Source organism: Gossypium arboreum, chromosome 9 (genome assembly GCF_025698485.1).
Source record: "Gossypium arboreum isolate Shixiya-1 chromosome 9, ASM2569848v2, whole genome shotgun sequence".
NCBI lineage: Eukaryota > Viridiplantae > Streptophyta > Magnoliopsida > Malvales > Malvaceae > Gossypium > Gossypium arboreum.
This window is the reverse complement of record NC_069078.1, coordinates 73,654,137-73,798,315: the sequence shown is the minus strand read 5'-3', so window position 1 is coordinate 73,798,315 and position 144,179 is coordinate 73,654,137. Positions and strand designations below refer to the sequence as shown.

The 144,179-nt window shown below is 31.4% G+C and overlaps 8 protein-coding genes, 4 long non-coding RNA genes and 1 other non-coding gene across 15 annotated transcripts; 9 read left to right on the top strand and 4 right to left on the bottom strand.

Annotated features, from left to right (window-relative positions):
- The first annotated feature begins 16,954 nt into the window (after positions 1 to 16,954).
- On the top strand, positions 16,955 to 17,061 carry LOC128280994 (small nucleolar RNA R71). Its single transcript, XR_008271211.1, has one exon. It is a non-coding gene; the product is annotated as a small nucleolar RNA R71 (small nucleolar RNA).
- Positions 17,062 to 24,251: 7,190 nt separating this feature from the next.
- Positions 24,252 to 25,663, bottom strand: LOC128280527 (uncharacterized). The gene is made up of 2 exons (XR_008270621.1): positions 25,571 to 25,663; positions 24,252 to 24,656 (listed from the first exon to the last, which is right to left on the bottom strand). It is a non-coding gene; the product is annotated as an uncharacterized LOC128280527 (long non-coding RNA).
- A 3,292-nt stretch (positions 25,664 to 28,955) lies between these two features.
- On the bottom strand, positions 28,956 to 29,761 carry LOC108455911 (ubiquitin-conjugating enzyme E2-17 kDa-like). Its single transcript, XM_017754488.1, has 4 exons — positions 29,689 to 29,761; positions 29,444 to 29,571; positions 29,172 to 29,288; positions 28,956 to 29,099 (listed from the first exon to the last, which is right to left on the bottom strand). Exons 1-4 carry the CDS (start codon positions 29,756 to 29,758, stop codon positions 28,956 to 28,958), a joined length of 459 nt encoding a protein of 152 aa, XP_017609977.1. The 5' UTR covers positions 29,759 to 29,761.
- A 9,385-nt stretch (positions 29,762 to 39,146) lies between these two features.
- On the top strand, positions 39,147 to 46,393 carry LOC128280376 (uncharacterized). The gene is made up of 3 exons (XR_008270551.1): positions 39,147 to 39,187; positions 40,238 to 40,294; positions 46,246 to 46,393. It is a non-coding gene; the product is annotated as an uncharacterized LOC128280376 (long non-coding RNA).
- A 5,800-nt stretch (positions 46,394 to 52,193) lies between these two features.
- On the top strand, positions 52,194 to 58,899 carry LOC108454430 (ABC transporter G family member 25). Its single transcript, XM_053019477.1, has 4 exons — positions 52,194 to 52,659; positions 52,786 to 53,629; positions 57,772 to 58,236; positions 58,413 to 58,899. Exons 1-4 carry the CDS (start codon positions 52,540 to 52,542, stop codon positions 58,520 to 58,522), a joined length of 1,539 nt encoding a protein of 512 aa, XP_052875437.1. The 5' UTR covers positions 52,194 to 52,539; the 3' UTR covers positions 58,523 to 58,899.
- Positions 58,900 to 66,066: 7,167 nt separating this feature from the next.
- LOC108456409 (uncharacterized) lies at positions 66,067 to 67,098 on the top strand. The gene is made up of 2 exons (XR_001866906.2): positions 66,067 to 66,371; positions 66,687 to 67,098. It is a non-coding gene; the product is annotated as an uncharacterized LOC108456409 (long non-coding RNA).
- Positions 67,099 to 69,712: 2,614 nt separating this feature from the next.
- On the top strand, positions 69,713 to 70,553 carry LOC108455790 (uncharacterized). The gene has a single exon (XM_017754338.2). The coding sequence runs from the start codon at positions 69,721 to 69,723 to the stop codon at positions 70,318 to 70,320; it is 600 nt and encodes a 199-aa protein (XP_017609827.1). The 5' UTR covers positions 69,713 to 69,720; the 3' UTR covers positions 70,321 to 70,553.
- Positions 70,554 to 87,847: 17,294 nt separating this feature from the next.
- Positions 87,848 to 97,405, top strand: LOC108456849 (receptor homology region, transmembrane domain- and RING domain-containing protein 2). The gene is made up of 4 exons (XM_017755563.2): positions 87,848 to 88,438; positions 88,719 to 88,949; positions 90,297 to 90,701; positions 96,656 to 97,405. The coding sequence occupies exons 1-4, from the start codon at positions 88,297 to 88,299 to the stop codon at positions 97,222 to 97,224; spliced, it is 1,347 nt and encodes a 448-aa protein (XP_017611052.1). The 5' UTR covers positions 87,848 to 88,296; the 3' UTR covers positions 97,225 to 97,405.
- Positions 97,406 to 103,381: 5,976 nt separating this feature from the next.
- On the top strand, positions 103,382 to 104,436 carry LOC128280402 (uncharacterized). Its single transcript, XR_008270575.1, has 2 exons — positions 103,382 to 103,461; positions 103,927 to 104,436. It is a non-coding gene; the product is annotated as an uncharacterized LOC128280402 (long non-coding RNA).
- Positions 104,437 to 106,707: 2,271 nt separating this feature from the next.
- Positions 106,708 to 111,897, bottom strand: LOC108457375 (protein disulfide-isomerase 5-2-like). 2 transcript variants are annotated; one of them, XM_017756398.2, is made up of 5 exons: positions 111,470 to 111,895; positions 111,141 to 111,244; positions 110,402 to 110,772; positions 108,601 to 108,908; positions 106,708 to 107,268 (listed from the first exon to the last, which is right to left on the bottom strand). In XM_017756398.2, exons 1-5 carry the CDS (start codon positions 111,668 to 111,670, stop codon positions 106,960 to 106,962), a joined length of 1,293 nt encoding a protein of 430 aa, XP_017611887.1. In that variant the 5' UTR covers positions 111,671 to 111,895; the 3' UTR covers positions 106,708 to 106,959. The 2 variants fall into 2 exon arrangements, with proteins under 2 accessions (XP_017611887.1, XP_052875336.1); XM_053019376.1 differs by lacking the exon at positions 111,141 to 111,244 and having other exon boundaries at positions 111,470 to 111,897.
- Positions 111,898 to 122,530: 10,633 nt separating this feature from the next.
- On the top strand, positions 122,531 to 130,569 carry LOC108457080 (probable alkaline/neutral invertase D). 2 transcript variants are annotated; one of them, XM_017755902.2, is made up of 6 exons: positions 122,531 to 122,750; positions 123,428 to 123,871; positions 124,340 to 124,771; positions 126,614 to 127,172; positions 128,375 to 129,943; positions 130,022 to 130,569. In XM_017755902.2, the coding sequence occupies exons 2-5, from the start codon at positions 123,479 to 123,481 to the stop codon at positions 128,668 to 128,670; spliced, it is 1,680 nt and encodes a 559-aa protein (XP_017611391.1). In that variant the 5' UTR covers positions 122,531 to 122,750; positions 123,428 to 123,478; the 3' UTR covers positions 128,671 to 129,943; positions 130,022 to 130,569. The 2 variants fall into 2 exon arrangements, with proteins under 2 accessions (XP_017611391.1, XP_017611393.1); XM_017755904.2 differs by lacking the exon at positions 122,531 to 122,750 and adding an exon at positions 123,099 to 123,245.
- On the top strand, positions 129,639 to 130,569 carry LOC108456250 (NDR1/HIN1-like protein 6). The gene has a single exon (XM_017754848.2). The coding sequence runs from the start codon at positions 129,639 to 129,641 to the stop codon at positions 130,398 to 130,400; it is 762 nt and encodes a 253-aa protein (XP_017610337.1). The 3' UTR covers positions 130,401 to 130,569.
- Positions 130,570 to 132,716: 2,147 nt separating this feature from the next.
- LOC108456555 (uncharacterized) lies at positions 132,717 to 134,403 on the bottom strand. The gene is made up of 2 exons (XM_053018626.1): positions 134,328 to 134,403; positions 132,717 to 132,943 (listed from the first exon to the last, which is right to left on the bottom strand). The coding sequence occupies exons 1-2, from the start codon at positions 134,401 to 134,403 to the stop codon at positions 132,717 to 132,719; spliced, it is 303 nt and encodes a 100-aa protein (XP_052874586.1).
- Between the last annotated feature and the right edge of the window lie 9,776 nt (positions 134,404 to 144,179).

Genomic DNA, 144,179 nt, shown 5'->3' with positions numbered 1-144,179 from the left:
ATGCTGAGCATTTGAGGATAGTTTTGCAAACTTTGAGAGATAAGCAGCTGTATGCTAAGTTTAGTAAAAGTGAATTTTGGCTCCGGAAGTTGGATTTTGGGTCATATTGTTTCGTGATGGTATACGGGTTGATCCTAGTAAAATTTCAGCCATTGTTGATTGAAACCACCAAAACGAATCGAAGTTAAAAGTTTCTTGGGGCTAGCTGGGTATTATCGGCGGTTCGTAAATGGATTTTCTATAATTGCTGCTCCTATGACTAGACTACTCCGAAAGGATGTTAAATTTGAATGGACGGAAGAATGTCAACAGAGTTTCGAAGAATTGAAAAAGTTATTAATCAAGCACCGGTGTTGATACAACCCGAATCGTAAAGAATTTGTGGTGTATAGTGATGCTTCTCTAAATGGTTTGGGTGTGTATTCATGCAAGAAGGAAAAGAGGTGGCTTATGCTTCGAGACAGTTAAAACCTCATGAGAAGAATTATCTTACTCACGATTTGGAATTGGCTGCGGTGGTATTTGCTTTGAAGATTTGGCAACATTATTTGTATGGTGAAAAGTGCCGAGTATATACCGATCACAAAAGCCTTAAATACTTGATGTCACAAAAAGACTTGAATTTGAGACAGCAAAGATGGTTAGAGTTATTGAAAGATTACGAGCTTGTTATCGATTATCATCCAGGAAAAGCGAATGTGGTTGCCGATGCTTTAAGCAGAAAGTTGTTATTTGCTTTGAGAGTTATGAACACTCAGTTGAAAATTTCAGATGACGGTTTGATTCTAGCAGAGTTAATAGCAAGACCGATGTTTTTGCAAGAGATTTCTGAAGCTCAAAAAAATGATCAAGATTTGCTAGCCAAAAGAAAACAGTGTGAAGCTGATACGGGATCAGATTTCAGAATCGGTTCTGATGGTTGTTTGATGTTTAAAAATCAGATTTGTGTACCGAAAAATGATGAGTTGATTCAAAAGATTTTGCATGAAGCATATAATGGTTGTTTAGCGGTTCATCCGGGCAGTACGAAGATGTATAATGACTTGAAGAAAATGTACTGGTGGAGTGGAATGAAAAGAGATATTTCCGAGTTTGTATCAAAGTGCTTAGTTTGTCAACAAGTGAAAGCTGAACACCAAGTACCTTCGGGATTACTCCAGTTTATTATGGTTCCTGAGTGGAAATGGGATCGGATTACTATGGATTTTATATCAGGGTTGCCGTTAACTCCAGGGAAGAAAAATGCCATCTGGGCAATAGTTGACAGACTGACTAAATCGACTTATTTTATTCCGGTACGTACAGATTATTTTCTTAATAAGTTGGCTGAATTGTATATCCGAGAGATTGTTAGACTTCATGGGATACCTTTGTCAATCATTTCGGATAGAGATCCGAGGTTTACCTCACGGTTTTGGCAAAAGTTGCAAGAAGCATTAGGTACAAAGTTAAATTTCAAGACCGCTTTCATCCACAAACTGATGGACAATCAGAGAGAGTAATTCAGATTCTTGAAGACATGCTCAGATGTTGTGTATTGGAATTTCAAGGTAGTTGGGAAAAGTATTTACCGTTGGTAGAATTTGCTTATAATAATAGTTATCAGACAAGTTTGAAGATGGAACCTTATGAAGCATTATATGGTCGTAAATGTCGGACGCCATTGTATTGGACTGAACTCAAGGAAAATCAGATTTATGGAGTTGATTTAATAAAAAAAACCGAAGAAAAGGTGAAAGTGATTCGAGATTGTTTGAAAGTCGCTTGAGATAGATGAAATCTTATGCGGATTTGAAACGAAAGGAAATGGAGTTTCAAGTTGGTGATAAGGTATTTTGAAAGTGTCTCCATGGAAGAAAGTCCTTAGAGTTGGACAAAAGGGCAAGTTAAGTCCGCGTTTTATTGGACCGTATGAAATAATTGAAAAGTTGGACCAGTAGCATATCGGCTAGCATTACCACCAATTAGAGAAGATTCATGATGTGTTTCACGATCTATGTTACGTCGGTATCGTTCGGATCCTTCACATATAATTTCACCGATGAAATTGAACTGCGACCGGATATGACTTATGAAGAAGAACCGATTAAGATTTTAGCTCGAGAAGTCAAACAACTGCACTTGTAAAAGTGTTGTGGCAAAAGCATGGGGTAGAAGAGACTACATGGGAACCTGAAGAAACTATGAGAAACCAATACCCACACCTGTTTACCGGTAAGATTTTCGAGGACGAAAATCCTTAAAAGGGGGGGAGAGTTGTAATATCCTGAATTAGGGCTTAATCGGAATAGTGGTTTCGTGACCACAAATCTGAGATAGAAATAATTATTTTACAATGATTTTGATGTTTATGATATGATTGCATGATTGTGTGAAAATTTTGTGATGAAATTCTATGCCTAAAGTGCTTAAATTGAAAGTAGGGACTAAATCGAATAAGTTGCAAAACTTGCATTCTAGAAGTTTTTAGTATGAAATTGTTTTGGAATATTAATGAGGAGGTCTTAAATAGCAATTTGACCAATTTTAAGTTCATTGACAAAATTAGGACATGGAAGGAATTTTTGGAAAGTTTAGTAGTAAGGGTATTTTGGTCATTTAGTTATTAAAATGAATTAAAACAAAATTAAAAGCCAATTTTGTCCATCTTCTTCATTAGGCCGAAATTTCAAGGGTTCTCCATAGCTAGGGTTTGTTTCAAGCTTCCAAGCTCCATAGTAAGTTATTCCAAGCCCCGTTTTTAATGTTCTTTACGTTTTTGGAATCCCGGAAGCTCGATTAAGCTTATGTTAGCAATAATTCAACCTAGGGTTTATATTTGGAAAAATACCCATAGGTGAAATTTGTGTATTTTGATGTTTTATGATAGAATATGGGGTTTTAAATTATGTTAGACAACTTGTGCTACTCGGTTTTTAGTGAAAACGAGTAAAAGGGCTTAATCGGCAAAAATACCTAATAGTCACAAGTATATGTTAGAGAGAGAATTTGATGTTGCCATAGAAGGGAAAAGTGATCAGCATGTTATAAAACATAAGAATAAGGAATAAAGTTTAATTCCAGAGCCTAGGGCAAAAGTGTAATTATGCAAAAGTTTAGGGCAAAAGTGTAATTTTTCCAAAGTTCGTATTAAATGCTGTTTTGATGAATGTATGTATTGAATAAGATTAATTTGGTATTATAGATCAAGAAAAACGAGATTCAAGTCGTGATCGAGGAAAAGAAAAGATTGTGGACTAAATTGCAAAATCTTTATATTTTGGTACCAAGGTAAGTTCATGTGTAAATAATGTAGCATAAATGTTATTTTTAAGTTATTAATGTTAATTATATGATATGCTGATTTTTAATCGTGAAATATTATGCTTTGTGGTTAATGTTGAGTAATATGCAAATTATGTTTACTACTTGATAAATATGAATTGCTACCGAGTATCGGTTCCGATATTCCATGGAAGACGGCAAATGTGAGATCGAGGGAAAAAGCCTGTTTGAACCTTAGGAATAGATTAGGATACAAGTGACATGTCACTAGGATGGTTGAGCATCCGAACTCGTTGAGTTGAGTCCGAGTTCACTTATGGATGCGAATGTCCGAACTCGTTGAGTTGAGTCCGATTTCGTGAAATATAACTAGGCATCCGAACTCGTTGAGTTGAGTCCGAGTTCACTTATGGATGCGAACGCCCGAGCTCGTTGAGTTGGGTCCGAGTTCACTTAGGGGCGGGTTACATGATTTCTTGATTACATATGTGGCAATTATGTGCAAATTATCCATGTATCCGAGTTATATTCCGATGTGTTCAACGGGTGAAATTTCTAGTTTAATGGAAGAGCACTTAAGATATAAGTGACGTTTTAGGTAAGTGTTGTGAAATGGACACTTTGGACAGGTATGTTCTTAACCCTCGGGTTGAAAATAGATACAACAATGATAAGGTGGTAAGATGATATATGATGTTTAGAAATGTGATATATGTTTTGGTGATACCATGCTAAAGTTGTTTGGTATATTTGTATTGTTATGTTACTTGTTATTTACATATGAACTTACTAAGCATTTATGCTTACTCCCTCCTCTTTATTTACTGTAGTTTTGAACAAGCCAGCCGGGAATCGGACGGGTCAAGGTTCGATCACACTATCCAAAGGACTTTCATCCGGTAAATGGCTTGTAAAACTTAAGTATGGCATGTATAGCAATATACTTATTTTGTGTAAATAATTTTATGATATGGCCATGTTTGGTTGAGAAAATGTTTGATATTGATAAGTCATGGTGATGGCTAATTTAGATCATGTTTGATATCATGGAAGTTTAACAGGTTATCTAGTTCATAAAAATTCATGGAAAGATGAAACTTGCCTTAAAACAGAATATTGCTGCAGCAATGACATGAATTTGAAAAATCACTAAAATAGTATAAATAGAACTAAATGATGAGTAAGTTATGAAATTGAATCTTAATGAGTCTATTTTCATATGGATTGAACAAAACAGGAATATAAATTATATTTTATGATATATTTAAACTTTTACAAAACAGGGCCAGAGTGATTTCTGGATCCCCTGTTCTGACTTTAAAAATTCATAATAAATTTTACTAAAATAATTAAAGTTTTTATTTATATGTACAGATTCCTTATTGAGTCTAGTTTTAATAAAAACAAACCTCATAGTCATTGAAATTTTTTATAGAGATATATCTGATTCGTAATACACAGAGGTCAGAGCAGTCGAACTCTGAAATAGGGGAGACTTTAACTAATAAACTGTACTAATTGGCCCAACCAAAAATTCTAGAAACAAATTAGTAAATATATATATGAGTCTAGATTTAGGGAAATTTTACGGATCTAGATTTCGAGTTTCGTAACTCGAGATATGATTTTTCTTGTAACTGTAACGCGGGTAGTTAGAAAGCTGTGAATGTAGAATTAAATGATTTGAAGTTCTTAATTTGATAAATATTGTTCGGTAACCCCTCAAGCTCGACTCCGGCGATGGTCTCGGGCGTGGGGGCGTTACATTTTAAATATTCCCTAATATTTGTATGTTCTTACATTTTAGCCCACGGTGTACTGCTGCGTTTTAGGCTCTGGGATATTCCCAATTCTAGTCCTCATACGATCGTGTGCATCATATATTGGCCTCATAAACTATTTCATTCCTAAATTATTCTTATTATTTTTAATTTGATTTCAATTAGTTTCCTTTTTCTTCATTTCATACTTCTTTAATCTATGTTCACCATCATACGTCATTTGATTACTCATTTTGGAGTAGTTATATTTTCATGTTCGTACATTATTTTATGCAGTTTCTTTTTATACATTATCATATACATATATATTATAATAAGGCTAATGTCACTTCATTTGTATAATGTTTTCTTTTGTATTCTAACCATGTATTTTAGTATAAATTTTTGCTACAATAATATGTTTTGTATATATATATTTTGCATAAAATTATTTTTCTGCTTGCTTATATTAGTATACATATTTGGTTTATATATTATTAAACCTATACACATTATCATTTCTATATAAATTTACATGTACTCTCTTTTAAATTTATATGTATATATATCGATACACTTATTACTTTAATAGATTTTTTTATTTAAAATACTTTTTACTTTATGATTTATTAAATCTTCTCTTTATATATATATGAAATCATTTTAGAAACTTCATCTTTGTAATTTTAAAATTATTATTTTTGAGTATTTCTCGATATTATGTTTATGTTTTAATATAGCTTCTTATTTAAATATTTTTAATAAAAGGGTGTGTATATAATTTTAGATTAACAATATATGTATATATTATTAATTTCATGATCGTTTTTTTACAATAAATTTACATGTACATATGTCTTTTAAATCTATTTTGTGTATACATATTTTTTAGTTATCGTGATAATTACCCTTTTATATAAAATCTTTATTGTAAAGTTTTCATCATATTGTTTTAAATTTTGTATAATACTTCATTTAAATATTCTTATATATTATTATGCATATGCAGTTCATGGTAAAATTAGTTTTATTATATATGTAATATTAATTCTATGTTACTTTACATGTATGATTTCTTTTCAATCTATTTTCATATATACTTTAAAACCTTATGTATATAACATATATTTCATCATACCTTTTTGTTATTTGAAAACCTTCCATGGTGTATATATTATTTAAATCATTTCCCTTTTATTATATGTATATGGTCATCTTTAAATAGACATTTTATAATAAAAACATACTTTGTATATATGAGTGTGTTTTTTTTAGTCTATAATTTGTAATAAAATTAATTTAATCTTATGTGCATATTTAGTCCCATGCCAATTTATTTTACAAATTCTCTCAAATTTATTTATATATATTATTTTGTGTATATAAGTTTTTCTTTTATAACATATTTTATTATATATTGTTTTAATTTTAAGTCTCACATTTAAATACCATTTTGTGTGTATATACATTTGTCAACTTTGAATATATACGTCATCTTTAAAACGTTTGCATCCATTTTATAATTTGTTATAAAATAAATTTAAGCTTGTAGGTATTTCTATGTTTTTACACATAATTGTTTTTTTTAAAAGTTACTTATGTACATGTATTGTAAATCTATTATGTGTCTAAAATTACATTTTCTATACATTTTACAATACTTTCATATTTTGTATGCAATTTTGAAATTTTCTATATGTATATATTGTCATTTTTAAACCAATATGTTTTAATGTTTGATATATTGCTCGATCAAAAATCCATTTCACTTCACATATTTTAACAGACAAGTATATATCTTTAATTTTCTTAATTCATCCATTCATGTATTATACATTGTGTGTTTATTATTTCAAGCTAGTTGGGTACTATGGATCATATCATATTAGGTTTTATATATCATTGTGGCATACTTTCATGTATTGTTTTATTTCGTTTTGTACGATGCGTTGTCATTATAATTGTGTTTTGATATTGTTATGTCAATTAGTATCCCATGCATGCTTTTGATCGGATTATATGTTTTAGGTTAGTTATACTTAAATTTTAGTTCGTTAAGCATTATGTCTCGTATGTACGTATTACCCCATTCGTCATTTTCCATTTGATTTTTGAAATGTGGTTTTATAAAATACAAATTCTTAAGGCCGACTCCTTTTTTTTATCTCAAGTCAAATTGATACTTTTAAGCTGGTTTTATAAGTATCCATTTAAAAGTTCTTTAAATTGAAGACGAGATTTGATATTTGGCAATTCGTGGAATAGTGCCCTAACGTGTTGGGTTGCAATTTCGCGTTTGCTCAAAATAATCGAATGTCCCTTCAAGATTTTACTCATGCCTTTTAAAAATTCTTTAAAACGAAAGAAATATTTGGCGTTTGACAATTCGAGAATCATGCCCTATTGTGTTGAATTGTGATCTCTCGCTTGCTCAAAACAATTGAATAGTCATTTATATTCTCACTCATGTTTATTAAAAATACTTTAAAACGAAGATGATGTTCAATGTTTGGCGATTTGAGAATCGAGCCCTATCGTGTTGGGTTGCGCTTTTTCATTTGTCCAAAATAATCGAACATCTCTTCGGAATTTCACACGTATTTTCTAAGGTAAGGCAATGGTCAATGTTTGGAAATTCGAGGAATCGTACCCTACTGTGCTGGGTCTTGATTTTTCGTTGGACTAAATAGTTGGGCATCCTTTTGTGATTCTTGAATTATAAACTTTCGGACGTCGAAACAAGAAAGTTTTGGCGATCAACTCGGGTTATTCAACTTTTATTAAAAAACCACATTTCAAAAAAAAAACTTTTTAATTTTAGACATAAGGACAATATTTAATCGATTCGGTACCAATTTTGGGCGTAGTGAGGGTGCTAATCCTTCCTCATGCGTAACTGACTCCCGAACCCGTTTTCTCAAAAGTTCGTAGACCAAAATCATTGTTTTAATAAACCAAAAATGTTTTATTAAACTAATCTCATTTTTAGGTGATCCGATCACACCAAAACAAAATATCGGTGGCGACTCCATGCATTTATTTTTCAAAAGTCGATTACCCCCTTTTTTTTAAATTTTAAAATTTTTAAATCGAGAGATGGTTTCGACAGTAGTTATTATAATTTTCCTTACATTTTTTCTACATATCAAAATTTAATTTTGCTCCCCATACTATGTTGAAGCTTGAGAGTTATTCTATATATTTCAATTTTGACATAATTTAATCCCTATACTTTTATAATGTCATAATTAATCTAAATAGTTAATATTCTTAACTATTTTAATTAAAATACTAACGCCAATTTTTCTTAAGACGCAATTCTAAACAAAATATTTTATAATGACGAATTCAAATGGGTGTTTTTAAGAGAAGAAAAAATTCACACCGATATTTTTAACGTAACACCTGAGTGAGTCTGAATCTTTTAATCTGGAAAGTAGAGAGATTAAATTCCTAAAAATAAAGAGACAAAATTTTAAATATATAAAGTGTATAAAAATTTAAAACATATTTTAATCTTTAATTTTTTACATTATAATTTAATATAAATAACTAGTTAAGCGGATATATAAAATGAAAGCAAACTACTTATATAATAAAAGTTGGTCTTAGATAGGAAACTCAATATATAAGTCATAAAATTTTGATAGGTAAGACATGGCATAAGCCATGATTTGAAGGGTTATTTTAGATATAATAGTTCAATATTTAGAACAAATTGATTTTTAATATAAGGTTTTAAGTTTGTTAGGATATTTAGTTATAATATTGTTGGTAGTTACGCTTTTAATCATTTTTAATAAAATATATTTATTTTTTGTACGTGTTATTTCAAATCATTCTATTTTAACATTTATGATTTATGATTTATGTTTGAATGATTCATGGTTGAGTTTAATTTTGCCTTGTTTAAATTCGATGCCTGAAGTAATAGCACTTGGCATTGGTCGTAAGTGTTGATTCTGGCATTGTTTTAATTTATTTTTAAGTATTGATTTAGAGCCTTCCACTTAACATATCTATTGGATTTTCTAGTATTGATATTTGCTTGCAATAGAATGTTCATCAGTGACACATCTCTATATGTTCGATGGTGCCTACTGAAAGGCGAGAATGATGACTATTATCATCATGTCATCTTATGAAAAAGCTGGGAGATCAATTCTTACTGGATGGGAACATCCATTCATTGAACTTGATGGAGTCAAGATACCAAAGTCTGACTTGACTTGGACCACTGAGGAGGAAAATCTTGTCAATGCTAACTCTAAAGCTCTCTATGTTATTTTCTGTTAAGTGGATTTTCAAAAGTTCAAGAGAATCTCTAAATGTACAGTTGTTAAGGAAGCCTAGGATATTCTTGAAACAACTCATGAAGGCATGAATACGGTGAACTGACTTAAGCTGTAGAAGTTCACAACCAATTTTGAAACCTTAAAGATGCAAGAGAATGAGAGAATTGGAGAATTCTATACTAAAATTTGTGATTTATCCAATCAAGCCTTCGCCCTTAGAGATGAATATCAAATTTAAAGCTATTCAGAAATGCTATTCAATCACTGCCTGAAAGATCTAGCGTCAAATTTACAACTATCAATGAAGCTAAAAACATTGATACTATGTGTATTGATTGAATCTCTACAAACCTTTGGGACCAATTTGGATGAAACAAAAAGAAACATGAGAAGAGAGCATTGCATAACAAGTGGCTGAAGCAGTGCCCACTGATCATAGCATTTCTATAGAAGAGTTATAAGGACATATAGCTTTATTGGCTTAGAACTTCAACAAGGCTTTGAAAAATTGAATTAAAAGAAGTCAAAGGTTCAAAAAGTTTAGGAATGCTCAACAAGGAAGATTCAAAGGAGTTTTCATCAATGAGGAAACTGTCAAAGAAAAGAAGAAAAGGATTCAGTGCCATTAATGTCATGATTTTAGCTACATTCAAGCAAAGTTTGCAAACAACTTAAAAAAGAAAAAGAAAATCCTCGTGTGTCACTTGGAGTGATAAGGACTCCACTAGCAATTTAGAGTTTGATGAAGAACACCTGACTAACTATGTTGCTTTTACTTTTAAGGTGAACATGGTTGGGTATAAAGTGACACTGAGGAGGTATTATACTTGACGAGTGGAAACTAGTTTTTAATGTAAACTCTGGAAGAAATAACAATTAATATACAATGTAAAAGATATAGTAGGAAAGTTTGGGACAGTCAAGTAACAAACTAAGGACATACCATCAAATACATGTGCAAATATCATTAATTTATGATCATCACAATATTACACACAAAACAATAAAAAAAAACTTCAAGTTTAGCAAAAGAAAAAGAAAAATCATCAGCACGAGTAACTAATCAACTAGCAATGTTAAGGCAAACTGTTAATCCTCTTCAACATTAGGGACATTGATGACATCACGAACTAACTAAAATACGACAACGGCAAGCACACCTATCGAATGGTAGTATAACTATGGTGAGTCGGGAATATCGTATCCACGAGGACTAAAAGTACTAGTAGTTACTATCTTTTTATTATCTAGCCGAATAAATTGAAGGGATGTATTTTAACCTAATTACTAAGACGAACAGAGAATAAAGTAAGAAAATATTTGAAGAAAACTGATGAGAGAGACAATACCCAGGAAAGAATCCACCTAGACTTCACTTATTATTCTAAATCTGAATTAACGATTTATTCACTTGTCTTGATCCGTAGAAATTCCTAACTTATGTTATTATCTTTTTCAAGAATAAAAACAACTGACTCTAGGTTGATTAATTGAAATATCTTTCTAATTAAAACCCCTATTGTCGCATTAACTCGATTTATGGATTCTCCTATTAGATTTGACTCTCATCTGGTAGATTTATGTCGTCCTATTTCTAAGATTGCATGCAACTCCATTCGATTATGCCAGATCTACTCTTAAACAGGAACTTTTGCTCCACTGAATAAGCACATCAATCATGAATTAATTATCCTGAAAACATTAAAATATGAAATAAGAACAAATAATTGAGATCAAAAACAAATGTCTATCATGTCATTCAGAAAAATCAAATAATAAGATCCGTCTTAGGTTTCATCCTCCCTAGGTATCTAGGGAATTTAGTTCATACTTTGGAAGAAAAACATCTCAAAATTAGGAAAACAACAAAATATAAAGAAACCCAAAAATTTCGAGAGAAATTGAATGGAGATCTTCAGTTTTGAAGGAGATCCTGTTGATGACGTCATGAACTAACTAAAATACAACAAAGGCAAGCGCACCTATCGAATGGTAGTATAGCTACGGGAGTCGGGAATATAATATCCACGAGGACTAAGAGTACTAGTATTACTATCTTTTTATTATCTAGCCTATAAATTGAAGGGTTGTTTTTAATATAAAATTAAACTAAACTAATTACTAAGCGAACAGAAAGCGAATTGGGAAAATAATCGAAGAAAACTTATGAGAGAGACAGTGTCTAGGAAAGAATCTACCTAGACTTCACTTATTATTCTAAATCTAAATTAAATGATTTATTCATTTGACTTGATCCGTAGAAATCCCTAAAATCTGTTTCGAGAGTAAAAATGATTGACTTTATATTGATTAATTAAAAATCTCTTTCTAATTAAAACCCCTATCATCGTATTAACTCGATCTATGGATTCCCCTATTAGATTTGACTCTAATTTGGTAGATTTATATCGTCCTATTTCCAGGATTGCATGCAACTCCACTCAATTTTGCCAGATTTACTCTTAAACAAGGATTTTTGCTCTACTGAATAAGCACATCAATCATGAATTAAAATCCTGAAAACACTAAACATGAAGGTAAGTAAACATAATTGAGATCAAGAACAAATATTTATCATGTAATTTAGAAAAATCAAATAATAAGATCTATCATAGGTTTCATCTTCCCTAGGTATTTAGGGAATTTAGTTCATACTTGGAAAGGAAAACATTTCAAAAATAGGAAAACAACAAAACATAAAGAAACCCAAAAACTTCTAAAGAAACTGAATAGAGATCTTCAGTCTTGAAGGAGATCCTGCTTCTGAGTTGAGTCCGTCGGCGTTCTTCGAGTAATTTCAGCGTTCTACTCTGCGTGTCCCCTTTAGGTCCTCTTCTAGTGTGTATTTATAGACTTTAGAATGCTCAAAAACTCTAAAAATTGAGTTTTTTCGCGTAACAAGGAAGCAGGGTGCAAAATCGACATGGACTGGCACACGGGCGTGTGGCTAGCCTGTGTGGCTCACATGGGCGTGTGGGCAACCCGTGTGGAAATGCCCAGGCCGTGTGGATCCTGAAACAGCTCTTTTTGCCCGATTTTGGTTCATTTTTTGCTTCTTTCGCTCCTCTATGCTCACCTAAGTATAGAAACATGAATTTAAAAGATTAGAAGCATCAAATTCACTAATTCATATAATAAATCATCCAAAAACGTAATCATGAATTAGATTAAAAACATGTTACTTTTATGGCTTATCAAATATCCCCACACTTAAGCATTTGCTTGTCCTCAAGCAAAATCCTCAACTCACAATTAAAATTAATCTTTCTCAACTTGTAATTCTCATCAATAATGTTTTGTCATAATTCACAAATAATCACACATTGATAATTCAACTGAAAGAGCCCTAAAGATTCAAACAATCCAAGTTACACATTTTTTAAGACATGAAAATATAAGTATCTCCCATTATCTAAGTAATTACCTTTAATTCAAAATCGATAAGATTTTACATCCTTACTAAAGATTCACTCAAATTACTCAAAGTGTTTAAGGTTCAAAAATTAAGCACCCAAAAGTCAATTATGAAAAGTCATTACCATAGGCTTGCATGAAAATCAAATCTCCACCACTATAAAATGATATGATACACAAATCAAAAAGTCTTTAAAGGGTTGTAACAGGGCTTGGGTTAAAGGTGTAGATAAAGGCTGAAAAAGAAGGTTAGAATCGAGATCGAATTGATAAATTACCTAACTAAAAAAATAAACTAATACTGAATAATTACATCAATCAAAATTATTAAAGAAAAACACAAGCTTCTTCTTAGAATATGAAATTAACTACTTAACCTAAAAATATAGAACTAGTAATAATCAACATAAATGCATTTTTTTTTCACTTTTTTTCATTTTTTTTAGAACAATGGATAATAAGAGAAAATTTAACAATTGAAACAAAAGAACATAGTTAAGCAACTAACCAAATCAAATCTTGACAAAAAAGGAGTCAATAAAACGGGAAATAATTCTCAATAAATCAAAAATGAGTTATGGGTTAATATTAATGGGTAAATCAAGAAGCGGTTTGTTAGGCTTAAAGGGGGTTCACTAAGAGGTAATTATGAAGGTAAGCTTATGGGATAAATGGGTTAAAACCTAGGTGCCTTTATCATCTCAGTATATCAAATCAAATGTGTGGTCTTGACATGTATAATCGAAGCAAGTTCTAGAATAATCAATCAGTATTCACACACTCATAACCAACAATAGAGTGAGCAAGAAAAGTGTATGCTCTAAAGGCTCAAAATCTCACAAAAATTATGGTTTTTGATGTTAATCTTGCAAATCTCAAACTTTAAGGTAATACTTCAATTTAAGGAAACAACCTAAAATTTTTAATTCTGAAAATAGACTTATCATGTTTGATTCACTAGTGTCTTAAAGTTTAAACAATCAATGCACAATTACTTATGAATTTAATCTAAAACACATCAATGATAATCATAAATCAATAAGAATTCATTCTAATAGTAATGTGAGAAAATTATTTAAACACAAGACATAATTCAGGAATTTTCTAATAATTTTATAGATAACCTCCCCACATTTAAGATGTATATTGTCCTCAATGTACAAACATATATAATCACAGTATAAACAGAATATCATAAGAGAGGGAGAAAAGCTGAAACGCCTCGAATATTGGATAAAATCTTCGAATAGTAAAAGCGGAATTGCAGTCAAATCTAAATGTAACTCATGATTCCAAGCAAACTAACAAGAAAATAAACACAAATAATAAAGAAGATTAAGGGTTATAACTCGATTAGAAACAACCATAAATATTTCAAAAGATAATAATGAAAATAAGTTAAAGAAAATAAAATAAAATAAATAAAACAACTAAAATAAAATTAAAAAGGAAGATTAAAAATAATAATAATCTCAATGATATCAATAAACTTAAAGGTAATTGTAATGATTATAGCAAAAAAAATACGAAAAAAATAAAAATAAAAATAAAAATAGCAAAATAAAAATAAAAAATATATAAAAATTAAAAATATAAGTATAAGAATTAATTAATTAATTAATTAATTAATTAGTAAAATAAAAAAATAATATAACAATTAATAATAAATAAAATAAAATTTGGGTGATTAACCCAGTTTTCACATAGCCATGGACATGCCCGTGTGTCCAGGCCGTGTAGGTCACACAGCCAAGTGCCAGACCATGTGTGTTTTCCTTCGTTTCTCCCATGCCCATATGAGATCCCACATGCCGCTGTGGCTAGGCCGTGTGGGTTACACGGCCATGTGCCTTACCTGTGTAACTCTCTAACTTTGAAAAAAAACTTAGCTCCAGGTTTCACACGGCCTAGGACACTCCCGTGTGTCCAGGCCGTATGGGTCACATGGCCATGTCGTTAGGCCGAGTGTGTTTTCCTTTGCTTCTCCTACACCCGTGTGAGATCCTACATGCCCGTGTGGCCATGCCGTGTGCTCCATACACCCGTGTGTCCAGGCCATGTGGATAAAAAATACACATTTTTTTTTTAGATTTTGAAAATTAAATAATTTTTGAAAAAATCATGAAATAACGTTAAGAAAATTAGTAGTGTTAATTAACACTCGGGTTGCCTCCCAAGAAGCTCTTACTTAAAGTCTAAACTTGACTTACCTCGTATTTGCACGGTTACGGTGGTTCATGAAGTCGAAACTCTTCTTTCTCATTGTCAATTCTATTATCAAAATAAGGTTTTACCCGAGTAATATTTACCTTAAAAGTGACAAATTTAAAATGATTTACCTCGACTGTACCATATAGGAAAATATTCAGTAGTGTAAAAGGAGTTGCTCCGTTTGCATTACGCTCTGAAATGGCGATTCGAGCGTCCGTTTTATCCAACAATACCTGATCGCCAATCTTAAATAGGCTCATCCCATCCCTAAGCTCATCATGAAGTCGCTTTGGTTCATCGTGTATTTTAGGTTTCTCCTTGACGTGTGTTTTCCATTCATCTAGTTCATCGATTTGTAATCTTCTTTCTTCATAATTTGTTCTGTTTTTGTCATGTAAACTTGTCTGCGGCTCTATCACATTTTTTCGAGGTGTTTCCTGCAAAGAATCTTAAGCCACAAGGTTATTAACATTAACAAAACTGATAATATCATTTCGATCACTAGATATCCTAACAGAATCATGAGCTTAGAGTTTAATTGTGTCATCACCTACACAAAGTATTAACTCACCTGTACCAACATCTATGATAGTTCTAGCAGTTGATAAAAAGGGTCGTCCTAAAATCAACGGTACGTCACTATCCTCATCCATGTCTAGAACAACAAAATCATCTGAGAAAATAAATTTATCAATTTTGATGAGTACGTCTTCAACAATACCCCTAGGAAATCTAATTGTTCTATCTGCTAATTGAATGCTCATCCTAGTTTATTTGGGCTTTCCAAGACCTAGTTACTTAAAAATTTTGTAGGGCATGACATTAATACTGGCCTCTAAATCAGCCAAAGCATTATTAACACTTAAACTACAAATTAAACAAGGAATAGAAAAACTCCCTGGATCTTTCAATTTGTTAGGTAGTTTATTCTGCAAAATGGCTGAGCACACTACATTTAGCTCCACGTCCAACGAATCATCTAACTTTCGCTTATTCTCTAAAAGCTCCTTTAAAAATTTAACGAAATTGGGCATCTGCGAAAAGGCTTCAATAAATAGTAAGTTAATATGTAAATTTCTCAACAGTTTAAGGAATCTACCGAATTGTTTGTTTGTGTGGTCTTTCCTTGTCGCATTTGGATATGGCACACAAGGTTTATATCCTTTACCGATCGAATCTTGCTTATTTTGGCTTACCTCAACCTTACCATTGCTTACCACAGTTTCTTGCCTCGGTTTAAATCCAGATTCAGTTAACCCTTCTTCATCTCGAATAGCGATCGCATGAAACTGCTCTCTTGGGTTAGTTTCAGTGTTTCTTGGCAAACTATCTTGTGGTCGTTCTAAAATCATATTTGCAACTTGACTGATTTGATTCTCAAGCCCTTAAATCGACGCTTGTTGATTTTTGAGTGCTGTTTCAATATTTTGGAAATGAGTTTCTGACACCGAAATAAACTTCGTTAACATCTCCTCAAGGTTCGGCTTCTTCTCCTACTGGTAAGGTAGTTGAAAGCCTGGAGGGGGTTGTGGTCTTTGATTTCCTTAACCACCCCAAGAGAAGTTGGGATGGTTCTTCTAACCTATATTATAAGTGCTACTATAGGGATTATTCTGAGGTCTAGAATTATTACCCATATAGTTAACTTGTTCATCTTCGGTGCTTAGGTTGTAGGATCGATTTTCTGGATGGTTCCCTCCTCCATTTACATCATATTGCATCACCGGATGTTTCTGCATAGAACCATATAAACCATCTATCTTTTTATTCAAAAATTCTACCTGATTTGACAACATAGTGACCGTTTCAACATTAAAAACACCGACTACTTTTATTGGCTTTGTCCTCATAACTTGTCACTGATAATTATTTAGTGACATCTCCTCTATAAACTCATAAGCCTCCTCAGGTGTTTTATTATTTAGAGTCCCATCGACGGATGCATCGATCAATTGCCTAGTTGAGGGGTTTAAACCGTTGAAGAAAGTTTGAACCTGTATCCATAGAGGTAACCTATGGTGAGGGCACCTTCTCAATAAATCCTTATACCTCTCTCATGCATCATATAGAGTCTCTAGATCTATTTGCATGAAGGAAGAGATACCATTCCTCAGCTTGGCTGTCTTAATCAGTGGAATGTACTTCAACAAGAATTTTTCAGTCATTGATTCCCATATAGTGATAGAACCTCGTGGTAGGGAGTTCAACCACTGTTTAGCCTTATTCCTCAACAAAAAGGGAAACAACCGAAGGTTAATGACATCGTCAGAAATGCCATTAATTTTAAAAGTGTCACAGAATTCTAAGAAATTAGCCAAATGAGTATCTGTATCTTCATCCTGGAAACTATCAAACTGAACAAACTGTTGAATCATTTGAATAGTGTTAGGTTTCAATTCAAAATTATTTGTAGCAACAGTAGGTCTAACAATACTTGATTCAGCCCCAGTTAAATTGGGTTTGGCATAATCGTACATAGTACGAGCAGCAGGATTCAGATTTACAGGATTTACAGCAACCACAGGAGGTAGCTGATTATTATGATTTACTTCCATCTCCTCAGTATTAATAACAACGTCCTCTTGCTCTTCTATTGTACTCTGTCAACTCTGCCTCGCTTCTCTATAATTTCTGCGAGCTGTACTTTTGATCTCACTGTTGAATACTAGAGGCCTTAACGGGTTTCTTCTAGTCATAAACTAAAGGAACCTGCCAGAAGCAAATAAAAGAAAAGTTAGTAAATTAAAGTAAAAACAAAAATAAAATGCAATAAAAATAAAAAAAAATGGCTAAAGTAATAAAAATTAAGTGTTCCTAATATTTTAGTCCCAAGCAACGGCACCAAAAACTTGATGACGTCACGAACTAACTAAAATACGACAAAGGCAAGCGTACCTATCAAATGGTAGTATAACTATAGTGAGTCAGGAGTATCGTATCCACGATGACTAAAAGTACTACTAATTACTATCTTTTTAGTATCTAGCCTATAAATTGAAGGATTGTTTTTAATCTATACTAAGCAACAGAGAGCAAATTGGGAAAATAATAGAAGGAAACATATGAGAGAGACAATACCCAAGAAAGAATCCACCTAGACTTCACTCATTATTCTAAATCTGAATTAAACGATTTATTCATTTAACTTGATCCGTAGAAATCCCTAAATTATATCAATATCTCTTTCGAGAGTAAAAATAACTGATTCCAGGTTGATTAATTAAAAATCTATTTCTAATTAAAACCCCTATCGTCGCATTAACTCAATCTCTGGATTCCCCTATTAGATTTGACTCTAATCTGGTAGATTTATGTCGTCCTATTTCTAGGATTGCATGCAACTCTACTCAATTATAACAGATCTACTCTTAAACAAGGACTTTTGCTCCATTGAATAAGCACATCAATCATGAATTAATATCCTGAAAACATTAAACATGAAGGTAAGTAAACATAATTGAGATCAAGAACAAATATTTATCATGTAATTCAAAAAAATCAAATAATAAGATCTATTATAGGTTTCATCTTCCCTAGGTATTTAGGGAATTCAGTTCATACTTGGAAAGGAAAAAATCTCAAAAATAGGAAAACAACAAAACACAAAGAAATCCAAAAAATTCTAAAGAAATTGAATAGAGATATTTAGTCTTGAAGGAGATGCTGCTTCTGAGTTGAGTCCATCGGCGTTCTTCGAGTAATTTCAGCATTCTACTCTGTGTGTCCCTTTTAGGTCCTCTTCTAGTGTGTATTTATAGAATTTAGAATGCTTAGAAACCTTAAAAATTGAGTTTTTCCGCGTAATAAGGAAGCAGTGTGCGAAATCGACACGGATTGGCACATGGGCATGTGGCCATCATGTGTGGCTCACATGAGCGTATGGGCAGCCTTTGTGGAAATGCCCAGGCCATATGGATCCTAGAAACAGCTCTTTTTACCCTATTTTGGCTCGTTTTTGGCTCCTTTCGCTCACCTATGCTCACCTAAACATAGAAACATGAATTTAAAAGATTAGGAGCATCAAGTTCACTAATTCATATAATAAACCATCCTAAAACGTAATCAAGAATGGGATTAAAAACATGTTACTTTTATGGCTTATCACCTTCTTCTGAGTTAAATCTGTTGGCGTTCTTCGAGTCTTTTCTTCGTTCAGCTCTGTATATCCCATTTGGTCCTCTTCTAGTGTGTATTTATAGACTTTAGAATGCTCAAAAACCCTAAAAATTGGCTTTTTCCCCGTGTTTGTGAAACAGGGAGCAATATCGACACAGGCTGCCACATGGGTCTATGGCCTGCCTATGTGGCTTACATGGGCGTGTGCTCAATGCATGTGGGAATGGTCTTGACCGTGTGGATCCTTAAATCAGCCTGTTTTGTCCGTTTTTGGCCCGTTTTCCACTCCTCTTGTTCCCCTATGCTCACCTAAGTATAGAAACATGAAATTAAAGGATTAGGAGCATCAGATTCACTAAATTAAATAACAAATCATCCAAAAACATGCCAAGCATGGGATTAAAATATGTTACTTTTATGGTTTATCAAGCATCTACCTCGATGTCACCATTAGTGTGTTTCGCCTTTTTTTCCACTTAAATTAATACTTTAACTCTGGAAACATAGGCTCATAAACCTCATATTTAGCTTCAACGACTTTGTGATTTTGATATTTAAGGTCTAAATCCAAAATATAAGAAGAAGTCCATACAATTTTATAAACCATTTATCAATGGGAATGTTCGAACATAGATTGCAAACATGGAATATGTTAAGGTAATAGGATGTCTACAATTGTTTAAGGTTGGCACAAGAATCACTAGCTTGTTTCTATCCTTATCAAAAGCCCTCATATTCAATCTTATAAGGTGAATAAATGCGCATATTGCTAAGTTTAAGTATAAGTATGTATTAAAGCTGTAACAACTCGTTTTTCAGTGGTATCAAAAATAGTGGTTTCGGAACCCCAGTTCCAATGTTCGAGTCGGTAAATATTGTTATTTAATATTTACGAGGTTAATATAAAGGTTAATTAAAATTTGGTCCCTTAACTTTTTCACATTGATAGTAAATTGTAGCACAAGAACTAAATTGTAAAATTTGTAAAAGTTTATCGCTATTAATTTTTAAGTAAACGAAAGACCAAATAAGCAATTGGGCCATTAATATTTTTCCAAACGATGGTGTATGCTAGTGAAAATCCACTGACTTTGCTAATTTATATTAAGGTTAGCTTAATTATGGTTAATGAAACTATTTAGGATTAATTAAATATTAAAAAAAGTATCAAAGATAAAATAAAATAAAATAAAATCATTTCTTCATCTTCATCTTTCTCCACCAAAACTACTATTGAAGAAAAAGCTCTGAAGGGTTTTGAACTTTCATTCTACGATTGATATGTTCAATTTAGTCATTTTCTTGTAATTTTTATGTTTTTGAGGTCGTGGAAGCTTAATTTAGCTAGCCCATGTGCCAATTTGCAAAATTGTTAAAGTTTTTAAAAGTTTACATTGATGAATGCTTGAAGAAATTGATGCTAAATTGTTATAATTTAAGCTTAGAAGTGAAAAATGACTAGTTTGTAAAGATTAATTGCTAATTTTTTAACATTAGGACTAAAGTGTAAAAATTTTGAAATTGATGAAAAATTCCTATAATTATTTATGGTTGAGGGTTCTATAAGGATTTAATTAAGATCAGTTTCAAAATCGAAGCTCAAATTTGAAAGTTATGGCAATTTCAGTTTTAAGTACTAAATTGAATAAAATGTAAAAATTTAGCGGCATTCAAATAATAAAATTGAACTGATACATGTCTATAATAGGATGATATAAGATGTTTGCAATTGATAAATTGAATTGAATTATTGTATAGATTGAGAATTAAACCAAACCGAAGATAATTAGGGAAAATGAAAAATTGTTGAATAGTCCTTAAAGATTCCATTGCTTATTGTTTTACCAAGTAAGTTCATATGGAACTTGAACTTACTGTTTTGTTCATGTTTTGATTTAATTGTATTTGATTAGTTCATTAGTTATATAAATGTGAATTGGTTGATTTTTGGCATCGAATGGACTAGATCGTAAAGTATGAAATATATGGAGATTATAAATAGGTACAATATATCAAATGGAAATGAAATGATTATATGATTTAATGATATGTATATGTTGTTACGGGGATTGAAATGATACAATTACAATAGTAATGCCCATGTGAACTCAGTAAAAAATTAGAATACGTATGGCATGTCATTAAGGCCAAGTATTAAAACAATCAGGGATTTACATGGTTGTTTGAGACCCAATACTTTTTGCAGATTCTCGATTAATAAATGTCAGCTTGTGTCAACAACCCTGATCATTATCAACTTGTGTCAGAACTATAGTCCCATGTATTCGACTTCGGTTTACTAAGGTTCTATTGGGTGAAAAAATGGTAACATAATGGAAATGGAATTTTGGAAATGATTGAATATGAATCTAACTATATAAGAGTTCAAATTGAATATGAATTAGATGATGTATGATGTTGTATTGAATTGCTTTACATGTATATGTGATTTGGTATTATAAGTTCTTCATATGCTAGAGAACTAATATATGAGTTGTATTATTGATATGCATATGATAACATAAGGATGACAAAGGATTTCATATAGAATGTCAATGTATTTGAGTATCTAAATTGTTATAATGCTAAGGTAAATTATGTGATTTTCATAAGGACTTACTAAGCATTCAATATGCTTACTCTGTTGCCTCTTTTTCCTTATAGATTGCCGACTTGCGGAATATGTCTATTGGATCTTTGAGAAGCTCACACTATTCTATTTTTTATTTGGTATTTTTTTAATCGTTATAAAGCCCGATTTTGTGGCATGTATATTGGTGTTATGCTTTTGTTAACTTAAAAGTTGATATGATTTGAAATTTATCTAAAGTTTGATTTTCAAGAAGGTTAATTCCCATATGTATATGTATATGTATATGTATATGTATATGTATATGTATATGTATATGTATATGTATATGTATATGTATATGTATATGTATATGTATATGTATATGTATATGTATATGTATATGTATATGTATATGTATATGTATATTTATATGTATATGTATATGTATATTTATATGTATATGTATATGTATATGTATATGTATATGTATATGTATATGTATATGTATATGTATATGTATGTTTGGGTAACTTGTTGTGACATTGTGAATGACATTAAAATGGTATGTTTAAGTATGAAATGATATAATAAAGAGGATGCCTAAATGCATGAATGATTAGGTTGAAATAAACAAGCTAAAGTGACATGTTTAGATGTTCAATTAAAGTTATCTTAGATTGGTTGAATTGAGATGATGTTATGAAATGTTTGGTATGTGTTTTGGTATGATTTTATGAAAGTAAGGTTATGCAATTATGCACCAAACCTAGAGTTCGTAAGGTTGACATGAAATAGGTACCAAATGGCCCTAATTTTACCAAAACTAGAGTCCACGTCCCGACGAACAATCTTCCTCATCGCAATGTTGGCCCTAAGATTTTGAAACTTTACAATTTGGTCCTATTTCGTGCTTGGGTCAACAAAAGAGCTTTCGTAAGCTCAATTAAGGCTCAAATTTAATTGTGTATCATAATGAGAATGTGTTTATGACATCTGTTGTAACGCCCCGAATTTTGGGCCTAGAAGTTCTAGGTTTTGAGTGTAGGGATAGTGGAAAGGTTGCGCACATAAGTTAAGTTGTGCAGTTTAGTGGCAGAATGGGCCTGCTGGTCTAATGGTTGTGAGTGTGTTGGTTTGTCTCAAGGTTTTGAGTTCGAGTCCCTGTGTGGGCATTTTAGAAAACATTTTAGTGATTTTTTATTTCAGTTAAAATAATTATTTATTTATTTGTCTTTAGGGTTATTATTATTAATTATTATTAATTTTATTTTTAATTTTATTTTACTGGGCACGTTATTTTTTGTTCTGTTTCTTCTTGGTTTATGGTTCCTGTGTTCTTCTCTTTTTGCTTTTTGGAATCTGTAGCACCCCAAACCTGGCCCAGAAGTTATGGCCGGATCCAGATGCCACATCAAAACGTAAAAAAATTCCATTCTAAGTCTAGAAAATCGTACTTGATGTTCAAAAGATTAATTCATTAAGGGTTAAAGTGAATGGAAGTCATGCACGGTAGGAAACCGGAAAAGAGGTGGTGAGTCCATCGGATTGCTAAGTACCAACCTCCTTCGGATCCAATCCTAGACATGCATACCGCCATTGCCACACCTTAACGTCATGGATATTTCTAGGAAACCGATTCGATTAAGTCATTTTAGGAAAAGTGATTAATTTTGGAAAATACTTTCATTGCGGAAGCTTTGCTTGTTGTCGTGTTATTTTGAAATCAACTGTTGTTTTTGAAAACGCTACCTAAAGCTATCTAATTTCAACAGTTAAAATAAGTATTACCTATCTTAGTAATACATAATAAAACCATCAAAATAAATAAGCGGCTTTATTACATTTAAAAGCCCAAAACCTCAAACGTAATTAAAAGATGTCTAGTTCACCGAAGAAAATCAAACTTTGAGCGGGTGGCCACTCCGAATTCCCTCACGCTCCAAGCCCACTATGGTTGGGGATTTCTGCGTGGATGAAAATAAAAGGGTGAGTTTGGGGAAACTCGGTGTGTAAGGAAAACCCATTCAAAGCCCAAGTCACTCAAGCCTATTGGGCCTAAGCCCATTCAGTAATAAGTGGTACTAGGCCGAGCCCTTTTCAAATTACAATAAACCGAGCCTTAGCCCTTATTCAGATAACAAAGATAGCCCATAGGCCCATTTCAAAATACATGCAACATCAATAACATATGCAAGCCCATTTGGGTAATAGTGGTCTTGGGCCAAAGCCCTTTTCAGACATAATAAACCGGGCCTTAGCCCTTATTCAGATAATGATATGGCCCATAGGCCCATTTCAAAATACATGCAACATCAATAACATATGCAAGCCCATTTGGGAGACTACTCAACCCACCAACCACTACACTCCACCAGCACCAGCCATACACTCCATGTGGGGAATAGTTCAACCCACCCAAATAACACTCCACGATTCTGACCTTTCGCTCGATTATCAATAAATTGAGGCAAAGCCTCCAAGACGTGGACAAGCCACTTTCAATTACTTCCTCCGTCAATATCCCAATCCCATGCATCGATAATAACAACATGGCATGCAGTAAATAACAACAGTCAAACATGCATTTAGGTCAATTTAACCCTAGGGGTATTTCGGTAATTTTGCACCTAGGGGTATAACAGTAATTTTCTATACATAGGGGTATTATAGTAATTTAGCTGCTTTTAGGGTTTTTCATGCATATTCCTACTTTTCACGTACTAACAGAATCACGTACCGAGGGTTCTTATCGAATTGGGCCCATTGGCCCATCATTCCAATTTTGGCCCATTAAGCCCAAAAATATCGAGGGCACAGAAATCATGCACTTTGCAGTCCAAACATTGCAGCTTACCAAAAACATTAATCGATTTACCTCACGAGCATTCGCACACTCACAAATCTACAAAATACCGGTTTTCGGCATTTCGGCTTTTCGGCTTTTGCCGATCTAGACTAAGAAAGAGGGTGTTAGTTACACACCTGTTTGCGACGATATGCTGATGAGATCCACACACGAACCGCCTACAATTGGATTACTAACACGTTAATCTAACTATTCAATTACAAACTACATATTAACCCCTTACAATATTCGGCCAACCACACCTACAGATCATAGTAAGCTTATAAGAAATCAATAAGCAACTCATTAACAAATTTTTGTCAATGTTTACCACATAATCATAATTTCACTGCAAGCTGTCTTCCTGAGCAACAGTCACTAAATCATTTATAACTGGAGCTACGAAACTCCAAATCAAGTTCCGTTAATTTTCCTGAAAATAGACTCATATATCTTATATCCATAAAATTTTCAGAATTTTTGGTTTGGCCAATCAATACCAGATTTTTCTCAAAGCTTCGCATGTTTCACTGTTTGACTAATCTGACCACTCTTCATTACGAATCAAATTTCTCATTGTACAGAATTCAAAATATGTTCTTGTTTATTTCATTAGAAACTAGACTCAATAAGCTTTAATTACATAATTTATTCAGCTTCTAATTCATCTCCCACAATTTATGGTGATTTTCCAAAGTCACGTTACTGCTGCTGTCCCAAGCAGATTTATTACCAAATCACTCTTTCACACCTAACTTGCATGCATGTTATTTAAACATGTATATCACCAATCAATCATCACATATCTATGATTTTACTTAAGTATAATCTCCATTTCATCATTTTAAAGCACAACATGTTAGCTGATTTTTCCTTTAACATCTAAGGCACATGCATGCTCATTTGTTTGGCTCAACTTCACATATCTTCCATTTTTCATCAAAAGAACATGAAACAACAACCATTTCCTTCATTTTAATTCATGACCAAATGCTCACAACACAACTGAAAATCAAAATATACTTCAAGAGTTAAGGTAGAATCAAGAAGAACTCATGAACCTCAAAATAGAAGCAAGGTACCAAGAACTTACCTTCAATTTTCCTCCTCCTAATGACCAAATACTCAAGAGTTTTCTCCTCTCTTTCTCTTCTCTAACTTTCAACTATGATGAACAAAGATGGACAAAACTTTGTTCTTTTCACCCTTTTCTTTTAATAAAACTTCATATTTCATCCATTTAATTTTTAATACAAAAGACATGAAATTCTTATCATGAAACATTTACCTAAACCATTATCATGAAACATTTACCTAACCCATTATCATGGAATATTTACCTAATCCATTATCATGGAACATTTACCTAACCCATTATCAATTTGTATCAATTTGTACCATAAATTATGGATATCAAGTACTCATATTGTCTACAACAACATGATGGCTAGCCACTTCATGTAAAATGGGAGGTTTGTCATGCAAATCCTCCTATTTTGCACTCCTATTTATTTGGCCACTTCAATTTAGCCTATAGCATTTTCAAACATTTTCACATAGGTCCTATTTCATAATTTCACTCCCTTTTTCTTATAGAACAAAAATTAACTAAAATTACCGGGTTCTATCTTAAGCTTGGGCCTTCTAGAGGCCCACTAACATAATTAAACCTAAGCCAACATTCACAGGATTCCCGAAAATTGGGGCGTTACAGAATCGGTGGTGTTGTGGGGTCGAAGGACCTTGATTTTTTGCTCATCTATCATCTTCTTTGTCATCGAAACAGGTGTGGGATTCGAATTTTGACTACTTTTCTATTCATTTTTAAATAATTGTTTTGCCTTCTTTTTTTTTGCTTTATGCTAAGCCGTTGATTTTGAGTTGCTAGTTGATGGAAGTGGTGAGAAATCACCACTTTCTGATGTATTGCTGATAGGGAAAGGTTAGGGACGACTCCGGTGGCTTGGATGGTGGTTTCGAGCTATTTTGGAGGTGGTTTCGTGACCTCCTTGACGGCCACACGGGCATGTGCTGTAGCACACGGCCGTGTGGATTTGGGAAATTAAGGTTTCACCCAATTTTGGTGCCACACGGCCGTGTGGTTGTTTTGCGAATTTTTGTCAAAAATCACACGGCCGTGTCCCTTGGTCCACACGGGCGTGTGAGTTTGGGAATTAGGGAATGAGATTTGGGGTCACACGGTCTGGCCACAAAGCGGTGTGACTGATTTGGGAATTAAGGATTCCACACGGGCATGTGTTTTGGAACACACGGCCTTGTCTAGTGGCCATACCGGTGTGTGAGACCCTCACACGGCCATGTCTACTCCGCACTTGAATTTAGTAATATTGGACAGTGTCTTACACGGCCTGATCACACGGCCATGCCTCAGCACCACACGAGCGTGTGTCTCTGTCACATGGCTATGTGCTACCCTTCACACGGGCGTATGGACCCCCACACGGCCTGCCTTGCTCCATACGACCAGGGCACACGGGCATGTGGCCCTATCTTGTCAAGTTTTGAATTTAGTCAATTTCAGTGTAATCATGACCTCTGTATAATTCAACCCTTGGCTAAGCTTCAGTAAGGGTAACTGTGACTCTGATCTGGCTTCATTTTATATGTGTTATTTGCGAATGAATGTGTGACTTGGTTGATACTGAATTCGAGCTATGAGTGTGCACATGTCTGATTTTGTACTGTCTAACTGAATGTGAATGGTTGTTTCTGATTGAATGTCTGAAACTGATTTTCTGAGTTGATGCATCCGCATATATACATCCGCATACATTCATTTGCATGCAAAGCTTTTGGGTGGGATGTTGAAGAGAAGGGAGATTTACGATTTGGCAGTTTATTTGCATTCTGAAATCCCTTAATAATACCCAGAGGGTCATGGGTGGTCTCAATACCCTGAGGGTCGTGGACATTACTTATAACGGTATAGCGGATTACCATCTTGCACTGTACCACATGTACGTTAGCTATGCTACGTACCATTATCTGATCTGGCAGTTATATTGCACGTCTATAATGCAGTTTACCGCATTGCACAATACAGCTTATACGCTAGCTTTGCTGCGTAATATATCTGATCTGGCAGTTCATATTGCATACCTGTACCGCGGTCTTCCGCACGGCACTGTATAGTTTTTTGATAGCCCTAATACCCAGAGGGTCGTGGGCAGTCCCAATTCCATGAGGGTCGAGGACAATATTGATGATCATCGTTGCTGAGCAATCCGAGATGACGTTCTATGGAGTATAAGGTTGGATGGGCTTTTTGAGGTCCTGTTCGGAGTGCAGGGATGGGTGGGTCAATTAAATCCCCACAGGATGTGTAGGGTTAGACGGAGATGGTGTGTTGGTTGGATGGGTGGGTTACTTTATAACTCATTTGCACTCATATGCATCTGTGTGATTCTACAACTGCAGTATCTGTTTGACTGTTTGACTAAAATATTTGACTGTCTGATTGACTATGAAGTCTGATTGTATTATTCGACTGAAAGGCACTCGTGTCTAAAGGAACCATGTGTCAAGGGCTAAGGGCCAACTGATTCTGATTCTGAAAATGGGCTTAGGCCAGTTTGTGACTACTGGAAATTTTTGATATTATGTTTAACAGAACCATATGACTTTAAAGTTACACATGGTCTATTTTGTTATAGTCGCTCTGTAACTATGTCCCGTTGTTGAACTATTTTCAGGTTTATTGTATCTGTTTCTTCTTCGATAGCTAGTTAGTTTGATCACACACTAAGCTCGTATAGCTTACCCCCTCTTCTCTTTCCCCTTTCAGGTACATTTCGGGATTTTGGATGTTGGACTCGGTATACGGAGGACTCAGGCAGTTTTGAGGCAAATAAATTATTAACACATGATTTCAGATTTTTTTGTTATTTAGTTTCGAATGTAAGGTTTTTAAACACTGTGGTATGATGTTGTCTTGCGATTTAATCGCTTTATTATTCTGATTTTAAATATGTGATATTAATGCTTTTGAAAATTGAATAAAGGATGATTTTATAATATTTTCTCGCGGTCACTTCGGTGATCAATGTAGCATTCTGAATTTGGTCTAAACTTCTAAGCCAGGCTTGGGGTGTTACAAGTGTGAATGTTTAATTGATTTATTTACGATTTATTTGCAGTAGTTGCTTCGGTAACGAATGTAGCATCTTGTAGCTTGGACTCGACGATCGGGTTAGGCAAAGGGTGTTACAAAAGCTACTAATTGCATGTTTTTGGAAAGAGTTAAATCAAAGGAATTGAGTGTTCTGGCATGTATCAACCATTAATATTCTATCCATTAACAATATATAAAATCATTATCTTCACTTTTAATAAAAAGGTTTTTTCCACATTTTAATATGAAAAGAAACCATACAACTTAATGTCTCACTTCTAATAAATAAGGTAAATTAAAAATAGTTTGCACATAGAAATAATGGATAATAGGCTAAAGCAAGGAATTAACCCATGGCATATTTCTGGGTCCAGGCACGAGCAATAGTCTCATACTTAGCTCTATCAATTTTGTATGTATGTGCAATTTCTAATACCAAAGGATCATCTGGGTTAGGATCTGTCAACAATGAGCATATAGATAGTAAGACCTACAAAATTTCTTTCATTGTTATATATAAATTTTATGTATCTTTATTAATATAATGGTGGATATAGAATGCAAAAAAAAAATCCTTTGAAATTGTAAAGGCAGGGCTCCACTGTTCTTTCAAAATGTCAAGGCAGATGCTGCCATTGCTATTGATGTTAGGGTGATAAACTTTTGTCCTGAAAGATACCTGTACAATACCATTGCTATTACTTGACTGCAAAACATTCACTCAACTATTTCTAATGACAATTTAACTTGCTTTCAACAATGTCAAATATAGCTGTAAATAATAGCAAACTTACGCTAATTCTGACTTAAGTATTTTTGTTTATTTATAGATACCTTAGGTGGCTTGAATGGATAATCAGGAGGAAAGTGAATTGACACTAAGAACACCCCACCAGCATAAGGACTAACTATTGGACCCATAATCGTTGCTTGCCAATGAAACATGTCGTCTCCAGCAGGACCTATGAACAAATATATATACATATCACACTACCTAATTTGTGTAAATAAAATAATCTTCAAAGATAATTATAGTTGTTCAATTTAGAGAATAATCTTAGTAAAAAAAAAAAACAAACCTGCATTGCAAGAAACAGGAGGATCCTTCTGCAAGTCTTTCAGTTCCTTACTGATCCTTTTAGAGGCCATGATAAGTTTCTATAAATTTGGTAATTAAAAGAACAATGAAAACTTACTCTAGAAAAGATAAAAAGAATTTTTAACATCATTACTACATATATATATATCAATTCTAAATGCAATTGTATGCTTTTTTCTTCTATATATCTTATCTCTAAGGATGATAGTTCACAACCTCACCCACCTCAATTGATCTTATTGATCTTGGCAAGACACATGCATAAACACAAAAACCCATACATAAAAGGAAAAGTTGATTTCTTAAGAAATTGATATCTACAGTAAACAAAGATACCAACCAAGAAGCATAGAACAAAGATTATGATAGAAATCAATAATATATTTATAAATCTAAATTAACTAACCCTAAAAAAAAGCAAATGAAGATAGAAAATATTATGATTTGAAAAGAACCTAATGATCAAAATTCTAAACTCGAAAAAGAAAATTCACAAACTATGATAAACCTATAAAGAAGATCACAAGTTATCAAAATAACAAGGTCTTTTCCTAAGAAAAGAATTATATTGGCAAGCCCTAAATTAGATCATCAAAGAATCTGTATTATTGTTTTATCCCCTTTGGAATGTTCTTTTTAAGAAACTAAAAAAAAAAGATAGAAAACCCTATAAAGAAATAATACAAAAAAGGAGAACAAAATAAATAGTTAAGAAACCTCTAATCGTAAAAGCAGCTAGGGTTTTAGAAATGCAGAAAGGTGATTGTTCTACGATTTGAAGGATAGAATTGGGAGCATTATATAATGGTTCGATTTCATTGCATGCATGAATTTCTATACATGACTCTATCCTTTTCCTTTTTATGATATCAATAAGTTGTGTCATTTATATCAGTTATGATAAAATATATATTAATTATTTGAAAAAAAACATATATATGTCTATTTATTACAAGGTATTTTTACTTCAATATACTTAATGTATTTATTATTCCTTAAAATATGTCTATAAAATTTATTTTTCAAAATATATGTTTTTAAACAGGTTTTATCTCGACATTCACATATGTAGAGTTCTATGGTAAAATTTGCGTAGCAAGATTTTTATCATCAAATGGATTTTAAGCAATAATTATGCAATTATTATGATATCTTGACACCTATCAGTAGGATTTCATATGCATTTACTTGTAACAATTCAAAGTTAAACCTTACTTAATACATGGAACTAAACTCGACACTCATGGGTGTTAAGTTTACTTTTGTTTAAGTTTCAATATGTACCTTAGACCTAACCCTAATATATGAATTGTATTGAACTTAACATCCACATTTGTCGAGTTTATACCTATTTAAGATTCACTATTTACCATAAACCTAACCCTAATAGATGCATTGTATAGACCTCTACACCTACACATGTCAAGTTTAAATGCATTTAAGTTTTTACCATTTATACCAAACCCTAATAAATTCATTATATGGAGCTCGACTCCACAAGCATTGAGTTTAACTTGAAATTAAATTTTAATTGTGTACCTCAAACTAACCCTTATAAATTAATCTCTTCAAACCTACTTTTTAACTTTAAATTCAATCTTGTAAACTTTGACACAATAACCACTAATATGGCACTTTTTCTATTAAATTATTACTTAACCAAGTATTTGTTTTTTGTGTTTATTTAATTTTTGTATTAACTTATATTTGTAACCCTATTTTCAAAAATACGATTTTAGAACTCTATTTTCGTAAATCGAGATTATAAATATAAAATAGGAATATTTACGGAGTTAATATGAGGATATAATAAATAATGGTCAAGTAATTTAGTCGATAAAACAGTTAATTAAAGCTTGGGGACTAAATTGTAAAAGTTCAATCGCTATTGAGTTTTAATTAAGAAAAATGTTTGAGAAGCTAGATAGCAATTAACCAAAGGAACAAATTGGTTATTAAACCATTTTGCATCAGATAGTGGACATTGATGATACTTTCCACTTAGATTATTTAATAATAAAATTAACATGGTTAAAGCTTAATTAAGCTAATTAAGTTAGATTAATTAAATTATAACTAATGTATATAAACTAAAGTAGTGAATGTGGAAGTGTTATCTTCTTCATTTTATTTCCCTACCATCCAAAAGAAAGAAAAACCTTTCAACCATTTCAACATCCAACCATATATTTGGTAAGAAAACCAAGCATTTTCTTGTAATTTTTATAGATTTATGATTATGAAAGCTTGATTTAGCTAGCCCATGTATCAATTTGTTCAATTTTTGAGTTTTAAAAAGTTACCATTGTTGATAAATTGATAAATTAAGCTTGAAATTGATATACATTGAGCTTAGATTATGAAAATGACTAAATTGTAAAGTTAGTTAAACTTGTTTATTAAATTTCTAACAATATGGACCAAATTGAATTAATGTAAAAGTTGTTATGAAATTTTTCTAGAAATATAAATTATATGGTCCCTAATGAAAGTATGTGAAATCATATTTTAATTTAAATCTAAGAATCAAAAGTTATGCATATCTCGAGTTCAAGAACTAAATTGAATGAAATACAAATTTTGTGTGAAATCGAAGAAGAGATTTATTTAGGATCATGCATATCAAGATGTTGTGTGATAATGTATGATATTGATTTGGTATATAAAAGAATTTGTATAGACTAAGAATTAGACCAAAGTGGAGTGAATAGGGGAGAAGCAAAAATTGCAAATTAAGCCCTGAAACATTTGCTTGTTTTTGTTTTGAAATAGGTAAGTGTTGGAAAAATCCTGGTTTGAAAACAGTTCTTTTGCTTAGCGGAAAATTAAAATTTTGAAAACCGACCTGTTTGTGATATTTATAGCAATAAACCTTAATCGAATTTGTACATGTGTTTTCGACTTAACAGACGTTCGTTGTTCCTAGATTTATACAAAACGATCTTATCCTCTATTCTCATACCATGAATTGCTTTGGGCTCGAACCAATTGAATCGAAACACAAAACTAGAAAAAGCTTTCTCTTCTTTAAGGGTGAAAAAGAAAATTCTCTCTTTTTAATAGAAACATATAGAATTGTTATTCCAAAAAAATATATGTAATATTTGAGAATAAATTCTCTCTATTTTTTGGCAGAATAATTGTCTCTCAAAGTTGTGTTAATAGCTTTACTAGTGCCATCAATTTATAGAAAGAGAAAGTAGAACCCTAGTTGAGTTGTAGTGGTTTATTTCAATTAGAAAAAACAACATCCTACTTAGAATAGGACTAGGGTGGAAGGCACACCCTAGTATTCCTACTAGGGTTGAAGCCCCCTCCTTGTCAATGAGGGGTTTTTGGGCCTCTCTCACATCAAATCCAATTACGAGTACTTTTTAGGCCTTTTTTACCCAGTACTCTGTAATATGATCCAACCCAATTCAGTTTTTCTACTTCTCAAAATAAACTTTGATATTTATATATAAAACAATTTTCTCATCCCTATTTTACCCCCAGTAAAATTTTGACGATTTTATCCCTAGTAAAATTTCAAGAAAATATGTTTAATATTTCATAACTCAACATGTTCACTATGACCAAATGGTTATCTTTAAAATCTTTCTACATACAAATGAATTGTGGTTTTCTTACATATGAATACCTTCGTTTTGATCTTAATACGATTATTATGTTTAGCTAACCGAAAAAGAGGAAGCTCAAATGATAAGGAAAAGCTAAGCAGGAGTAATTGGTATCAACTTTTAGGCATTTTCTAAACTCAAACCCTCTATGGTTGTTTTATATATATATATCAATACTGTTTTATTGTGTTGTGGTTGACTTCATGTTCTGCTAATAATGAGATGAATTATTGTGGGTTGTTTGTTGTACAGTTGTTGTATACAAAGTGATGATTTACAAATGCATGTTGATTGTACGTTTCAATTCATTGTTTTGATAAACTTTCACTAGTAAAATAATTATTGAATAAGTTATCATTGAAATAGTTTGATAGATGATAAGTCTGGTATGGTTTGTGTTGTGTTGTGTTATTAACAATATGTTCAATCAATTTCTTATTATATTTCCGCCATAAATATGAACGATATGTGGAGTATGAAGGGATGTATTGGCGGATGAAAAATGAAGAAATGACATGTTGTGCACTCTGTGCCACATGATATTGTTTTTGCATAGGTTCTGGCGGGTTGTATTAAGAATGTATACGCATGATCTTTGGTTTTCCAGAGGCTCGATTGGATTGTACGATAGTATGTGCACATGTTTATGATAAACCCTACGTGGGTTCTTTAAAGTATGCAACTCTACGGAGTCTAAGGGTTAATGTCTCATATGTATAAGCAAGCCCATGACCATGGCATATGTAAGCTATGAAAGTCCGCCAAACTTGTTCTTTAAGTTTTACGTCAAAGTTATATGTGAGATTTCACCATGCAAAGTCCGTGACAAAAATCTGCATGTATGAGTCCTCCAAATTTATGAAGCTTCTTCTATGAATCCGAATGTATGTTAGTATTTGCCTATGGATTTGCACGCATGAGTTCGCCATATATGAGTTCGCATCCATGAATCTTCTATATGAACCTATATGTATGACAATCCGCTGGATTTATCTTCAATCTATGGCATTCTGTTGATCTTATATTCATGTTTCAAGTTTAAGATATCAAAGAGACTATGCTTTATAAGAGTCAGCATGGACTATTATCCAAGCAAGAGACCGCATGGGCTTGTTCTTATGTTCAAACCACAAGAGTCTGTATGAACGAATTATATCAAGCCATAACTTGTAAGGATCTTCTCCATGTAAGATTTTGCCAAGGACTATCTTTAAATCGAGAGTCCGCGGTGGCTATCCACCAAACAAGTTATTAATTAAGGTGGAGTTCCCAAGTAAGAACTCGTATGTTTGAATCTGCGATTATAATTTCACTCATAAATGTTCGTAAATAAGGTTTGTAGGTATATGTTCGCCAAGCTTGAGTCCACGTTTGAACGAATTTAAGTGTAAATCTGTATGTAAAAAGAAATTATCCAAGTGTGAATCTCCATGCATGAGTCTTCTAGAATTAATCTGCTGTATGTTAATCTGCGATGATAAAAATTGCTAAGGTAATTTGCATATGTTCTACTGGAAAAAGAGGTAATATTTCATCTTGTAAGAAATCAATACAAATGGGTAAGTAAAAATCAATCCATATTGTGGCCTATAGTACGATCGATATGAACGGAGGATTGTGTCAATGCAGAAAGCATACAAATTCTCAAGATGAGCCAAAATAAGTGAGGACAGGAGTACGCTAGGAGATCAAGCCCATGAGGTTTTTTTTACTTATAATTCATAAACGATATATTATATTGGAAACTCACTAAGTTCATTTGAACTTACTTAGTTTTTGTTATGTTTTTCAGGTATAATGATTTACATAAGGAGCTGAAGAGAGATCAAGCCAGAATTCGTTCAAACTTAGATAAACTAATGTTCTTAGCTGTAACTCACATATAGTGAGCCGACCTAGAGGTTGAACCTCAAGGTTAGAATTTTCATTTTGTAACTAAATATGAATTCGAGTGTTTTATTTACAGTGAAGAGAAATTGATTAGAAATATTATAACTATTATTGTTAATTTTCCAATAGTCTGCTTGTTAAGAATTTTGATCTAGAAGTTGATTATTATATTTTCGATTAGTAGTTCAACTAACTAAGTTAAGTATGATCAATAAAAGCACATTTGACAGTTTTAGTCACGATAGTTTTTTTTTTTTCAGCTTTGATTTAAATTGTTTATAGTTTGTTTCGATGATGTTGTGACAATTTATATTCGAACCCGTCAATTGAATCGAGTATAGGGTGTTAAATGAAGTATTCCAAATTTCAACCTACACATAAAAAAACAATACAACACCTTAAATATTTAAATATACTTAGTGGTGCTCAAAATAAATTCCAAATTATTATACCTTAATTTTATAATTAAGAAATTAAAATATAATACCCTCAAAATCACATTTAAACATTAATGCGTAAGTAAACTTATCATTTTATTACCCATTAAAGATTATACATTACCATGATCCTTAATTAAGCAATAACAAGCAAAGTAATCAATTCTATTATTTCATTGACATGACCATTCATTTTATTTCTTATGCAAATTCTGTTGATATCAATACACATGTATAAATTCGTACTCAAACTTATCCCAATATTATTCATCTAACATAACATGCAATTTATCTTCTAATTTTCCATGCACATCACATTCTTTACAAATTATACTTTCTTATCAATAATTCCTTTATTAATTCTCACACTTACTATTATTTCATTTATTGATTTAAACTCATTCATTTATATTTTCATTAACTTGTTTCTCACTTCCTATTAATACCTGATTCTAATATTAACCTTTTTATATCAATATACTAATTTGGAGTGAATTAGAATATACCCATTCTATCATTTCCTTTTATCAATTTCCAAGTCAACAATGGGAGGCCAGACGATCACATTGTGTGGAAGTCCCCAAAGTAGATTTAATTAGGTAATTAATTTGGGTTTATATTTTGAGTTTTTTTGGGTTGGATTTTATATCGATATTGGGTTTTGATTTTTTAAAAATTCACAACCTAACCTGATTAAGATGATTTCCTAATGAAATTTTAATTTTCATCAACATTACAAAACTCTTAACCATAAGATATTTTTAATAAATACTATATTTGGCTATTTTTTTAGAAATAGATTTGAATATAAATGAAGTAAGAAATTGGATGAAAAAATGGTGTTCGGTTGGTCATCGGTTTCGGTAATCCCGATCGTATTCATCGGTGCAGATTGTTTCATGCTAAACTGGAACATTCAACCCTGCATCACTGAAAATTCCAATTAATTCCGGTTACATAAACCGGAACATTGTACACCATCATGTACATGAATAATATTAAAAAATATAAAATTTTTAATTGTTCATTATTATGCTAAAGGCTTAATTAGAATGTTATTAAGGTAGTCAATACAACACTGGTGAACATACTATTTTTCTAGTAGAACTGATACATATCAATACTGATCTATTTCGTGTACTATTTCAAATTTATCAGTATTTTATAAAAAGATTTAATATATATAAATATATGTACAAATATTAAATAAATGAAACTAAATAAATTTTAAATATAAAATATTCATCAATTATATAAATTATTTATTAATAAACTCAAAATAAAATTTAATGTTCAAATAAATCTAAAATTATTGATAAAATGCATCATTAAACATGAAAATTTAAGGATTTAGTTCCTCTACTTTTTTTTTTTATAAAAGAAGTTGAAGGGTAAGCGAATAATTTTTTTTAGTAATAAGGTGAGTGAGTTTTTTTTAATTATATTTTAGTTTTTATATTTTTAATATGAAAGTATGTTCAAAAAATTTTTTAAAACTTTACATTCTAATGTAGTCTTTTTTATTAATCATGTTCCAATTAAGTTTTTAGCAATATAGTAAACAGATAAAAACTTTATATTTTGTCATATTATTCATGCATCGGATGCTGCACTATATTCCGACAGATGTAAACGAAATTGATTGGAAGTAGTCGGTGCAAAAACTTAAATTTTTACAGCTGCGAAAATAGATATTGAATATTCCAATTTAACACTAAAACGATGTGCACTGACTGATACAACTAAAACCAATGAAAAATCCACCACCATAATTAAAAAAGGAATGTAAAAATTTTAAAAATAATAAATATTTATTTATGTATATCTTAAAGAACGGTATGGAAGTCAAGATTGAATTAATTTCCATGGGTTGAAAAATATGGGTTTAAAAGCTAAAAAGTGGTCAAATGTCGATATAGTTAGAAGGTGATGATTAATTCCACTTATCTAATTGACCTCTTCAATCTTTTGAAGGGCTATCAAAAAATGACTATCAAACTTGAGAAATGCGATGCACATTAATTTCTGATAGTACAATGATAGTTCAGTACAGCGGGCCACCAACTCAAGACTAGTACTGTAACGACCCGAATTTTATCGTTACCGAAAAAGTGTATTTTCGAGTCTTTATTTCTGAAAAATAGATTCGTAAATATTTATTAAAAATATTTACGAAGTAAAATGAGTGGTTAATTAGAGTTTAATTAAGTAAATTTAATTTAATGAAGAGTAATTAAGAAAAAAGACTAAATTGAATAAAGGATGAAAGTTAAATTGTAGATTAAAAGAAAATGAAGAGGACCAAAATGGCAATTATGCCATTTGTCCTAAGTGAGGCGGTGTACCGTGAAGAAAATCTAAGATTTTTTTTATGTTTTAATTATATTATATTATATTATATTATATTATATATAAACATAAGAAACAGAATGAAATGGAAACGAAACAGAGAAGAACAGGGGAGAAAGAAAGGAAAGAAAGAAAGAAAGGGAGAAAAGGGAAAATTGATGTTTTGAAGCTTTAAACTTTAATTGGTAAGTTAATTTAGCCATTTTTATTTAATTTTGATGTTTTAGAAGTTTTAGAACAAAGTTTTGATGAAATTAAGTTAATATTTTGAAGTTATTAGATTTCTAGATATTGTCCATGTTAAATAAAATGATGAATTAAGGGCTAAATTGATAGAAATTCAAGTTAGAAATGATATAAGGATTGAATTGTAAAGTGATTCATAAGTTTTATGCTTTAAGGACTAAATTGGAAGAATTTCGAAATTATGGTTTTATGATGAAAAATAGATAATTATGTCTAAGTTTGGTTAAAATTGAGTAAAAATAAAGTATGAATTAAGATAGAAAAGTAAGTGAATTTAGTTAGAATTAAATTGAAATTAAAGTAAATCAACATTTTGTATTGGACAGCAGCAGTAGTCTAAGTTTGAAAAATCATCAAAATTGTAGAAATTGAATTAGAGGATGAATAAAATATAGAATTAAAGATTATTGAGTCTAGTTTCTTATAGAAGAAACTATATAAGCAATTGAATTGTAAATTATGAGATATAATAAATTTTGTGAGACAAGGTCAGAATGAATTCGGGTTCCCCTATTCTGACTTTGGAAAATCACCAAATATTGAATAAAATAATTAGAGGCTTAAAATTATATGTTTAGAATCCCTAATGAGTCTATTTTCATTAGAAATCAACGAGAATGTTATCCAAGTTCATCATCTGTGAGATAATTAATTTTTAGTGAAGAAGGGACTAAACTGTCCGAATAGGGGTGAATTTAAAGAATAAAGCTGTACTTAATGGCTAAACCAAAAATTCTGAAAATTTTATTGTAAGAAGATTTGTGAGTCTAGTTTCAGGAAAAATTAGCGGATCTTAATTTAGAATTCTATAACTCAAGATATGAATTAGTAATGTATTAATGATTATGAATTGTATTAATTTAGTAGTCAATGTGGTACCGAAATCTCGGCTAAGAAAGGACAAGACAAAGTCAACGGGGTTAGCTCGAAAATTACGGTTTGTATTTCTATAATCCGAACCTAATACTTAATTGTTGAATTTATTTCTTAATATGTATATTAAGTGTTTTGAAGTAAAATTATTGTGTTTTGCAAATGAAATGGATTGATATAGTATGTGATGAATTTATTGAATTTATATTGATTGAATTGGCGTATATATATATAGATATATATATTGAATATTGAATATATATTGATTATTTGAATTGAATTGAAATATAAATTGTTTGAAAATTTTAAATATGAGATTTGTGATATTTGGATATTTGTTATTGAAAAGTGAATTGAATTGTATTGAATTATGAATTTATGTGATTAATTAAAATGTGTATTGATTGAAAAAAATTGAAAGTGAATTGAATACCCTATTAACAGTATCGGGCTGAGTCGGACATAGTTGGCATGCCATAGGATTGGAAGTGTTCAGGGATTCTTCGACCTCGAGTCGATGAGACACTGGGTGTCACTATATTTCTTCGGATAGATTCGATGAGGTACTGGGTACCAACTTTACTTCGGCTAGGCCGATGAGACACTGGGTGTGATGAGGCACTGGGTGCCATATTGGTGTGTTTGGTTGGATCCGAGTATCTGCCAAGGTCCGAGTCTTGTTAATAGGGGTAAATAAGTGAAAAGATAAGTCAAGTGAATTTGATTGATTGAGCTATTGGAATGAAATGAGAAATTGAATTGAGAATTGAAATTGAGATATGAGATTGAAAACATGAACCAAAAGGTTCATGAAATGAGTGAAGTTCAAATGGATGATGATTGATGTTAGAATGAATTAAAATGGTATATTGTATAGAATTTATACGGTAAGTAAATGAAAAGAATTGAACAAATATGTTATTGTGTTTGTTATATGACTTGTATAGAATTTATATGGTAAGTAATTGAAATTTTATCTATAAAACAAATAAATGAATACTTATAATTGTTATTGTGATTTTAAGTTTAATTGTTATATTATTAAGTGTTCGGATTATGGAAATACCACTGAGTATACCATACTCAGCGTACGGTTTGTTTCCGTGCGCAGTAGGTCTAGTAAAGATAGAACGTTGAATCAGCATCCCAGTTCGATCCCGAATTCATTAAGGTAAAGTGTGTTAACTATTGGTAATGGCATGTACCTAGGATGTTTTATGAGAGTAATTTAGGTTGCGATGTACTCATGAAATGAGTAAATTATGGTTGGCAACGGTATGTAGTATGAATTTTGAAATTTACTAAAATTCGTAGTGATTCTAAATTAGTCCCGAATTGAATTCTTGTTCATATTGGACCGCGAGGGCCTATTAAAGGGACGACATCTTAAAACTAGGATGTGTGTAAATATTTATTTTAATTAATGACCGAAATTGGATTGTCTTGACCGGTAATGTCTCATAACCTGTTTCGATGACGGTATAGGGTTAAGGGCGTTACATTTAGTGGTATCGAGCTATTCGAGTTTAGCCGATTCTCGGACTAAATCGAACTCGAATTGAGTCTAGGGTACATGCCATAATTGAGTCGAAATTGTGTCGGGATCGGATCTTGATATATTTGTTTGGTATTGTTTTATAGTGAAAATGTTAGACAAAAAATATCGATGGTATTGATTATTAAATATGTCTTTGAGACGAATAGTCTCGTGAATTAGATGAAAACCGAATCAACAACACTTTGTATAAACTCAATGGGTAATTAATTCTTGAATGATGACTGATGAAATAATAATAAAAATGATACATAATTATTTAGAATTATAAGCGATGTTTTTCATTGAATAGAAGAAATTGTATTTGTTATGATATCTACCCTCCTGCTTTCTCAATCGGTTCTCGAAGTGCTTTAAGGTATAGAGTTTGTCCGAATGGGTAAGTTATCTACTGTTAATGATCCGGACATGTATATATATGGTGTGGATGAATTGAGAATTACAGTTAAGAATGATCTTGAAAGAAATCTGAAACACAGTTAGAGAATATTATCGGATTGTAAATGAATTGTTACGATCACCGATTAAATGTTAGAAGGGTATGATATTCTGTTAAAAGATTCAGCTTACCGGTGGTAGGAAACATTGATTATGTTGTGATTAAGAAAGGGTTATTTGAAAATTTTCGAGATGAGTTCGAAGAAAATATATATATCGATCGAGATTTCTTGATCAGAAACATACAGAATTCTTGAAGCTTAAACAGGATCATATAATTGCAACTGTGTATGAAGGGAATTTGTTTGATTAAATAAATATATCAGAGGGTATATTCCGATAGAAACTGTATGATACAAATGGTTTGAAGATGGTTTAAATGAAGACAGAAGCTGAAGAATATAGAATAAGGAATGGAATATGTATTAGACATGATTCTCCTGATTATTATCTTAGTGATTGCTTGAAGAAAAAAAAACATTATTCAGAGTTCAAGACCGAGTAATGTAGTTAACAGAGGTAGGTTACCCTGTAATCTCAAAAATACGAGTGAAAGCCGAAGTGTGACAAATGACTTCACTGTAAAATCTGGAGAATGAACAGCAGTCAGGGTATATGTTAATTGTATATAAGAAGATATTTCTCTACGGATGTCATTACAGTACTTTCTTCTTTATCGACACTAATATGATTATTTTAAATTGATATTGGTTTGACTATTCCTATGATTACATAAGTTCAAGATCTATTAAAGATTTGCTGTTGGGTTTTCTCAAATTTTTGGGTTGAAGCATTAAATTTTTCAGATTAGTATTTATGGGCTGATAAGATCTGCTGGAACTGTTTGATAATGATACTACTGTTTTCTGATCGATTTGATGTTCTTACTGTTTGATATAATCTCAATAATGGAATAGTTAATTCTGCATGATAAGCAGAAGTATAATATGTTGCAAGATCAAGATGATGAAATGTTTTGTTGAATCAGAGAAGATTGAGCTAATTGTCTATTGTGATATTGAACATGCCAACATAGATATATGCCGGAAAGGGTTATGGTATTTACCTTGTTTATGTATTGAATATTAAAATATTTAAGTTAAGGTTTAAATCAGTGGCAATAGTGCAAGAGAATTCTAATGTGTTTCCAGAAAAGTTACCCGAACTACTGTTGATTGAAGAAGTTGAATGTGCTATAGATTTTGTAACTGAAATGATAGTGAAAAATATATTTGAAATTAGAGGTTTTGTAAAACTAGTCGGTTATTACAGAAATATGTGGAATTGGAATGATCTGATAGACATTAGCAAGGTTCTGATTAGTTGAAAGCTCAGTTAACTGAAGCACTAGTTCTGGTTCAGTCTGAAATCCGATAAAGAAACTTGTGGTTTACAGGGATAGCAGTGTTTTGATGCAAAAAAAAAAAGAAAAAAAAGTGAAGTAATGGTTTATGTTACGAAATGTTAGAATCACATGGGAAGAATTATTTGATACCTGATTCGGAAGTGGTAGTTATTGTTCTTGCATTAAAAGATCAAGATATGATAATTAATTATCATCCGAAAAGACAATGAATGTATGTATATTCAAGTTGAAAGCTTTGTTTTGTGTTATGAGCTATGAACATCTGACTGTTATCATTTGAAGATGGTTCAATTTTGGTAGAGATAAAAAAAAATTAAACCGACTTCTTTACAAAGAGATCTGCGAAGCTCGAAATGTGGTAATGAGTTATCGATTAAATGGATATAGTATACAGATTTCTGATTAAACATTTCAGATTGGATATGATGGTTGTTTGCTATTTAGAAATAAAAGCTGAACAGAGAGATTCAGAACTTATACAGGAGAAAAAGCCTGTTGAGATACTCGCTTGAGTAAGTGAAGCCATGATATTGAGGAAACATACGAGAACCGAAAGAAACAGTGAGATCACTGAACCCCCACCTCTCTTTTAGGCAAATTTCGAGGACGAAATTTCTTAAGGGGGAGAGAATTGTAACGACCCGAATTTTACTTCTTATCAAAAAGTGTATTTTCGGTCTCCATTTCTGAAAAGCAGTTAAGTAAATATTTATTAAAAATATTTACTAAGTAAAATGAGTGGTTAATTAGAGTTTAATTAAGTGAATTTAATTTAATGAAGAGTAATTAAGAAAAAGGACTAAATTGAATAAAGGATGAAAGTTAAATTGTAGATTAAAAGAAAATGAAGAGGACCAAAATGGCAATTATGCCATTTGTCCTAAGTGAGGCGGTGTACCGTGAAGAAAATCTAAGATTTTTTTTATGTTTTAATTATATTATATTATATTATATTATATTATATTATATATAAACATAAGAAACAGAATGAAATGGAAACGAAACAGAGAAGAACAGGGGAGAAAGAAAGGAAAGAAAGAAAGAAAGGGAGAAAAGGGAAAATTGATGTTTTGAAGCTTTAAACTTTAATTGGTAAGTCAATTTAGCCATTTTTACTTAATTTTGATGTTTTAGAAGTTTTAGAACAAAGTTTTGATGAAATTAAGTTAATATTTTGAAGTTATTAGATTTCTAGATATTGTCCATGTTAAATAAAATGATGAATTAAGGGCTAAATTGATAGAAATTCAAGTTAGAAATGATATAAGGATTGAATTGTAAAGTGATTCATAAGTTTTATGCTTTAAGGACTAAATTGGAAGAATTTCGAAATTATGGTTTTATGATGAAAAATAGATAATTATGTCTAAGTTTGGTTAAAAATTGAGTAGAAATAAAGTATGAATTAAGATAGAAAAGTAAGTGAATTTAGTTAGAATTAAATTGAAATTAAAGTAAATCAACATTTTGTATTGGACAGCAGCAGTAGTCTAAGTTTGAAAAATCATCAAAATTGTAGAAATTGAATTAGAGGATGAATAAAATATAGAATTAAATATTATTGAGTCTAGTTTCTTATAGAAGAAACTATATAAGCAATTGAATTGTAAATTATGAGATATAATAAATTTTGTGAGACAAGGTCAGAATGAATTCGGGTTCCCCTATTCTGACTTTGGAAAATCACCAAATATTGAATAAAATAATTAGAGGCTTAAAATTATATGTTTAGAATCCCTAATGAGTCTATTTTCATTAGAAATCAACGAGAATGTTATCCAAGTTCTGTACTGTGAGATAATTAATTTTTAGTGAAGAAGGGACGAAACTGTCGACAGCAGAATAGGGGTGAATTTAAAGAATAAACTGTACTTAATGGCTAAACCAAAAATTCTGAAAATTTTATTGTAAGAAGATTTGTGAGTCTAGTTTCAGGAAAAATTAGCGGATCTTAATTTAGAATTCTATAACTCAAGATATGAATTAGTAATGTATTAATGATTATGAATTGTATTAATTTCGTAGTCAATGTGGTACCGTAAATCTCGGCTAAGAAAGGACAAGACAAAGTCAACGGGGTTAGCTCGAAAATTACGGTTTGTATTTCTATAATCCGAACCTAATACTTAATTGTTGAATTTATTTCTTAATATGTATATTAAGTGTTTTGAAGTAAGAATTATTGTGTTTTGCAAATGAAATGGATTGATATAGTATGTGATGAATTTATTGAATTTATATTGATTGAATTAGGCGATATATATATAGATATATATATTGAATATTGAATATATATTGATTATTTGAATTGAATTGAAATATAAATTGTTTGAAAATTTTAAATATGAGATTTGTGATATTTGGATATTTGTTATTGAAAAGTGAATTGAATTGTATTGAATTATGAATTTATGTGATTAATTAAAATGTGTATTGATTGAAAAAATTGAAAGTGAATTGAATACCCTATTAACATGTCGGGCTGAGTCGGACATAGTTGGCATGCCATAGGATTGGAAGTGTTCAGGGATTCTTCGACCTCGAGTCGATGAGACACCTGGTGTCACTATATTTCTTGGATAGATTCGATGAGGTCTGGGTACCAACTTTACTTGGCTAGGCCGATGAGACACTGGGTGTCAAATATTGCTTGAACTATCCGATGAGGCACTGGGTGCCATATTGGTGTGTTTGGTTGGATCCGAGTATCTGCCAAGGTCCGAGTCTTGTTAATAGGGGTAAATAAGTGAAAAGATAAGTCGAGTGAATTTGATTGATTGAGCTATTGGAATGAAATGAGAAATTGAATTGAGAATTGAAATTGAGATATGAGATTGAAAACATGAACCAAAAGGTTCATGAAATGAGTGAAGTTCAAATGGATGATGATTGATGTTAGAATGAATTAAAATGGTATATTGTATAGAATTTATACGGTAAGTAAATGAAAAGAATTGAACAAATATGTTATTGTGTTTGTTATATGACTTGTATAGAATTTATATGGTAAGTAATTGAAATTTTATCTATAAAACAAATAAATGAATACTTATAATTGTTATTGTGATTTTAAGTTTAATTGTTATATTATTAAGTGTTCGGATTATGGAAATACCACTGAGTATACCATACTCAAAGATACGGTTTGTTTCGTCATGCAGTCTAGTAAAGATAGAACGTTGAATCAAGATCCCGATTCGATCCCGAATTCATTAAGGTAAAGTGTGTTAACTATTGGTAATGGCATGTACCTAGGATGTTTTATGAGAGTAATTTAGGTTGCGATGTACTCATGAAATGAGTAAATTATGGTTGGCAACGGTATGTAGTATGAATTTTGAAATTTACTAAAAATTCGTAGTGATTCTAAATTAGTCCCGAATTGAATTTACTGTTCATATTGGACCGCGAGGGCCCATTAAAGGGACGACATCTTAAAACTAGGATGTGTGTAAATATTTATTTTAATTAATGACCGAAATTGGATTGTACTGACTGGTAATGTCTCATAACCCTGTTTCGATGACGGTATAGGGTTAGGGGGCGTTACAAGTACCAGTAACCAGCAGCTGCTAACAATTTCTTTTTAACTCCTAACACTTCCAAACTTTGAAAACTTAATACAAATCTTAAATATAAATACAAATTAAAAAAAAAAACTTTGATTATTGAATTGTAATAATAATATGGCAAGTTATGTTTCAGTTTATACGAGCTTATTAAATACTCGTTGCTTACTTAGTTTCTTTCTTTTGTTTTATAGATTATCGGGAGTTCGATCGGTTCACACTATCCAACAGTCAATTTGGTAGTTTTTGAGTATTTTGACCAAGATTTATGATGACATGTATAGGGTGATGATATGTAATGGTATATTGGCGAATGTGTTAATGGTATTTTGGCATATATAAGTTTTGAAAGCTACGTTGGTTTGGTACATTTTGATGCCTTACCAAGCTATGTCATTTTGGTTACTTTAATGTGCTTGTTTATAAGGTTCTTTTGGTATGTGTTGATGGCTTGCATTTGGTCATATATGGTAGTTAGTTGAACTTGCTTTTTATGTTTGGATTATGGCAATGTTGGCATGTTTAGGTAATTGATGTTTTGATGCATTTGTGGTGCCTTTGAATGACATATTGGTTAGGTGATTTAGGATGTTTGAAATAATATATTTATGTGTATTTGAATGATGCTTAAGTCCCTTGTAGGTGTGCACAAATGGTATGGTGAGTTATGCATGAAATGGCTTATTTTTAGGTAAAATTTTGGGTTCACACGGCCTGAAACACGAGCTATTACACAGCCATGTATCATTTGTGAGTTTATTAGTGTTCAAGTTAGTGAGTTACATTACTTAGCACACGGGCGTGTGTGAAAAGTCAGAGGGTTACACGGCCTAGCACATGGCCTAGCATACGGGCGTATGGGGCATCTCAGTGAGTTATACGAGTGAGGACACGGGCTGGGACACAGTCGTGTGTCCCTTGTTCGAAAGTTACACGACCTGGGGTGATGTCACACGGCCGTGTGACCCTTGTTTCCAATTTATGCAACTTTTTCCTAAACTTTTTGTTTTGTTTCAAATTAGTCCTGAATTGCCTCAAAGTTATTTTTAAGGCCTCGAGGACTCGATTTAGGGACGAAATGCATGTGATTGAATGAAATATGATATGTTTAATTTACTTAAATATTATGATGTTAAATGTTTCCGATTGTACAGTAATGCTCCATAACCTTAATCCGACGATGGAGACAGGTTAGGGGTGTTACATTTGCCCTGGTCCTTCTTCTAGCCATAGAATCAGTTGCAACTAAGTTATCTTTACCTTAGGTTCAATTGTATGAATTCCTCCAAGGGCTTCCTCAAACTTTATAGGCTCAATGGATGAAGTGTAACATGCTAATCTGACTATATCATAATAGTTTGGCTGAGATGCTTTCTCTAGTCTTGACTCGTTCATCAAGATTACCAATGACATCATCTACTGAATTATTTTTCTTTATCCATGATGATGGCTAAGGTTGAATTAAACCATCCACGAGATAGATTTCATCGTCGCTAACTTTTACTGGCTATTCATCAATAGGTTCTTAAGACACAAATTTAGCTACAGCTAGAGGTGCAGTTGCAACAAGCTCAATATCTAGCGCATTTAATTCTAAGGGTTTTCAAGTGGTCGGTTTAGTTATTAATAGAACCGAATTACTAGAAATGTAAAAATCTTTAACCGTTAATCGAATCGAAATTTTTTTCAAATACATTAATCAAACCAAATATTTTGGTTAATTCGGTTGTCGGTTAACCGAATTAACCAAAAGTTATATGTTTTTGTCTTTTGGTTAAAATAAGTATAAAACATATAAAAAAAATACATTGTTAATGTTCACTTTCTTTTTTTTTAATAGTTTAAAATATATATTATATATTATTTATTTCAATTAATATAAAATATATTATTTATTATTTATTTCGTTACTTTGGTTAATTATCTAATTTCAAACCAAATTAATTCGATAACCGAAATTTCAAAAAATTATTAACCGATCTTCGACACTAAATTCAACCACCGATGGATTAATCAAATTAGATCGGTTCGGTCGGTTAATTCAGTTTTAACCGAACTATGAACACCCCTATTTAATTAATCATTATCATCTTCTATAGGTCTAGTGGATGGTTGATATGCTCGAACACAGTCACTTAAAACACAACAAATACAATCAACAAAATTAACAATGTAGGCACGATATCACCACAAGAATGATTGCAATCCCCTCAATCCGATCCGATTCACCAGATCTAAATCTAGGGTGTTACTACATAAATACAGACATAAATTTAAACTATTATTACAAACCACAAATAATTACAGATTCGAGTTGTAACACCCTCAACCCAATCCGATCAATCGAATCTAGATCTTGGGTATTACCACACAAATACAGACACAAGCTTAATTTACTTATAAATTTAGAAATAATGACAATTTACTTAACGAAAAAATCCCAAACTAAAATGCATAAGTAAATACAATGAGTAAATACAACTACAATGATGTTTAATTTGGAATCCTAATCTATTACAAGCACCTCAAGTTATAGGGTTCTCAATGACAACTCAAATTTTGAATACGCCTCCTTAGGCGTAGCCCTGACATCATCCCTCCTGGTGTAGACTCAAATCAATTCGCTTGTAACAAAACACACACTCATATAAGTTTGTAAGAACTTAGTGAGGAAAACATCATTTACATGTGTCATTTCTGCACATCTCAACTGGTTACTTATTTGGATGATCATATCGTTCTGAACCTTCATCTTAGTCACTAGCGAATACTCTCTCAATTTCTATTCTCATTTACAAGTCAGATACTATATCTTGCTCAAAGCTCATCTCTTACTTATCAACATCTTCAATATGTCACTTACCTCTTTCAAGTTGATCTTTCATAATTTTTTACCCGTTTCCTTTATAAAGATCTATACGATCGAATCACTGTCACTCTTGTATGCATAACTTTAAGTTGTCGTTCCACAATCCATGTTTGATCACCTATACACAATAGGTACATTCCTTCTGATATACAGTTAAAAAAATCCTTATTCAAAATATGCTTCTTTTATGTCTACCCATCACTTCTTATATATCTCATCAATTTTTTATTTTGAACCACAGTCTTATATAGCACTTTATTGTAGCCCATAGAGACATTATGCCTTACTAATATTTCTAATCACACTTACAAGCCATGTTTAACGCACTAAAGCAGTTTAATAAAGAATCCCCACAGGATCATTCCTTTAGTCACATCATTATGATCCTTACTAGGATACGTCACAAACACCCTACTTTTGAATTTCGCCATAAAGGCTATCACGTCAGACTTCACCACACAGGCTATTGATTTATTGTTCGCCACAAGGACGATTCTTAAAAGTGTGCCACGAAAGTGTTCCTTAAGGAGTTTGCTACAAGGGCATTCCTTTCATTTTTCGCCACAAAGGTTTCATTGCAGGGTTCGCCATAGAGGTTATCCTTTCATGGTTCACCACAAAGGCGTTCCTTTCAAATTGCGCCACATAAGCTATCATTGCAGGGTTTCCTACAGAGGCTACCCCTTTATGATACGCCGCAGAAGATTTCCTTTCCTAACGTGTTTACGATATAGATTTGCCTAAACTCACATTATGTGAGGTTTGTCCATCATTGTCTTGGGACACACAAAGAACCCCATGTATTTACTGTCTTTTAGTTCCTTTCAGAAGGTGCAGTGACCATGGGTTTTTTCCTTCAATATTCATATAAGAGGTCATATTTTTAGTCCTGACGAACCCCTTTAGACTCCACTGCAGTGAACAGACACAGACCTTAGTGCACTGATGCAATTCACATTCATCTTTAACTCCACAGCTTACTCTTAACAGAGCATACTTATAGCATATATCTAAGAAACACATATATGATCAAACCTACTTCTCAGATTCCATACCATAATATGCATCATATCCTTAACATTTGTTCGTATAGTTGTATGACCATCATATTTATACTTTTCTAATTTCGGTATCTACAGAGATATCTCATATACATGCAAGAGTCAATATAGGGACTCACCTAATTCTCACCTACAGTAGTTCAAAACTCCAAATCCAAATTTCCCCCACGCAAATCAGCAGTAGCTATTGCTACAGAACATGAAAATTTATAAAGATATATTCATATACCTTTCTTTTTCGTTATTTCTAATGTTAAAAATCCAGGTCTTATATCTTTATCTAACTGATCTACTAGATCCAACAAGCAAAGTCATAAATCTTGCCTCGTCATGGAGTAATAACTAATGAAGATCCAGATCTACAATTCCAGCTTGTAGGAGAGAGTAATATTTTAAATTCTTTAAGATTTAAGTAACAATACTTATTAAGAAAGAAAGAAGAAAAACTTTCTTTTGTAAACTGAGTATCTATATAAATAACCTAACCCCTTATTGGAACCTGACACATGTCTTAAACTTCTAAGACTACCTTAATAAAAATAGTTTACAACTGTATATAAAAATTCAATATTTTATAATTCTGGTCCAACCCTTCATTCCATCCAAACTACCTCATTAGTACATAACTAACTTGATATCCCAATAAACTGGGTGTACAATACCTTTTGCGATAACCTAAGTTACCCACAAATCCTCATCATGCTTACCAATCTTTTTTTTCCTTACAACTTACCACATTCAGAAAACAATCCTTGCATAATACCCTAGGGTCAACTATACGTTCGACCTATATGCCGAAAGCATCTATTGGAAGGATAGGACTTTGCCACTCAAACTATTTTCGGGTTACTTGCCTAACTCAAGACCCGCCAAAACTAGGTGTTACATAATTGATCACATAAACAAAAATGACATATACAAAGATATGTAGAGTAATTTAATTACAACAATTATCATTTAATATCATTACTTCCTACATCTACAGGCCTTACTCAAAGAGTCAATATACTATACTTTAACAAGTACAAGTTGTGATTTAAGTCTTATTCACTCACCAAGTAACAACGTTACTGCTATACTCTACGCAGGATCACTCTCTTCTAAAACATTGTAAACTAAGTGACTCAATTTAGTTTACTAACAATATTACACTAAAAAAACAATTCCTATTTGAACAAATAAAATGCTCACTTAATACATCCTCTAACCTATTACAAGTTATGCATACATATAAGTAATGTTACAGTCGATTACAGTAACTTTCCCACATAGGTATCAATTAGCTTCATTAATGGATGAGATTTCCTCGATATTAATCACTCGTCATGGTATGATCTTCCAAACAAAAAGATCTGAACACTTTGATTTCATCCTTATTTAGTTTTATTCATCATAAATTCACCGAAATCCAGACCATTATGGCTCATAAAATTTAGGTAAAAGATATTTCAATTAGAGCTGATCATGGTTTGATGGCTGGCCAGTTCAAGGCCCTTAGAAAAATGGGAGGTTTGGGTAAAAATATAGGCGAAAAAATAGGCTTGGGCAAAAAAAACGAGGCTGTTTAGAAAGCAATGAGACCTCGGGTAAGAGTTTTTTGCTGGGCAGGCCGACCAATTATATATTAATATATATTTTTATTTTATTTTTAATTATTTTAAATTTTAATATAACTATTTTTATTATATTATTAATTTGTGTATTGTTTTAAGAATTGTTTTAGTATTATTTTATTTGTTTTAATATTTGTTTTATGTTTTTAAATATATTTGATTTATTATATTTTTAAATTTTTTATTTAATGAAATAAAAAAATTAATATAAACGGGCCAGCCGAGAAACTCGAACTTAGTAATTTTATTTTGAAATTTGGGCTTGGGTAAAATTTTAAACCCATATTTCAGTAGGGCGGGCCGGCGAACCTAATAGACGGACCTAAAAATTTGTATAGGCCCGGCCCGACCTGGCGCATGATCACCTCTAATTTCAATCCATATAAAACTAATGTTTGGGTATACATCATTGTAAATGGAACATAAAATTGAAACTAACACAAAAACTTACCCTTTTAATTAAAAAGAATATTATTAATTAATATGGTTGAATTAATTTTTCAAGGTAGACGTAATAATTGCATCTCTCCACTCAGTCGGTCAGTCATTAAATTAAATTTGAATGAAGTTTTGAGTCGAATTGCAGCAAATCCCTTCACATTCCAATGTATACTTTCATTGTCTCTCTCTTAGGTATGAAAGAGAAAACAGATATTTGGGAGGGGAGCCGGGGGGAAGAAAAGGGTGGCGCTTAATATATACCGCACCTTCCATGAACAGCCTTCACAAGCTGACAACTGGCGCATCCTTCCGCCACGTTGCATTTTTGTCTGTGGGCATTTCCCTTTGACGTGGCACCCACTCTCCCTTTTCCCTAAATAAATACACCCCGCCCTCTCTGCCTCTCTCTCCCCAGATCCTCCCCACTTCTTTCCTTCCTTTCTTTCTTCCACACACACTTTCCTCCCCCACAACTAAGAAAATTAAAAGGGAAAAGGGTAAATAATGCCGGGCTTTGGTGGTGTAGGACTTCAACTAGAAACTCCCAATAGGGACGGTCCAACTCGAGATTTGCGTGACCACCTCCCTTCTTTAATGTCTTCTTCTTATCCTATCACTCTCAAGGTAATTACTAAAAGGACCCCAATCTCATAAACAAATCCTCTGCGACTTCAGTCAACACTGGTTTCATTTTGACCTAAACCCTTGACCTAATTTCAATATTATTTTAAAATTTGCTTGTTCATGCAGTTCATCGACGTGTGTTACAAGGTGAAGATACAGCAAACCAACACTCGAGGTCGGAGCATTAAACGCATGCTCACCCATGGATCCACACCTTCTGATCAGATATCAACCATCCAAGAGAAAACTATCTTGAAAAATATCACGGGCGTGGTTTCACCAGGGGAAATCTTGGCCATCCTTGGCCCTTCAGGCAGCGGCAAATCTACACTCCTCAATGCCTTAGCTGGGAGGCACCAACAACAAAGCCGTGCCTTTTCTGGAACTATCCTTGCTAACAACAAAAAATCCACCAAACAAATAGCCAAACGCACCGGATTCGTCACCCAAGATGATGTTCTTTACCCTCACTTAACAGTTCGTGAAACACTCGTGTTTTGCTCCCTCTTAAGGTTGCCCAAAACATTGACCAAAAAAGACAAGATTTCAGTGGCTGAAATGGTTTTATCCGAGTTGGGGCTATCCAAATGTGAAAATACAATTATCGGGAACAGTTTCATACGCGGGATTTCCGGTGGAGAGCGAAAAAGAGTGAGTATAGCTCATGAAATGCTTATAAACCCTAGTCTGTTGATTCTTGATGAACCAACGTCGGGTTTGGACTCGACAGCGGCTTTCCGGTTGGTTTCGACGTTGGGGTCGTTGGCCCAAAAGGGAAAAACCATAGTTACATCCATGCACCAACCTTCAAGCCGAGTTTATCAGATGTTTGACTCGGTGTTGGTTTTGAGTGAAGGAAGGAGCATGTATTTTGGGAAGGGAAGTGAAGCCATGGCTTATTTTGAGTCGCTTGGATTCTCGCCGTCTTTTCCTATGAATCCTGCGGATTTCCTCCTTGATCTCGCTAACGGTACGTAAGCTTTAACTTGTGTTTTTGTTCATCTGAGCTGAGTTAACAACTCGGTACCAAAGTCTAGGTTCTCTGCTCTTGGTTTTTTCTTTGATGTTTACTACAGAAAAACAGACTTTTCTTTGGGGCTAATTATGAAAGGGGGCAGTGAGACATAGTTTTCAACTTGTTTTCATAATCCAATGAATTTCCCAAACGGAAGTTTGGTCAGTTGGTCCACTCTCCACAGTGATAAACCATAAACTTGTGTTTTCCTCTCATCATTAAGACAAGATCATGTGGCATGCATATGCTGCGTCATCCTCTGTGCCTTCGTTAATTAGTTCGCCATTCCTTTTTAATTTTCTTTTCTGCCTGCCATACGCATTCATCACAGTCATCAGACCCTTTTTTTAACCCTTCTACTCTCATTCCTTTTGGGCCATAGTATTTAAAAGAAAAGTACCATATACATGTGGCCTACGACGTTTTCATTAATTATTTCTGCCACACCATCTTATAGTTGTGGAATATGGTTTTTTTTTTCTCTCTCTAAAACAAGTGCTTAGAATTTCCCTATTTTCAAATGAAATTTGGCAAATAAGTGATGAATTTTCTATAGTAGTGTTGGTAGATAATGGCACTTGGCAAATGGCTATAGGTCGTGTATATAATATTAGTCTTTTAGTCATGCGAAAGTAAAATATGGAAAAAGGGTAAGGGTAGTTTAAGTTGTTTAGTCTTTTGTTTTTGCTTTACGTAACTATATCTATATATATAGTGTGGATAAAGTGGGATTGAGATACATTGATTTGAGAGGAAAAATATAATAATTTCCCTTTATAAGTACACGCGTCAGATATTCATGATCTAGAGACGACATTTTCACTCTCTTTTGTTCCCCTTTTTCCTTCTTGTAGCAGCTTGTCTTTTTGGTATTGCTTGTTCCCTTTTTAATATTGTATGTATGTTCTTTTCTTCTTCTTCTTTTTCCAATGCTGCCCCATCCCCCACCCCCAAGAAATCTGCCATATTTTTTTATCATAAAGCATCTTAAAGCCAACTCTCTGCGTCACTTTATACATTGCTTAAGACCCACAAAAATTCTGGGTCAACTTTGGTACCTACTGTGCAAGAAAGGTAAATGTTTATATATATTCCTTTTGGGAATAGGTGAATTAGTTAGGTTGACAGTAGTAGAATTGATTACAGCAAGAGTGGTGGGAGGGAGGGACCCCATGCCCCATTAGTCATATCCGTATGGGACCGTGTGATTATTTTACATAAGCCATCACATATCTATCTGGATTGGAAATGATTTAGCATAAAGCTATCTAGCTACTACTGACTGCTCGATGGGCAGTCGAGTTGACTTGTATGCAACTTGGAAGGACTTGGGTAGCCACATTTCCTCATACCTTTGAATCATATTACAGCCCTACCTTATCTTATCATAACACTTAAAGACCCATAATTATATTGTTAACCTCATTATTTGAGTTGGTGATATACATTGTAGCTCATAAAAAAATTATACATGTGCTATTCCCAAAAGAATATATGTATTGTTTGTGCCTAGGGCAGTGTCATAATAGTGATAGAGTACCAAGTATTTATTACTGGGGCAAAATTAGTACGAGTTAGATGGTGATGTTTTATCTAAGTTGTTTCTTGATAAATAAAAATATTTATTTAGTATAAGTACTGAATTTTTAAAATAAAACTATTTGTTATATTAATAAATTTGAAGTTTTGTAATATAATTATATTGTTTGATAATAGATTTTTAAAATTATTTATTTCATAATTTCACCTTATTAATATAATATTTAAATACAATAATTTCAATTCTTTAACAAAAGTAAAGATATAATTTACTTTAAATGAAATTTTATAGCACAAAATCACCAGTAGTTATCTATTTAATTATCCTATTTAAAATTTTTGTTGAAAAATTAATTTGATTAGTTGAACTTCTTTGAATGATTTATAAAAAATACAATAAGTCTTAGATAGTAAAATACATTACATTATTAGGAGGAGAGAAATAACTTAGGTTTGAAAGGGTAACTACGAACCCTCTTCATGGATTATAAAATGAGCATGAAAAATATGTTAGTAATATATAAAATTATTTATTTATTTAAATTAAAAGTTAAATTTTTTCTCAATGCAATGAAAGTTTTCAAAGCTTTATGGAACACACCCTACGTTGTATTAATTGGAGGTATTATTGTCCACTTACTTGGATTGGAGTGCAGCTTTGATCCTTTAATATATTAATCAATATGGCAAGTTGGTGGATGACTTGAAAAACAAAGGAGAAAGCAAAAGTAGGGGTATATGAATAACTGCAAAAAGCTTGGTTTAGATTATTAACATTTGTTTCATTTAGTAATTGGTCAAATTTAATGGCATGTCGTAGGAAAAGGCAGGCCAGCAACCAGCTATGCCCTAAAACGTGTTATCCTAAGAAAGTTAGATTGGTGGTCATGTGAATCATCTAATTGGAGAGGTTAACTCCACAGCTTGGAAAAGAAATATTGAAAATGCTTGTTAAGTTGAAGTTTTGGAGTTTGGACCATAGATAGCTATAGTGCATAATTATATTATTATTGTTGTTGTTTTTATTCTTTTCCGCATCAAATATAGAAAACCAAATGAATGGTGGGGTACGTCACTAGTCCACAAAGTCTACTCACAAATAATGTAGATGAAGTGCGTTTCCATGGGTAGAGCCAGGAACTTATTAAATTTAATTTAATTTCCCTTTTGCTTTTTATATTATCGATAATAATTATACATTTTCTTGGACACTATGATTGTAAGGTAGATGAGTGATGACGGCATTGATAGCGTTACAAACCATCTTATTATGTATATAAGTATAAAGAGAGAGCACTTGGAAGGTGGTGGTGCATCGATTACTCCTGCCTCATAGCTGCTGTCAATAGATTCTTATTTAATTCTCTCGACGGAATAAACATTAATCAGTTACCCCAGACATTGGATCCTCGTATCCCATCTCTATTCTAATGCAATTAATTTATATCTTCAAAGGATTTGACATTAGTAGTCGTTTTTATCTACATGTTAATCAGTGTCATAGTAAGCAGTGAATATGTTGGACGGTGAATATTTCCCCGGATCCACATAGGTTCAATCAGTCCTCTCATGTCCTTCCTACTTGCTAGGTGATTTCTGGCTAATAAGCCAAGCTTCACACTCGTCCAAATATGACTTTGGTTCTTATTATTAACCTCCACTGTTTCTGATGTAGTTTATTTCCTTGACCTTGAGGCTTTATTCCCTTCACAGCCATCTTACATAACACCCCCCAAAAAAAAAAAAAAAAGAGTGGTAAAAGTGGGGAATTTAGATTTGAAAACATAAAGGAAATGGGAAACTTTTGCAGTAAGTGGTGACCCAACAAACGTAGTGGCCAGGGCAGGCACCAACCTGAGTGGAGTACCACCTTTACCACCAACACTGGACAGCTTTAAATCTATCTTGCCTTTGCCTTTGCCTATGTTACTCATTTCTTGCTACTACATGTCACTAACTCCTACATCAATTACTAATTTATAACCGTTAAAATCATTTCATAATGGGAGGTGCGTTCCTACTAATTCCTTAATGTTGTTTTATTACCCTTCTCTCAAGATTTCTTTTTTCCTTTTATGCATGCATGTCTTTGTGGCTGTGGCTAATTTAATGGATTCTATAATCATCGTCATCATTATGATGTTTATGTTGCATTAGTTTTCAAAGTTCGTTTGGCTGATCATCATGCATACACATTTAATCCTCTTTATTTTATTTTAACCAAACTTTCATGCTTATTGTATAATGTTTATTTTTACCAAATGGTTTTCTTCTTCTAAGATAAGGTCCAAATAAGTACTTGATGACTAGTAGTGTCGGTGCACTGTATGGAAACAGAATTCCTAGCGAATATAGCCAAGATTTTAAGTGCTTCTTGTAGAATGTAAATGAGTGCCTGCCTATATGTACTGAATACCAAAAACTTACAAAGGGATTTTTTCACTATCAATGTATCCCAAGGCAAGATGGTTTGTGTTTTTGGTTCATTAAAAAAAAAAGACTAGTGAAATGAATATTACTTATTGAGTATATCCTAAATTTCCTTGTATATGTTTCAGGTGTGTGTAAACTTGATGGTGTATGCGAAAGAGAGACACCAAACATAAAACAAAGCCTGATTGCTTCTTACAATACCCTGTTGGCTCCAAAAGTAAGAGATGCTTGTATGGAGATCACCACTGTTTCAGAAAGGGACTCGCATTTGATTGGGAGCCATTCCTGCAAACAACACACGAGTAGCTGCAGCGTTGACCTCTCTACTTGGTTCTATCAATTCAGGATTCTACTTCAAAGAGGGCTTAAAGAAAGAAAGTATGAATCTTTCAACACCCTCAGAGTCTTCCAAGTAATTACTGCTTCCATCTTGGCAGGTTTAATGTGGTGGCATTCGGATTATCGAGACATACAAGACCGCCTCGGTCTCCTCTTCTTCATTTCCATATTTTGGGGTGTCTTGCCATCGTTTAATGCAGTATTTGCCTTTCCCCAAGAACGTGCCATCTTTATGAAAGAGCGTGCTTCCGGTATGTACACTCTCTCTTCCTATTTTATGGCGCGGATTATTGGGGATCTCCCAATGGAGCTCATCCTTCCTACGGTTTTCCTTATCGTGACATACTGGATGGCTGGATTGAAACCTGATTTGGTGGCATTTCTTTTGACATTGGTGGTTCTTCTCGGCTACGTGCTCGTCTCTCAGGGGCTCGGCCTTGCATTTGGAGCAGTAATCATGGATGCCAAACAGGCTTCAACCATTGTTACTGTCACAATGCTAGCATTTGTTCTAACAGGAGGATACTACGTGCATAAGGTGCCAGCATGCATGGCATGGATCAAGTACGTCTCTACTACATATTACAGCTACAAGCTGTTTGTTAACGTCCAATACAGCCAAGGCAACAAAATTTCCTCGTTGTTGGGTTGCCCGCACCATGGAAGTAATAGAGTTAGCTGCAAGTTTATTGATCAAGACATCGCAGGGCAAATTAGCCCGAAACTGAGTGTGGGAATCTTGCTTCTAATGTTTGTAGGATATAGGTTGCTAGCTTACCTTGCATTGAGGCGCATCAAAGGTTGAGCCTTATGTATTATTAGTTTACACGTACTTGTAATTCATACATGCCCTTGTAATCGTAAATTTTCAAAAGGATGGCGAAGGAAAAAGAAAAGAGAGATTTATTCAGGAAGTTGAGTTTGCATTGATGTTTCGGCCACGCTAAGTGTAAGTCAAGAATCACTCTCTGCAATAAACTCTTGTCTTAGCATTTGTAAATTAAATAGCAAACAGCGACCAGCATTTCAGATGGGCTTTCTTCGGCTCATTGCTCGATTTCTGTAAAAGTCGAGGGATCAGGTAATATAGGCTTACTATTTTCAAGTTCTTGCTACCAATGGGCTGTTTTATGTTCTTTTCAGCAATTAGGCTGGTGATAGATATCTCGGTCCAAATGTGCTAATAAAGCCTCATTACATGCAGGCTGAAATTATTATTTAAATATTCAGTTATTAATTATCTGAGTTTTAAATTTGAAATTAAATTACAATTTAATTCAAAATTAATAATTAATTAAAATTAACTCAGTATAAAATACAATAAGATGTACAAAGTGCAAGGCCTACACTTGAGCTCAGAGAAAATCAATACATTGTCTTTTACAGAAACAAATATTATGCGTACAATATAGTAAGACATTGTCTTTTATACAAACAAATACTATGCATATAATATAGTATCTCACGACTTGAACAATCAATTAGTGAATATATCTTGGAATTTTAATGAAGTTGGTGTCTGCAAATTGAACCACAACTCATTGAGTTAAAATTGAAGATATATCACATATAATTCTTATTTTATAATTTTGTTAGAAGTTTTCACCTTTAGCACTAAACTGTCATGTGCTTCTCCTATTCCCAATAAACATTTACAAGAGAACCCCTTAAATTTTTGTTAAAGTGGCATCATTTCTTATGTTTATGTAGGTAGAGTTCATTTATTGTGCCCATTGCTTCAGACATTAAATAATATTCAATGAACTTTATTAAGAGTATTCAACTCATCCTCTATATACTATAAGAGCCCGCCCGGCGAAGTCTCCGTATTTGGTTACTATTTGGCGTATATATAGTAAATTAAGGATAGATTTGGGTAAGAAAATATTTGTTCTGGCTAAGTATAGAATTTTGTGTAATATGTCATTTGGCGAAATCCTAGTTTGGCGAGTTTTAAGGTTCAACAGACTCTTTTCTTAAGTATCCGGCCTATCCAGATGCTTTGGGCGAACTCGTTAAGTTCGCAATTGTTTAGATTTGTTTATTATTTTAGTATGGTGGTTTGGTTAATCAAGTTGAGGTCTAGTTAGAACAGAACCAGACTATTGTAGAGAATAAGACCTAAATTTTGTTAAGTGCACTTAATCATGTGAATCAAGAGAGTTAGTGTAATTATCTAATTTTTTTTCACTAATCTTTGTCTCCGTTACTTAAGTAAATAAGGATAGCGGTGGTATTTCTGAAACACTTTTACATTTTCTTCTTCTTTCTTGGTTTCCTTTAAAAGTATCCAAAAAACTTAAGTTTAGAAAACTTTATCGAAGTGAAGGTTCGCAGTATCTAGCTAACTTATACGTTAGTATCAACTCAATTGTAATTACTGATGAACCCTTAGGTTACCATTGAAGTCATTTATGTGTTTTTCCCATTGCATGCATAGATATTAGAATGGTGTGTGAGGAAGGAAATTTCCTGATTCTGGATTAAATGTTGTTGATTCTTATATGCATATTCAGATTTGATAGATTGATGATATGATATGTATCAGTATCTTTCTTTTAGCTTAAGAAGCTAACGAGGGTCTAAGTGATAAAGGCAAAGAAAAATTGTGCTAGAATTTCTGGTGAGTTCTTTCTTACTTCCATGTATCGTAGATCTCTTTGTTATATAATTCGTGTAAGGTAAGTAACCTTCCTCTGTAATGGATGTGATAAACCATAAAAGTAACATCTTTTAATCCCACGCTTGACATGTTTTTGGATGATTTATTATGTGAATTAGTGAATTTGATGCTCCTAATCCTTTAAATTTATGTTTCTATACTTAGGTGAGCATAAGGTAGTGAAAGGAGCAAAAAACAGGCCAAAATCAGACAAAAAGAACTGTTTTCAGGAATCACACGGGCTAACCACATGCCCATATGTCAGCCCGTGTTGATTTCAAACCCTGCTTCTCTTTTACGCAAAAAAACCCAATTTTTAGAGTTTCTAAGCATTCTAAAGTTTGTAAATACATATTAAAAGAGGACTAGAGGTAGCACACAGAGTAGAACGAAGAAATTACTCGAAAAACATCGTCGGAATCAACTCAGAAGCAGATCTCCTTCAAGATTGAAGATCTTCATTCAAATTTCCTTCGAAGTCTTATTGGGTTTCTTATGTCTTGTTGTTATTCTAATTTTGAGATGTTTCCATCCCAGATTATAAACTAAATTCCTTAGATACCTAGAGAAGATGAAACCTATGATGGATCTTATTATTTGATTTTCTGAATTACATGATAAATACTTGTTTCTTGTTCTCAATTATGTATGCTTGTTTCTTACTTTAATATTTTGAGGATATTAGTTCAAGTGTGATGTGCATATTTTAGTGGAGCAAAAGTCCTTATTTAAGAGTAGATTTGGCATAATTGAGTGGAATTACACATAATCCTCGAAATAGGACGACATAAATCTACCGGATTAGAGTTAAATCTAATAGGGGAATCCATAAATTGAGTTAATGCGACAATGAGGGTTTTAATTACAAAGATATTTTAATTAATCAACCTGGAGTCAGTTTTTCTTACTCTCGAAAGAGATATTAACATAATTTAGGGATTTCTACTGATCAAGGCACAAGTGAATAAATCGTTTAATTCATATTCAGAATAATAAGTGAAGTCTGGGTGGATTCTTTCCTGGGTATTGTCTATCTTATTAGTTTTCTTCAAATATTTTCCCAATTCACCCTCTGTTGCGTCCTTAGTAATTAGTTTAGTTAATTTTATATTAAAAATAATTCCTCAATTTATCAGCTAGATAATAGAAAGATAGTAATTACTAGTACTTTTAGTCCTTGTGGATATAATATTCCTGACTCACCATAGCTATACTACTATTCGATAGGTGCGCTTGCCTTTGTCGTGATTTTAGTTAGTTAAGTGACTCATCAGGATGAAAAGTGTATGTGTGGATAATGGTTATCTAGTGTCATCGATCTAAGTTCAATTTGTTTCTGTTATAAAGTGTCATCCTTCATGCTTAAGTCACTTCCATCTGCTTTTGATATATAGTGATAGAGATGATGAGATATGTTTATGTAGCCTCCGGTAGGGCAATTATATTGTAAACCAAGTTGGCAAATCACGATAAAACATGCTATTCTGAATGAAAATGATATGAAGAGTTAATGGGGAGAAGGTATGTGAATGAGACTGTATGATATGCTTCTAATTCTGAATTATGGGTACGTGGCTAACATGAAGATGGGTTGTCTGAGTTGTGTTAAGTTGGCGTATAGTATACGCCCAAATGATAAGTAAGTTGATGTATTGAGTCTGTAGGTGTTCTATGTACGCATTAGGCATACTATGTTTATTATGTGTAAGTCTTTTTGAAATGCTCGATTATGTTATAAGTAATGATATGTATATTTTCTCTTTGGAACTTACTAAGCTCATATGAACTTACTCCGTTATCTTTTCCTTCTCAAACTTGTTGATTGAAAGAAGACTTTGTTAGAAAGACTACACTAGAGTGCTGCTGCTATTGTGAGCTGACTATTTTGTTCTGTATCATGCATGACTTTTGGGGTTGCGTATAAATGTATTTTGGAAACTATCTATATAAAGAACTTTTATTTTGACTAGACTCTGGATTTACAAGATTTTTATTAAGTATAAACGTCTGGATTTGAATTATTGCATTCTGCTTAATGAAGTTATTATATTTTGAACTTATACGTCTATGCTTAAGCATTATTTCAAACTGTTAATGATTTCATTCAAACTTCAGTAAAGCCACAACTATTATATGTTTATATGTATAACTTTGTATTAATTTTATAAAATTTTCGCCAAATTGTTTTGCTATAAGCTAGTCTGATTTTGAGTAGTGACACATCAAACTCGAATCCTATCATAGGGTCAGGTTTGGCGCGTTACATATGTAGTGGATCACACTAGTCATTATAATATTATTTATTTGGAATAAGTTTCACTAATGCATCTTAGACACATAAAATACTTGTTTTTATCCGTTGCACTTTTTAATCAGACGTTACTAATTAAAAGTTGGGTTCCCATTATTAGTGTCTAATATTAGGGGTTTGAAGCTCATTTCTCTTGTAGTACTACTTACCTAATCCCTCGATAACCTTTTGGTTAAAGTATTTCCCGAATTGCTTGTTGATCTAACATATGTTATGGTAATTACACCGTTAGAGATAGATTCTCTAATGTAGTCATGTTTGATGCTAATATGTCTCGGTTTTCCATTGTATACACCATTGTATGCTCTATACATTGTAGTTGCATTATCACAAATTAGAGAAATTGTTGGCATTAGTTGTGGCCACAATTCTACATCTAATAACAAATTTCTCATTCTGATTCCTTGCCTACTATAGTTAAAGCTATAAACTCATATTCCATGGTAAAATGAGAGATGCAAGTTTGTTTCTTAAAAGCCTAACTAATGGCTCATCTTCTCCCTAGTGTTAAATATCCAACCTAATGTGGATTTCTTATCATTTGCGCTAGTGGTCCAACTTGCATAAGAATATCCTTCTAAGACAATAGAGCTATACAAATGGTCAACTTTGGATATGGAAAAGATCTAAAATATCGTTCATTAAACAACTAGTTGACCATTTGCTTCCTTCTCTTTTTCCTTAAAATGCCTTTCAATTGATTTCTTAAATTAAGCACGAATGTCAAGACATAAAATGCCTTTGTGTCACGAATTCCATCAAATCAAGATTTCCTCTATGGGTTGACTTTTCCAAATATAGAGGTGAACATCATGACCTTCCTTGTAAAACATCTTAATGCAAAATATTAATTTGCTCTATAATTTAAGCTCATTTATTTTTTCCCAACCTACATCGTTTTAGCTCAAGGATAAATGGGTAGTATCACTAAAACAAATAAAAGTAACTACAATTAAATAAATAAACAGTTAGATCTAAAATACTAAAATTTACCTTTAAACCTAGTAATTAAGTGTGAATTTGATTCTAAAACATATATTAATTAAATAGTCAAGCAAAATAAGTAACTAGACTCTCAAATAACAACTCAGACTAAAAAGTTGAACATATAAAGTATGCAAGTATGACAATTATAGAATTGTATAAGATTGATGACAATGTGATAAGCAAATTATGAATGAAATAAAACCCAAAGCATGCGTGTTCGGCTCATCATTTTCCTATTACAAAACATGGAAAGGATACGAATTTACAACCAACATCGTTATTTAACAACAATAAATAATCGATAATATAGTACTTGGATGAGTTTTGATCCAAATTTAGAAGTTAACTATGTGAATTTGTGATTAATTTCGAATTGCTCTCAAGAAATTATATTACTTTACAAAAACGATCATATCTCAAGTTATAGAACTCGGAATCATATAACTTAAAAACTATTGCAAAAACAAGTCACAAATCTATAATTTTGATAGTAGGAATCACCAAAAAATAAAAAATGGTATGAAGGTTTCATAAAGTCTTAGCCCCTTGAAATCTTGTGATTAATCTCAAACTCTTATATGATTTGTACAACTTTACGAAAATGATCTTATCTAGAGCTATAAACCTTGAAATCATGTTGTCGAAATCATTTTTTTTAAAAACAGGGATCAACTTTCAAAAATGAAAATTTGGAGTCGCCACCAATCCTTTTTGTGGTGTGATTGGGCCACCTTATAAAACATTTTGGTCTACGAATTTTTGAGAAAATAGGCTCGGGAGTCAGTTACGTATGAGGAAGGACTAGCCCCTCAAATACGCCCAAAATCGGTACTTTATTGATTAGTTTATGTCTTAATGTCGAAAACTAAAGATTTGAAAAGATTTTAAAGCACGATCATCCTTTTTGAAACATTTGAGTAAATTAAACGTGAGTTAAAGACCATCTCGCTCCAAGATAAAACGTCACGTCCAGTACGGTAGGACACAACGTTTTTAACCCCTGATTATGAGCTTGTCTTCTATTTAGAAATTCGTGCACTTTTTTTTTAAAAAAAAAGGGGTATTCAGATATTTAAATCAAACGTAAAACCACAATCCAGAACGGTAGGGCATGATTTTCGAATTTTTAAATACAGAACAGTGCCTCCACTTTTCAAAACTTGGAGAAATTCAATAAGAAGGATATTCGAATATTTGAATCGAACAAAAACCGAAACCCAATACGGTAGGGTACAATTTTCCGAGCTTCCAAATATCGAAAATTGACATTGTTTAGGAGAAAATTTAAAGAATAAATCGATTAAGAAGGATATTTGAATACTTAAATCGAATAAAAAACAAAACCCAGTACGGTAGGGCACGTTTTTTAAAACGATTAAGTATAGAAAATTGTCTTTATTAAAAACTATTTGGGAACAAAATGTTGAATAAAATACTTAAATCAAATAAAAAAAGACGAACCCAATACGGTAGGGCACGTTTTTTAAAACGATTAAGTATAGAAAATTATTTTTATGTTAAAAACAAGTTGAGAATACATTATGGAAGAAAAGAACTAAAACGATTAAAATTTGGAGAGGAAAAAAACGATAAATAATAATGGATGACATAAAAATGACAATATGAGAATCATGCTAACCTTATATAAATAACAAAAAAAATATAGTTTTTAATAAATAATAAAAATGGAAACAACAATAGTCATAAATATGATAATATAATAAACATGACAATAATAGCAATATATCAATAGTATTATTAAATATAATAATAATAATAAAATTAAAATAATAACGATGCTAAGTTAACAATAATGATAAACAATAAATAATAATAAGTATAATAAACTATATTTAAAATAATTAACTTTTAATAAAATAGATAAAAAATGAATATCATATAAAGATAATTTAAAAAAAGTAACCCAAAATAATAATAATATACAATGGTAGTAAAAAAATGATAAAAATAATATAATAAGTTAATGATAAATAGCATTAGAAAGTAAAAATAATATTAGAAAAGTAAGGATAATGGCAACAAATAATAAAGATAACAATAATTATATATGAAAAAGGTACTCATATAAAAGATATAGCAGTGGTATTTAATGATGATAAATAAATAATAAAGACAATAATAATATAAAACACAATAATAATAGAAACCATTTTAATTATTAAAATAATCATAATGAAACATAAATACGGGAATATTGAATTAATTAGCATAATAAATAAGGAATAAAAGTAAAAAAAAAAACCCTTCAACAACATTTTCCTTTCATTTTCCTCAAAAACCATTTGAAAAGCTCTCCAAATTCTCTCGCCCCATCCAATTCTTCAGCAACCGAACTAGAGCTTCGTCCCCGTCCGTCGTTTTTCCGCCGTCGTTGGCCACCACGTGTAGTGGCCGAAGTTAAAAAAGTAAGTTTTTTTTGTATTTTTATTCTTTTTAACAGATATACATAGTAAAGAGTGGTCAGATCCAAAAAAGAAATGAAAAAAAAAAAAAAAAGAAAAGAATCAAAACAACAACCTTGGTAACTTTCGATTCTACAAAATTGCCTTGTATGTTTGCTGTCTTCCCGATTTGTGTGACTGTCTGAGTTCGATCTCTACTTTTATTTCTTTTGGGTATTTAAAATCTTGGTATTTGGTGTTAAATCTTGTGTTTGTATTGAATCAAATTCCCCCCCGTCCTGTTACAATCTTTGGCTTTTATAGCCTTTATTTTTACAGGTACAAAAATGAAATTATGGCGAACGTGGAGCCATTGGAGCCGACATGGGTGAGAGGCGACATGGGGGAAACCGACGTGGGCGCGCGAACATGGAGGATGTGCGTGGGAAGGTTTGCGGCGGCTGCAACAGGAAAGGGTGTTAGGGTTTTTCTTTTCTTTTTGATTTAGGGTTAAATATTTAGGTTTAGGGTTAATTTAGGGCTTGGGTAATTTGGGCTTCAAAATTGGGTTTATTTTATTTTTGATTTGATTTTGGGTCTATTTTTGGTCTTTGGGGTTTGTTTTTGGTTTAAAAATTTGGGCTTTAATGGTAAATGGGCCCGGGCAAAAATTGGTACCCACACATGTGATTCAAAAATCATTTCAAAGATAACTCAATAAAATATTGGTGATTATAATTAAAATCTAAAATTTGAGGATACACATAGGATTTCAACTTCTACCCGTTAGAAAGTCTCAGATTTTATATTATGTTCAATTCTTTAAGTTAAAGTTCACTCTCTAATAATTCTAGAATTTGAAAATATTAGAAAAAATTATTCGATTGAACTTTGGATTTTTTAACTCAAAGGAAAGACTTTGAGTTTAATGAGCACAAGTCCCTCATTGGATAACTAAGCAAAGCCAAAGGTGTGCTGAAAAATCATTTTAGGAAGACAAAGTTGAAAAATATGATTTTTTTTAGAGAATAAAATATAATTTTATTAACATATTAACTTATAATTTTACAAAATTTTAAAAATACATTGTGCCCCTTCAATTTGCCCAGCCTATAAATAGAAACCTTAGTCCTTAGGAATTTTGTCATTGCTGGGAGAAAGTCAATATACTGAAGTGAAGTTGTATATATAAATTGTATTTTGTGTGTGTGTGTTTTTTTCTTGTAAAAGTTTAATGGACCAATCTTTATATCTTTAGATCATGGATGTAAACTAAAGCTATTAAATCATATTAAATATTGTATTGTTGAATTTTATTTCTTGTCATGTTAAAATTAAATTGAGTCGAGTCAATAAATTTTAAAACTTGAATTAAAAATATAAAATATCATTTATATATTTAAAAAATTAAAATAAAATAATAGAAAAAAATGATTAGTATAATAAATTTGGTTTGATAATTATTTATTTAATGCCTCAAATTTATCATCTTGGATTTTTTAAAAAATTATAATTTAGTATTTTTATATATTTTTAATATTTTTAATAAGTTTATTTTTTGAATTTATACAAATATTTTATAGAATTTTTAAAAATATTTTATAAATATTTTGAATTTTAGAAGATTATTTTAAAAATTTTAAATATTTTGAGAGATATAAATTTACATATTTTTAAATTATCAGAGACTCAAGAGGTATTTACATAAAATTTTGTTCAAGTTATTTGAATTGTAAAATGCAACTCAACTTGTATTTGAAAAAGTTAATTTATGATTTGAAAAAATTAAATAATTCAATTAAAATGAGTCGAAATTAAAAAAAAATCAAAAGTATCAAATGTTGGTCTCATCTAGTTAATGAAGTTAAGAAAATTAACTGGATGAATGAGAAACTTATAAAATAGGAATCAAAGGTGAATTATTGACCAATAGATCCAACATATTCTAATAAACTTGTGGTTGATGCAAAATCTATAGATTAACATCGTTAAATGCAAACCAGAGTTAAAATAAAATTACCATTTTAGACTTAAAACACCATCTTTGTAAATCGATGCCTTTAGATTTTATTTTTCAATGAAAACAAACCAATAATTTGTACTGCAAAAGTAGATCAAGGAAAAGCAATTGCAGACATTGTCAGCAACCGTTTCAGGTTTTCTGTCGCATTAGAATTGAAATTTGCAACTACATTAATTCAACACCCCATAATTCTCTACGTTGGAACTATCAAAATCTGGATTTAATTTATTAACACACAAATACTTTAAAGAATATAATTCTTCCTTTTTAAATAGGATATTAAAAAATTACATATATATATATAACTTAAAAATATAATTTTGTATAATTAAAAATTAATTAATAAAAAATATAAATATATTTGACCCAAATTTTATTTCATAATCGAAATCCAATTTAGATTAATGTTTTTATGAAAATAAATGGTTAGTGTATGGTGGTTTGATTAAAGAAATGTGTGAATGAAGGTAGGATTTCATGTAAAACCGGGTTTGTGCATATATGATGTAAGGAGACTGTCACGCAGTCTAATGTTGCATTTGCATTTGCATTTCCATTTCCATGGCCACATTTCAATCTAACCATAATAAGGACACCTCCCAAAATAAATATAAATATGTGGGACTATTTCTTAAATATATAGGTTCATCTTTCAATAAAAAACAATAATAACCACAATATTGATTTACCACCGGTTTAGGGTCCCATGTATCGGTTCAGCTACATAAACCACCACCATTCTCTCCCTACTCCTTTTTATATTTCCTTGCCTTCCCCTCTCTTTTTTTATTTGATATTATCTTATAATCTCATTTAATTTTTACTCATTAATTTTTTAAAAAGAATTACGTATTTTTTAAATAGAATTATTTGCTAAAATATTAACTCTTTAATGTATATTTCATCTTGACATAATATTATTTGTATTATATATCAAATTAATAAATAATTTAAAAATTATAATAAAATTCAAAATATATATAAGGTTCCTAAAATTAAGAAAAATTAGCATTAAGTACATATACATTAACATGTGGAATGAAATGTTTAAAAATTATATATTTTAGTTAATATTTTTATTTTTTAAAATTAATTTAACTTTTAGAAAATTTTATGGTCAAAATTGAATTTTTTTATAACACTGAGAACCCAATTTAATTTAAAAACATAAAAAAGTAAAATTGATAAATATATATATATATATATATAAACCTAAAGAAAAGAAGAAAACTTTTATATGCAACAAATACGGTATCAATATAAATATATGCAAACAAGATCAAATAAATAAATAAAAAGGCATCATATAACAACACAAATTGGTCTTCCCCCTCTCTTTTCTCTTAAGCTATGGATTCCTCATCAACTCAAAGTGGCCGTGACCAAATGGCTTCAAAAGATTGTGACACCATCATTCCGGCAGCCAAATACCCTTCCTCCCGACGAACACTTTCTTCTTCGTCGTCATCTTCACTCGGATCTTTGTATTTTCCGGAGGATTCACCTCTGAGTCCTGCTACACCACTCCGATTTTCCGGTGTACCCTTTTCTTGGGAGCATTTGCCAGGGGTTCCTAAGAAGAAGCTAGAAGATGAGAAGCAAAAAGGGTCCATAAAGTTGCTGCCATTACCTCCCCCGGCCACTCCACCCACCTCCAAAAGGAACAACTTTGAAGAGATTTTAGCCCGGAAAAAAGCATCGAATGCAGGCGGGAAGGATCCATTTTTCGCGGCGATGGTGGAATGTTGCAAAGATGATAATGATGAAGAATCAGGAAGCAATTTATGGAGTGGAGTTAAAGTAACAAGGAGTATCAGTGACAGGTTGGGATTTATTAATCTCTACTCTTCTTGTAAAAGAACCTGTGCTGTCTCGGAATCAGTAGTGTATCTGCCAAGGTCTAGCAGAACAGCTAATTACGGCATACTTACTACTCGTCGCTCAACTTAAACAGATCCAGTGATCACATTCTGCTGCTCTTAATTTCTCTTTCTTTAATTTTTCTCTGTTTTATGTTGCATATGAGGACAAGGATGGATGATGTCTGTAATATATAATATGAATAGAAAGCTGAAATGTTGCCTCTGCCTTTTGTCTTTTTTAATGAATGAATGAAGGAATTGGGCTGTTTGATCATGAGTTACTAGAAACAATGATATAATAATTTACTTGTGCTGGATGTATTTTCATGTGATGTATGTATTTTAGGAATTACACTAGTCCATGTGAGAGAACAAAACTCCATTGGACCACCTTAGAAAATGACACTAATGTTCAAAAAATTTGACTCTTCTCCATACCACTTGTGTGTTTTTTTGTCAATATTTTTTACCTTTGCCAATGTTGACATGTGTTTTTTGTATTGGGATGGATGGAGCCATATCAGGTTGTTGAGCTACCTTCACTGTTAAATTTTGGCGTTGATTTGTAATAAAAAATATATACATGAAAGATATCGGAGGATTTTTTTCCAAGAAAATGTAGCTCCTTCCGCAAACATTATCTTTTTCTTTATTACTTTTGGTGTGAGAAATAAAGGTTCTTTTTTCCCAATGTACCAAATATAATGAAATTTAATAAACTACGAATAAAATATCATTTGGTAGGATACTACAATACATCATTTTAGGGGCACGTTGTGGGATGCTAATGCCACATCCTTTCTAACCTTGTTCCCTCCTTTTGGTTTTTTTACAAAATCAGATCATTTTTCTTCTTCTTTTTTTCATTTTTCATGCCATGAATTTTATGTTTATTTATTTTCTATCCTATGTAATTTGATCTATATTTTTCATGTCATTTTCTTCTCTCTTTTCTTTTTTTCATTTTTATATTCTCAAAGTTTTAGATCTCAAATTAATTATGAAAAATCTTGTTAATATTGTATTTTTTTCACTCAAAACATTTTTAAAAAATGATTTCAAGAAAATTTACAAAACAACAAAAAATATTTTCCATAAAATCATCCAAACATCATAAAGTATCATTTTTTCAGAAATTAATACATTTTCCAGATATCATTTCTGTAAAAATTTTACACCAAACAAACAAACCCTTACTTTAAAATGTAAATCAAAATCTTCTCCTTTATTTTTATTTAAATTTAAATTTTTATTTAAATTATCTATAACTCACTTCGATTTTTAATTAAATATATAAATGTACTTTTAACATCTTCAAACTCATATTCAAATCATGTAATTATATTTACACGTTTAATTAACAATGATTTATTTCCACGTCCAAACCATGGAGTTGTATTTACACGTTTGTCACCCCATCATCTGTCCTTCCAGAGCATGTCCAGCTCAATAATTGTCGTTCATTCTCCTTTCTTATTAATTTGTTAAAAGGAAAAGAAAATCAAAATATTTATATTCGATATGTATAAATTTATATATTTTTAACAAATCAAAGATACATAATTAATAGATTAATCAATAAAACTTAATAATAATTTAAAATAAATATAACTAGAATTTTGGATATTTCCACATCTTCCTTCTATCACCATCTTATTTTAATATATTAGATATATTAGAATGTTATGTCAGCTTTCGTTCGTCTTCAATTTTCTATTAAATATTTATAGAGTAGTGTGACTTAAATTACATTTGATCTGGCTTGAAAAGTTTAATATACAACTCAATTGTTAAAGAAATAAAATAGAAAGGTAAAATAGGAGATTTGTGGGGGCGATCGAGGTGCGGGGACGGAGCCCCTATGGTACAGATCATGTCACACAAGTTGAATCCATATAAGACTATACTTCTTCTATTTGACATTAACTATAACAGAGTTGTTTAATCCTTAAAATGTGTGTAGTGGAAAACCTCTTGTATTGTTGTTTTTTAACATTAGTGAATTTTTCTTTTTCTACCCATGATTTTTTCCGTTAAGAGTTTTCTACGTAAAATCTGCCTATTCTTATTTTTCTTTCTTATTACTTTACGATCATTCTTATTGTCATTATCAACGTATAGTATAACAAATACTTATTAAAATAATTAATATAGACTAAATCCTAAACTTTAGCAAAGTAGATAGATTAATACTAAAATTTTTACCATTATTTTATAAGGCGAGAAAAAGAACACATGCGGTGATAAAATTGTTTAGGACCTACTTTTTATATAAATAATTATTGAAATTATAAACAGTGAGATACCAAATTATGTAAAAGAAAAATAAAGGATGAAAATTAAATCTTATAGAAATCAAAGTTAAAATATAAATATAATCTAAATAAAGAGACCAATTTACAATAATAATGAAAACCGTAGAGCAGTGTGAAAGAAGAAAGGCCCTAAGGCCAGTATATATATAGTAGTATAGGTTATTATATTTTGCTAAAGCGGCATCAATAATTGTGTTTTGCATCCCTTTTCTCTGCTTTCCTTTCTTTAAGGATAGAATTGTCATATTTGTATCATTACCGATGTTATTATATAAGAAAGAATTAATCTTATATATAATATTATTTATAATATTTAAAATTAAAATATTTTTGTTGATTGAGTTTTAGTTCAATTAGTATTGATATTACTATTAATGTAAGAAGACGTGGGTTCCAACTATTTGAAGCGTGTTTATTATTTTATTTAAGGGTTAAGAGTGAGAATACAAATAGTTCTAAATATTGTATAAAAAATTAAAAAAGTTTTATTATTGAGTTTTTTACCCAAATGATATTAAATCGATAGTGAAAAGCGGAAATTTGAAGTTCATGTCCCTAATCAGGTTTGTTGGGGTAGGGGTGTTCAAACTTCGGTTAAAATTGAATTAACCAACTGAACCGATTTAATTTGGTTAACGGTCTAGTTCGGTTGGAGATTAGTTAAAGGTTTTTTTGAATTTCATTTAATGGTTTTTGAAATCGGGTAATTAACCAAACTTAATAAATAATATTATAGATTATATGTATTAGGCTATTACTAGTTCGATTAATTCGGTTAATCTAATCAAATTAACATTATAAATTTATTTTTTTTATATGTATTATACTTGTTTTAACTAAAAAAACTAAAATATATAAATTTCAGTTAATTCGGTTAACCGGCTGAATTAATCGAAATATTTTGGTTTGGCTAATTTTTTTTGAAAAAAATTTCAGTTCGGTTAACAATTAAAAAATAAAAAGTTCAGATAATTCAATTAATACTAATTCAATTTAGTTAACCGATCGGTTAACCATTTGAACACCCCTAGTTGGAGGCGATTTGAGCATGAAAATTTGTTTTGACCATTGAGGTAAGGGGGCAATGAGCTGTCAAGCCCCTCCCAGGCACACAAGCCTCCATTAGTTTAGGATTATTTGATTGAATTAGAATTTAAAAAAGGATTAGGGTTTAGAGAGGGGTTAGGATATTTGGAGTAATTTTGGGATGAGTTTTTTAAAAAAAAAATTCCAACTAATTTAGATTTTTTTTCTTATGTTTTGTGGGTTTTTTATAGTGGGGGATCGAAATGTTGAGTGAGATAAGATCATATAAGAGTTTGTCGGGCAAGTCTATATAAATTAACCCCGTTAATGGTGATTTGGGTAGATGATAGTGAATTGGGTAAGAATTTTTGTCACCTACAAAAAAAAAAAACATATTTTTTAAAGGCTCAAATTCGCATAACCTACCCAAATCGCCACCAACTATATTGATTTATGCCTTTGAAAAACAAACTTTTTTGATATTTTTTTTATAAAAACACATAGTTTGAATAAAAAATTGCCACTCATATCATTTTGATATTTTTTGAAAGTAATAAAAATATTATTTTTATATTAATTTAGTAAATAAAAGGCTTTTAAAAATAAAAATAATGTTTGAAATTTTGAAATGTGCCATGCATTTAATATATATTTTTCTTTTTAAAATATTTCATATATTTTAAGTGATTTTCGCTTTTAACTCTCTTCCAATCTATTATATTTTCACTTTTTAAATAATTTATCTTTTTCAAATATTTTATAAAAAAATTTTGGTTAATATATAATTTATCTCTTAAATTTGTCTAAAAATACTTAATTGGTACCTACATTTTTTTACCTAGTTAGTATCTGAGCTTATATTCCATCACACACATTCCCCCAATTTGTTAGCAATGGTAAATTTTTAAGAATTAACATGTAGTTTATCCCTTGAACTTGTCAAAAAGTACTTAGTTGCTACTTGAATTTATCCAAAAAAAATTATACTTTTAAATTAATTTGTATTTTTTAAAAAATAATAATTTTTTAATTTATGTAACACATGTCATACTAAGAGGTTGCCACATGTCACTATAAGATTGGCCATCAGTGCCACGTCAGCTCAAACTAATAATATTAGTGTGAAAGTATCAACTTGAGTGACGAAATATAATTTCAGGTAACAATTAGGTAAAAAAAAATCCAGAAAATGAATTACTTTTGGACAAATTCAAAGGACAAATTATATATTAGCCCAAAATAACTTCATAAATGATGGTTTTGTGAATTAACTTTAATAATTACAAATATCACAAAAGATTAATTTAGAATTGATTCTTTACTTAAATTTTGAATAACTAATACAATAAATTATATTTATTGTCTTTAAAATTTAATTGAGTTAGATATGAAAAAAATTACTTCTCTAAAATGATCTCAATAGAAACAAATTGGAAGAGCTGACGGCAACTTCGTTTGTAACAATAAATAAATCATGGGATGGAACTAATAGAGGGAATAATATATATTAGTTTTTTTATTTCCTACCATGTCCAAGTTTAGATTTATTTATTAATTAAAGCATACTATATTTATTTATTATAAAATTTTTAATGTTTCATGCAACATCTTTATGATATTATATTATGTAATTTAAATCTTTAATATATAATTTTAAGATATTTAAAATAATATGATTTCACATGTATAAGAATTTTTAATGTGGAAATAGAGTTGATCTTTGAGTTTGGCGAAAAAGAACACCACGATAAATTAATTTCTCTCTCTTAACTTTTTTTTTCAATAAAATAAATCGTAACCCATGAAGGCAGGCTTCAATTTGTGTGTGTTTGTTTTGTGCAGGATCAATTACAATAATCAACCTTTCATTCTATACTTCCATCAAGTAATCGGACGAACAAATAGGATTTAATTTCTATTAAAATAAAACACTTAATCCTTTTAAATCAAGCTATTTGTTTTTAAACTTAATTGGGTCCATAAAATTGGCTAAAATCTTACATTCTCCCACTTGACCTAGTGTGATAAAACATAAGCTTTAATAGAATAAACTTTGAGTGTGCATAACAAAAATAATATTAATCATTATTATCTTATTATAGTGTATTGCAATGTGAGCTATGACGATTGTATATAATTTAACTCACATACATCTTTCTAAATAATATAACATTACAACTCAATATAATAGGATTTTAAGTAACATACATATCACATCATGATCATAATAATATATTATAAATATTTTTTATATTAAATAATTTCAAAATTATGTACACACAATCATGATAAATAAGAAATATGTACGTCCATTTTATTTCAGAAATGCAATAACTGAGCTCATAGTGTCACAGTATCATCAAATTCCAATAATCAATACAATTGAGACCCATTCATTAACACCTCTTCATTTGTTGCATGAATATTTTCGAGCAAAATAACAATATTGAAAACTTATGTATGAATAGTTCTACCAGTGCCATCTATTCATAGGGAGAGATAAAAGAATCCTAGTTGCATTAGTAGAATACAAATAATGCTTATCTGATAGAAAAACAAGAAGCCTCTGATCATAAAGAAAAACAATCTGCTAAAAAAGAAATTCCACCTAGGAAGTGCCCACTAATGAAGGCACTACTCCTATGCCTAAGCGGATGAAAGCCTAAACCATTACTGAACTCAAAGCCTCTATAAACTTCAATCAAGCACTTTGTGACAAACTATGAGTAGAGGCCAAAGCAATTAGAGTAAAAATGTAACACCCCATACCCGTATCCTAAATCTGACGGAATACGAGGCGTTACCCAACTTTAAACTCAAGCTTTTATTCATTTCCAAGTTACCAAAACTCTGTTCTATTTTAAAACTTATCAACATATCCTGAATATGGGCTTACAAGGCACAAAACACACATCGTAAATCATTCGAGACCATTTCGGGCCCCCTTTTTCCAACTATAGAAAAATGTCACTTAACACAAGGACACACGCCAATGTGGAAGGATAACACGCCCGTGTGGCCATTTTGACATGGTCATACTGATGGCCCGTGTGACTCACACGGCCTAAGCACTCTAGGACACGCCCGTGTCCCACACCCGTGTAGAATTAATTTCTAATTCACACCTACAGGGGTTTTCACACGGCTAGATACACGCCCGTGTCAATGGCCCATGTCCCTCACATGGCCATAATATTGCCCGTGTCCTAGCCCGTGTGCAAAAACATGGATATTCTGTTTCTAACGTCAGCATGCTCATAATGTCACACGGCCAAGGCACACGCCCGTGTGCTAGGCCGTGCACTCCACACAACTGAGACTCATTGTAACACTCCTCACCTGTACCTGACACCAGGATAGGGTTCGAGGCATTACCAAGACTTTACATTTTGAAACGTACCAAATTGGGTCACCAAGTTTTCCTCAATTTTTAAGCTTTTCATCCATGAACAACTCGTCCCTTATATAGGCCTTCGAGGCCTATAACATACCTAGAGGCAGTGCGGGACAAATTCGGGTACGTTCGATAAACCTTTGGCTCCTTAGGAAATTTTTCCTTATAACATCTAGTTTAATCAAGATTATTTACAAGTGTATAATTGTGTTTTACTTGAATTTGGTAACCACCAAGCACAAGTAGTAGAAAGGGGTGACTAGAGGCTTGGAAAATGCCTATTAGAGTCCACATTGTTAGACACACGGACGTGTGTCTAGGCCGTGTGTGACACACAGTTCCCTCCCATGGGCGTGTGCTATGGCCGTGTGTCCCCTGCACTTAAAATTTTAGCTTAAAGTTGTACACGGGTAGGTCATATAGGCGTGCACCATGGCCGTGTTAAAAAGACAGTGTCATCCACGGGCAGGCAACACGGTTGTGCGCCATGTCCGTATTGATAAGTCAGTGTTGCCCACGGATGAAGGGCATGGGCGTGCCCCAAGTCACACGAGCCTGTGAGTCCACACGGACCACCTACACGGGTGTGTGACACACATGGCCGTGTCTCTACCCGTGTGTTTATTACCATGCATACTGACTTGGAATTTTTACGTGCAGGGGACATACGGCCGGACCACACGGCCATGAGATAGACCGTGTGTCACACACGGCCTAGGCACACGCCCGTGTGCCTATCCATGTGGACAGTATAAGGCTATTTACCAAGCCTCATTGCCACCTTACATATATAGTTCCATGCAAATACCAACCAATATCGAAACAAATACAACTCCTATAACTAAATCAGCCACAATAGACATTCATTCAACCATGAGAATGCATCTTTTATAAATTCAAAATGTATGTTAGCCATCATTCAAGGCTTAATACAAATTGAAGGGTTTCCAACCCAAGCCAACACATATAGCCAAGCCTCAATAACACAAAATAATAATATCTAAGTCCTATACATGCTATATTCAAAAATATAAATCCAACTACACCGAATGCTTCGGTTGATAGTGTGATCGATATCTCTAACTTCTAGAATCCTTGAGCTAGTTAGGCGACACTGTAAGGAAATGGAAAGGAAAGGGAGTAAGCATAAATCTTAGTAAGTTGTATATAAATAAGTATACAACAACAATTTATCCATAATCAACATGCTCATAATACCAAAGTAGACATAAGTGTAACTTACTCAATACCATCCATACAAGTCACCTATTATGTATATACTGAGCTCATATCTCATACGTACCAATTAGGTACATGTACCATTCACAACACGGTTATACTTTTCTTATTATCTTAAGAACATAGCGTTTACCGTTGAACCATTTGGAGCACTACTGGATATTCATTAAGCTTCAAACGTGGGTAAGATGCCCATGCCATGTCCCAAATATGGTCTTACACTAGCTCATATCTAAAGTCGATGCCATATCCCAGACATGGTCTTATACTGACTATCATCTCGTAGCCGATGCATACTCCAGACATGTCTTACACTGGCTTACGTCTCGAGGCCGATGCATGTCCCAAACATGTCTTACACTAGCTCTCGTCTCAATGCCGATGCCATGTCCCAGGCATGGTCTTACACTGGCTCTCATAATATGGTTGATGCATGTCCCAGACATGTCTTACACTAGCTTACAAACAAATGACCCGAACATCATGGCATGAATATCCGATTTACTTCTTCAGGTTACAACGAAATTTCCACTATCTCAATTATCATTATACATTATCAATTTCACAACCAAACAATTCATGCTATATTAATTCAATAAAATTCAATACATACATTAAAAATGAAGTTGTATTATTTACATACAACTTACCTCGTATTACAAAACGTATACGACTAGTCGGTTTAGTCGATTTACTTGGCTTTCCCCCGGTCTAGGTTTGAATTTGAAAATTCTTGATCTGCATTAGCAAAATACACTCATTTATTCACTAAATTCAATTAGGAAAATCAAAATTCACATCTTCGATAAAATGACCATTTTACCCCTAGACTTTGGCAAAATGACTATTTTACCCCTACGCTCGAAAATCGGTTTTTATCGTATTTATTTGCATATTAAGCTTAGATGAACTCTTTTTACTCTTATAGCAACTCTAAATTCATCATATTTCACACATTTATCAACTATTTTAGAACTTGTGCAAAATAGTCCCTTTAGGTGTTTTCATGGTAACACCTTTCACAAAAGTTGTCTATTACACAACTAAGACTCATATTCTTCCATAAAATTTTAGAAAACACTCTAAATGATCTCATGGAAAAACCCTAGACCTTCAACCAGTTTGTAAGATATACCCCTCATTGGAAAGCTCATGCTTCAAGGGTCTCAAAAATACAAAAATCATCAACAAAGGACAAGGAAATCACTTACTTGTGAGTTCTTCAAGTTGCTGAAAATTTTGAAGTTTAAAAAACTCATATGGCTGGTAAAAATCGGTGAAGAAGAAGAAAAATAAAAGGGATGTGGCCTTTGTTTTATTTAATTTAAAACTAGTCAAAATTTGTGACCAAACACCACCTAATTTTGACTTTCCCATCAAATTGTCTCCTATGGCCAGCCACCCTAGTCACTAAGGGTCTAATTTCTCTTTAAAGACCCCAAAATTTTATCCTCTAGCTATTTGACATCTTTAGCTATCAAATTAGGACTTTTACATTTTATGCGATTTAGTCCTTTTTCGCAATTGGGCTCACAAACGTTAAAATTAGCTCACCAAATTTTTCATGCACCATTATAACCATACTATGACTCTATTTTGATAATAAAATAATTTCTGTAACTTTGAATTTGTGGTCCCGAGACCACTATTCCGACTAGCCCCAAAATTGGGCTGCTACAAAACATTGACAAACAATAGGCTCTAATAGCTAACCTACTAGCCCAAGATGATGAGGACTGATTTGGAAAATTTGTTAAACAAAAAGGGGGAGAAATATGTTGAAAGGAAGATTGGTTGAAGGAGAGCGAAATTGTTTTGAGGTTTTGAAGGGGAGATTTCTATTTTGAAACTGAACTCTTATGTTGGTTAGTTTTTTTATTACAGTAGCTAGATAGCTATATACTTACTTTAATGCCTTATTCAGATGATGATAGTTTTTGGATTCTATACGAACTATCTTTTCATTGATATTTTATTTCAAAATTGCTTCATTAGAATTTTGGTTGATTGGTTATTGATGCATTCTCGTTCATAGTATTAATGATTAATTCACTAAGTTACTTGCTCAGTAATAATGAGAACATGCCAAAGGGGAGCATATGTTTCATGACTAATATAGTTTCTTGGATTGTTAAGTTTTGTTCAACAAATATCCAAGAAGGGGGGAATGTTGAAAAATAGGAAACTAGCTTTTAAGTTCCAAGGAAGTGCCACTTCTCTAGCACTAGAGCTGTTTAGCGATAGTTTCTATATTTGAGTATTGACAATTTATTAAATGGTTTTATTGTGTTGTGTTGATTATTTGGAGCATACTGAGCCCAACAATGAATGGCATATTACTTGGGAAACTCACATGGAAGATTGGATTGAATTAAATTAACAGAGACAATCCTTTACAACATGGGCATTTCAATTGGATTGAAACTCAATGAGATTACCAACCAAAAGTCCTATATGTTTTATTCTCTATTATTATATTGTAAACAATCTATCATATTATTGTTTTAATGGAATTGTTATAGATCTTCTATGTTAGCAAGTCTCGAATGAAATCTATTTAAAGGAGGGATTTGTATAGGTTTTTGTATTGAGAGTTTTTAGCACTTATGTTGTTCAAGTTAGGAAACTTTTCTTAAAATGCAATTTGTTAGTAAAATCGATTTTGTTGTGGTTTTACTTTCTAAGTTCATAGAGGTGAACTTAGTGGTGAGAGTATTGTTCTTGAAAGTTCGAAAGTGAGGAGAATCATTATGGGATGTGTGATAGGTTAAGTTCACTTGTTGAAACTATTGAAGAGAGTAAATATTTCTCACTGAGCTAGACTCCGCAAATGTAGGAAAATCGAACTGCATTAAATAATACATGTGTTCTTTGTGTTTTCGATTTCCAAATTTGGTGCCAAAGAAGTGCCCACTTCTTTGTCACTTGTTCCAAGTACTTCATTTAATCACTAGCAACGACTTATTATTGTCAAGTTTTCGTTTTGGTTGCCTAACTTTTAGGTTTCTTTCATTTTGACCACCCAAAACAAAATATTTTTTTGAGTCTTGATCTAGATAAGAAAACTAAACATTAAAATAGGTAAAATAAAATAAAGAACACTAAAAACTAAAACAAGGCATTGAAAAATTGTCAAAATGTACTTGTTTACCCCTACTGAAATTCTTTTTTTTCAAATTAGAAATTTTATATTTCAAAATTCAAAATCAAATAAATAAATTGTTGAAAAAATTAATCATTTGATAATGTCAACCAATTTATTACTATAATATTAAAATCCATTTAATTAATTAATTAATTAATTTTCTTCTAAAATTTAAAATTTTATTTTATGTTTTTAAATTACCTTTAACAAAATTAACTCAAATAACTCATTTTAATTATGCAATTTTTGAATTGATTTTATGAAGAATAATTTTAAAACAAAAATAAAATTTTAAATTTAGAAGGAATGTAACTAATTAAATTGATTACCTTGTGTGTATCTTGGAAGATTTTTATGGCTGAATTTGGAGGAAGCCGCAGAGAATGCACATTTCCGATCTTAATTATCATTGAAAATCCTACTATCTCCATTGATGGACCACTGTTTAACCTCCCCCAGAAAAGAGTTTCTCTGGCTATGGACATCTTCTAATTGAATTAGACAGTGCTTTCAAGATATAGGGTTTATTTATAATTAATAATTATTAAATTATATTTTTATCAAATGAATAAATTAATCATTCATTAAATAAGATATGTGATGAAATCTTAAAGTTAGAATTAGGGTAAGAGAGAGTAAGAAATTACATAAAAAGGAAAACAAGTGTATAAATGAATATATATGGTTGTGGAAGTGGGACAGTTTCCAAGAGCAGGAAACATGAGGTAGTGATGATCAAAATATATTCTCTTCTTGAGCTTTATATATAATGATGAAAATGATGGTGGAAGTGGAAGCTTGGACTTTTGACAACTCTTTGCCACTTTGAGAGTGCTGAAAGCAGAAACCAAATGATGATGAATAGAATGTGTTGATTGCCCCCTTTCTTGCCCATTATTAAATCCATCAACTTCTCTTTTATATCCTAACTTGTGTATTAGAATACATATAAAATCATCTACTTTGTCTCTAAGCCGTGCAGATTATCGGCTTGCTTATGACCCTTTTTCTTTTTCAAGCATTTAATGGTGGAGTCTTCTTGTCCTAAATCTATCTTCATTATTTCTGTTTCAAGGACAGAACGTGCATGTTTCTACAGAAAACATAAAGGCCCTCTTTGGGTGGGAAAATTATTTGTTTGCAGTCTGCATTAAATTAGGTTTGAAATTTAGGGACCAATTCCGTATCACATTGACTCCTATTAGTTTAGACTTGTTACAAATTGCGGGTTTCAGTGGCATAATGTTACTTCTATTTTATTAGCTAAGGCTTAGGAATTTATTCATAGGCTAGGCATTTTATATAACAATAATTATTATAATATAAAAACATAAGTTGGAATAGAATTTTATAATTTAGTATAACATTAAAAATTAAAATTTTGATTCTGATTTTCGGATTTAATGTATTGTTGCAAAATTAATTAATTATTAATAATAACTAACATCATATCACCAATGTGGTAAATATAAAATATTTAATTAATTATTAATACAACTAATGTTTTCAAATATAATAAACTTTTTATTTACATTATACATTTTTTAAAGAAGCAGCACACATCTAATTCATGCAAGGCATTTCTCACTTGTTTAATTTCCATTGGTTTTCTATCAAAGTGATTATTGGTTCAAATTTAATTTGTTTTTATTTTTCTTGGAGGATTTATTTCCCAATGGGAGAAGGAGGAGTTTTTGATGGGAAGCAAACTTTATCCTTTTATCTTTTAAACTCTTTGACTTAGTTTTACTTAGAGCCAAAGTTTATTTGGAGTTTTGTTTCGAAAATTAAAAAAGAGATTTTCTTTTATTTTAAATGTTGATTTCTCTCTTTACTTATTTGGAGAAGGTGGCGGTCTCAATTTATAAATAGACTATTGTGAGGCATTTGTGAATCGTACATCTTGAGTGCTTTGGTGAGAGCTTTCGGCTGAATAGTTGTTTATCGTTACTTTGTATTTTAACACATTTATATTAAATATTTCTTGGAGAGTTAATATCTTATGTTCGATTTAAAACCATAAATTTCATGAAGGAAGATAGTTTAATTACTAGATGCGTATTAGAAGGCTTCCATGAGGGATTTAATCTTGTCAATCAATGAAGCAGTTCGACAAGCTATTAAAGGTGGGCGAACTCAACCCTCTATTATTGGCCTTGATGGTAGCACTTGACCCAAAGAAATAAGTAAATATACTCTTGGAAAAAAGGGTTGCTTATGGAAATTCTAAAGCCTTGTACACAATATTATATTTTAAAATATAATTTAAAATTCCTTTACTTTTAGGATAGTATATATATATATATATATTTAAATAAGAATATTTGGTTAAAGGGATAATATATTTTTAGCCCTTTAACTTGATAACTAAATCTATTTTGGTTCTTAAACTTAAATTCCATCAAGATTTGATGATGTGACTAGTATTATTGGAATTGGACCAGATCGGATAAATCAAGAACTGATTGATATAATGGTCCAAATAAAAAGGTTGAACCAATTGACTAAAAACTTGCTTGAAATTGATAAAAATAAAAACAAGGAAAAAATCGATTGTATAGGTTGAATTAGTTTAATTTTTTTTACTCTTTTTTAGATTTTTTATTTAATTATTGTTGGCCCAAAGGTCCAACCAATCAAATTGGTTGAATTGGAAAATCGATGGTCTGACCTATTCAACCATCAATTTAGTTAATTAAAAAACTAAATGTGACACTCTAATATTAAACCATGTCATCACTTGACAAATTTTCAAGTGTGTCACATCATCAAACTTTTATGTTTTTCAAATTAAGGAACCAAAGTGAATTTAATTGTCAAATTCAAGTGCCAAAATGAACCAAAATAAACCGATTTACCAAGTTGAAGAGAAAAGAAAAATATATTATCCCTTTATTAAATAATAGTTAAAAAAAACACCTGATTTTGAAAACTAGTAATAGAAGAAAAGCATGAGAGCAAATTGATTTCAATAATTCCAAAAAAATTAATGGTACAAAAGAGAAAAGATAAGGTTGATAATTAGAGGCTTCTTCGTGGTCCTGCGCACCTTACTTGTAATCCACTTCATAAGATAATAATAAGTATAAATATATCAAAACTTGGATCATCTGCTTCTAAATGCATAACATTTTGAAAAGGTAATTCGCACTCTTAGAACTCTAAGATAGTGTTGGATGAATCATTAAAAAGGATGTTGAATTCCCATTCTATAGTATAAATCTCACTGAAACTAGAGAGCTGCAAGTTATTAATAGTTGGGTGCGTCCATTGAAACAACATTATCATACCACTCTCATAATGATGAAAAAGTAAACGTGGGGGGATACAATGAGAGATAGGGACCGGCCGGCATGCAGCAGCCACACTGAACCGACCATGCCGACGGACTAATGGAATAGATCATGAGGAAACTGTGCGTGGAGATATATTATAAATATTAAATCATGGCCATGGGTCCCCTTCCCCTTCCCCTTCCCCTTCCCCTTGCTAGCTTAAGATTCAAGGGAAAAACATATGAAGTTAAACGTGGGCCTGAACTGAAGGGTCGAAAATCCTTTTTGGAGTAAGGTTAAATTTCTCGGCTATTAAAAACTCAGCAACATTAACACTTCTTAAGGTGACTTGTCATTTGGTATTCGGACACCATATAATTGTGTTGAAGACAAATTTAAGTGTTGTTGAGGTGTGCAGCTATTTTGTTACGTGCCACTGAAGAATTTAGACAGATGAGCAGTCCTAGCTGTTTTGAAAACAAAATTTAACTTGTCTTCTTAAATGTCTCGTTTTTACTAACCTAATTTTGTCCCACTCATAAGGTTTTAAGTCTTAAAACCACCTATTGGGCTTTATCTTACTATTTAACTCTATTAGGCTTGAATCGTTTCAAACCATACATGAACGTGGAGGCCCAATGTTACCCTATAATAATCTTTTTTTTTTGCAAAATAAGACAAATGTTTATTTGTTGTTCAAAATAAGTTCTCACTTATAAGACTAAAGAATATTATGGTAAAACAAGAGATGAAAAATAAATTTCTAAGACAGCCTTAACTCTTCTTTTCTTGGATGCTATAAACTTATACATTTACGTTATTTATAAGTTACAAAATACATAAATAAGAAATTAAATTACTTTATAAATTCACGAAGGTTTATAAAAACTATTATAATTGAAAGATCACAAAGTTGGTTTGTGCCTCAAATTCTACAGTGCTAAGAAATGTTGTCTGAAAGAGTTCCCAAAATAGTTGAGAATAGCATATGATAATCCACTAATATTATCATCATCACCTTTTGTTATTTATTTTATTTTTCTTATAAATGTTTCAAATTAGTACGTGTTTTTTTTAAGAAAGGTTAAAAAGATGCTATTAGCCATTGCACTGAATTATCTTACTTTTCAATTTAAAAATTTTAGTCTAATCATTATAGTTATTGATAGTTTCTATTAAAATTTTCAATTTAACATATTTATATCTGTATATATTTAAATTATCCTAATTTTATTTGATTCCAATCAATTTGATTTAATTTTTTTAATACAGATTTCGTATCATGGATATTTCCAAAATTCCTCCATATTAAATGCATATAAAAGCCTAAGAATTCTTCAGAATTTTTTGGACAATCACAACTCTCTCACACTGAGTTTATTTTGCTCTCTAAAATTCTTCTTTTTTCCTCTCCATATTTTCCAATGTTTTGGTGATAGCAAAAGGTAATGTTTGTTCTTTGATCACTGCAGAGATGTTACTGTTTCAATCATCGTGTTATTGTATCTTGGGAAATAGTTGACAAACTTTTCTTCAAGTACTGTAGGAACGGCCAAATCTACCTTAAAGAAATTGTGTAAAATTGACCTCAACATTTAGTAAAACTCGATTCTTCTTTTCGATTTTTAATTTTCGTTATGTTATTTATTAATTTTTCGTATCTGATAATTAAATATAAATTATTTATTTTGTTTTGTTTTATATATAAATATTTATTTATTTATATTTATGTATTTATTCACTAACGGGTTTTGTCCAGCCAAACCAACATGTTCCTCCGGTACCGAAACAACCCATAAACAAGGGAAGAGCTGGTCTTTGGCAGCAGCAGACTGAACCAATACAATAATCAGTGCTAAAAGATGTAAGAATAGTAAATAGAGCATCAATATGTATAGAACCTCAAAGTGGCTTAACATTCCGACAATATAAAAGAATATGGTCAAACATCCCAGCCTGATCACACCAATATGTATAGAATCCCAAAGTGGCTTAACATTCGGACAATATAAAAGAATAAGCATCTCAGCCTGATCACACCCAACATATTTTATTCCATGTTTTTACTTTCAATTCAAGAAATTAGTATGTAAAAACAAGAGGTATTTACTTGGCAAACCTAATCTGTATCTATGATGGTGTTTAAAATTATGGCCATAATTTCAATCACAAAATAAAAAAGTACGAAAATGATAAATAAAAAAACATTAAGATTATTTATACAAATCGACTTCACATCTTGCCATAATTCAAGTAATTTCATTTTGTTTTGAATCATATTTTATTAGATTCTTTTCCAACAATTTTTTAAATTTTATATTTATCATTTATGTTTTAGTAAATTTACATTTAAGATTTTATATTCCATTTTTTTTGCTTATGAAAGTCAATAATGAATAGAAGAACCTTTGCTTTTGACTGATATAAAAGTTACGTAGTTATCTATTTTTAACATATATTCATTTACCCATTTAATTAGATAATAATACCAAAATGATTAAATCACTACAATTATTATTTAATTATGGATTTCTATTATGATGTATTATTAAAATTTAAAATATCAATAATGCTATTTTGTTATATTAGTACATTTTAACTATAGGTTTAAGGTACACCTAAAACTTTGATTAAAAATCAATGAATCTCTTCGCAAAAAAATATATTCAATTAAGCCCTTTAACCATTGATGTCACTATTAATGATTGTTGATATGGTGGTCCACGCCAATAAATTCTTGATTCGCAATATTATATTAGTAGAAACAAAATGTAAATTTTATAATTTTAATAATGTCTTATTTTAAATTTTTTAATAATTTAAAATTTATATCAAGAATGAATTTGAACAATAAAATTGTCTAGATTCATACCAGACTTAAAATTTTAAAATAATTAAAATAATTTTTATTTTTTTTACTGACGTGACAATCGATGTGGAGTGTCGTATTAATAAAATAACAATATACTTAATAGCTATTAACGATCATGTCGATATTTTAACAATCAAATACAAAAATTACCCGTTAAAAGATTTAATTGATTAAAATTTTAACTTTTAAAAACATAATTAAAAATATATATACTTACTAAAGGTTTAATTAATTTTATTTACCAATGTTTAAAGGTTTAATTATTTTGAATATTTAAAAATAAAATAAAATTGATGACGTGGGCATGAATAGTATGACATTAATTACTTGGTTAAAATTGGAGTAATATAGGATTCAAAGAAACTAGAAAATAAAATAAAAGCAATCAATTATCCACACAAAAATACAAAACTGATTGACCTAAACAGCTTTATCAGCAAATTTAAAAATAATAAAAATAAAGTATGAATTTGGATTGGAACGAACAAAATAAGATTTTCATTTCATTTCATTTCTGAGATCGTATTGTGTTGAAACAAATTGCGAACAAGCTTTAAAAAATATCTGTTGAAACAGGAAATCACTATCATCAGCTGATTAAAACTGTATCGAACTTTGAAAGCAGTATCTAGAGATTCGGATATTTGTTTCTCTTTCTTTTCTTCGCGGTTATGGAAGCTGATGTATCTATTTCCTCCTAAGGCCCTCATCACAATCAAATCTCTTTCGTTCCACAGAGAGCTAGGGTTTTCTTTTTCAATCGAATTTCTTTTGGGTTTTTAATTTTTCAGTTTTCGGATGAAGATGAATCGAGTTGTGGTTTTATTATTGTTATTATGGTTTCTCTGTTTCTCGAGTGTTTTCTGGATGACGTCTGCCAGTGTGGTTTTGATTGGTAACAACGTTACCCTCTCTTTCGATGATATTGAAGCTAATTTTGGTAAGCTCTTTATTCTCACCAATTTTCTTTATTGGTTCTTGAGCAAGTGTGGGAAAATTGAAGAAATTTTGATCTTTTAGGTCTTCTGAGATGTCAAAATTGGATTTTCCCCTTCTTTGAGCCCAGCATATTTAATTTGTTGCATATGTTATTTATTTTGTTGCTAATTATAAACTGTGCATAAAATGAGAAATTGAAGTGTTTGATTGAAGTGAGAAATGGAAGCATATTGGTATTGAAATATAACTGTTTTTTTTTTCTTTTGGTTGGTAATTTGCAGCTCCGGCAATTAAAGGGTCAGGGGAATGCGGAGTATTATATTTGGCAAATCCTCTTGATGCCTGTTCAGACTTGAGTATTAAAGTTGATGAACTTTCAAATGGTTCGTCCCCATTTGCATTGGTTATTCGAGGAGGGTGTAGTTTTGAAGAGAAAGTAAGGAGAGTGCAAAAGGCAGGATTTGAAGCCGCTATTGTCTATGACAATGATGATGATGGTGTCTTGGTTGCAAGTACTGCCCTACTTCTTTGAAAAATACCTTTCCATATCAATTGTTGCAATTGTATGTTTGTGTACATTTTGGTGAACTTGGCTTTCTAATGATTACTATTGTAACACCATGAAAATGCATGAATTAAACTTTTTTTGTTGTCAAAAAAAGTTTTTTGACACCTTTTAACAGGATTTACTAAGAGAAATAGAATTATCAATTATAACAAAAAGCTATCATCAACTTTGGACCCTTTGAATTGCTTTTTGACAGTATTTGGCTCTAAATCTTGATTGAATCTGTTGAATTACTCACCTTTTGTTAGCCCTTTCAGGCTTTTTGACCGTAAGCATTCTCCCATATTCATATTTGATGTATTTTCTGGATTATGATTTACTGTGAATTGGCAATCATTAAACTATATTTGTGCTTTGTAAAAACATGGGTAACTTTGTGGACCTCAACTTTAGTAGTTTAGAATCTGTCTGTCATCTTTATTAGGGACATAGTTGAAGTCACGGTTGTGCAAAGTCTAATAAAGATGTACTTGGATAAACAAGATTCTTAGAGTCCCTTTGGTCCATTCTCTCTAGTAGATATCGCTTTTTATATAAATAGAGCTTTCATCTTACTCTACTCTAAAATATCTGATCTCTGAGATAAAATTATATTGTTAGTTTTGTTTCTGATGCATACAATTGCATGAATAATTTTGAATCTATAGATCTTAGAATACAATTGTTGCAATTATTCTTTCTTTTTTTCCATTTTATTCCTACACTTTTGACATTCATGTAAAACTCAGTTGTATATCACGTGGTTCTTTAAGGCAGTATGCATATTATAATGTTTAAACAGTTTACCAGGATGATCCATCACTCTCATATCTTCATTTGTTTAAGTTTACTTCTGGCTGAGTAAACATGTTACATCTGTCAAACTGTAAATGCAATTATACCTGTCAACTCAATCTTCAACTAGTAAAATTTTGAATGTTGGAATCAACTGTCTGGAAGATACTGTTTCTCTTGAGTAGATTGAAAAATGATATAGAGAGGGTGCTGAAATAGCGTTAAATATATGTTTTATATAGGACAGTTGGGTATTCTGTTGGACTCTGAATGCTTTCAAGAAGAGAGAGAATGACCAATTCTTTACCAGCAGTTATTTCATCCGTGTTTATGAATATGCTGCCATTATTCATTTATATATATGTCTGTTCATTTTCCGAAATTCTCCTTTTATTTTAATATTTCATTAAGTGGAAGATGTTTGTTTGTTTCAGTCATCTGCATCCTTCTTGAACAAAAATGCACAATTTTCTAGATGGTGCCTCTGAGTTGGGCTCATACCTTTTTTTCTTAACAGTGGCAGGGAATGCAGCTGGCATTAAGATACATGCTGTCTTTGTTTCCAAAGCTTCTGGTGAAATACTCAAAAAGTTTGCTGGGTCTACTGATATGGAACTGTGGCTAATCCCTAGCTTTGAAAACTCAGCATGGTCGATCATGGCGATCTCCTTTATTTCTCTACTTGCCATGTCAGCAGTGCTGGCAACTTGTTTCTTTGTACGTAGACATCGCATTAGGCGAGAACTCCCACAGTCTTCTCGAGTTCGTGAATTCCATGGAATGAGCCGGCGTTTAGTAAAAGCAATGCCTAGCTTGATATTCACTGCTGTCTTGGAAGATAATTGTACTTCAATAACCTGTGCGATATGTCTTGAAGATTATACTGTGGGTGAGAAGCTCAGGATTCTTCCATGTCGCCACAGTAAGCTTCTTAAAACACAGAGGATGACTTAGCTTGCTATTTCTCTGTGCTAATTATATTTGCTTTAATGTGATATCCTATTTTTGCTTTAAATGGATATGAAAACTATTTGGTTCATTTGGTTTAGAAACGTTCAAATGCTCATAATTACTTGTTTATGAGTTCAATAGTCTGCATGAAATAACATTTTCTGACTAGTATCTCATTTCCAAATTAAAGCTCAAATAAGGAAAAATTCGGGGGAGGGGGTGGAGTAAATGGACCTTGCTTCTTGGCATTTCAAATGTACTGTTTAGTATAATTGTTGACTTGTACTACATCTCAGTGAATTCACAATAGTTTCCATCATTATGTTCAGGTGTTGTTGTTTTTATACAAGAGTATGTCTTAACTAATTACAGCAAATGTGATTAATGGGTATTTTTTTCACATTCAATTTAGATTTGGGTGGAAAATAGTTCTTTTTATAGTTTCCCCAAGTGTTGGAATTTGATCATCATGTAGGATGTAGAGATCCTAAATTGAATCTCACTTAAAAGAAATCTGAATTACCTATAAATGACAGAATATTTGAGAGCATACATGCACTCACGTACGTTTATGCTTATATTACTTGTTTGCTGTCTAGAGATACATATGCTTTACATTCATTTAAAGACGGAAATATGCTCTTTGATGAATTGGGATGGAAGGAACAGATTTATATTACTATTATTGTGCTAAACATTGTGCATTTTGGTTAATTACTAATGTAACTATATGATCTTTGCCTTAAAATGTAGTCAGATTTTTATGTAAATAATAGTGCATGCTTAGTGTAACACAAACCTTTCGTTTATGGTGAGTATTTGCTAAATCTTGTTTCCCCTTTTGTCTGGTTGTTGTTTCCTCCCTAGAGACTAAGTAGCATCTTCTTGAAGGTAGTGATATTAGGTTCCAGGAAATCAGTTGATCTGAGATTTTCATTCTTCCTATGACTTCTTTGGTTGTAGTTATTACACTTAAGGTAATTGACATGAATCAAGCTGGATAGAATTCAAGAAAGAAGAATTAGAGAAAAGAAGAAAAAGTAGAGAAAATAAAGTGAGAGAAGAATAATTGAGCGGAGGAGAAGTTTTAAGTTTTTTTTCCCCTTCATAACCCCCTGCATTCATAGTAGCAAACATTTTGTAATAATGTGTAGATAGTAACAACTATAGTAAAAGAACAACTTTGTCCTGAGCAGCTATGATAATTAACTAACTGGCCTAAGCACACTGTTACGGTAACACATGGCACTTTGTCATCCTAACCCAATTATGCCTGTATCAATACTGCTTGTTGAAAACAATCTTTTCCTCAAGGATTGACCGATTGGGCATAGAATGTGACAATCACCTGCAAGAACAGAGAACCATTTGAGGACTAATATCGTGCCATGTCAGAGCTTGAAGCTATCAACAAAAGGAGGTTGAAAGCTTCCTAGAAGAGGGACAACTTGAAGCTGCATCAAACAAACTTTGCACTAACTTTTTGTCCCTTACAACACTTTAAGATTCATAGGATTCATGCCCAGCCTTAGATAGACTCATCAGAAGACTAGTAAGAATATGACCAGGGATGTCGTAGAACAGCAAGATGCCACTTCATGTATTTGCTCTATGAGATCAACATTAGAATCAATTACCTCCACAAAACTTTCCCTTCTCCCACACTTTCTATAATAACCCTTTTTAGACTGACTGAAAGGATACTATGGATGTATCTTTTTCACTATAATCCATGGACCAATCCTTCTTAAAAGAGTTAAATTTCTTTGCATCTACATAATTGCTTGTTCTTGTCTCATCAATTGTTGCTGCCACCTTTTTTCATGTTCCATATATTCCTCAAGTGTTGTAGCAATGACGCACCTCTTATCAAAGCTTGAAATTATAACCACAAGTTTTCCTGCATTCTCAAGCCTTTTGGCTAAAGTTAATTGCAGCAACTCCTGACAGAATGCCATTGGTATGAGCTACTTGTATGTGAGGCATGAGATTGTTGAGGAAACCTACTGGATTGAAGTACTGCAGTAAAATAATACTTCAATCTGTTCTACCTTCTGAAGATCTTGTGTAAATTCTTCAAGAAAACACTTCTTCCTTCCATAAGATTTATGGCCTTCAGGTCAAATTCCTCTACTCATGGTACCATCTTTTCACAATTATATTGGCCATGATTTCATGTAGATCAATAGGGCTAATCAAAAAATAATGACAAGGATTACCCACACTTTCTACAATAGCCTGAATGCTAGGAAAGTGTATGACAGCATCAAACTTCATCTTAGAGAAAAGCTTCTCAAGGTCATCCCTAGTCCTCTCATCAACCAAATCATTGCCAAATTTTTGAGAAAGCTCGGCACCCAACTCAACCCAAAGAACAACACAAGTAACAGAATTATGAAGATTGTTTATAATTGATACTTGAAAACCTTCATTGAGAAGCTTCAACATTGTGTGGTTGTCAATGAACCCAACTTGACCAATAACTAGAATATTTTTTTCCCACAGTTCTCCTCACTTTATGGTCTTCAAAGCTTTAGCAAAACTGCTTTGCTTATTGCCGAAACTGAAGGCTGAAATGTTCTAATGGAGCAATAAAAAAAATGTTTGTAATGTATTTTGGTAGATCCACATAGTAGAATCACTTCGTTGATTCCTTGCCTTCGTGAACAATATTATTGATAAAACAAGTCTATTGAAGGACATCAACCCATTGTCCTGCTTATATGCTGTCAAATACACTAGCAACAAGGTAATGTGGTAATCATTAGTAATGAAAACGAGATTTCCATCTTCATAACAAAGACTCCATATAAAACATGCCCTGGAACCTTAATAGCTACCTTGTAAGGCAATATTATGCATTTTGAAATATCCAGTTGGGTTCCTCCTTATGAATTATTTTCTATATGGCTGTACATAGTACTCTTTTGAACTCACGTATCTTGAGAATCAAAATATTCAGATGCCACAACAATAATCTTATGTCTGTGTCTAGCCAATGCCATTGGTAAAGAATTGGCAACATCTTTAAGCCCATCTATTGTTGACCATAGGGCAATTTCTACCGCCACTACTACTAATAATAATATAATATTCATGATGTTTGCAACAACTAGTGGTAATGTTTTCATCTTCGACCATAGGATCATCAACCTTGACAACCTTTTTCAATGCCTGCTTTGGTCAAATTGTCATTCTCTTTAACTGTAGCAAAACTAATGCATTCTAAAATGGTTGACGATCATGAATAGGAATCTCATACCTGTCTCATATACTCTTCATGAAGTTCTTAGAACCTTCTAAAGCAGTAGCATCTCTTGAAAAGCTGAAACAATAAAAGCCTCTAAACCGATGACAACCAAACCAACTCTCTAAAAAATTCCATTGCTTCGTTGGCTTCTTACTAACTAGGTTATTAGTCTCCCTCAATTCATAGGCTTTGCATGAAATAAAGTCTGACTGCTTCAAGGCAATGTGCATCACCATTGAATCATTATACTAGTTCGGAGATAATCTGTTTTACATGTCAGTCTAATACTTAACCCAATAGTCATACCTTGATAAGCTCTCCCCTCATGCTTCAACACCCCCAATTTGATATTTACTTCTTTAGAGACCTTTGCATCAATGGTCTGTGCAATGCTCTGCTCTTGTATGACAGAATCTGACAGCCTTCATCATGAATAACATTTGCAAGCATGTCAATTGTCTCAAAAAGCTAGGCTAGATAATAATGTTTTTACAATAAGCTTTTGGATCCCCTCAATGGAAACAATCTAGTAGATCACACCAAGGTGCAAAAGCTACCACTTCTTTGTCAACATTTTTTAACATGAAGCTTTTTTATTGAATGAATAGATTATTCATCAAGGAAACCAATTTGTTTGTTCTTTTATTATTAAAGAACTGTAGTTTTTTGTTACTAAAGACATGCTTGGGTTTGTGGGAGTTGCTGGTCGAGAAAGCTTAGCTGGGTTATTTTTGAAATTTGTGAATGCTGGTGAGAATTTTAAAGAGATTTATTCAATGGTGTTGATAAATGAGAATAAGTTTGTGAAGATCCACGGCCCCTATCAGTTTCGCCTGTTACTAATGGAAAGGATGAATGGTGTGATAGTGGTTGGTTTATCTAATAAAATTGCCTTTTGATTCAAACCAAACCACGGCAACCTCTACCTATTCTCTTCCATTTCTCATGCATCAAACCCTTCTAAACTTATATTGACAAAAACCATGTAGCCACAACTGACTTCATTGCTTGTCTTATTTATTAACCTCTTCTAAACTCATATCCAACAACTCGCCTTTTCTTCAAACTTGATTCGAAAAACCTCCAACTCTATATCTAAAAAGTTTAATGGGTTTAAACTTGAGGGATTGCCTAGTGAAATGGATACCGGAGATGATAGAGACTCAATTGTCAGTTCTTTTATTGTTTAAGAAGTGTAGTTTTTTGTTATTAAAGACATGCTTGGGTTTATAGGAGTTACTGGTCGAGAAAGCTTAGCTGGGTTATTTTTGAAAATTGTGAATGCTGGTGGGAGATGATAGAGACTCAATTGTCAGTTCTTTTATTAAAAGTGTAATTTTTTGTTATTAAAGACATGCTTGGGTTTATAGGAGTTGCTGGTCGAGAAAGCTTAGCTGGGTTACTTTTGAAAATTGTGAATGCTGGTGAGAAACTTAAAGAGATTTATTCAGTGGTGCTGATAAATGAGAAAGTTTGTGAGGATCCACGACCCCTATCGGCTTTGCCTGTTACTAATGGGAAGGAAGAATGATCTGGTAGTGGTCAGTTTATCTAATAAAGTTGCCTTTAATTTGACTACATTGATGATTGATGGATGTGTAAGACAAATGTCAATCACTCTTTGAGGAAGGTACCTTTTGTGATGTTTATCTTGACTTTGAGCTTGAGGACAAGCTCTTTCTGTGGGAGGGGAGCAATGATATGGATGTTAAGTTTTGGGATGTGATTGATGGTGGGGTAAGAACAAGAACCAATATCAGCACTGAAAAAATCTTCACATCTTGAACTTTACGAGATGTTGAACTAATATAGATTCTTACCTAGTTGGCATAGCTAGCTATCTAAGTTTTAATTTCATGCATCCTTGTGCTAAGAAGTAGCAAATGTTATTGACTGTGATTGTTTTCTTTAAATTTAAGAATCAAGATTCTCCTGTTAATTTTCGGATTTTCTGGAAATTGCTGAGTGTGTAGTTATTATTTGGGAAGTTTATACGTAGGATTTCTTAAAAGTTGACTTCAGTTGTCCCTATGATGGGGTGCTCTCATAGGTTTTAGTTATCTATATGTTTCAGATTCTTCAAATTAATAATATCAAGTTTATGAAATTTCTAGCCGTTCTTATGCTTTAATTGGGATTGGAGCTTGAGGTTAAAGCCTTTAGATGATGTGACTTATGTGAACCTTGATTTCAAGCTCAGATCTTAACTTCTTCCTTCTTGTCATTCAATTTTCTATGCTGTTTGAGGTTTAAAATCAACCTTCTCTGCATTAGACTGCTTTTATGTTGTGGTTTTCAAGAATATGAAACATTGCTTTAAGTTCCATTCAAAATTGTCTTTGTAAGCTGGTTTATGGAACATACTACATTTCAGTTACAGGTTATTGAATTGTACCATCATTAGCCCCTCCCCCGAACAACTGTAGCTCGTGGAAAGATTTAAAGGAAACGTCAATTTGTTTATTACTTCCTAGTTTTATTTGGAACAGCAAATTATGTTGCAAATTGTAGACTCTTGCTATAAGTTATTGCCTACATATAAAACTTCAACATGTTACTAGATTCTACATATAAAACTTCAACATGTTACTAGATTTTTTTTCCTTTTATTTTAATTTATTGCAGTTTATTTTCTATATGCGTATGTCTGAAATATTCTTGGCATTTGTTTTCAGAGTTTCATGCTTTTTGTGTTGATTCCTGGCTTACAACTTGGAGAACTTTTTGCCCTGTTTGTAAGCGTGATGCAAGAACTAGCACAGGTGATCCACCTGCATCAGAAAGTACACCATTGCTTTCATCCACCCTGAGCACCATGTCCTCCTCTGCATTGTCATCTGTTCGATCTTCATTAGCATCATCATCAGCCATACAAATTGCCCCAGCATTGTCACGGTCTCCATCAATTGCTCATACTCATTCTCTCGCCAGCAATCCATATATTCAGCAATCACTTAGGTCCTATCGTCAATCTCCTATGAGCTTCAGCCGAAGCTCGGTAGACCTTAGGAACGCATCTTCTCAAAGATCTCGTGCTTCTCATCTGGTTTCGCCGGCATCATTGAATTACCCTTCTATATCGCCTCTTAATGCAAGATACATCTCCCCATATTTTCCAAGCCCAAGCAACGCATCACCAAGTATAGTCAGTTCTTCGGGTCACCTACTGCATCCGCTGCATTATAGCGAGTCTGCTACTAGTTTTTCTCCTTTTGCATCTGCTCAATCTCTTCCAGACTGTTAATTAGATGAGTGATAACAAGGTGAGTTTCATGGAGTCATAGGTTGTGATAGCATTATTGAGTTCCTTCGGATGTGATTGTGTAGAATGTTAACATGCTGCTGCTACCAGATGTGTACATTGTAACATAAGATTCGTGTGAGTTACTTCGATTCCCCAAATGAAATTGTGGCTTTTACATAAATGAGGTCAATGTGTGTAACGTGAATAGAGGGATTATTTGTACAGTGTTTCTGCGGTCCCTTACTACTAAATGCTTAAAGCCTAATCCTGCCCATTTGGTTGCCTTGTTTTCCGGTCTTAAACATTTGGTCCCTTACTACTACATATATTTTAGAAAAAAAAAAAAAAACTTTATTTTAGATTTCGCTCTCAAACTATATAAGATTTTTTACTTTCATACGAACTTTTTTCTTATTTTGATATTTAAACTATTACTTCGTTAAAAAAGTAGGTGACACATTCAATCAATAAGAATATGTCATGTGTCAAGTATTGACCAACATGATCGTTGACTGACATTGATTAGCAAAAATTGATTAAAATGAATCTGAATAATTTGATGTTTGAGTTCAATTGAATCTAAACATTTAGTTATTTATATTCGTTTTAGATGCTATTCATAATATTATAAAATTCTTTAATTTTTTTAAGTTTTAAAATTATAAAACTGAATTTTTAAATCTTAAAAATTTAATTAAAAATAATTAAAAATACAAGTGCAAAAGCAATTTGGACAACAATTTGTTTAACTTTATTCTAAATGAGGTTGAGAATAACATACAATTTGTAAAAACTATTAAGAAGCCATATATATATATATGGAAATTATTTAGTACATTGCAAGTGATTTTAAACTCCTCGTAGGAGTATAATAAACTATTTAAAATAAATATTTAAAAAATAGAGATACATGTCAATTTTTGAAGACTGCTTGTGAGTAAAAAATACATTGTTAGTGTATCAAATACTTTCATATATATATAACAAGGTATAAAAGCTATATATGAGACAAATGGCGCATTTGTGGTTTTTATTTAATTTTATAGTTTTTAAATATAATTTTGATAGCTAAAGTTAATATTTTAAAATTTAAATTTAATCTTAAATTTCAAATATATATATTTAATTTAAATTTTAAAATTTTATTATTTTTACTTATTTAAGAAATACACAATAAAAATCAAAAACATTTTATGACGTCAAAACCACGTTAATTGAAATAAAAATATTTAACTTCTTAAAAATATAAACTTTAAAAATTAAATAAATAATTAAATAATTAAGTAAAATCATATATATAATATGACAATGTACATAAGCATTCATATTACGAAAAGTGATGAATCACCTTTTTTCTTTTTAAAGATATTTTATTTAATATTTAGAACTTGGAAAAATTAATATTTAAATCTTTGGTTAAAAATTTGGGGTAAAATTAATATATTTAAATTATCTTAAAATTTTAAAATTCAAAAACTGTAGTTTTAAATATTTTAAAATATATTAACTTATTTTAAGAAAAAATTATATTGTAAATATTTTTAATTTTATGTATTTTAAAGATGATTTATTCGAAATTGTAATTTAAAAATATTTTAAATATTATTTTTAATATTAAGGATACATAAAAAATTTAAATACTAATTTTTCAAGCTAATTTAAACATACTTTTAAATTTATTAATTTTTACCCAAAGTTTTTAAAGATAAAAATTAAGCAATTTTGTGACTGCAATTATCAAATTTTAATTGTAAATATTGTTACAATGGTTTTTTTTCTTAATATTAAAAAATTATTTTTTACAATGTAGTTTTTTAAATATAATTTATTTAATACTAATATTTTAAAGTAATTTTATGACTGCAATTATCAAAAAAATTTAAAATTAATTTTTGTTTGTATAACTAACTATTCAGCTCAAACGTACTTAACATTGGTAAAGAAAAATATTTATTTTAGAATTTTATGTTTAAAATAAATATATAGTTAATTAGATAAATTTAAAATTAAAATTAATTTATCTACTTAATTTACATTGATAATTATTTATTTATATATTATCTATAATTATTTTTAAATTAATATTCTATTTATATTAGCTTCTAGCCTCCTATAAATATCCTTACATATCCAAATATATTATTAAAGCCGCTTCTCATTCTATAACTTGGATCTGACGATTACTTCACATTATTCGGATTCTTGAATGAATCTTTATTGTTTTCCAACTCATGAGACCCAAAAATGAGTCTTTTTTATTTGGTTGTGTTTTTTTATTCCAAATGCATGAGTAATTTAATTGTATTGTAAGTCCAAAATTTATTAGTAATTTTCATGAGTTTCTACTCACTCTTTTTCAATTTCGATTTAGTAATTTATTATTTTTAATATTTCATTTGGAATAATATTCAATTTTATTTATCTTTTCATATATATTTTTATGATTTTTGGTAAGACTTTCACAAGATTTTTTTGTCTGCTTAAAATTTAAAATTATTTAATAAAAATATTATTTTACTTTTATTTAAAATAAATTTATATGTTGTTATAATGGTGCAATTTTTTCTTTTTTACAGATTTTGCACCTCACTTGCTATTTCTGACTAGGTAATAATTTAATTATTTATATATTTTTATAAAAGATATCATAACTATAACGTATATTTGTATAAAATTTTGTACAAAATTTAATTTAAATTATATTTTTTTATTTATACTTAAAATTATAGTTCAAAATTTAAAAATAAAACATAATGTAAACGTTATCATAAAAATAAATAATATTTATCTTAATATTTACATTATTTACTTTTAATTTAAGATAACTGGATAAATTTATTTATCTAAATTAAATTTAAAATCAGTACATATATTTAAATAGATAAATTTAATATATTTAAACATATATCATTAATATATTTGTATCTAATTTTAAATTTATTTCTAATTATTTAATTAAATTTAAAATTATATTTTATTTATCTTAACATTATATTATTTAATTTAAATAATGATTGTTTTACTGTAATTATTTAATACCTAAACTTTATTAATTTCAATTACTTATTTAAATTATATTTAAATTAATGAAGGAATATTATATTAAAACATATTTATAATCAATAAATTTTATTTTAATTAATAAATACAACGACCTGCACTGGAAAGAAAACTAGTTGTAAATATAAAAATATTAAATATTAAATCATAAAAATATTGTCCCACAAAATATAATCATAAAATCATTCGTGTATAGATAAAAAGAAACATTATTTTTTAATATAATTTTAAAATTTCTAATTATTAATATTTTAATATTTACAATTTTAATAATCTTTACTCCTTTATACACTTTTTATATTATTCTTAATAATATTTAGAGTAAATTTTAACAAATACTTATCTAGATGAAATATATACCTGTTTTTTTATTACTAATTGTTCTATCAATAATAGTTCCAAAAAATATAGTTCTATGCAGGAGCACTCTATGGTGGGAACAATCATATTGGGAAACAGCTTTGGAAGGTTGACAGGATTCGTGGGTTGTTCTATTTTTGGGATGTCATGTAAAGCATAGCTTAGAGGCTTAAATATAAAAGATGTACTTTGGAAGACAATTGTTTCCTCTTTATTTCTTTAATGAACAAACAAATGCATTTGCACTTAAAGTCCTTCTTGCTAAAATACTTTAAATGGGTGTAACTTTCATGTAACCATTATTATACCATTATCTATTTAAGTTACTCTCCATTTTCCCATTTTCCCATGTTCAGGTAACCCCTTTTAATCCCACTACCCTTCAATATAGCATGTTCATATCCACTTTTCTCTTTTTAACTTCTTTTTTCAGGGCCTATAAATAGAGGTTTATATTTGGGACCTTTTGGCAAACTTGGCACTCTAAAATTGTAGAAGCCCAATTACTACATATTTTTAATTAGAAAAAGGCTCAAGGGCCTAAATAACAATTATCCCAATGATAAATGATTCATAATTAAATTATTATAATTAAACCTAATTAACTAAGATTAATTAAATAATATTCTTAGTATAAATAACATTTGGGTGGAAAGAAAGATGATCTTGTCATCTTCTTCACCTATCCAAAAGAGAAAAAAAGAATAGGAAAACTCCACTTTTGGAGCTTGAAGTATTTGACCAATTATTATTAAGGTAATTTTGGTCATTTTCTTGCCATTTTTATAGATTTAAGGTCATGAGAACTTGATTTAGTTAGCTCATGTTCCAATTTGTAAAACTATTAAAATTTTTGAAAGTTTCCATTATTTAGAAATAGATTATATTGGTGTGAATTTGATAGAAATTAAGTTTAGATTATGAAAAGGACTAAATTGTAAAGCTTAATTGTTAGTTGCCTACAGTAGGGACCAAATTGAATAAAATGTAAAATTAATATGAAATTTCTATAGGAATGGAAATTACAAGGTCCCTAATGAGTCTAATGAGTATATGTGAAATTGGATTTATATTTGTCCCGATTTTAGGGATTAAATTGAATAAATTGAAAAATATGTTTGGCTTTGTATTTGAATGTGATTTGATATGAAATTTGATATTGTGTTATTTTTGAATTATTATTTGTAGCTAAAGATGACACTAATCCGTTGAGAGGGAAAGGAAAGGAGAGAGCCGACGACAAGTGACACGAGCTTTTAGTTTGTATTTATGTGATTTAGGATAAATTTAATTGTTGCATATTGTGGTATTTTGCATAATATGATATTGAGGGAGTTGATAATAATTATTTGAAGGGAATTGCCATGTTTAAGATTAAATATCGAGATAGAGGATTAAATTGAATAAAATAAAAATGTGCATGAATTAATTTATACATGTTATTTGATATAGATCTGGGCTGAAATATGTTATATTAAATGTTGAAATAGTGAAATTGATGATGAATTGAGAATGAGAGAATGTGAATTGAACTATATAATGAAATTGGAAAATTGGTTACCACATTAACTGTTCGAGCAGAGTTGGTTATAGTTGGCATGCCATGGGATAGATTGAGTATGGGTTACTTTTATTATATGTCAATGAGCGTTGGGCGCATTTTCCTACGGACTTTTCGATGAGTGATAGGCACAATCTATTTACTTCAGACGTTCCGATGAGGCACAAGGTACTAAATTGGTGTATTGGTTAGGATTTGTATATCCATTCAAGTCCGAGTCATGTTAATAGGGAATATAAATTGTAAATTGGTTAAATAATTCAATGTTATGAAATTGTACTACAGGTACATATATATGATATATGATTATCAGCAGTATGTGAAAAATCATGCAAACCAGTTAAACGAGTCTGAGGGCCGATTTGGAAAGTTAGCGAATGGATTGATTTGGTTCGGTAATGAAAAACGAATATGACTGAATGTGTTATATTGAAAGGAAATATAAACACTAATGACATTGGTATGATATGTTTGTATAGTTCTTAATTGAGACAATGTATAATTGATCCATTTGACATAGGTGGTATACTTTATGACATATATATATTGATATGTAAATGAGGATTAGAATGAATTGCATATGAATGGATTGATATTAAAATTATAGATTGAGTGTATGCAATTGATTGAATTCGTATTATATTAACTTGAATCATGAAAATACCACTGAGTATTATTGCTTAGAGTACGGTTTGTTTTCCCATGCACAAGTTTATGTACATGTGAAGGTCTCAAGAAGTGATTTCAGCATCCAAGAAGCGATCTCTGACTCAACAATGTTTGTATTGTAACATTCCGAAATAGGGCCTAAACGGAACAGTGGTTGCGAAACCACAAATTGAGGTAAAAATAAAAATAAAATAAAAATATTTTATTATTATTTTGAGGTTCATGGTATGATTACATGATTGTGTGAAAATTTCGTGATAAAATTCTATGCATAAAGTGCTTAAATTGAGGTTAGGGACTAAATCGAATAATTTGCAAAACTTGCATTCTAGAAGTTTTAGTATGAAATTATTTTGGAATATTAATTAGGAGATCTTAAATGGTAATTTGACCAATTTTAAGTTCATGGACAAAATTAGGACATGGAAGGAATTTTTGAAAGTTTAGTAAGGAGGGCATTTTGGTCATTTGGTTATTAACATTAATAAAAGGTAAAAAGATGATAAAATTGTATCATCTTCTTCAAGTTACCAACAGAACCTTACCTCTCTCCATAGCTGGGGTTTCTTCAACTTTCAAGCTTCATAGTAAGTGATTCCAAGCCCGCTTTTAATGATCTTTACGTTTTTGAAGTCCCTAGCTCGATAAAGCTTATGCTAGCAATAATTTAAGTTAGGAATCAAATTTGGAAAAATACCCATAGGTGAAATTTGTGTATTTTGATGTTTTATGATGGAATATGAGGTTTTAAATTATGTTAGACAACTTGTGCTACTTGGTTTTAAGTGAAAACGAGTAAAAGGCTTAATCGGTAAAAATACCTAATAGTCATAAGTACATGTTAGAGTGTGAATTTGATGTTGCCATAGAAGGGAAAAATGATCAGCATGTCATAAAACATAAGAAAATAGGATGAAGTTTAATTTACGAGCCTTGGGGCAAAAGTGCAAATATGTGAAAGTTTAGGGGCAAAAATGTAATTTTTCCAAAGTTTGAGTAAAGGGTTGTTTTGATAAATGTTGATATTAAATAAGCTAAATTTGCTATTATAGATCAAGAAGAGCGAAATTCGAGAGTAGATCGGGGAAAAGAAAAAGTAAAGGACTAAATTGTAAAGTTTAGTCACATTTTGTATCGAGGTAAGTTTACAGTAAATAAATGCAATATTCTTTTATTTTACATTATTATTGTCAATTTCCAGCATTTATATATTTATGTTATGAAAATATTTAAAGTCGAATTTAAGGTGAAGTGACAGAGGAAAAGTGTTAGAAAGCCCCGGTTGAACCCTAGGAATGTTAGGATATTAGGGTTGACAGGACAGAACGAAATGAGCCATGTAAGTCCATATTAGAAATATGGCTTTGGAGACAGGATTGAGCCATGTAAGTCCATATTATATATGGCATTGGAGACATGAATAATTCATGTAAGTCCATGTCAAAGACATGGCATTGGCAGGATATTGATAGACAGGAACGACCCTAGTATCCTTAGTATTCCGAGTGGTTCAACGGGTCAGGATACGAGTTAAATTACAGTGAATTAACAGCAAAGGAAAAGTAGATTATACTTATGAAAAGGAAAGGTCGTAAGAAAGAAGGTAAGGAATAAAGAAGAAGATAGAAATTGAGAAGTAAAGAAATTTATGATGTTAGATGATATTATGCATAATTATCCATTATGTTGAATGTTGTGATTTATTTGCTTGTAAGCTTACTAAGCCTAGTGCTTAATCTCTTTATTTTCTTCTTCTTATAGTACTTATCTAGCCACTCGGGATCGAAGGAAACGTCGGAGGCCGATCACACTATCAAAGAAATAACTCGGTATAATTAGACGTTTTGTTTTGTGTATGGCATGTATAGAAACTTAGCCACTTTTGGTATAATATGAACAATGAATGATGTGTAAATACTTGCTAGTGATTAGCTAATAAAATGGCCGATGATATGCATGTTTATTAATATGTATGATTGAATGGTGATTATCACATGAAAATTATGAAAATGTGAAAGTAACCTAAAACAGATTCAAGTAACAGCAATGACGTAACTTTGAAAAATCACTAAAATTGTATAAACATAGTTTAAAGATGAATAATATATGAAATTAAAGCTTATTATGTCTATTTTCTTATGGAATAAGAAAAATAGGTAAAGGTATTATATTTCATGATATATCTGAGTTTTAGTGAAACAAGGTCAGAGCGATTTCTGGAACCCCTGTTTCAAATTTGGAAATTCACCATAAATTATACAAAACTAATTAGAAGGTATACTTTATATGGTTATAATCCTTGTTGAGTCTAGTTTTAAGAGAAACAAACGGCTTAGTGATATGAATTTTGTACAGGAAGAAACATGGTTCGTAGTAACAAGAGGTTAGTGCAGTCGAGTTTTGAAACAGGGAAACTTTAACTAATAAACTGTACTAATTGGCCAAGTCAAAATCTATGAAAAAATTAGTAGATAGATATATGAGTCTAGTTTCAGGAAAAATTTACGGATCTTAATTTCGAGTTTCGAACTCAAGATATGAATTTTTAGGCGACTACGACGCAGAATGGCAGCACATTCCGAAATGCTTAAATAAACAATTTAAACCTATTTAAGGGATAGAATAAGTTTAGTAATGCCTCGTGCTCGATTCTGGCAACAGTCTCGGGTAAGGAGTGTTACATGTATAGTCTCTTTTTGTTCGTTATATAGCATGTACTTAAGTTGAGCCAGTTTTTGGTACAATATGTGATCATGTGAACTTTTGGAGTTGGAATTGGTATTTCGGAAATGGACATATGTTTAGATGTATGAAATTGAGACTGTCACAATTTTGGTTAGGTATAAATTGTGGTAAGCTATTAGTTTATATGGTAATGTATTTATATACATGTGCGTATATGCTAAGTAGTCCAAAGGTTAGTATGATGAATTGGATTGTATACTTAGATGAAATTGTTGAGATGGATATAAAGTATACATGTATAAAAGGTACTTCGGCTTAGAATTGAACTCATTAGATGTGTGCATTTAGTTGAAATTATAATTGCAAATGTGTTTGAAATGTTTAGGTGATTGCAAGAAGGTGTCAAATTTTGACCATTTAGAAACAAGCAGTCACGTCGCGACAAGACCAAGTTAGTATGTTATGTCGCAACAAGGAATCCCAAAAGTCATAATGTCAACACGATATTTTGAATTCTTTACAGTTTGGTTCTAATTCAATCTCGGGTTTGCAAAAGAGCTTTTGTTAGCTCGTATAAGACTTAGAAATAATTATATATCATATTACACGCTTGTATTACTCATATTTGGATATTTAATAATTCTAAATTAAATGTAATTATTCGTAGTTGCTCCGACAACGAATATGACATTCTATAACTCGGACCTGATAATCAAGTTGGATATCAAAGTGTTACATCTCCTCACCTTACCCAAAAAAACCCTCTATAAATACCAATAAATTTAGATATCCATTTGTTCGGATTCATTCTATACTTACATTTTGAATTCTTTCTATTTCTTGATTTTTAAAATTTTATATAACTTTTTCAAGTTTTTAATAATTTATAATATATTGAACCTCGTCCGACTTTTACATTACTGCAAAAAAAAATAGTGTTTTATCTAATTTCTCTTTAAAAAATCACAGCCAACATATTTTAAAATAAATAAATAAATTCTAACACGTAAAAGAATACATTGTGCACTTCCCGTGCCAAAACTAGACTGAAACTAACATAAAAATGATAAAATAAAAAAAATAAAAATTAATTGTAAGTTAGCGAACAAAAACTACAAGGTATGGGAAATCATGGAGGGAAAACACCATTGAACATAATAACAGTGTTAGAGAAAAACAATGAATCTTCATAATACAACAAAGTACAAGTCTAGAATACTTTGATTTCTTAAAACAAGACTGCCATCATTGAGCATATAAAAAAAGATACACGTCAAGAAAGCTGGGAACATCAGCTTCAACACAGAATTGTTAATTAGATTTCATTCACCCTTCTGCACCTCTATTCTGTAACTCGCTGTGTTTTCGTTGCTGCATCTCAACCAGGAAGATACCTCGCCTTAATCTTCTTTCTTCTCAAGTCCGTACCGACTGCTTTCAGCCTCAGAGCTCCCAGCATGATCAACTGCATCCTGGCTGCCAACCCTGGGCATATCGTCTTCTTTCCCAATGCTTTGTATAAGCATCATCATTGCAACAATAAAGACGAGTATGTACACAGTTCTGATGCCAACTAATGAATGGATGAAGTCCATAAATGATGGCCCTTTAACTGTTTTCCTTTCTATTCTTCCTTCTCTATATCCTTCTAGGAATCGTGAGATTTGGGTCCCCTGATCTTCAGCATCAAGGCTTTCAACACCAATAACCTTTCATATCAACAAAATCTAGGTCAGCAAATGCCTTTATTCTTATGATACAAGATATATATACATGTAATATCAAGGAAAAAACCGCCAAGGTCAGCAACCTTATTGATTTTACTGCAAGAACATGATCAGCCATCATAGGAAAAAAATAATGAAATAATCTCCGGCTCTTATTAGCATCAAGACAATTTCATGGATTCAAAGATACAGGGATAATGAATATAAGAACACAAGAAACAGTGATTAGTGTTTGGAAGCAGAGGCATCAATGACAAGAAAAACCTTTAAAGACAAGTACATAGTTATCATATGGACTGCTCCTAGCTTCTACATACACATACATGCATCTAGGTCTATGTGTTCAAGTGCATTTGCCGCTGCAATCAAAGAACTAATAATCCTAGCTTATGAAGTTAAGAGAAAGATCAAGGTCCATTCTCAATACTAAAATTTCATTGCAACATGCATATCATAAAAATCCATATTACACCTGGGAATTTTTAGATTTTGATCTTTTACACTTGCATGCTCTTGCTTCAATTATTGCTCTCACTTTCATTTCCTCACACTTGCTAACGGATCCAATACTAAAGAAAGGTTGAAGAAAAGAGGTTAATAATGTCAAAGAATTATAAAAAAACTTAATAACATATATATCAACTTAGAGTGCTGTTACAGTTGCTTTCTCCATCAGGAAAATATACTAGCATAAATGCATGATCCAGTACCAAAAGCGTTATAACTAGATAAAGTGCAAGAGATTACATGGATTTGGTATAAATATAATTTAATTTTACTAACTATAAAGTCATATTTTTTGTTAATAATGAAAATTCAACCCTAACAATATTACTAATTAACTTTCATCAAATCAATCTAATACCTGAATTCAACATTAAAAAGTTAACACCAATACTTTGTATACCAAATACAAGTATCACATTGGACCAAAAACAACTCAGTACCAAATTAGAAAAATGTGTCAAACTTGGGTACCAAATGATACATTAAGCTATCCCAAAACTAATTTGATCCCATAATAAACAAAGCTTGAAATGACCTGAACCCAAAACGATTCGAAAATTTTACAATCAAATTAATTGGACCCAACATGAAACCAACCTAATCGGACCACTTGACATAACTACCTGTAGCTAATGATAATTAAGTTGGGTATGACAAATGATCATACGCTGGAATAACATTAATATTGTCATGTGCACTGATGATAAATTATGCTAAAATCAAGTACAGAAACAACTACCGACTATCATTAGAGGCACCATTTTTGCGACAGAATTAAAGATAAAATACTTCAGAATTAATACTTACCAAAAAGTACTCCTCATTTCCGTTCCAAACAATCATTTTTGGCAACTTTGTCTTATGGTTGGCCTCAAATTTATCAGCAAAGTCTTCCCATTGCTCAACCCCAACATAACTAAATACCAAATCAGGATTTGCAGATGCAGCAGCCTTTAATAACTTGATCAAGTCCTGTGATTGGTCTTCATTCTCATCATTTAAGATTGTCAGGACAATTTTCCTCTCCTCATCTTTCAATAGCTTCAATGTCTCGTAGTTCAAGGGCACCACCAGAGGAAGCAAATTCTGTTTTACAAAATCCCCCAAAAATGAATCTGCATGATTGAAGCTGAAAGGTAAGATTCCTTTTCCTCTATGCAGTCAGGAGAAATAAATTACAGTTGAGCAAAATTAATTGTTTGAGGAGTTTTAAGCAGGAAAAAGAAAAGGAAACATTATATACAAGTAACAATTAATTTTGACTACAAGGTGCACATCCAGTCTCTCTTTACTCCTAATGGGTACTGGAAATCCAACTTAAATTAGTGGTTGACCAAATGTTGTGACTTTGACCCTTTCAGACAAGGAACATTTCAAGAGTGAAGTTCTCCTTAATTTCTTTAATTTTTATTTATTTATTTTTTTCAATAATTATGCCTTTAATAACCCAAAAAAAAGGCAATATTAAACTAATCAATTTAGAGTACGTAATGTCAAACAAGAGACTATATGAAGAACATTATTATTGGCTAACAGAAGGGGGAAAATATTCATGTTTTGAAAGATAAACTAAACCATATTTTATATTTTATTATAAAATTTATACATCTTACGCTTATTTTATACATAAACAAATACAAAAACACAAATATAAATATCAAGCCTTACTTCACTAGGCGAGTGCTTTTTGTTTTGTGCCTTGCGTTTTGGGGAATATAATGGTTCTAGAGCTTAGAGTGCACCTTCAACCTTGATAACACTGTGATTTACCATAATCAGCTGGCATATTCTTTCTTATACCCTTTATTCGTCTTTTCTAGAGGTCCTAATCTCCATAAATCACTATAAGATTCTTCTTCATTGTTACAATCAATATCATGTCTTTTTCAGTGAACTTGTTCTTAAATTTTATGTGGATCAGATCCTTCACCACATCAACATACCTATACAAAAATGTGACAAGTAAGAAGCCAATGTAAGGCCTCAAGTATCCCTAGCCTACGCCTCCATACAAGTTCCTTCTTCTTCTGAAAATATTTCCTTCTAGTCCACATTTTCTTATCTGAGCTAAAATGGAACTGCACATGATTTTTTGTCACAGTTGCTTTTATTTCCATGTCTCACTCCATGGCTATCACTATCAGTACATGTTATAGTTATCCTACGAAGTTGCCCTCCTCATTTTGGTAAAACCACATCCATTTGTTGAAAACTCCATTTAGGTATTTCTGACTGTTTAATTTAAATGATATGGGACCAGGTAACTCTAACAAATCCTTCAGTGACTATCTTTTTTTTTTTTCGGGGCTGTTCCTAATTCTTATTCAGGAAATACCAAATCATGTTGTCTGCTCAGATATTACTGAATCAATACAATTTTGCATTTAAATAATATTGCATAAAACCCCAAAGGGATGAATCAGAACTCAACAAATCCACCAGCGAAACAAATCCCTGTGGTCAGTGTTCCAAGAACTCATATGCAAAAGCACAAAGAAAATGGCTAGAGCAGTAGTCAATAACAAGGTGGATGATGCATGATAAAAGGATAAGTGATGTAGCATGATATTTTAAAGACACTTGAAATGCGATAATAATCTAATCTAACCTTCAAATGGGCCATAGAAGACGCTTTGCTGCTTATAGCTTGGATGAAGAGCTACCAAAGAAGGAACTTTGTCAAAGTCATACAACACCATGGCATCATCAGAGAAATCCTTTGCCACTGAAAACCAGGCCTTTTTCTTGTACTTAACAGCTAAATTAGTTATCACTGTTTCATTCAAGCCAAAACCTATGTATATAGGAAAGAAAGTACCAGCTGCTTCAACAAAATCATTAATGGCAGAATCTGAACTAAGAATAGACACATCAGGAGCAACGAATTTCTTCAGATATTGAACAAGTAAATCTGCTTTCCTTGGTCCATTATACTCCATAGGAACTCCATGCATAAAGAACTTGAGGGTAGGATAGCCACTGCAAAATTGAATTCCTATTATAATAAATACAACAAGGATGACAATGGCCAAGCTCAAGGGGTATTCTTTACATATGGAACTGGATCATTCATGTTATATGATCATGTATAAAAGGCATAAACTAAATATACTTCACAAATCAAAACAAACGTATAAAATGAATAACATATTACTGTTTACCAAGGCTGTTTAATTCAAGTCTATGTATTACCCACAAAACTTTTTTTAAAAAAATGCTGAAAATTTTCTAATATTTCTTTCAATTGCCAGCAAGAAAACATTTCTACAAACTGAATGCTTTAGTTAAAAAACACAAGAAATTTAATATATAATTGGTGATATAAGACAAAAGCCATAGACGCTTACTCGATATCATGTTTACTAGCAAGACGGGTAAACTTGTCAGCATTAACTTTAGCTAAAACTATTGGCTCATTCAATCCAGCAAGAACAGGAGCTGCCTCATCTAACTGCAAAGCAACCGGAGGGAAGATTTGGTAATTTTGAGTCAGTGAAAAAGTAGTCATTTTGGGCATTCACAAAAACTGGAAACAAAGCCACTTAATTTGACAAGAATAGAATCGATTCCACTAGACTAAAACAAAAGGGGGGGATTGGGGAGAAAGGGAATATAAAAACTATAAAACAGAGCAGGGGTTTTGCAAAGATTGGATAAAGAATATTATATATATAACCTGGGGGGAAAGGCGTTTGCAGTGACCGCACCAGGGAGCGTAGAAGTCGACGAGGATGTAATCGAATGATGAAATAGCGGAGTCAAAGTTGGATTCATCCAACTCCAACACTTTCCCATCCGCCTTTAACTCATTTGCTCTCGAACCATTTCCTGCTTTCCAGATCGTTAACACCAGGAATATGATCATGGGCAAACGCATGTTTGGAATTGGAGACCTTGTTTCTTTCTCTCTTTTTTTCCCCGTTTGTTTCTTTTATCTTCCCAGTTTCCTTAAGAAACAGCGTTTGCTGGGACTAATTTATTTTGATCAATCCAAACTTTAGTTCCTCAAAATATAATAATACTAAAAACATATCTTGAGAGCAGATGCATAACTTGAGTAGCTTCGCTACATATTTCCATAATTATTTTTATTATTAATTGTAATCAATTTTAAATAATTGATTACAAATTATAAATGTATCACTTTTATTAAATAATTGAAAATTACATTTTCATCCAATCATTATCAAATTAATTTGACGAAAATTTTTAATAAATCAAAAAATTATTATCACGAATTTTAAGAGATTCATCATATCAATGAAATGCAAACGACCACATCAAAGAAACAGAAATGCATTTATTTAGTAAGGTGTTGTTATAACCAAAAACTCATTGCTTAAATTTCAAAAAAAATGCTACCAATTCATTAAATTAAGGTGGGTGGTGCAAGTTACAATTGTGAGGAACTACTATAACAAAGAAGGCTTCCATAAAGTTCTCCCAAACACAACTAACTCTTGGGTCTTGGGTTTCTTCGATATTTAAGAGTGTCGAGTTACATAAAATGTATCATTTAAGATTAAGTTTATAATAAATAATAAAATTTTAAATAGATATAAATTCAATATTCATGAATATTGAGTTAGGAAAAGACATTTACTAGATTTTGCACTCAACACTTATCAATATTGAACTTTCACTAAAGTGATTACTAAGGTTAAGTTTACGATAAATGATGAAATTTTATATACATATAAACTCGACACCCATTATTATCAAGTTCAATTCAACGCTTACATTTTAACTCTCAGTGATAAAAATTAATTTTATATCGCTTAGATATTATAGGTAACTCAACACTTGTGGGTATTGAGATTGCATAACATAATTATTACTATGATTCTATTAGAGCAATAAAAACTTTACGACGCATATTTTAATGTAGAACTATACATTTGTTGGTGTCAAGGTAGTCTTTTAAAAAAATATTTTACGAAATAACTTTTTGATAAGCTTATTTTAATTAAAAAAAGAAGGAATTCATTTATACTAGTGTAAAATTAGAGTAACTTTACACCCTTTTGCATCTCTGTGTATGATTAATATTTTAACAAATCCAACTGTCATATTTTATATTCCATTCATATGGATAATACATGTCAAATTTGACGTAAATAAAAATTTTCTAACTATTTGTTTTATGAAAAAAATCAACCCTTTAATAAATATTAATATATACAAGATTTTTAGAAGGATACGATAAAGATATCGATTAGTTCAAAATTTTATATGTATAATAAGTACAATTATATCAATAAATTAAAATATTAAATCGTTAAATATTAATCTTACAAAAAGGTACAAAGAGGTAAAAACTATTATTTTAAAATAAAAAGAAAACCCATGGGTTTGGACTATATGATATATTCACGATCTGTTTTTCATGCCAATTAGGCCCTAGTTTTGTCTAAAATGTTTAAGCTCAGTTAATTAGAAGTAGTCTTGTCAACAAATTAGATCTAAGGTGGGTTTAAATAGGCAGTGCGTTTAGTGTAAAAATAGTGGTGACGGTGAGATTAAATACTATAGCGATACTGTAGCGTGAAACAAAAAGTAAGCTAAGCACACCGCACCGTACCCAATTGCCCATTCAAACTCACCTCTAGTTTTGTGTATCTCTTTTTCCTAATGTCATTTTACTTGACAAAAATTTTCCTTATTTTTCTGTGGATACTAATTAATCTATTTAATTAATAAGATTTCACTTATTATCTTCCTTTCTAAAAAGAAATTTTCACTTATCGTAAAAAGTTTAGATTCTTAGTTTTCTCGGCATAATTTCAAAAATCGCCCTTAATATTTTGGGTTTTTTTTCACTTTGGCCCTTAAGCTTTTCTTTATTCTCATCCACGATGTTGCAATTTTTTTCAAATGAGGCCAAAGTTGACGAAAATTATCCGCCAACTAACGATCAACATTTTTTAACTGATGTGGCGTGACACACCACCAGATGACCTTGTTGACATGGTATGTCACAACATCACTAACTAACATGGCATTTTAGAAATTTATAATTCAAAAAAAAAATAAGGGTGCTTTTTGGAATTATGTCTTTTTTATGGACTTTTTATTTTTCTTGTAAAACAATTCAATGAAACTTAATGTTTTTTAACAAATATTTCGTTAGTAATTTACATACTTGTTATACCGTTATCCACTCCAGGATACGTTGCAGGCCAAAAATATGCCTAAGCAATAAGCATGCCACAAACAAGTCAGGAGGTCACTTGCGAGCTCGCCCTTCTAGGATGACCACACAGGCAATAGATGGCCTAATCTTCATCAGGAGCATGAAGTTGTTGGTCACCAAACATCAGGTGGACTCAACTAATTTATCCCATCAAGCCAGAACGAATGATAGGATCTGTCATGTCATAGACATCCTCATCCCATTAAAGACATCCCTTCCACGCGCTCCACAATGATGGTCAGATAGCAAGTCCAACATATTAACATCATATTGCATGGGACCAGGGGCAAAGCCAAGGGGCTGGCATTGGCCCCCCCAGCTTTGCCCCGGCCCTTATTAAAATGTAAAATTGATATTTAGGCTCTTCAAATTTTTTAAAAATTTTAAATTAGTAAATGTAAAATTGCACTTTGGCCCCCTAAATTTATAAAAATTCGATTTAATCCTTTACAAATTATAAAGATATAAACTATAAAAAAATTAAAATTTCATCCGGCGCCCCCAAAAAATTGTTCTAGTTTCGCCCCTGCACGAGACCTTTGCTTATAAATACCTCTAGGAACGATGAAGAAAAGATTGACTCTTTAAAAATACTAAGCCTATACTCTGTGTTTTTAAACCATAAATAACGAGCCTATAAACACCTCTTAGAGTCATCAACACTTTCCCTTAGTTTTTTTTAAACCAAACAAAGAGACGTCACCTGCACAATGTAGCCAATATAAAGATTAATTTCAAGAAGCAAACAATAATGACAATAAAGCAGCTATCTAAATTATCATTGCTAGACTCATTGTGAAACAAAGAAAAAGGCTTTGAAGCATCAATGTGGCAGTCATCTCGAAGCTGAAAAATAATTTGGCCAGTACCTAGTGGTACATCCTACTCATGACCAAGTAGGTGTCACATCTTGGTAATGTAGCAGATAGGTTCCAAAGTCACCCCTCGAAAACGCCTGGGGCACAGTTCTATCGTTCTCAAAGTCATCCTTTATATCTTGGGTAGTGTGTCCATTAGCACCCCTATCCCCAAGACGGTACTTGAAAACACTTCTTAAAACAATCTCAAATAGGCCACCTGTAACACCTTTTACCCGTATTCGACGTTGAAATAAGGTATGAGGTATTACTGGACTTAGACACAAGCTATCATGCAAAACCGAGACATAAATTTCTACTCAAATTTAAAACTTTTCAAAAAAATTCGTATCATCTTTTAAACGAGCCTACGAGGCCCAAAACATACATTGAGAATGGTTTGGGACTAAATCGAGAACTTTCAAAACTTTTACAACACTTAAAAAATTTTCATGCTTTAAAGGGTCACACGCCTGTGTGGGTAGACCATGTGGTCACACATGCTCGTGTGGCTTGGGACACGCCCGTGTCATCAGCCCATGTAACTCTCTATTTATGACATCATGTGCTAAATGATGTCACACGGCCAAAGCACACACCTATGTGCTTAGGCTGTGTGGACGATTAAATTCCATAATTTTTCACAAAATAGATGCAGACTTCACACGACCAGAGCATACGCTCATGTCCCAAGACTGTGTCCTTCATACGGCCGAGACACGCAGCTGTGTCTCATACCCGTGTACTCAATACTGAGCATTCTGTTACTAAAATTAAAATGCAGGGGATACACAGTCAGATCACACACCCATGGGGGCAAACCGTGTGTCACACACGGCTTAGACACATGTCCATGTGTCTACCCGTATGGACGATTTTGAGGCTATTTTCCAAGCCTTTTGCCACCCTTATATACTCAAACACATACATAACTTCTAAGGCACTTAACATGGCATAATTGAGTACTTAGATACAATCAAACAAATCATGATCATGACAATATAGTATCAACTAGTATATACATAAGACACCACACATTGTCAAGCCCAAGCTTACAAATTCTCATGTATTAAAAGTCATAAGTTTGCTTTCATATTACACATTGGGACCTCAACTATCATCGTACTAACACCTCTCAATTAAATCAACAAGCATTCATAACCAATAACATATTCCATCATATACTCAATCACAAACCACATTTCAAAGGCATAGGCACGTGCATGCCTGTATAAATAGGCTTACAACCCAATAATAAATATAAACCATATCTCATGGCCATATACAAAATGAATCATCAAATCATTATAAGCCAACACACTTTGCCAAATTAATATGACACGTAAACCAAGTCTCCTATACATGCCATACTTAAAATATGAAATCATGAATACCCAAAAGATTATTTTGATAGTGTGAATCAAGCTCTGACATCCTTCGATTTCTGAGCTAGCTTGGCGATACTATAAAAAAATAGAAAAGAAAGGGAGTAAGCATAAAGCTTAGTAAGTTCACATGCAATAATAAACAATATTAAGAAATATTTAGCATGAATACCATACAATTTAACATAAATCACATATTTACCATCATAGTTTCATAAGCATAACTTTATCATTCTTAATATTACCAAAAACTCATCACTTAACAAGCTCATTCTTATGAGTTTTTCGTACATGCCTGTACCAACTCGTGACTTAACATACTCTTTCTTGTTTTTGACATACCCGTTGAACACTTGGAATACTAAACGGATACATAGAAAGTCTTTGCACACAAGCGCCACATATGTAGCCAAAGCTACCTCATATTTCATATCACATAAAGGCTCGCTCTCGAGCTAATCACGGGTCTGCTCACACAAGCTGACGGTCAAGACGTAGCTACACGGGCTACTCACACAATCTGACAAGTATCCACAACACATACCGGACTACCTAGCCACCGGTAGGACGTACATGACCAGCACCTAGATCACATAAATACACATATCACATGGGATCTTAGTGACATGTCACTTATATCCTATTCTATTCCTAAGGTTTAAATGGGATTTTCTCTATCTTGTCGGAACTTGTCAAATGTGTTCATCGAATCACTTATACAATTCATACAATATTAATGCATTAAAAATATGAACACAATATTGCATTATTTACATATGAACTTACCTCGGTACAAAATATAGCTAACTAATTCGATTTAGTCCACAATCTTGTTCTTTTTCCAGTCTAGGTCCGAACTCCATTGTTCTTGATTTATAATAGCAAATTTAGCTCATTTAATTACCACATTGTTCAAATCAGTCCAAAAATCATATTTGGTAAAATTACAGTTTTGCCCTTAAACTTTCACATATTTACAAATTAATTATTAGGCTCGTAAAATAAAATGCATTCAATTTCTTTGTTACTTAAGCCTATCCGACCCACACACATGCACATATCAGCCCATATTTTTCATCAAATCAAATTTTTACTACCTATTTTACAACTTCTACAAATAGGTCCTTTTTAGGTGTTTTCATGAAAAATCACTAAGTAAAAGTTGTTTATCACATATCAAACTTTCATAATCTACCATGAAACATCAAAATACATGCTTGTCACACATGGGTCAAACCCTAGACATCAACCCTAGCTCAAATAAATGGTAGAAATGACTAGATCGTTTGATAAGAACTTTAAAATTGTAAAGAACATTAAAAACGGGGCTAGGATGCACTTACTATCAAGCTTGAAAGTGACAAAACCCTAGCTATGATGTCCCTTATGAAATTCAGCCAAGGGTTGAAGAAGATGGAAAAATTTTGGCTTTGTTTTCCCTTTTTATTCTTTTATTTACCAAATAATCAAAATGTCATTTTTACTAAACTTTGAAAATTTACCTATTCATGTCCACTTCTATCCATAGAAATAGAAATTGGTCAAATTTCTATTTAAAAACCTCTAATTAATAATCCATAGCTATTCCATGCTTAAAGCTTCTAGAATCACATATTTTGTAACTTTTACAATTTAGTCCTAAAATCAAATTGGACGCTCTATCAACAAAATTTCTTAACGAAACTTTTATACAATCATGCAAACATATCATAGACCTCAACATATTCATAAAATAATTATTTCTACTTCAGACTTGTGGTCTCGAAACCACTATTCCAACTAGGCCCAAGATCGGGATGTTACTCCACCAATATCTCCTTTTAGTTCATCATCTTGAAATAATGAGAGCCCTCAGGAATATCTTGTAAATACGAACAATAATAGCAAGTCCCAATACATGGGCGCATCTATTTGATAGGGAAACCAAATCTTTTTTTGAACTTCATCTCTACGAGGATGTACTTACCAAAATCATCTGGCATTGTCACCTTCTCACTATAGAATAAGTTCTCCATCCAGAGAAAGGATGTTTGAGGCATGAATTCAAACAACATAGGAAATTGGTCCTTATTCAACTTCCGCAATAAATACATATACCAGAATAACTTATCATAAGGATATATTTCTTTCTTATGGGACATGATGAAAAACCTTACAAGTAGCCACTAGGAGAGACCCATCAATTGACCTGGTACCACAACAAAGTTGTACAGAACATCCTGAATGAAATTCGAGAGGGGAATAGTAACACTCGTTTCAAGTAGAAACAACGAAAGGAATAACTCGAGTCTTCCACCAGTAGTATCAAGGCTAAATACCTCATTTAGATGATGCAACCCTTTCAAGATACTAAACTCATATTTGTGATGTTACGCGAACAAACCATGACATAGTAACACATTTTTCATCTTCCAATGGGTCGTAGAACACTGATAACTAAGACTAACAATAAGCTCATAACTCCCCTTTTCAAACCTCGTTGCAACAGCTTTTTCAAACTTCTCCGTGGCTATTTTTTTACTCTTCGCTGCCTCTCTTGATGGAGTACGACCGCTACCTCTACCTTGAGACTTGCTAGTCTGTTTATTTCCCTTAGTCATTTTCCAACAAAACAAAAGAAATAGCTCTGGCCACAACAAAAGAGAAATGCTACAAGACGAATTGAAGCAAATAAATCCTTAAAATGCAAAAATCATTATAGGAAATCAAAAAAAGCAAGAAAATGGCCAACAACAGCTGCAAAAATTTCAAAAAGAAAAGAAGGCAAAGTAATTTCGAAGAAAAAAACATAAAGAATATATAGACCTGTTTCCCAAAATGCATTTCTTTAAAAAACAATCGGTGTCTAATGGCAATTCGCCACCTGTTTTAAAAGGTTTTCATTCATCATTATCATGACTCCTCATAAACACAATCCTCGAGGTAAATTTATGAAAGAATCTCAAACGTTTGAATATAATGTTTCACCATAAAATAAGGCCACCATTCAAAGTAACATGTAAGAGAGAGAGTTATAAGATCAAAATGTCTCAAGGAATGTCACTTTATAACCCTCCTCTCGACTCAAAAGAGGGAGAACATTGTTATATCCCCATCTTGTCAGGACAAGTGGCAAGCCAAAAAGACGCTTGAGCAGTAAGCTTACCACAGTAATTCGAGAGGTCACTTACGAGCTCGCCTTTCCAGTATGACCACACGAGAAGCAAATAGTCTAATCTTCATTGGGAGTATGAAGTTGTTGGTCACCAAACATCACATGGGCTCAACTGCTTTATCCTATCAAGTTAGAATGAATGATAGGATTTATCCTGTTACAGACATCCTCGTCCCATCAAAGACATCCCCTCCACGTGCCCCGTAATGGTGATTAGATGGCAAGTCCACCACATTAACATCATCTTGCAGAGGACCTTTGCCTATAAATACCTCTAAGAATAAGGAAGAAAGAATCAACTCTTCAAGAATACTAAGCCTATACTCTGTCAACGCTTTTTCAACTTTCAACTTTCAACCTTTATACTCCCTTCACCTCTATTCTCCATAACCTCCAAATCTTTGCCCCAACTAGGTGAACCAGCCTCTGTAGCAACGACCACTACCTCCTTTGTACTCCCTTCTTGTTATATAATTGTTTCAACAATACCATTCACAAATGAAGACATCGTTATTGTTGATCCTAAAATTGGAATGTATAAACATAACAAAACCTTATTATTTATTTAGGTTGAGTACATAATTTTGACTTCAATGTTAAAATTTGTATCTAAATTTTTTTAGTTCAAATTGATATTTGAATTTATCTTCTGTCGGACATTGTAATTTTCTTTGTTACACTACTAAAATGGAATGACAGGTACTAATCAAGTTGTTGCACATAGCAAGTATATCACGCCATTAATTAAATGTTGGTTTAAGCTGATCAAAGTCGGTAATTCTTTAATATACATTTTGTAAGTTTCAATAAATGTCGACTTTTTTTAGAGTTTTCTAAAATTTTCTAAAATTTTTCACTTTTTTTCATTTTTATATATCTTTTAAATTTTCGTAGCTATTATAAAACTTTAAATGATTTTTCAAATTTTCTTTTCCAATTTTAATATACTTTATTGAATATATATATATATATATTGAAAATTTCTAAAATTTTAAATTGTTTTTATAATTTTATAAAATTTCAATTATTGATGTATATTACTTTATTTTCTAAAGTGCTTTGATTCATCTGGCATATTATAATATACTAATTGATCCACATCATCCTATTCTAAGGGATATAAAAATTAAGTAAAATATGTTACGAAAAATAAAAGAACATATTAAAACTACATTTAAGTATCTAAATGTATATTTACCGTATTTATTTATTTAGAATAGAGAGAAATAGAGCAAAAGAGCAAGCTAGGCATGGATAACTAAATCTGACCCACCATTTATTTAAATTTAAAACCTAACCATATAGATTGAAGATGGTTCATGTCACATCTTCCTTAACTCACACATACCCTAAGTCAAACCTCATTTTTAATCATTCTACACCAACTCATTCATGCCTATCTTGTTGTTATACATGTTTCCTTTTCTTATTTTTATATTTCAACTTGTAGTATATTTGGTACCAATTTTTAAAACTTAAATCATCAACTTTTAAACTCTTTTTTATTATCTCACTAATTTAGCATAGTTTTTTATTTGAATTAAAATTTAAGTGTTTAATATTAAAATTTAAAAAAATACTTTTGAAAAAATAAAATGGTCATTATAACGTTTTAAAAAAATGTATTTGAATTATATTTAAATTCGTTAATATTATGATATTCTAATAAAAGTGTAAAAAATATTATAACTAATTATTAATATTTTGATTTATTTTAAAAAATAAAAATAAATGGTACATGTAAACTAAAAAATGTTAATTTGGCTCAAAATGTGAACCCAAAGTTTCTTGTTTAATGATTTCAAAATTTCAATAAATATTTTTTAGGGTAAAAAAGTAAAATGTTTGCCAATAGATCACAACTCCCTTGATTAAGTGTAATAAATAAAATCATACAATAAATTTGAAACACTTTTATTCTTATATCTTTCTCCTACATCAACAGCATTATCTAAATCTGCAGTGAAATTAATACTACCAAAACCAAAGAAATATTCCATAAATACTGTCAATTAATGAAAAAAATTTAAAACTTCTTTTTCACATTACCCATATTTCCAGGCAATAAACCAGGAAGAAATCAATCATTAATAAAATTGGTAAAACTTTTTTTTATTCATCTCCCATAATGTTGGCTTTTAATTACTGCCCATTAATAAAAAATTATACCATCTTTCACCTAACCTGTTTTTCAATACAATAAACCAAGAAAGAAATCATTCATAAATAAAACAATATTTTCTTTAGAAATAAATGTTAGCATTTATTTATTGTTGAGTTGCAATTATCCATTGATAAGAGTAAATTAAACTTAATTTAATGGATGATTTTGACAATTATTTAATAAAATTATTCATTCAGCTAATCTCTGTAGATATAGAATTATTAATCTGAACTATATTAATCAATATTGTGTGTCATTTCTCTTCTTTATTTCTTGTTCTATTTTGTTGGGAAGATTAAACAAAACTGTTTTGTTGAAACATTAAGTTAAAATAAATGCAAACAAAAAGGTTTTTTCAATCATGCTTCATATGCAGTTAAAAGAAAATCTTGAGCTACAATTTGCATTAATAAAGTCTAAGAAGAAATGATGTTCTATCTCACATCCACTTTTGGTGATGCAAACATCAAATTCAAATAATGAAAAGTGATATTTTTCTCAATAACCTATAGGATACTTTCAGCTATATGTGTAAAATAATATTTTCTTTTAAAATTTATTCAATAACTATAATAGATGGAATATATTTATATATAATTTTATTTAACTTTAATTATTATTATTTTATTTAAAGATTATATAAAAAATTAAAAGATAAAAATATCATAATAATTTATTTTAAAAATTAATTTTTTTAATTTAATTGGTATCCAACTCAACCAAAGTTTTACTAAAAGATTAAAATTATAAAAAAAAACCTTTTTTTAAGCTTTTAAGAACTCAGTTATGTTTTACCTAATCAAAATAGAAATAAAGAAGGAAAAAACCAACATAAATGACAAAAAAAGAAAGTAAGAGATCAGTTGCCAAATCAGACAGTAAAGTCGTGTCTAAACTGTGTCGTTTAGTACCATTTAAGACATGCATTTACCGTCAATTACCGGTAAATTTAAGCGCCTATTGTATGTTATTACAAAAGGAGAGAAGAAAACGACACGGCTGTTATTACAAATTTGTTTTTTCCTTCTTTCTAAGTCTTTTTCTTTTCTTCTCACTCTATAAATATCACGTATTCACAACTAGCTTCCTTTTTCCTCCCTCTCTCTCTTCTTACCGACCGTTTTCCTGCCTGGTCGCCGTTTAGTTTTCTAAACCGAGGTTGCCGGAGAGTCCATTTTCTCCGACATTTCTTCCTTCTTAAAAGGTTTGCTCTTTAATTATGTAAAGCTCTTTCTTTTTCGGGTGAGAGTTATTTTGATTTTTCAGTTTGATGTTGTTGCTGAGTTTCAGATCTGGATTTTCTTATTTAGGTGGCTTAATTGGCATTAGTTTTTTTTTTCAAAAAAATAAATCATGCTCCCTTTTTTGTTCTTTTTCTTGTTATGCATCTTGATCTGTGTCCTCTATTTTTTATTTTCTTCTTGAATAATACTTTCCATGGTAATTTTTTTCCTGTAGTCAAATGTATTGCAGTAACTTTCTAAAAATGTGCAAAAACGAATATTATATAAAATATTAAGGAAAACTTTTTAAATAGAAATTCCCATATATATTTGAAGTGCATCATCTCCATATATGGTGGGGTTGGTTGTTGTAAATTCTTTCTTATCCCTCCAATCATCATGTAATTACGTTCAGAATAAAGTGGTGTTTTAAAAGAAAACCCTTTCTTTTGTTTTCTGCACTGTAGCAAGGAAAGGTGTGTTTAATGGATAGAAAGGCATTACTTATTTTTATATCAGCTTTATAAATATATTCTTAGCATTTCAGTTTCTGTATTGAGTTCTTTTTTGCTATTCTTAAGGGCTTTTTTGTTTTGTTCTTATCCACAACAATTGGGGTTCTAAGCCTTTTTAACTTTTTATATTTTTGGACCTGTAGATCTCTTCTTTTGAGACTTGACTTCCGGTTTTGTTGATTGAAGACAAAGAAATGGAAGGGACTAAAGAGATGGGGCTTAGAAATGTGAGCTCAACGTGCTCAATCAACGAAATGGATGATTATGATCTCTCACGTCTTCTTGATAAGCCAAGGCTTAACATAGAGAGGCAAAGATCATTTGATGAGAGGTCACTCAGTGAGCTCTCTATTGGTCTCACCAGAGCAGGTCTTGACAATTACGAGACCACATACTCTCCTGGTGGGAGGTCAAGGTCAGGTTTCGATACTCCGGCTTCATCGACTAGAAACTCATTTGAGCCACACCCCATGGTGGCCGAAGCATGGGAAGCTCTCAGGAGGTCTTTGGTGTATTTCAGAGACCAGCCAGTTGGTACCATTGCCGCATATGACCATGCTTCCGAGGAAGTTTTGAACTATGATCAAGTAAAGTTCTTATCAGATAATTGAAATACTATTGTTTATTGGTGATTTTGCAATTCTTATTGCATATGTATCTGCTTAAAATTATAAACTTTGATTTAGTATTGATTATGATCATAATTTAGGCATCCAACCTAAAACTAATTTGTTGTAAATGGAAAACTTGAACCTGAAGATATGGTCATAGCAAACTCTAAACTTACATGAATATGGGAAACAATATTTAATAGTAAACACCTTGATCCACGTTGGATGACTTTGATTAGGTGAAAAACTTCGAGCCAATCATGGGAACTTTAATATGAAAAGAGAAATCTGATTACTCAAAATAGGTTTGGTGAGGAAAAATAGGTTTAGGATAACTATTAAAGGAAAATTCATGATATTTGTAGTTACTTTTAACACTTGAGATTCATTACCATTTTGGTGATGATTTAAATTTTTTGAGTTCATGTTTGATTTTTTGTTCAGGTTTTTGTTCGAGATTTTGTACCCAGTGCTCTGGCGTTTCTGATGAACGGAGAGCCTGATATAGTTAAGAACTTTCTCTTGAAGACTCTACAACTTCAAGGGTGGGAGAAAAGAATAGATAGATTCAAACTAGGAGAAGGTGCTATGCCAGCTAGCTTCAAAGTTCTTCATGACCCTGTACGAAAATCAGACACAATTATTGCAGATTTTGGAGAGAGTGCCATTGGAAGAGTTGCACCAGTTGACTCTGGATTCTGGTGGATCATTCTGCTCCGTGCATATACAAAATCTACTGGGGACTTGTCGCTAGCTGAGACACCTGAGTGTCAGAAAGGAATGAGGCTCATACTCACTTTGTGTCTGTCAGAAGGATTTGATACATTCCCAACTCTACTTTGTGCTGATGGGTGCTCTATGATTGATCGAAGAATGGTAACCTATCCTTCTAGCCTTAATTTTTCTCTCTCATTTGTGCATGTGTATGTGCTTGCCTTCTCATATACGCGACATTGCTTACCAATCTTGTAGTTATTTTGATTTGATGCAAGACATGCAAAGCTTCTGAGAAATTTAAATTTGCTAACCTCATGAAAAATGGAACCAGGATGTAATATTATTATTAATGGAAAATATAAAGTGTAGCAGATAGTTATTTATTGTTATAGCTGAGTAACAGAGATAATGGAGCAGCATAATATATAGAAATATCGTTCCTTTGGTTTTGGTTATCTGTATGGTGCTTCTATAATCATTTTGATGTGTGTTCCTGTGGTTGTCCAACTTGCTATAATTTATTTGTTTGTTTAGACCGACATACTTTTGATTTGGTAATCAATCTTCTTGTCTCTTGGGAAGTCATTGATACAAATGAATTTATAATTTTATTTCATTTCTTGTATTATTATATTATGTCCGAAAGTGAAACTGTCATGCTTTACCAACGGTACATTTTTTTGTCTCAAATGCTCTGTTGACCTTGGGTGTAGAGGAATAATGTTATCTGCTAAAAATAAAACAGTTCGATGAGAATCTTGTTAGATACAATCTGAATTAATAATTCTAAGAGCCAAATCCAGCAGTACTCAAGGGTGGAGCCGGGGGAATGGAAAACTTTCCACTAATGCCCCTTTAAAATTTATAAATTTTAAATTAATAAAGATAAAATTGCACTTTGACCCCTCAAAAATGATAAAAAGTTGATTTAATCATTTAAAAGTTAAAAAGATATAGGCTACTAAAATGGTGCCAAAAAAAAAAAAAACTTCTCACTTCGCCCCTTGTCAATTTTGACCATATAATCATCACAAAATTATGATCTACCATCTGATGGGACCGTAAATAGCGACAAATATGGTCTGCATCACATCTCCACTATTAATGTCCGCCAAATATATCCATATTCTGTTACTGCTAAGACCTGGTAGAATCTAGTTACTTTGTGTTTGTCTCTTTCATTGGCATGGTATGGTGCTAATATTCCAAGTAAAAAACTTACAAGATCTCAAAAGCAAGTACCATCCATGGTAGGCATAGGTGCGAGGGAAAATAAACAATGTGTAGCATTTTGCTCTGCTATGTCAAGGAAGGGTACACTAAAACAATGTGGATTTAGGTGGCAGGAGTGATATAGTAAAAGTTTATGGTTCTTTTTGTTTAGTGGATCCATATTTTGTTTTTAAGTGAATAATTAGTAAGGATCCTTCATACTCATCAGGTTTGTAATGTCTGAGAAAAATCTGTTCCTTTTGCTATTCGAAATGCAACCCATGAGATATTGCTTGTTTGACCTAAAGGGTTTCACACTTTCATCCATAAATGGTAGCTCACAAGTACGGGCGATAAACTTAGTGTTTAGTGAGCTTATGTCTACATATATTCGATAGAATGTCACAAATTCCCAATCTTAGATTGGGGGTTTACAAATTTATGAAGCGATTTCTTAGTTAGAAATCATATTTGCCTATTGGTGATCAATTTATGCTTGCATTAGTTATTGTATTTATTAAGATCGTTGTCTTTATGCCTCCCTGGGGTTTTTTTCTTTTCTTTTCCTGCCCAATTTTGGAACTGAAAAATAGATCTTAATGAAAATTTCAAACTTGTAGGCGTGTAGCCGCAGTTAATGACATAATTGTCTAAAATTTTATGAATACCTTTATTTCTAAGTTTCCTTCTCTAATAATTAAGTCAAATATTCTTTTGTCACCGTGCCTTCTCCCTCTTTGAGACCAACTTAGCTGCATGTTCGAATAATGGTGCGAACTTATTTTACAGGGTATTTATGGTTATCCTATTGAAATTCAAGCACTTTTCTTTATGGCGTTGAGGTGTGCTTTATCAATGCTAAAGCATGATGCGGAAGGAAAAGAATGCATTGAAAGAATCGTGAAACGCTTGCATGCCTTGAGTTATCATATGCGCAGTTACTTTTGGCTTGACTTTCAACAACTAAATGATATCTACAGATATAAAACTGAGGAGTATTCTCACACTGCAGTAAATAAGTTCAATGTTATTCCTGATTCTATCCCAGACTGGGTATTTGACTTTATGCCAACACGAGGTGGCTACTTTATTGGCAATGTTAGTCCTGCAAGGATGGATTTCCGATGGTTTTGTTTAGGTAACTGTATAGCAATACTATCTTCTCTTGCAACTCCAGAGCAATCAATGGCTATTATGGACCTTATTGAAGCCCGCTGGGATGAACTTGTTGGAGAAATGCCTCTAAAAATAGCTTATCCTGCAATAGAAAGTCATGAATGGCGAATTGTCACTGGCTGTGACCCTAAGAATACAAGATGGAGTTATCACAACGGAGGATCATGGCCAGGTAAGACTATCACTCTCTAATCTATCCTGACTTTAGCGCTTTTGTTTTTTATAAGAAAGGAAATTAATTTGTTGCATGGATCACTCCATATCTTTCTCTGGAAAATAATTGATTATGGTTTCTTATTAACTAGAAATTTATTAGATGTTACAAAATACTAATTGCCATCATTGATTAGCATGTCAAAGACATGAAAAACAAAGCCCATCGCTTGTCTTGTTTGGGCTACTTGAAAAGTAACCAAAATGCTCACTGGGAGTAAATCAGTGAATTGACTTGTCCACACTTCAGCTGTTGGTTGGTTGGTTTTAAGCATCTTGAGCGTGTAACTTTCATCTCAATTAAATAACAATTGGTATACATTGAAACTTGAAGTTAATATCGTTAGCAGCAAGAGATTGGACCATATTCACATAAGCCATCCTCAATACCGCACCTTCTTTCAAGGTGGTAATATTATGTTTGACAGGTGAAAATATTCACATAATACTTTGGGAAATAGTAGTTAAGATGTCAATTTTATGCTTCAGAAGCGATAAGGAAACCCTTGTAATACTTCTTTAACATATTTCATAATGGTGATAAACTTGGTATCTACATAATAGGGTGTCCTTTTAGTCTTCTGAAGTTCATGTGCCTGCTCCCTGTTAATACCATTTTATTTGCAATTTTGGGGTCCTTGGGTTAATACAGTATGTATCTAAGCTAGTGTCCTCTTACATGTATGTATCTAAACTCATTCTTTTCATGAGTTAAGTTTCATATTATTGTAGAAATCCATATTTAAGACCAATATCATCGGTAAGCTAGGTAAAAATAAGATGATTTTGTATCTTTGTCCATAGTCTTCTCTGGTCCTCCTCTTTTCTTTGGATCGTGCTTTAGCCGAAGAAATCTATGCTCTTAGTTTTATGAAACAATATTTTCTACTACTGATTTTAAAATTTCTTTTAACTGTTAAGCAATCACGTGCTACTGGAATCAATGGCTATATCCTTAATGCTGTGCCCTGTGGGCTACTTGTCCAACTGTATGATACTGACGATTGTGTTATCACATTGCTTGTTAGAATTAGTGGCTGTTAGGATGTAAACCTAAAACCCTAACATTCATAACTGAGTTCTGCATTTATATTTTACTATCTAATGTTTATTGTCTTTCCCTGTTTGCCATCTTGCAATTATCCACTACTTTCAATGCAGTGCTGTTGTGGCTGCTAACGGCTGCTTGCATCAAAACGGGAAGGCCGCTGATTGCAAGACGTGCGATTGATCTTGCCGAGACACGTTTGTTGAAAGATAGCTGGCCTGAGTATTATGACGGGAAGCTCGGGAGATATATTGGTAAACAGGCTAGGAAGTACCAGACATGGTCAATAGCAGGATATTTAGTGGCAAAAATGATGCTGGAGGACCCATCACACTTGGGGATGATTTCATTGGAAGAGGACAAACAGATGAAGCCATTGCTAAAGAGATCATCTTCCTGGAATTGCTAAAAACAAAACAAAAACAAAACAGGGAAAAAGAGCTTTAAAAATTTTCATTATAACAATATTCTTTTTTATTTGGCGCTGCTCCTCTATTTAGGGTTTCATCAAAAAAACAAAAAAAAAACTTTGCTTTTTTCTGTACTGTAGCAGGTTGCTAAGACTTAATCTCTTGCCTTCTCTTCAGAAAAGAAATAAATAATAGATACATTTTGCTGTTTTGGGTACATTTTTTAATGTATTTTTCAAGGACTATGATGATGATGATTATGATCTGGTGAATTCGACCCGAAACTATAATTTTATGTATTCTTCAAGGTCCATTTGGATTAAAAAAAAGTAAAGAGTAAGAGTGCAAGCAATGATCCTAACAGGTGTTGAGAACTTGGAATAAAGAGATTGAATCGATTTTTTAATTATTGTAGAATTGATAACCAATCATTAAGAATGTAGAAAAAGAAATATATATTATATGTGGGAGGTGGTGACGTGGTTTAAGAAACAAATGAAGGAGTCCAGAGGTTAGGACGCAAAGAAAGAGGGTATGGTTTATATTTATGACCATCGCGTTTGAAGAAAATGAAATCATAGTTTTATAGGGCGGCATTCAGAAATATTTTGTTATTTCATTGGGTAGTAGTTCCAGGTTTTTCAACACAAAAGCTTACTCGTGCAAGAAAAAGGGTAGTGGGAAAACAATTTCAAACGTCATTGCTACACCTGCAGCTTAAGAAATTACAAAGTCCCTATGGTTGTGAACAGCATGAGGTGCTGCAATTTCGTCGCAATTTGAACGCCCGCGATTAGGTTAGGTGAATGAATGTTTGAAACCAAAGTTAATTAACCCACCACCCACAACCCAACGAATGAAAGTCAAATTAAGGAAACTTCCATCGCATGACTTTATCAAAATCCATTGCTCTCTTATCTATTTATTTCTACTTCTATTTCCTCAAGCTTTCTTGTAAGCTTCCAATATGTCATCGATGGCGGATCAACAGAGAATCCATCCCGTCCCGGATGTCGAAGCACCACCACAAACCTCCCCAACAGTTCCCTTGGTGCCCCAGGGCACGTCGAAATCCGATGACCAATCATATCCACCTTTCCATCGTACTTATCCACCTATGAACTCCAAACCTCCCAAGAAGAGAAGCCGTTGCTGCAAGTGCTTGTGTTGGACCCTGTCTCTTCTCTTGCTGTTCATCCTTATTCTGGGGATTACCGTTGGCATTTTGTTCCTTGTTTTCCGACCAAAGCTACCTAAATATTCTATTGACAGGTTGCAGATAAGCCAGTTCGATCTTAATTCTATGGACTCTAGCTTATCCGCTACCTTTAATGTTACCATTACTGCCAGGAATCCCAACGAAAGAATCGGAATCTATTACGAAGGAGGTAGCCATCTAAGCGCGTGGTACACTGAAACCAAGTTATGCCAAGGGTCAATGCCAAAATTCTACCAAGGTCACCGAAACACGACGGTGCTGGTTTTGCCTTTGTCAGGACAAATCCAAAACGGTACAGGTTTGATCATGGCGGTGCAAGAGCAGCAACAGCGGACGGGAAACATCCCATTGAGATTGCGGGTGAGTCAGCCTGTGAGGGTTAAGCTTGGGAAGTTAAAGCTCATGAAAGTGAAGTTCTCGGTTAGGTGCGGGTTAGTGGTAGATGCTTTATCTGCTAACAACACCGTCACAATTCAAAGTAGTAGCTGCAAATTTAGGCTTAGCTTGTAGAGTTCCTAATTTCTAACACCCGCCATATTTTTTACATTTATGTTCGAGAAATAAGGAGGGTTTTAATATATGCGGTTTTGTTCTCCTCCATGCTATATACTTCAGTTTGTTGTTATATATTTGTAATGGTATTGTTATTCTATATATTCTTTTTTCTTTTTTTGGGAAAGATTATGGTCCGATACCCATTTCTGATCTCCTTGATTTGTGGGATCATTACAGGGATATTCTCATTTGATTTTGTAGCCAAACCATCTCAATTTCCAATGCTGTTTATGCAAAACTAAACAATCTTCTACTCCTCATTTGTGCATTAGTTCTGTACAATGGGTTGGTAGTGCGACACAGATTTTGTCGTCGAAGACAGGAACCAAACAAAATTTTGCCAATATACATGCATGCATACATGTTGGTTGGTTAGGCTATGTATGAGGAATTCTGGAATTTACGCAATTGATCCAAGGTAAAGAACCCATTGCTTTGAAGGAAGCTAACTAGTTAATTAACTCTATTGCAGTAGATGGATGCGTGTTGAACTTGGATAGTATCTCTTATTGGGGCTTCAATCTCGATCGAGTTCATTAATTCTAGTTCCCTTATAATTAACTGCATTGCAGAAGACGGATGCGTGTTGAACTTGGATAGTATCTCTTACTGGGGTTTTAGTTTCGAGCTCTAGTTCCCTTATAATTGAGCAGCCTCTCTCTAATTTACGTCAATTAGGTTTGGGGACCAAGTCTTGTGTTGAAGGGGAATTTTGAGATTACCATTCACTTATATGAAATCTTTTAATATTTATAGGTGACGATGACTTTTTCTTAACTTGCCATGTGTACGGTGTAAGTCTCATCATGATCCATCACTTTAGAGGCATAATACCTTCTAGGTAAGCAATAATAAAATGAAGACAAACTAAGCAAGTTTCACATGTGAATTTTGTAAGGAAAAACCTAACACTTATTCTTAGTTAGATAGATCTAAAGATTGACAAGTGTCTTACATATATCCTCTTGAATCTTTAGTTTTAGTGAATTTTTATTTTTGACGAGATCGAGGTAGTCTTATAACAAAGTTGCGGTGATGAAAAATCAAGGTACTTGTAATAAAAAAATTTCATACATATTAAATAAGATGTAATCATCCTTATTGCTCATATACAATTTACACTAAAATCCTTAAGATACAATAAATAAATAATTATTTATATGAAACATATTATAAATGGTTAAAAACATGTATGTTTAATAATTACATATACATATAAAATTAGTGTAATCTTTGGTCCAATCAAAAATAATTTTAGTTGATCCAATAAAAATATTTTATCATTTTCTGTTTTCACGGTTCAATATAGATGGATATACATAATATGTATCTCCTTTCTTTTACTAAATTTTTATCTTATTGAATTTTTCTTGACAAGGTTTTAATAAGACATGTTCATAAAGAATAGTCATTTAAGGAAAAGTGTTGTACTACATGCATTTTGCATGTTGTAGATGACTAGATACATAAAAGACCAATAGCTTTTACCTCATCGGGTTTTTTTTTTCACAAAATTTTAATGAAATATATTCATAGTAAATAATCATCCAAAACGAAATGTTGTAATACATGTATTTTGCATATTGTGGATGTCTAGATGAATAAAAGACCATTAGTGTGATTGATAAGATTCATATATCAATAAGATACATGTTAGTGACGAATTAGAATTATAAAAACACTTTTATTTAACTTCTTTGATCTTTCTCTACTTTTTTTTATTGATGGCAAAAACATATATAACTGGGAAACCAATTTACATAACAATCCCTTTTCTTTTACAAAGCATAAAGCACTTTCTCCTCTGATTAGATTGGTTTATGAGCTTACAGTATAAAACACCATTACCCCTACCACAAGTATTTTCCTCCATTATTTCCTTTACAAGCATGTGATGTGATAGTTGTTATTTTTTTTTTCTTTCTAATTAGGATAATTAAAAAAAAAGTAAAGAATAAAAATAGGAAAAAGACACGCTTAACATTCCAGCGAATTGGAGAGTGGAGAGATAAAAGGGTTCAAATGTACAAAATATATGCACTTCCTTGCAAAATCCACATTGGAAGACATCAAAGATTACTATCAAAATGAGGAAGAATATCAATCCTACCATCAATTTCCACAATCAATTGGTGAATAGAAACAGTCAAAAATGCTAAAACACCAAAACTGTGCAAAACCATTGAATGAAACCATTTCAAAAGCCATCCTGACTCCCAAGGATGCTTCTATTATTGCATTGCAGCCATGAAAGGTAAGCGTCACCATAAATCAGCCCGATGCAGTCTTTTTCTGCTGAAAAATGACAGCGTAGATGGGAATAATAACACCAATGCTAAAAGCTGGGAAAACACCAAGAGACATCTTCAGCTTCTGATTTTTCATCCTATCCAAGTTGTACATATGCTTAGCGTGAAGGTAATATGGTTCATCATGCCCATTTGCATGGCCTCCCCCCATCCGCTTAATTGCAGTTGAATGAATCCCCCTATTGGCTGCTACAGACACAACAAAAATATATACCCATTGGAGGTTTTAACGTAAAAGAATCACATCTTAAAAGCCAAGTTCCTGAACAGTTTCTTTCAGCATCTGAAAATTCTAGAATACATGCCCATAAGCTCAACAAAGAAAGACAGGCTCCAAATGGGAGCTAGAAGAGAACCCTTGGCGTGCCTTTGAATGGTTCCTATTTTAGCTAAATTATAGACTCCATCTAGGATATGACCATTCATTTTAGACTTGATATGGCATCATCAAGAGTAGAGAGAAGTTATTTTCACAACAAGAAACATTATGCATTGCATTCTAAAAGCCAATTAACCACCTTAGACAGCTTCCAAAATCTACATAACGAAATTGCAAATAAGGTTCCTTTTATATTTGCCAAGCAATAAATAGCGAAGCAGACAAGAATGTTGCAAGTTGTGTTCAACTTTCAGCTCATAGCCATTACAGTTTACACTACCAATCCAGGCACGGGTTCTTTATGAGTCTCATTCAAACCCAAAGTCGGCAGATTTAGCATCCAATCATTCTCCAAAATCAATGGAATCATTGCATTTTCTAGCAAATATCGTGCCTGAGAATGTCAGGCAGACATTCATTTGTTGAAGAAGAGAGAGAAAGTAGTCAATTCAACTAGAGAGCGCTGAAAGCCACCAGTGGCCACAATAATCAGATGAAAGGGTTTGCCAGTTAAAAGTTAAGAGTAACATGTAACGCTAAAGATGGTCACATAAATGCAAAATAAAAAGCACCTCAAACACTTAAAAATATAGAATGCAAAGCTTATATCATTTGAACAAAAAAAAGCTACTACGGCCCAGAAATTTTGACATAGCACAGAAGTTGCAAAAGCAACATTATTTAAATAAAAAAACAATGAGATAATAGTCATAATCGCTAGTTAAACCTATAAGCAAATGCAACAATAATGGATGCTTGAAACCAACATATAATGAATGACCATAGAGTTCACAATTGACATCTAAAGCCCTATCTAGCATTGTTGTTGACACAAAACTTAAGGTTAAAAGTTGCATTTCACTGCAACCACAATGCCAAACAGGTAAAAGCCAAGAAAATAACAGCTTTGTGGTTTAGAAGCTAGGTTTTGAATAAAATAAATATTGTTTTTCATATCTCTTAAAACTTTTTGACATTCCAATTTATCACAACATTTCTCGGCAATAAAGTGAAATTAATTCGAATAGCTTCAATCAGTTCTTGACGCATTAGGTTACCACATTGATGAACACACAATAAAAAAGAATTCCAAACATCCAGATGATTATCTTCCATCCTTTACTTATATTTTCATAGCCAATAACAAAACCTAATTAAACTAAAAAAAACCAAAATCGCTACTGGATCACTAACTTGACTTGGAGAAAAGAGATTGAGACGAAGAATTCAGAATCTTAGAAACCGATCTAAGGCCACCGTTCAACGCCATTGCTTCTTCACAAAGATACGAATTGTAACGATTGATGTTTGCCTATTTCCACAAATAGCTGGCCTTTTCTCAACTCTACCATGCCCTTTGTTTATATATTCAAAGGTGTCGAGTGTGCACACGTGTCATTGGGCCAACACCTTTATATTATATGGAGACTAATTCTTTTAAATATTAATTTAATTAATAACCATTTTAGTTTTGGTTTTTTAGGTTAAATACGGATTTTAAATCCATCCACCAATAATCAATCATGTGAACCGATTACTTTAAATATAAAAATGAGTTATAGGTGGAATGAGTTATAATTCAGTTGATTTAATCTTAATTCTGTAAATCTTGATATATGATTATATTATATAAAATGATTAAGTGGTCAGTAAAATTAGTTAAAATATGCAGATATAGTTGGTTTGTTGTAGGGTGTAGGGATTCCTAGATACTTATTGGTTATTGTACGGATTGCTTCGAGCATTGGGGAGTATTGACATTGTTGCGCTTTGTGTATTCAGAGTTCAATTGACATTGTTTAAGTTGCGTACTATGTACAATGAAATATTAATGTATTGTAACACTTGACATTGGTAGTTCAGTTGGACATTCATGTGTCTGAACATTTTTCTTTTTTGTACTATTTTGGCAAATCGACGGAATAAATTAATTAATCAAATTGTCTTTAATGTAATGAATTGATTGAAATTGGTTTATTATCATTGTATTGTTATTGAAAGCTTTGCAACCATATACTTGCACTTAGTAAATTTTATTATGCTTTGAAATATTATTGAGCAATTTTCACTCAATGCATCAATTGTTTGTTTCCGTGTGCAAGATCAAGGTAGCGAGAAGGGACTTTGTGGTAGCAATACTCTTGAGCTCATTCACACCCTATGAAACATAGATATGGATATGCAATATGAGTATGACACGATATGAACACGATAACACAATAAATTTTAAAAAAATAAAATACAATATTGCAATAAAAATATTTTTATAATATTAAAATACTTGGTATAAATGAAAATATTAATACTTCTCATTAATATATAATCAATTATTTTACATAAAGCTGTCTATCATTACACAAAATGTAAACTACATTTTATAATTTCAATGTCATTAAACAAAATCTATAACTACCTTTAAAAATTATATATTGCTTTAGAATGATGGGATTTAGAATGGCCTTTTTATCAAAATAACCCTTTAATTTTAATTAAGTACTAAAATGACTCACTTTTTTAATTAAACACCAAAATGACCAAAATGACCTAAAATCTACAGTAAAAGTTGGTGGAGCCAAATTATTTGGCGCCACCAACTTGCCACGTCAGTAGAGAGTATAAAAAATTAATTTTTTGGTGGAGCCATGTAAAATGACGCCACATGTATAAATATCAAAGAAATATTGAAATTTTTGAAAACATGGGAGGACTTCAAAAAAATTAATCATTTTTTTAGTGGAGCCAAATTAAATGGCGCCACCAATTCTACCATGTCAATTTTTTTTTTTTTACTTTTTAACTTTTTAACTTTTCTTTTGTCTTTTGTCTTTTATTTATTTTATTTATTTATTTTACTTATTTATTTATTATTATTAACTTTAAAAATTTTGAAATATATATTTGAAATATTTTATTAATATATATTTTGAAATTACTTTTTAATTTTAAATATTATTTTTAATATTTAAATATTTTAAACTTTCAAATTTATTATTAATTTTATAATAATTTAAATATTATTTAATTTGTTTTATAATATTTTAAATTATAATTTTAAATTATTTTAAAGATATTCAAACCATTTTTAAATTCTATTTAAAATTTAAAAATAATATTTTATTTTAAAAAGTGAATTTTGAATTGATAAAAAACTAAAAATATTTTTCATTTTCAAATAAAACACGAAAGTGACCTAAAATCTACAGAAAAATTGGTGGAGCCAAATTAAAAAATGGGTCATTTTGATAATTAATTAAATTTTTAGGTTATTTTTATTAAAAGCCCAATATCTTTAAAAATAATTTCAAAATCATAATTTAAAGTATTATAAAACAAATTAAATAATATTAAAAATATTAACAAACTAATAATAAATTTGAAAGGTCATATCTTTAAAATATTTAAATATTTTATATTATTAAAAATATTATATTTAATGTTTAAAAAATAATATTCAAAATTTTAAAAATAATTAAAATAATATTTAAAATTTAAAATATATATTATAAAACATTTCAAATATACATTTTAAATTTTTGAAATTAATAACAATAAATAAATAAATAAATAAATAAACAAAATAAAACAAGAAAAATATAAAACTTAAAAAAGAAAAAATTTAAAGAAAAGACAAAAGATAATAAAAACTAAAATTTACAGTATTTCTAGAAAATTAAAAATATTTTCAATTTTTATTAATTCAAATTTTACTTTTAAAATAAAATATTATTTTTAAATTTTAAATAGAATTTAAAAATGGTTTGAATATATTTAAAATAATTTAAAATATTATAATTTAAAATATTATAAAACAAATTAAATAATATTTAAATTATTATAAAAATAATAATAAATTTGAAAGTTTAAAATATTTAAATATTAAAAATAATATTTAAAATTAAAAAAGTAATTTTAAAATATATATTAATAAAATATTTCAAATATATATTTCAAAATTTTAAAGTTAATAATAATAAATAAATAAAATAAAATAAATAAATAAAGAGAAAAGACAAAAGAAAAATAAAAAGTTAAAAAGTTAAAAAAAAAAGTGGCAGAATCTGGTGGCGCCGTTTAATTTGGCTCAGAAAAATGGTTAATTTCTTTGAATTCCTTTCATGTTTTCAAAATTTTCAGTATTTCCCTGGTATTTATACAGGTGGTGTCATTCTACATGGCTCCACCAAAAAATTAATTTTTTATGCTCCCTGCTGACGTGGCAAGTTGGTGGCTCCAAATAATTTGGCTCCACCAACTTTTACTGTAGATTTCAGGTCATTTTAGTGTTTAATCAAAGAAGTGAGTCATTTTGATACTTAATTAAAATTAAAGGGTTATTTTGATAAAAAGGACGATTTAGAATCGAAAGGTTTTGTTTTAATGACACCTAAGCATACATATAAAATATAATTTAAAGGGTTAAAATGCCATACTAGAAAAAATAAATAAATAAAGGATTTGGTTATTTGACAATATTGCAATGCCATTAAATTAAAGGTTGGGGTTAAATTTGGAAGATTATTTGTATAAATTAAAATATAAAAATTTATTATTATATATATATCAAAGTTATACATGAATTATGATTTATTATTTAATTGGATGTACAATTTTGACATTGTGCATTTTGATAAATGAATATTAAATTTAGTTCAATTTTGTTAATTCATTAACATCGTATTTGATGTAGTATCATTTTAGGCTTATTTTTGCATATGCAAAAAAATAATTATTTACCTAAGATAAAAATTATTCAATTTATTTATTTTTAAATGTTTATAATTAAATTAAATCAAAATTTTATGCGTACAATTGAAACAAATTAAAGCTCATGAATCATACTGCACATTAAATCGAGGTATTGTGTAAAATAATTAACATTAATTGAATCCAAAATTATAGTTTAATTAATGAAATATGATTTCTTTGCAATGTTGAGTTGAACTAAGTTATGATAGGAACTATTTTGTTCTGGTACATTAGGCATATCATTTATAAATATTTTATAGCTGGTCCCTTTTGTGTTATATTTTGTGTTTAAAATATTATAATTTTGTATAAAAGCATTACATGCTAATAATTTATTGAATGGGAAAATATTTAGCGCAGTGGAGTTTTTAGACTCCACAAGCAGAGTTAAGAGATTGACAAGTATTCTATAGAAATATAGTAAAATATTTAAAAAAGGGATAAATGACTATTTTTAAAGCTGCTTGTGAAATAAAAAAAATACACTGCGAATGTACCAAATACTAGCCCTTTATTTAATATGAATTTTAACATGTTGATATATTTATATTGTGCTTATGCTATTTTTATGTCGTGTCTAATTATGTTTCATATAAATTTGTCATAATGATTTAATTATTAATCTACATAAATTTACTTAAAATTTGATATTATATTTTTTATATATTAATATTGTTATAAATATTGTTTAAAGTCTTAATCCAATTTTTCGAAGTATAGTGAAGAATATATTCTAGTGTCACGGGTCAGAGTTCAAAGCCGGTGACCATCGCACCAAGTGCATCCGATGAAGGTCTATTGTTTAGATGGGGATCATTTGGCCCACGAGAACTGGTCCGATTCAAGGAACTATTGGAAAATCCTATCAGATTGAAGTCTGGTTGGCCCGACAACGAAGATATGGCAACTTAGGCTGATTCGGTAACTAATCTTAAAAGATAGAGGGAATCATATCTTGTAAAGATTAGATAGGATTTGATATGACAATATCTTGTAAATCCTTTAAATCATGGGATATGGTTAATCTCGTCTATCGATGTAAATGTATTTTGTCCATCTGCTTTGGGAGAGCTCAAGTATAAATAGAGAGCCTCTCCCATTTGTACTCACTCCATTCATTGTTTCATTATTTTTTGTGAATAAGAGAATAGAGAGCATTTACTCAAACACTTTGTGAGCGCTCTTTCTATCGTTTTTTTGGTTGCTTCTTTTGGCATAAATCGCTTTTGCTATACGAGTTGGTGCCTTGGAGGAGTTCTTAAGGAATCCTCATTCAAGTAAAGGGTGACTTAGGCGAGTTTGGACGAGCCAATTGCTTAAGACCTCACAGATTGCGAGACGAAAGGTCTAGCCCCGTGACACTAGTATGTCATAACAAAGGTCATTTTCAAGTTCAATCTATACCTTTAATAAAAAGACTTGTAACAAAAGATGAAAAAAGAGAGCACTTTTCAAATTCCATTCATACCATGTAACGGTCCGGTTTTAGTTAGTGTTGGAAAATTTGATTTTGCACTAAATTCTTAAACTGAGCTATTTTAAGAAATCAAATTGAGAGGTTTTCGAAAATGGCTATGGTAGTGGATTAGAGAGTTATTATTTGGTAATTAGACATTAATTAGAACTAGTGAGGGGTTTATTTAGAGTGTAGAGTAATTAAGACTTATGCACTAAATTGTAAGATTAACAAAATTACAACTAGCGAGGGGTTTATTTAATGTGTGAATATTAAAAAGTATGATTTAGAGAGTTAGGGGTATTTAAGTAGAAATTTTCCCAAACCCTTGTAGCAAAATCTCCATTTGGAATTTGCAAGAGGGAACAGTTTTTGGGGAGTTACTTTCACGAGTTCTTCCCAAAACTTTCCAAAAAAACTCTCAAATTCTCTTCATTCCAATTTGCTTTTTCAGCTCAACTCATTGATTTCAATTTATTCAAATCAAGGGCAAGTTATATTTTCATTTAGGCTTAATTGCAAATCACCCTTAATGTTTGCTAATTTTTCATTTTCCCTAATTCTTTTTTTTTCAATTGCACCCTTATTGTTGCAATTTTATTCAAATAGGTCATTTTTTTTATGGAAATCGTTAAATCATTAACGGTTAACAATATTTGCTGACTGTGCGTGACAATTGTCACTGACTAGGATGTCGCGTCTCACGTGGCAAGTAAAATTCTTTTTATGAAAATTAAATTAAAAATTCACCCAATTTTTAAAAAACCTTTAATCTTGTTTATCTCTTAAAAATATTTTTGAAATATATATATTTTAAGTTGAAAGATATTTTAATTTTCATGAAATTGTAATATTTTTCATTAATATATATTTTAATTTTTCATAAAAAATATTTTTATCTTTTAAAATATAACTTTTGTAATTGAAAATTTTATTAATGTCATTCTTTTTTTATTTTTTATAATTTTAATGAATTATAAACCTAACGTATAAGAAAAAGTGTCACATCAACAACTAAGCACACTTAGGGCTTTGGATTTGACCATTAGTCAACCCAACATTCCCATCCAAAAATGATTTATTTGAATTAATATGCAACAATAAGGGTGCAATAAAAAAATTTAAGATGAAATTGAAAAACAAGTAAACGTTAAGAATAAAATTTATAATTACACATTTCATTTATTTCATTAAAACAAGAATTTTTATAAAATAATTTTGGGAAACTCTCTTTTTCTCTTTTCTTTGTTTCACATTAGCTTGGTGCAAGAAGAAGAGAAATTGATTTTTGATTTCTTTGTTGAATTTTGATTTTTTTCAGTAAAGGTTTTTTCTAACATTAATCAATGATCTTTAATCTTTGAAACATGATTAATGAATTTATCTCCATTTATTTTCCATTTTAAAGCAATTTTCAAATTAGTGAGGGAAAGTTTTTTATTTATGTAACTCTCTGTTATTTTAGAACTTGATTTAGGTTAGTAAATGAGTTTAAAATGGAGTGTGATATTTAAGAATCAAGTTAGAATATTACTGGGTGAGAATCGCTTAAGTTGTCATTTGTAAGAATCAAGTTAGATCTTACTATTTCAATTGATTATTGTAGCCAAGGATGTAACCGAGACATTGAAGGCCAATGGCATGGAAAATTTGTTGAAACTTGAAATTTTTGTTTGTGCTAGCTTTAACTAAATTCCTAGTATAATTTCTTTAAGAGATTTAGTTTAAGATGCTGTTGATATATTGTTATCTAACTTAATTGGGTGCGCCATGACTATACCTTGAATATTTATAGTGTGATTAAAAGAAAATGCTTGATTGGGATGTAAAATGAGATTGATGTTATGTTTCGAGGTGATGTTGGATGAATTATATTAATTATGGATAATACTTTATGTTTTAATGCGTTCTAATTTTAAAATGCCTTATTAAACAATGTTAAATATGATCTGAGTATATTTGATATGTTATAGGATTTGTTTGGTATTAGATGAAGTATTTGTCACTTATGTGCATATCATTGGGTGATTGTGCATGTAAATACATTTTGGCACTTGTGTGCATCATTATGGAGTGTTAGGGGAACATGTTTACACGTATCAGAGCTTTTATGCTTGATTGACACTTGTATGCATCATGTGGAGTGTTAGGGTTTAATCCGTGTATTTATGATTAATACTTAATGCACACTTTAGCTCTTGAAGTTTACTACTTATTTTACTTTGCCCTTAAAGTATTTGTTGGCCCACTTCGATCTTTAACGTTATCATTATTGCATGACGGTGATATTTATTGTTTATTTCCTTGCTTTGTAACCGTCTATTTGATTTTTGGATAATAATTTTTATAATGTACTCGCATTTACTTAACATGTCAATTTTTTTATCAAGTGTCTTCCATGCTTGAGTGAATATTGTTATAAGGCTACAATGATTATTGAAAAATGTGTTGGAGACATGGAGGTGGTATTCAGGATTCAAGTTGGATGTTATAATGATATTGTATAGTAGATTAAGCCTACGCCATGATGGATTTTGCTGAGTTAGGTAGATTTTGCGTTGTTGGAGATTTTTGATACGTTGGACATGATCTTTAACTAAGCTTTTATGTATCAAATATATTGAATATGGTCTTACTGCATTTTAGACACGTTAGGTTGGATGTTGAGACTTAGCTTGCTACACTTTTTGCTTTATTTTTGTAGTTTTGGATTTGGGTATCAATACCTCAAGCTTAGGTAACGAAATCTCATACGATGAGTTACCATGGTTTCGATATATTGGAAGTTAGTAATTGAAGTAAGGGAGAGCAAATTTTGGTTAAAATTGATGAAATCAATTAAACTAACTCAATCGATTTAGTCAATTTATTCTATTATGGGTTTGACTTTATTGATTATTTTGATTAGTTATCGATTTTAAAATTTTCGTATTGACCCAATCGAAAGAAAATTTTAATTTAATATATTTTTTAATTATTTAAAATATATTTATAATTTATAATTTATAAAATAATATTATTCAAGCCCAATAACTAAAGCTGATTAACTGATCGAACAGACCGACCTAAAGTCGATTTTTGTTGATTATGATTGATTAAGTTAATTTAATAAAAAAATCAATTGAAAAAACTAAATACTCTCACATAATTAAGGATCACAAGTATCAGAACCCGTTCTTAAATATATCGGTACAAGGTGTCTAAGTACCGATGCTTTTGACCTTGCATGTACTAATACTTGTGATTTGTTGTACCGGTACCTCGCAACTTGAGCTATTGTTTTCTAATTTGCATGTAACGTGTTGATATTTTAGGTGTAGATAACTCGAGACTCAAATGATGTTATAAGGTCATTACTCGTTGTAATTATTAATCAATGACCTATGCTCAATTTTATGCGACAATAAATATTTAATAAATGTTTAGAACATTTAAAGATTCTATGTAATTATTGTTCGGGTTGCTCAATGACCAATGTGCCTCTTCATATCCAAGTTGGGTCACTAGATAAATACAATATGTTACATTTAGAACCTATAATTATTTTTGTCACTAAAGTTTATAGAAGAATGTCACTTGAGTTAAAGTACCCTCAAAGGTGGCATGAAGGCAGGGGCAAAATTAAAAAAAAAAATTAAGGGTTGAAATTAAATTATAATTTTACGATAGTCAAAATATAATTTTATCATTTGAATAGTCTATATTTTTTATAATTTTTAAAAATTTAATTGAAATCTCATCATTTTTAAGGAGTCAAAGTACAATTTTACTTCTATTAATTTAAAATTTTAAAAATTTTAAAAAGTTTAATAAAAAAAATTTCTATTTTAGAGGTGCCTGCCCCTGTGAACCCCTATATACACCCCCGTACGAAGGAAAGCATGTTGCACGAAGGAAAGCATGTTGCAGCTAATCTTGAAGTTGCAGATAGTGATGAGGAGCAAGCTCAAGAGTTAGATGTGGGAGCTCGTACAGAACTTGTTACAACTGCTCTTGTCATTGTTGGTCAAAGTTCAGCTTTTGAGATAAGATTTATTGAGCATTTGGATGTGAGATTGTTAAACATGACGGGACCATCGCTTATTTGAAAAATCAGCTAGAAGTAGTGGAAAAGTTGAAGACCCGTGCTGTGAGATTCAAGCTGGATATATTTGTGAAACAGTTATAAGGGCTTTGGTAAATTTATGAACAAAAGGGGAGAGTGGCTTTCTTGTTATTTTGGTTTGGATGTTCTTCATACTTTGATTTACTGTTGTTTTTCTTTCAGACTTTGAAATTATTGTTTATTTGGGGTTTGTTGTTGATTTTTGGACTATCTTGTATTAGGGGTGAAGTTAAAAATTCTTTCAGAGGAGACTAAAATTAAATTATAATTTTATTATAAAAAATATAATTTTAAAAAATTAAATCAAAATTTTATTATTTTTAAAAGAGATAAAATATAATTTTATTTTTATTAATTTAAAATTTTAAAATTTTAAATGATAGAAAAAAATCATTTTAAAAGTGCGGGCCTACTAGCCCCTAGATTCTCCTGTATTGTATCAACTCCTTTCTTTTCAACTTGTTATGATATGATCTTAGTGTTTTTATTATTATTAGACTCTCATTAATGGTTAAATTACTTTATTATATTTATAGTTAAGATTGCTGGATTAAAGGTAGTTGTTTTTCTGTCTAATGTTTTGATTCTTTGATTTGGTTTTGTTCAGAAATTACTAAATGAAGAGATTGCTGGAGCTGTTATGATTGTAGTTATAGTAACAGTTATAATTGTGCCCATAACTGTTCAAGTGTCATATTTATTATTAGAAATCTTTTGAAGTAACACATTTGAGTTATGG

Coding starts and splice junctions, on each gene's coding strand:
- LOC108456250 (XM_017754848.2), top strand. CDS start 129,639: ATGTCATCGATGGCGGATCAACAGAGAATCCATCCCGTCCCGGATGTC.
- LOC108455911 (XM_017754488.1), bottom strand. CDS start 29,758: ATGGCCTCTAAAAGGATCAGTAAGGAACTGAAAGACTTGCAGAAGGAT. Junction 29,572..29,688: donor TCCTGTTTCTTGCAATGCAG/GTTTGTTTTTTT, acceptor ATTTGTTCATAG/GTCCTGCTGGAGACGACATG. Junction 29,289..29,443: donor ATCCATTCAAGCCACCTAAG/GTATCTATAAAT, acceptor GGTATTGTACAG/GTATCTTTCAGGACAAAAGT.
- LOC108455790 (XM_017754338.2), top strand. CDS start 69,721: ATGGATTCCTCATCAACTCAAAGTGGCCGTGACCAAATGGCTTCAAAA.
- LOC108456849 (XM_017755563.2), top strand. CDS start 88,297: ATGAAGATGAATCGAGTTGTGGTTTTATTATTGTTATTATGGTTTCTC. Junction 88,439..88,718: donor TGATATTGAAGCTAATTTTG/GTAAGCTCTTTA, acceptor GGTAATTTGCAG/CTCCGGCAATTAAAGGGTCA. Junction 88,950..90,296: donor TGATGGTGTCTTGGTTGCAA/GTACTGCCCTAC, acceptor TTTTCTTAACAG/TGGCAGGGAATGCAGCTGGC.
- LOC108457080 (XM_017755902.2), top strand. CDS start 123,479: ATGGAAGGGACTAAAGAGATGGGGCTTAGAAATGTGAGCTCAACGTGC. Junction 124,772..126,613: donor CTATGATTGATCGAAGAATG/GTAACCTATCCT, acceptor CTTATTTTACAG/GGTATTTATGGTTATCCTAT. Junction 127,173..128,374: donor CAACGGAGGATCATGGCCAG/GTAAGACTATCA, acceptor CTTTCAATGCAG/TGCTGTTGTGGCTGCTAACG.
- LOC108457375 (XM_017756398.2), bottom strand. CDS start 111,670: ATGCGTTTGCCCATGATCATATTCCTGGTGTTAACGATCTGGAAAGCA. Junction 111,245..111,469: donor GCAAACGCCTTTCCCCCCAG/GTTATATATATA, acceptor GTTGCTTTGCAG/TTAGATGAGGCAGCTCCTGT. Junction 108,909..110,401: donor CTTCTATGGCCCATTTGAAG/GTTAGATTAGAT, acceptor TCAATCATGCAG/ATTCATTTTTGGGGGATTTT.
- LOC108454430 (XM_053019477.1), top strand. CDS start 52,540: ATGCCGGGCTTTGGTGGTGTAGGACTTCAACTAGAAACTCCCAATAGG. Junction 53,630..57,771: donor CCTCCTTGATCTCGCTAACG/GTACGTAAGCTT, acceptor TATATGTTTCAG/GTGTGTGTAAACTTGATGGT. Junction 58,237..58,412: donor TATGAAAGAGCGTGCTTCCG/GTATGTACACTC, acceptor CTCGTCTCTCAG/GGGCTCGGCCTTGCATTTGG.
- LOC108456555 (XM_053018626.1), bottom strand. CDS start 134,403: ATGGCGTTGAACGGTGGCCTTAGATCGGTTTCTAAGATTCTGAATTCT. Junction 132,944..134,327: donor ATCTCTTTTCTCCAAGTCAA/GTTAGTGATCCA, acceptor TTGTGTCTGTAG/CAGCCAATAGGGGGATTCAT.